This window comes from Desmodus rotundus, chromosome 9, assembly GCF_022682495.2.
Source record: "Desmodus rotundus isolate HL8 chromosome 9, HLdesRot8A.1, whole genome shotgun sequence".
Taxonomy (NCBI): domain Eukaryota; kingdom Metazoa; phylum Chordata; class Mammalia; order Chiroptera; family Phyllostomidae; genus Desmodus; species Desmodus rotundus.
This window is the reverse complement of record NC_071395.1, coordinates 62345396-62472207: the sequence shown is the minus strand read 5'-3', so window position 1 is coordinate 62472207 and position 126812 is coordinate 62345396. Positions and strand designations below refer to the sequence as shown.

The following is a 126812-nucleotide window of genomic DNA, read 5'->3' as shown; positions in this document are numbered from 1 at the left end:
CGCCTCCCACCTACATGCTTTTTGCCCCAGCTGTGTGGTCAATACGAAATGAAATAGGAAGGCCCTCAGCCAGGGAACTCCTACACATCCCTCAGGACCCGACGCAAAAGGCTATGTGGCAGTACAAGGGGTTTTTAGGAGTTCCACCAGCCAAAAAGAGGAACAGAGATCCAGCAGAGTGGCTCTTCCTCAGGAGGGCACAATCGGGAAGGTCCTGAGATTGGATGTGGGTTTTTCCAAGACGGAAAAGGGCCTCCCCTGCCCCGAAACAGTGTAAAAACAACAGCTGTGCCCGCCTCCACTCTCTGGTGGACAATGGACTTGTCCCCACCTGCCTCCCAGGCCTTTTCTTATCTGGACAATGACCTCGAGGCTGAACCTTTTTTTCCAGGCTGAAGATAGGCAGCCCTAGGCTAAAAAGGGCTGGGCAAGTCCCACGTGTCAGAAGCGTGGGTGGGGGCCAATGCACCAAGTCCCAACCCCAGCAGTTGTGTCTAAGGAGGCAGCCTGACTGCTGACCCACAGAGGCAGCTGCCAAGCAACAGGGGCCTGGCTGCCCCTCCACCCATGACAGCCCTGCTCAGCGCCCCCCTGAGGTGGGGGCTGGATCTGGCAGAGGGGCAGGGCGTGGAGCAGTATGGTGAGAAGGGGAAACATGTGGAGAACAACAAAACTTGAGAGCCTGATATGTGGCATGCACTATTCAAAACACTTTCCTAATTTCAACTGATTTAATGCTCGCAACAGTTCTGTGAGGGAGGCATCAATGTTACCTGTTTTACAGATGAGGATGCTGAGACAGATGGGTAAAGGTAAGAGGGGTGTTGGCTTCAGCCCTGGGCAGAGCTGGCTGGACTGAGAGGGGTCAGCCCCATTGGGCCACCGCTCATCCCACACTCAGCACAGGTAACTCAGGCCTGGGTTCTGGGCCCTGCCCTGCCACCTGCTGACAAGACCTGAGCCCCAGGTGCCTCTTCCGCAAAACGAGGACCTCAGGGAGGGAAGTGCTAGGACTCTGTTAATCGGTATCCCAACTTCACAATTTAGAAGCTGTAAAAATGTGGATAATACTAGTGCCTACCTCAAAGGGTTATTGTGAAGATGAAATGAATTAGTATTTGTAAAGCCCTTGGATTGTGCCAGGCAGACAGGAAGAGCCATGTGGGTGTTAGCTGTCATTAGAGTTCTTACTAATAGCTACTTGAGCTCTTCTCCTCTGTCACCCTGGGCAAGTCCCTGCCCTTCCTCAGTCTCCATTCTTTGAGATGGGACTTAGTCAGCAGGTAATAAGCATCCCCACTCAGCTCACAATCTAGGGGGCTGGACAGAGCTGAGCGGGGACCACAGCCACCATGAGTTCACTGTGCTGTGATAGGGGCTCACAGGAGCCCAGCAGAAGTATGTGATCCAGGGAAGATGGGCTGAAACAGGTAGAGGGATGAGGGCAGATAGAGAAGGGTCTGCTGGCAAGTAGGGGTTCTCGAAGTGTCAGAATCCCCTCCACACTTGTTAACAATACAGACTCCCCGTCCACCGAATGTGAATGCCCTTGGAGTGGGATCCCAGGATCTGAGTTTTCAGTCAGGCCTTTCCCAAGTGACTCTGAGGCCCAACCAGCACCCCCTACAGTCAGGTTGATGGGGGTTCGGCTGGTATACTGAGGTACAAATGGGTAAATTGAGACCTGGGCAGATGGGCCCAGCCAGCCCACACAGCCAGGCAGGGTTCAGGAATGGCCCTGAGAGGGGACCGTCCCCCAGGCTGGGGTCTGGAGCACTGACAGTCTTCCCTCCCCTTGAGCTGGAGCAGCCCAGGCCTGGGATTAGCAGGGTAGCCCAAGGCAACAAAGCCAGGCTGCCGGGCCAGGTCTGCTCATTGCTTGAGGTTGGAATTGGAAGCCCAAGCTCAGGGGAGCCCAAGCAAGGGTGTGAGCACAGGGTTGTCAGTGACCTTAGGCACCCCTACACCTATCCTGGGGGATGGAGGATGAGGCTGCCTGGGTCAGCAGCACTGGAAGAGAAGCTGCTCCCTCCTGCAAACTCAGGTTAACCTCAGGCCAGTGAGGACCTGCCACCTTCGGATGTTTCCTGGATGAGGTGGCCTCTCTTTCCCTTGTTCCTCCTAGGTCACCCCAGGACCCTATCCCAGCTCCGAGGTGGGAACTAAGTCTGGCTTCAAATTCCAAGCCATCCCCTTGCTAGCTGGGTGACCCCAGGTAAGCCACTTGACCACCTTTGGCCTCAGTTTCCTCATCTGTAAAATGTCGAGATGACAGGAGTTGAGCACAGGGCCTGGCAGCCTCTGTACCTGGTAAGCCAGCTCTTTTGAGGACTCTCACTCCAGGACGTGCTAGCATTCTTCAGGTGCATCAAAACAAGCATCTGCCTCAAGACCTTTGCACTTGCTCCTTCCTTGCCTGGAATGCTTGGGTTCACTTAGCCAAATCTCTCACTTCATACTGGTCATGACTCAAATGACACTTGCTACAAGAAGCCTCCCTGACCTGTTTTCCCCCGTTCTGGACGCCCTACCCTGCCTGGTTCTCTACCTCTTGTCACCCACCTGACGTCTTTATATTGCATGTCTTCCCAGCTTGAGAATGTGCTTCCTGAGGGCTAGGTTTTTAATGCTGTTCATTGCTGTGTCCCCCGTGCACAGAACAGAGCCTGGCATGAAGTAGGTCCTCAACACAATTTGAAAATATATATGTAAGTTAAAAAAAGATCTGAAGCAAATATGACAAAATGTTAATGTGTATAGGTAGTGGGTGCTTCTGTTATTTTAAGTATTTTTCAGTGTGTTTGAAATATTTCATTAAAAAATAAAACAATAATCCACGCTATTTAGGAGTCAGGTCCACAGGAAGTGATTGATGGGGGGGGGGGGGAGCAGGTGGGTGAGTGGAGTGTCCCGGAGACAGGCTGGCACGCATCGAGGGTGTCTAGAAATAAGTGCTGTATCTGTCATTTCTCTCTTTGAATGCTTGTGACAACAGCTCTGGAGGTAGAAACAAGGACAATCCCACTTTACAGACAGGAAGTGGAAGCTAAGGGTACAGAAGTGACTTGCCTAAGGTCACCTGCAGAGGGAAGGAGGGGAGGAGGGACGACAAGGGGGAAAGTCCCACATGGAGGCCAATTTGGGGCAGCAAGGAGCAGAAGGAGAGCCGGGTGGAGTGGGGAGGACCCTGCCCCCAGGAGTTGGCCCAGGTCCCAGCTGAGGCCATATCCCTCCTCTGTGTCCAAACTGTACAAGCAGTTTCTGCTTGTTGGCTCCCTCAGGGGCCTGGCAGGCAGTGGGTTCCTGGAGTGGAGTCTGGGCTGGAGGTGGAGGAGGTAGGGCCTGGGCTGGAAGGAGAAGGAAAAAGCAAGCAGGGTTGGGGACAGACCCAGAGACTCCTAGGGAGCCTGAGGGAGGGGGAGCCGTGAGCCCCTCATCCTGTGCAGTGTGCTAAGTGAAGGTGGCTCTAAGGGCGCTCTTCAGGGCCCAGGTAGGGGAGGTGGTAGTGGATCTGGGGCCCTCAGTCAACAGAGGGTGAATAGTGTATTGGGCATCAGTGAAAAGAAAAAGCCCAACAGGCAGGGGGAATATTGAGCAGACCCAGCCTGTCCTCATTTTATAAGGAAACAGGTTCAGAAAGAAGTGACCTACCCAAGGTCATATGGGGGATAACAACATGGGTCTCTAGACCTCCAGCCTACTGTGCCTTCCCTGGCTGCAGGGGTCTCAGCCCTGAAACTCGCTGAGCCAGGGCATTGTGATGTGCTTTCCTTGGATCTTGGCTGGGCCACAGAACTTTGGGATTCAAGTGTACCTGTCCCTTGCAGGGAGTTTCAGGCTCCAGGGTCTAGGCAGGTAACCATTGTCATAGGCCTGTTGTGGGAAGGTGGAGTTCTGTGCTTCAGTCCTCTGTGTCCCAAGTTCTTGCCTCTGTCACTTCATCTTTGTGGACCTTAGTTTACTCATCTGCAAAATGGGGTAATAATTGCTACCACATAACAACACTGAACACTTGTCTGTGCCAGGCACCACAGTCTTCCAGTTCATCCTATGCCCATTTTACAAAGGAAGAAACCGAGGCCAGAGAGGTTAAGTAATTTGCCCAAAGCTGGTACATGGTAAAGTCAAGCTATGAGCCTAGGCCCCAAAGTGAGGTGTTAGAGGCTCTGGTGAGAACTAAACGAGACACTTTGTAAAGGGCCTCGCTCATAAGAGTCCAGAAGGCAGAGCTAGCTCCTAGTGTCCCATCCTGGAGTGGAAGCACTGGAGCCACACAGCGAACTCTGGGCTGGGCTGTGCTGACGAAGCCAGTGGTCTGGGGAGCCCACAGGCAGCCCTGAAGAGACTGGAAGACAGCTGACTCCATCAGGAGTGTCCTAGGGCAGAGGGCGCTGGCATGTGCAAAAGCTCACAGGGGATCCCTGGCTGGTGTGGCTCAGTGGATTGAGTGCAGGCATGCTAACCGAAAGGTTGCAGGTTCAATTCCTAGTCAGGGCGCATGCCTGGTTAGCAGGCTAGGTCCCCAGTAGGGGGTGTGTGAGAGGCAACCAATCCATGTATCTCTGGCACATGGATGTTTCTCTCCCTCTTTCTCCCTCTAAAAGTAAAATCTTAAAAAAAAAAAAAAAAAAAAAAAAAAAAAAGCTGATAGGGGAGAAAACCCCAGTGAGCTGTGGCCCCTCTGCATTCCCACTGACACTGGAGGTGCTGGCTGAGCAGGGCCGTAGTTGGGATCCTAAATTTTCTCCTCTGGGGCCCAGTTCCCAATCCAAAGCAAAGGACAGCTGGTCTGCCCTACTGTGAAGCACCATCACTTGGACTCTGCTGCCTCACTGTGGGCACAGGGGAGAACTGCACCCTGAAACCTAACTGGGAGGATGGCAGTCTCAATAACCAACCATAACGGCTTCAAGAGTCAGCTGTCAAACTTTAAGAATTTTTGCAAGTCAGTTGTTAAAACAAAGCCGTTATTAAAAATCCAATCATATAAAATTAAAATTAAATCATTAAAAGCAAAGGTAGTGTTCAAGACTAAGCACTTCCTATTTTATTGTATTTTGCTATCGTCTGTGTGGTGGAAGTGATGTGCACACGTCCTCACCACTCCCCGTGCAGCTACACTGTGTTAGTAGCTTCAAGTCAGCCGTGACGGGTGTATTCGCACCACGGAAACTGGCAAATACCACAAATCAGGCTTGACTTACTGATTTTCTAGACCAGTGCCACCCAATAGGAATATAATGCAAGCCACACATGTAATTTTAACTCTTGAGTAGCCAGATTTAAAACAGTAACAGGAAACAGGTGAAATTAATTTAAATAGCATATTTTATTTAACCCAGCATGTCCAAAATATTTCAACACATAATATCGAGTAACTAATGATATATCTTACATTCTCTTTTCATACTAACTCTTCAAATTCTGGGGTGTATTTTACACTTAAAGCACATCTCAATTCAAACTAGCCATATCCTCAGGCGTTCAACAGCCAAATTGTCCAGTGGCTGCTGTATTGGACAGCACAGGTCTAGCCTTAAGAAACTGATGGAGAAAATAAGGATGCAAATTAAATTTAAAAGTAGTGCTGAGGCTGAGAAATTTCAATCCAATTAATCTGTTCAACAATGAAACCAGTAGGTCATATATCAGATTTAATGACAACAAATTTACTGGTGAAAGAGCAGCATAGTGGCCCCCAAAGATACCGGGTCCTAATCCCTGGAATTTGTAAGTTTTTTCACGTTTTACACTTTTTTACCTTGTAGATGTGATTAAAGACCTTTACAAGGGAGATTGTTGTTGATTATCCAGCTGGGCCCTAAATCCAGCCACACCAGTGTCCTAGTGAGGGAGGCAAAGGGAGATCTGGTAAACAGAAAAGGAGCCCATGTGGCCACAAGCCCAGGAGCTGTTGGGAGGGAAGGACTGGAGTCTCCGGGAGTTTCATGGTCCTGCCAACACCATGATTTCAGCCCAGTAATAGTGATTTTGGATTTGTGACCACCAGAATTGTGAGAAAATAACTTCTGTTGTTTGTGGTAATTTGTTGCAGCAGCCACAGGAAACTCATACAAGCAGAGGGATGCGATTCCATTTACCATATTGTGGTTCAATTAGCACAAGTAGGCTACAGACAAGAATGCACCCCCCCCCCCCCGCAAAAAAAAAAAAAAATCAACAAAAACATTCTGTGAAAAACGACCAGCTATACAGAATTTATAATAAAGAGTATTGTATATTTTATTTGTAATTTATGTGCTACACATCTTTTATATCAGTACAATTTATAATAATGTGTGTATATGACATATGCCAGGTCTGTCTTGTATCCTCAGCACCCAGCACAGAGCTTGGCACACAACAGGATACACAAATATTTTCTGAATGAATGAATGAACATGACTTTGGACCTTAGTTTCCCCCACCACATAACAGGGTTGGAGAAATGGGATGGGCTCCTCAGGTGGGCAGTACTGGTGCCAGATGTTGTCAGAGCACCTATTGTGTGTGTGAGGCTGGGCTGAGGTCAGAGGATGATGGGGCACAACACCCTGGCCCAAACAGCAGGTACCCCAGGATGGGATCTCCCATTTCCTTAAGGCCTTTACAGGCTTGGGGACTGCTCAAAGGATTGTCACAGGCCAAGGGAGAGGGCACCAAGGAGCAACTGTACAGGTGCAGACACTGAAGCCAAGGACACAGCAGGCCCTGCCTGCTAGGGCTGGACCCCCTTTCCTTAGCTTCTCCTATTTCTCAATCCTACTGAGCAAAGGGCCTCTTTCATCCAAGAACTAGGAAGAACCAGAGTCTGGCTTTGTCACAGCTACAGAAGAGAGGCCCTCTCAGCTCCCCAGGTCTCCATGTGAGCCCCCATCCCATGCTCCCAGTCAGGGGCCCAGGAATAGAGTGGGGGTGCTCACCTCTACATGTACAATCAGCATGATCTTTGGCTAGTCACTTTACCACTCAGCTCCAATGTGTTCTCTCTGGGGCATCCACAGCCCAGTCTGCAGCCCAGTGCCACCCCTGCAGGCCCAACTGGCCAGATCTGTCAGCAGTTTGCAGGACTGAGTCCTGACTGGAAACTTGTTCCATCTGGACTCTCCTAACTGTTAAATGGGCAGTTAAGTGGCTTGCCAGGTTTCCACAGCAAGAATCTGGCCTCGCAGACTGGCTTGGGGGCACTGGAAGCAAATGAGGGAGCCCCTACACCAAAGCCCTTGACCAGAAACTGGGAGCCAGGTGTGGGACCTGGAGGTACTAAAACCCTCTGGGCCTCACTCCCACTTCCCAAACATCTGTCTCGTGCTTATATCCATATGCCACAACTCTGCTGTATCCATTTCGAAAGCAAGGACCAGAAAAGTTTTGCTCACTACTGGGGCCACCGTGTGGGCTTGGCCAGAACATAAGAACTCAAGAATGTGTTTAATGAGCAAAACCACTTGCCTATCTTCTACAAAGACCTGGCTCTCCCCCCGCCTTTGCTCATGCTGTCCGTCCTTCACTAGCACACAGCCTCTATGATCACCCCTAGGAAGAAGGGCTTCCAGAGCCCCGCAGGGGACAATCCTGATTCCAGGGCACCCAGACACACCATTTATGAAACCCACCCTCCTGGGAGTGGGAGAGAAAGCAGAAGGCGAGTCCACCCTGGTGGGCAATAAGCTCTGCCCACCACCAACCCCTGTTTGGAGTTTAAAGAGAAAATAAAGGGATTGAGGAAGCACCAAAGGCAAGCCCTCTCTTATGACAGCATCAGACAACTGTTTCAAAATATATTAGATTTGGTTTTTATTGTAGAGCACATATATGAGGGCAAAGTGCTGCACACACAACTACAAATCATTTTTGGGGAAAAAGCTGTAAAAAACAAAACAAACAAACAAAACCCTGCAACTGCTTTAGTTATGCAGTTCCAACTTGAGAAGTCACGCTGGCAAAGGAGTTCTGGCCCCTGAGAAGGGATTCTTGATGTTGGCTGCCCTAAATTCCTGCAGCCTCAGGCCCAGGCCTCTGTGAAACAAGGTCCTCCTATGGTGGAGGCACCCTGGGGACTGCGAGGACCTCTGTCCTCAGCAGGCCTGGTTTTGGCCCTAGCTGGCAAGGAGACTTTTCTAACGAACCCAGACCAGCAAAACCTTAGTCCTCGAGAATCTGAGTAGGCGGAAATGGCCAAAGACTACTTTTTCCTTTTATTACTATTTTTTAAAAGCCCCTTCCCATCTCCCATGCCCCATGGCAGAGGAGACACCAACCTAGTGTGCAGACCTGAGCTCTGGCCACGGCTGTGGCTGTGGCTGCAGGTGGACAGAGGTGGACACCTTCCTACAGGGATGATGTGGACAGAAGGCCCACACTGGCCAATACAGAAGAGAGGAAAGGGGAAGAAAAGACAAGAGACCAAAGGAAAAAAAAAACAAAACTGAAAACAAATCCCTACTACACACCACAACAGTTTTCCATACCCCAAATGCTAGACTTGGAAGGACATCAGTCCCTCTAGCTAGAAACAATTCCTAGAACTGCTCCACATGGCAGGTCTAACTGTTCATACAACTGCACACACATGCCTGAAAGGAGCAATCCAGCAAAGAGGTGTGCTCTTGGAGAGAGGCCAAGACCACCGGCAGCCAGCTCCCCTGCAGCCAGGGACCTGTGGGCAGAGCAGGCTGGTGGGTGTGGAGCATGCTGGGGCTCAACCCGCAGCCCTGGTGTGCAGGGGCTAGCACTGTTTAGGCCCCTGACCAGTCGTGTCCTGAATGACTCAGCCACAGAAGGAAAAGGGTGTCTGCATGACTTTCCAGAGACTGGAAAGCAGGTGACAGGTGGAAGGACAGCAGGACCCCTGTGGAGCCAGTGAGGCCCAGGAGATCTCTACCCAGCTTTGACATGGGGCGGGGGGGGGGGGGGGGGGGGGGGGACGGGACACTGAACTTCACTTATAACACTGAGAAGGATTTACATATAAAGCAAAACAATAACTGTCTGAACCAAAACATTTTGTTGTTTTTTTTTTAAATAAAACTGGCCTGACACAGCCCCACTTGAAGATGGTTGCCCTGCATACCTCTACTGGCCACTCCAGCATGAGTTTCTGTCAGCCTTTCCATCCAGGAGGAAAACCAAGAACTAATTCTCTTCTTCAGCCTTAACAGGCAACAAACCATGGGGAAAAAAGGGTCCAAAAAAACCAAAAAAAAAAACAAAAAAAAAAAAACCCAAAACAAAACCCCTCGAAACGAAAGAAAAATGGGGTGGCTACGTGAGGATTAACCAGAGTTCCAGAGAGGGTGCAGCAGGCCTCAGTGCCTCCGCATCTTCACTTTCCGGGTGGGGCTGCCTGCAGCCTCTGAGCAGTCCTCCCCAGACTCGTAGGACTTGCGCCAGTAGTTCTCAGAGCTGAGGCTCCCCCTCCGCCGGTGCGCGGGCAGTAGCACTGAGCGCCGGTTCTCCTCCTTGTCCATCTCCAGGATTCTAGGCCTGCAAGGGGTTGGAGCCGGAGGAGGGAGGGGTTACTTGAGAGGCTGGCCCAAGGCCAGGGCCTCCCGCTTCTAAACCCTCTGTACCCAGTGCTGACCCTCATTTGCAAATGGTTCACTCCAGCTTGGTGGTTTTCCCCAGAGAGGTGGCACTGGCAGAAGCAATGGCACCGTGGTCCCTGCCAACGAAATGCTAGCGGCCGCCCTAGTCTTTGAGACATGTCCCAAGTACCCTGTGGATCTGCTTGGCTGAGTCTGGTGCTCTGAGTCTGCCGGATAGGAAGAGGCCTTCCCCATCACAGCCTAACACCCTGCACAGTCCTGCCATCTCCCTCTACTTCCCAATCCCCAGCCCACTACTGCCACTTTCTATCTCAGCCCACCTCCTCTCTCTGCTCACCAACCCCACTAACCCCTGAAACCACCAAGCTCTTGCCTGTGTTTCAGGCCATACAGTAGCTCCTGCCTAGACTGCCCTTCCCGCAGGTCTTCCTCATCCTTCTGGTCTTAGCTTAAACAGTACTTCCTCAGAAACCTTCCCCAATCCTTCCAAAACGGGTTTTTGATCCACCACCTTCCAAGTCCCAAGCTTCCCTCCTAACATTTATGTACAATACACAAGAGTGTCTGAGTGGACTGAAAATGTGAGATCTTGGTCAAGCCACAAGCATCCCCACTTGTTGGAGTCTCAGCCTAACCTCTTCTTGCTGGGAATATAGGCCATCAGTCAGAGGTCAAGGATGAATGCCACCAATGCCACCAACCCAGGGGAACTAGACATAAAGCTTTAGAAAGTTGGGCAATGCCAGGCTCCTAACCACCTATCCCAGGCTTCCCTACCCACCTCACCCTCCAGCTGGGCCATGGGGCTGCTTTGCCAGCCTTTGTTGAAGGTCCTACCTGTGAGCAGCATCAGGGTCTGCCTTGCGGTGGGACCGCTTGGGTTTCAGAGCAGGGTCCCTGTTGTTTCCTGATAGGCGATCTGAAGCATAGCTGGGTGGTAATACAGAGCTGCTGAGGGACTTTGTCTCCAGCCGGGGCGCGTCTAATCTAGTCCTGCAAAAGAAACAGGCATGGGGATTATCTGTGAGCCTCTCATGGGGGTATGGATCCTACCAGACCAACTCTCTCTCCAGGCAGGCTGAGTATAGAGGCCAGAATCCCTACTCTGTGCCTCAGTCTCTTGTGGTTCAACGAGGGATTGTTTGGCTGACTTCCAAAGATACTTCTGAAGTTCAGGTTTAGAAGGGAACGAGAGACTTCCATGATAGGAAGCTGCGGCCCCAGGAGAAAGATCCCAGGGCACTCTTTCAGTTGCATGAAGCAGCCTCAGGCCCAGAGGGTCTCTGGAGCATTTCCACCTACCAGATGGCTTCAGGCCCTCTGGTGGGCACCAATATACTCTAACAGACATCTTCATCCTTGCCTGAAACTCCAAGACAGGAAGGTTCTCCTGGTCCAGGTCCATGGAAGGGCTGGAGGGAATAGAGTGTGAGTTCCCCCACTCTCTCACACAGGGACACTGAGGCCGTGGCAGAGCCAGGAGGTCCCAGGCCCAATTCCACATTTAATTGCTTGTCCCACCACAGCCACCTGGAAGCTTTTGTTCCTTTCAGGATCCTGACTGGGCCAAGGACTTTTTTTAAAGATTTTATTTATTTATTTAGAGAGAGAAAAAGGTAGGGAGAAAGAGGAGAGAAACATCGATATGAGAGAGAAACATCAATCGGTTGACTCTCACATGCCCCCAACCACGGACTGAACCCAAAACTCTGCACGTGCCCTGACTGGGGAATGAAAACAGTCGACCTTTTACTTTGTGGGATGAGACCCAATGAACTGAGCCATGCCAGCCAAGGCCCAAGGGCTTTTGAAGGCAAAGTCCCCACCTAGTACCAGGTACGAATTTGAAGGAATATACTGCCTAGTAAAGGAAGGACATGCAAGGTAAGGTCAAAGAAGAGGGGTTGTAGAAACTGGGCAGGGAGGTATCCAGGGCAATGATCTGAAGCCAGGCCCGGGAAACCTCAAAGAAGCCCAAGGCTCCTTGTAGGATACAGGGAAGGCTGGCAAATCAGGCTGGTACAGCAAGGGGCTGGAGAGAGGCCTGCGATGAGGAGTTATGGGGGTAGAAGTGACAAAAGGCCCTGAAAGCACCTTTCCCATAGGCTGCTGAGCACAAAGTAGTAATTTGGTTCTGAGGAAAAAGGTGCTGGGATCAGGGCAGGAGTCAAAGTGGGGGTGGGATCAGATGCTGCCTTGCCCTGGGCTGCCTGGCATTCTTGGTAACAACCACATCCAGTCCTCATAGCTCCCCCTACCCCTACTGGCTGGCCTGCTGTAAATAGATGGAAAAACAGAGTCAGAAAAGCAGCAGGTCGCATATCCTGGAAGTCCTGGGAGAAAGGCCTAGGTGAAAATGCAAGCTGGACAGGCAGGAGTCACAGGGTTTTGACCCTGAGCAGGAGTGCTCTCCTGAGGCCAACAGGGAGAACATACATTCTGATGCTCTCAGGCTCAAACTAGTGGGCAGGTAGGCAGGGTACCTGGTCCCTGCCCCTTTGCTTTGGCCTCACAGAGGTGGAAGCCAGAGGGGCGCAGCTTCCCCAGTCTCAGCCTCCACTCTGGATACTCCAAGATCAAGGAAGCAGGACCTAACAGCAAGAGAAGACCCAGCCCTCGTCACCATCCCTATCTGGGCCTCAATTTTCCAATCTGGGCAAAGGAGGGAGAAATGTGACGGGCTCTAAGGCCCCTTTAAGTTCTCAGGGTCTAGAAACCAAAGACAAGCTGCCTCCCTCAAGGATAGGATTCTTTAGAGGAGCACCAGGAAGAGGTGGTACTGGGTAACACCCAGACAGGAAGGAGGGATGTAGAATCAAGAATCACCTGAGCCCTGAAAGCCCCCTTCTTTACCAGGCCAGACCTCACATCCCTGCGCTGCTAAGAGTTCCAGGTGGCAGAGATCAGACCAAATGAGACATTAGCCATTAAGCTTGACTTAAGGACTCCAAGGGTCTGAAGTCTTTTGGAGGAACGTTCCTTTCTGGCACCACAAAGCTAAGTCCTACACTAAGATCCCACTTGTGCCAGGGAGCACACACTCAGAGCAGACAAGCCCCTTGAAGCCAAAAGCCCCTGGTGAGCAGGGACGAGCATCCTGGAATTGTTCCCTCGGGTTAGTGACAGATGGCAAAGTAAACAGCAGAGCCACTAAGAGAGCCCAACCTCCGGGGCTGGAAAACACAACCGCATCCTGCCACACAGGCACAGGTCGCATAGTCCAAGCCCTGGTAGGGCCCTGCCCTTCCTTAGCTGCTTACTACCTGAGTGGCCTGCCTGGGCAGCCAGGGGGCAGTGGTGGCAGCTCCTCACTATGGGTCTAGGGCTGCCAGAGAACCTGGGGAGAAAGGTATGACCAGCCCAGACTGGATAGGCCAGGAACATGGACCAGCTCTGTTGCTCTCTAGCTGCCTAAATGAGGGAAGGGGGTTGTTCTGCCCATGCGGCAGCTCTACAGCTACTGAGGGGCAGCCCTCAGAGGAGGGGTGACCAGAGGTGGTCCACCTGAAAACCAGACTCCTGTACCCACTTTGGGGACAGTATAAGCTCTAGGGCTCCTGACACATCCCCTGGGGCTGTTATAAGCACACCTCAGAAAAGCTGGAGAAACTACAGCCCTCCTTCTACTTCCAAAAAGCCACAAAGCTGCAGGAAGCTGGGCTAGAGCCAGATCCCAAGCCCAGAGCCCAGCAAGAACTTAACTTCAGAGTACTCCCCTCCTAAAAGGCAGCAAATGCCCAGGGAACAGGCCAGGCCCCCCAGGGTTCAGTGCACAAAGCCACAAATTTGGAATAATGAAGCCCAGTTCTAGCAATAAGGTCTGGGCCTTCTCAGGTGGCAACAGATCTGAGTCAGCATCCAGGGATCCAAGCAAGACACAGGAGGTGAGGGTTAACCAGGGAGACTATCACACCAGAAAGGTCACCCAGGGTGTTAGGACAGCCCCCAGGACAAAGGGTACAGGGGAAGTCAGAACAAAGGGAGGATGACAGCATCAATGTGATACATGTGACCTAAGGGGACAGGAGGGGGTTGACCTGTCCTCATTCGTGGAATCCTTCAGAGAAGCTGCTGGGGACGACTGCACTAACTGTGGGGGTGGGAAGCAATGTTAAATTGGAGAGCAAGTCACTTGCTTAGGTCACACACCTACAACCCCATGATGGCCTCTGAAGCCCAGGTGGGCTCACTTCACTGCAGCAGAACACAGCTGAGGAGATAGACCACCATTTCTGGGAGGTAGTGAACCAGTCTGCACTTCAGGCCCCACTGCCAACCACTCCCCCAAATTCTGGCTGCACCCTCACCTAGCACCCTTGAGCTACAAACCCTGGCTTTCCCAAGGGAGGCAGGAAGCAATGTGGTGGGCCTATCTGAGCACCCCGTCTATTGAGTGACCAAGGCCCCTAGGTCTAAGCTCTAGCACCTCTGAGTATCAGACTTCGCGAAGCCCAGATCTGTAACTACTGTCTCCCCTACAATAGTATCCACCCCCTTGGGGGCACCCCCATCTTCTACCAACCTCCCTCAAACATCACCTCCTCTCCAACTCCTGCCCTGCTCCCCCAAAAGAGGTAGACAGGTGTAGAGGCCTGCTATAGTCAGAAGAGCCTAAAAGGCACCCGAGGGCTAGTACCCAAAAAGAGGGTATCCCAAGCACGTAGTCCTGGGCTTCCAGTAGACCTCTCCCCGAACACAGCCTGAAAGATACCCAGACCCCAAGGGGAGTCTTGCCAAATCATTCAGCCTGACTACAACAAGTGCCCAAGGATCCCCTAGTCCAGGCCTGGTAAAGTCTAGACACCATCCTCCAGGAACTAGAAGACCAGACTTATTTTCCTTCACCTGAGCCACTGAACAACATGCCTCCTGGAGTTCCTTCCCACCCAGTCCATGTGCCTCTGCTCACACTGTGCATCGACTGGGCATCGGCATCCCCAGTGCCTACCGTGCCCTAGCAAGGTCAGAGAGGAGGTGTGGTAAGGGAGGGGGCTAGGGGAAGCACACATAGCACGCTGGAGTTTTCACCAGGCCCAGGCACCACAATCGGTCCAGTTTACAGGTGAGAACATAAGGCTCAGGTCACTCACTGACTTGTACTCAGCAGGGAAGGGGCAGAGCCAGGCCCAGAACCCAAGCCAGTGACACCCCCCAATTGGCCTCATCACCCCCTTACTCCTTGGACAGGCTGTGAGTACAATAGGCTGGTCAGGCCGAGTGGGTGGGAGAGTGTGTGGGCACACACTCACTGGACCAGGGAGGAAGAAGCGGCACAGGAGACAAGAATCACGCAGACAGACATGAGGGCAGGGGTCTCGGCAGGCTGATGTCTCAGGCCTGGTCAGGGAAACCAAAACCTGTCCACTCACCCCCACCCACCCGAGGGGGTACCCTCAATTCTCACCTCAGCTCGTTCACCCACACAGCCTCCCACTAGAGCTGCTCTACTTTCAGGGAGGGTCTCCCCCTGACCCTGGGACCCCTCAGCCTGAATGACCAAATAAACCATTTAGCTCAGCCTCCTATGACAATTTCTCCCATGCGAGTCCCCCACCCCAATGCTCACGCTTCACTGGCTACCCAGCATCCTCCAGATTTCTCTGGCACAGCACAAAGACTTTTCTATCTTAGACTCTATCAATTGCTCTAATCCACCTCTCTTTATGTTCCAGACCGAACTACCTCAGAGTCCCAGACGCCAAGCCTCTGTAAAGAGCATCTCTTCTGCCTGAACTGTCTTTGCCCCTAAGCCTCTTCCGTGCTGCCTGTGCCCACACATCCTTGATCACCTTCAGATGGTACTTTTCTGGAAAGCCTTCCTTGGCCAGTCCCAGGTGAGGTGCTAAATGTGTGCCTTCCCTCAAAGGACAAAGGGAAGGAGAAGAGACCACATTCCTGGTATTAGCACAGAGCCTAGCTAACACCAGCCTTTGTTAACACTTGGCAAGTGCATCTCCAGCTGGCTTTTCCAGCTTCGGCCTCTTCTGAAGTAAACACCACTTGACCAAGAAGGGTACTTACACTGCCTTGAGCCACTCCAGGTGTCTCCTGTGCAGACCCAGTGCAGTTCTGGGGGCTTCCTGAAGACCCAGGGATTGGGTGCCCTGGCCACCTACCAGAAGGCCCTGAGGCCCACAAGCTCCATCATGATGATCAAGTGTTGATCCAAGGCCTCTTCCTTTATATCACTTCTTAACTACAGAGATCCTCGGTACTTCCTACCTTCCAGCCTTTGAGCTTAATCACCATTTCTGCCTAGCATGCAATGTCTAACACAGAAGCCAGATCAACCAGGCCTTTTTATTTTTATTTTTTGAGAGTATAGTTATTAAAGCTGAAGACAGTGAAACAAGGAAGGGCTTAGGATAGAAGGAGCACCAGGAGAGTCCAGACTGGAGATGCTGTTAGCTCACTGGGAAGTCAGAGAAAAGGGGCCTTAGAGACAGGATCAGGGTGTCAGCCCAGGATGACCTGCCGCAGCCCACTGCTCCCCTGGTTCCAAGTCCTGTGGGGACCTTTAAGAGTTTAGGAGACAGCATGCCTGAGAGGGAAGAAAGGTGTGGGTGTGCCGCTACCAAGCCTACCTTAAACACCAGCCCCCTCCTCCCCTGCCCTATAACCCCACCGGCCTGGATGTAATCTTCCTGGCTAGGCCTCAGGAAACACACTCTGCTTCTAGAACAGTGCTCATCCTGCCTATGTTGCACTGGCATGCAAAAATGCCCACCTATCACATACCAAGCACCAAGGGAGCTAAGTTTCCTGCATGTTTGCCTCAGGTGCCTTGTGCATGGTTGATGCTTAATGTTTCCAAGTCTGGAATTCCTGCTCAAAGATCCTTCCAAACTAGCTTTCCACAGAAGTGCCACCTGAAGGTGGTCAAGGATGTGTGGCATAGGCAGCACTCCACTCAGTGCCTAGCACCTATGCCAGTTGAGTGCCTGGCATAGGGCAGCTCACAAGGTCCTTCAGAAGGTACACACCAGGGAGTTGTGGGGAAAAAATGGACCACCGCTACCACCTGCTCTGAACTGTCACCTGAGAAGTTGTTGAGTCCTTTCATTCTCTAACCAGTAATTTAAAACTTTACACCTTCATAAAGGCTAGGTCCAGCTTCCCTGCCCAGGTGCCAACGATTGACAAACGTGTATTGGGTGGCGTGCCCTGGGTGGGCTGGGAAACAGTGATATTCAGGGAAGTTGGGGAATGCCAAGGAGCTGACCAGCCTGCAGCGACTGCCTCAGCTCACCCCCCCCCCTCTGTAGAGTAGTCCCCTTGTCACTTAAAACATGCTTATCAAGCAGCTCTCTACTTGCACAGCTGAGGCAAGAAAGGCCTTCTGTATGTGTTTCTTTCTTAAACTCATAGCATCCACCCCACTGACACACTGAGGCAGGAATAGGGCTTGGCGTGCACCACTGCGCCACCCACCAAGGGACCACAAGACCCAGCACCAGGAGAGCCTTACTCAGCCATTTACTGGTAGTGCCCTCAAATTATAACACTAAACCCAAGGATTCCACTACAGAGGCTCTCAGGTCACTCCCAGTCTATCAGTTCTCCCCATGAGAAACAATGACACCACATGCATGACAACTGAGCACCACTCATAGTAAAGGGAGCTACATTCTACTGAACTAGAAGCACTTGGCAGCCACCCACCCATTTCCCCCCATGAGGCCCTGAGAAAGACCACCCCAGCTGACTGACCTGAGCCAGTGACAAAGCCCCTAGGCCTTCCCTCTAACCTTAAGAGAAGACAGACTGTCTCTACCCATCTGCTTGTGAGTAGGGCCAGGCTCAATGCCCAAGTTCTACCCATCTGAATGTGACGATACCAGAAGACATCAAGTCAACCGGGTACCCACCAAGGCATGTCCCTGATATCTGGGAAGTGCCTGGGCCAAGAATGCTCCCCTTTTCATCTGTCACCAGCTTGTCCTTTTCTATTTTTTTTTTTTAAGATTTTATTTATTTTCAGAGAGGATGGAAGGGAGGAGAAAAGAGAGCCAGAGGATATCAATGTGTGAAAGGAAAAATCGATGAGCTGCCGCTCACGTGCCCCTAATGAGGGACCTAGCCGCAATCCAGGCAAGTGCCCTCACTGGGAATCAAATTGGCAACCTTTTGGCTCACAGGCCAGCACTCAATCCACTGAGCCACACCAGCCAGGACCAGCTTGTCCTTTACCAAGACAAGCCCCTACAGCTACTCTGGAGCTGCTCCTCCTCAGCCTCAACTGTCCTCTAGGTCAGGCCTCATGCTGAGTTCCCGATGGATCTGGATCTCCCTGCCCCTAGAGAACACTGATTTGGAAATTCACAATGCAAGTGGGTGGGCTGTGACAGTTTAAATGGGGAGGAGCTGTAGTGAGATGGCTAGAGGTGTGTATACGATGCTCCCTGAATGTCAAATCAGCCAACACCTAAGCCTTGAGGGTTGGCTAGGTTAACCAACTTTCAGTGTATAGATGTAGGTCATTTGGGGGGTAGGGTGTAGATCAGAAGCTAAAGATGATAGATGGGAAAGCATTCCCAACGAAGGCCGCACTGTTCCAAGAGCCCAGGACACAAGTCCAAGGACAACACTAGGAACTGCAGGTGCTTTAACATAACTGAGGAGAAGAAAAGATTAGGCTGGATGGATAGGTAAAGCCCAACAAGGAGCTTGGATTTTATTCTGCAGGCAACCGACAGACCTGCGCCTCAGCTGCCTGGAGGAGCTGGGGAGCACCCTCCTACTCATTAGCCCTCTCACACCAAAGCTCTGTGTCTGCCCTCCAGCCTAGTCCCTGGCTGGCTCTCGGGACCACTCAAGTCAGGTCAAAGAGCCTCAGTCACCTACAACAGCCATTCTGAGGTCAGACCACTGCCAGGGGCCCAGGTGGCTAAAGAGCTTCTTGGAAGAACTGGATAACAGTGCAGACATTTCCGTCCACCAAGGAGCATCCAGGCAGCCAGGTATGGGAGCCACCATTCAAGAAGGAAACAGCTGATGCTCTGGCTACGGCCACCTCCATTTGTATACCCAGGGAAGATTTCCCTGAGATAAAGCTATCTTCAGAAGCTTGGGGGGAACACCTGGGAAGTTGCTGCTCTGGTTCTGTATCACCCTGGAAGTTCTTCTCCAGTTCTTGGCCTGGGTGGACTACTGTCCCTGGTGGCAGTTGGTGGTGCCAGGCAGAAACTGAGAAGAAATGAATGGCACTCTGGGCTCCATCACTTCTAGGTTCTAGGTTTTGGCCTGTGCTGAGAACTGCAAGGCAGATAAAAAAACCTTCTGATGAACTGTGGGAACATTCTTCGGTTAGAGGAGAGAGGCTGCCAGATGCCAAGCTGACCTGTATCTGGAGCTCCTAAACATGCCCAGCGCTCTGCCTGCATCACAGGTCTAAATCATCTCCTTTCCACAGACCATTAACACAGAGGGGCTCAAAGTTCTGACTTGATGAAGTGGCAGAGCCACACCAAAGAAACTTCCCACCACATTATTCCAGAGTTCTAGGTCCAAAGTTATCGAATGAAGTTAGAAAAATAAAATAAGGAAAGTTAAGGAAATACTTAAAGAGAGCTCCCATGACTAAACCTGGAACTGAGGATAAAATAAATGCCCACGAGACCATACTGATATAAGGAAATGATTAAATAAAGAAATAAACAAATGGGGGAGAAGAAGTCATTCCTGTGCAGAATTCCAAGTAATCTGTGTGGCTACTTCTCCCTTAAAAAGAGCTACCTTCCCACTTCATGTGCCCTGCACACAGAAACCTCCTCCCTGAGGGTGCGGCAAGGACAGGAGAACGGTTTCACTCTGGAATGCAGGAATCTGGTGAGCACAACGTCAGCCAAGTGATCGGCATCAACATCAGCAGTGTTAAGTCCTGTGCTCTGGACATAACATTAAGGAGAACAGTACTTCATACCTCTGTGGTCTTCCTCCTCAAAACCTGTAACCCCAATCTAACCGTGAGAAAAACATGAGACAAATTCCAACTGAGAGACATTAAAAGAACACCTGACCAATGTTACCATGAGCAAGGCAAGACTGAGAAACAGTCACAGCCAAGGAGACTAAGGTGACGTAACAACTAAATATAATGTGGAATCCTACAACCAAAAAAAAAGACATTAGGAAAAAACTAAGGAAATCTGAATAAGTATGGACTTTAGTTAAATAATCATGGGTCTATATTGATTTCTTGATTGTAATATAAGATGTAACAACAGGAGACATGGGGTGTGGGGGACATGGGACCTCTTAACACTATCTTCACAATTTTCTGTAAATCTAAATCTGTTCTAAAAAATATAGTTTATTTAAATTAAAAAAAAAAAAGATGGCAAGCTATAGGATGTTCTGTTCCAGCCTGGGTCTCAGCACTAGTCGTGCTCTGCTCAGTAACATCTCATCCGACCCTGCACTCCGTTCTAAAGGCAGGCATATATTGACGCAGTGTCTACCTGGCCCAGTCCATTCACCCCATGAGCAGAAAGAAAAGAGTGCCCATGAGGCTGGTGGTGGCAGTGTTGGTCAGTACATCTCTGCCTCCCTGCCGAGAGAGGAGGGACAGCCATAAGCTACACACCTGAGGAACACTGCTGCCTAACCTCCCACCTTCATTTCCTACCCTCACTCTCTGCTCCTCTCGAAAGTGAAAACCTAGGCATTTTTAAAGCAGGCTGCTAAGGCACAGTCTAAAAATAATCCGCAAAAACACATGTGACAAATCAGAATCAAGGAGGTGGGGAAAAGAAGGGGGGGGGGTCTGAAAAAGTGTTCCCCAAATCCTGTCTTAAGACTATTCCCATAAGAACATTAGCAGCATGTGCTTTTGTTCAGCCCTAAGCTCCCTAGTTGAACAGCCACAGAACTTAATTTTCTAAAGAAGAAAATATACCTTATTCTCACAGAATTCAAGTTTAAAAAAAAACCAAAAAACCGACCTTACCACCTTTTTCTTCTCTCAGGCTTTAGGCTACCATGCTACTGATACAAAGGAACCAAGTTCTAAGTCACAGGTGGCAAACACAAGGCCCATGGTCTGAATCCCGCCCGGCACCTTGTTTTATCCCGCGGCAGGGCTGAGCTCCTTGCCGGTAGTTAGGGAGTAGTTACATTTACACAGTCCTAAATTACCTCTGGCCCTTTGAAGGCAACCGCGAGGCTGATGTGGCCCCAGGTGAAAATGAGTTTGACACTGCTGTTCTAAGGGAACCCAGACCCACATCTTCAGACAGGCAGGCCTGCAGGTGCCAGTCACCAGGGCACTTACTTCCTGAGGATGATGACCGCTCTGCGCTCCTTGATGTCCTGAGGCCGTATGCAGTGAGTGATTTCATCAGCAGCATATCCACTGAAAAAAACCAGAGTAGGTGAGAATGGAGAGTAGACAATCAAGATTCCTGGGGCATGGGGCGATGAGGAGAAAAAAATATGGTTCAAGTCCATGGCAGCTCTCTGCCCCATTATTTGAGAGGGTCCAGAATCTACATAGAAGGAGAATACCATGTTAAGCTCCAGAACACTTCTGTCCAGAAACCATGCATGGAAACCTTAAGGCAGAAGCCAAAGCAAGAATCTCCCAGTACAGGATAGAAGGCTTTCTTATAAAGGGCCTTTAGTCACTTTGAAGGCAGCTGGAGTGACTCAGGCCAGACCCCGGTGACAAGAAAATCATCTCCTCCTCCCTCTTCCCTTCCTCCCCCACCCTTCAGCTTACTGAGGAATCCAAGGTAGATGCAATGTTCAAAAAGAGATTGTCTACTTGAAATATAGCTTTCAAAAAAACCTCCATTTGGGGGGACTCCAAAATCTTGAAGACAGTTGTGTTTGGGATATTTTAAGAATTTCCATCACACTCAAATATCTATTTCCATCAAGATACACGACTTTTAAAACTGCTCACCGACCAATGAATGTAGATGGCTGTCCTCTTCACAGCTAACATCTCTCTAACTGATATCTGGAAGCAAACTCAAATTTCCAAGCCCCCTCATGCGCCGTCATTGGGCACATGGTATCCCAAGTTCCTCTACTTAGCTGAGGCAGCTTTATTCAGCCAGAAACATACTTGGTTGCAGGCCTGGAGGGAGTGGGGTGCCTTCTCTGCCTTCTCCTCCTGCTCAGGACTCCCTTGACCACCCCGGACTGTAAATCTTCCTCTACATGGCTTCTTGTCAGCTCCCTTCTCAAGGGCAGCTGTAAAGACATATGCTTAACTGTCACAAACACTGTAGGCCAGGCTGCCCCACTGTGGGCAAGACGCAAGAGCAAATAAAGAAGTCCGAGAGGGAAGCACCTCTGAACTGGAAATCTGATTTGATGTCACACTGTAGGTAGTGAAAATAACCTCTATTTTATGGATTTCCTCTCAGAGCTGCTCCTAAACCAGAGTTGTTCAGTTTTCTCTGTGAACACCAGTCACTCAAGAGACTATGGACAAACGCCCACAGTCAAATCAATTTGGAAAATGTTAAGGAGTTTACAGATCTGAGAATACTATAGCAAAACAATCTGCTGACTTTAACTGAGCACTGACTAAAGAATCTTCTCTCAAATAACCCCCATTAATGTTTGCAGCATGAAAATGCCATATAGGAGTTGAGGAGTTGAAGAGACTTCGATTTGAACCTGAGCTCTACCACCTGCTAGCTTTCTGACCTTAGTTAAGTCACTTGCGAGGCCTAAACCTAAGTTTCTTCATCTGTAGTAGGTTCTGGGTATTCACTTGTTATGCTTTATAACTCAGGTGTTCCTTTACAGCCACTAATTATAAAATTTTAATATTTAAAAAATTATTTATTGCCCTGGTTGGTGTGGCTTAGTGGATTGAGCGCTGGCCTGTGAACCAAAGGGTCACTGGTTCCATTCCCAGTCAGGGCACACGCCTGGGTTATGGGCCAGGTCCCCAGTAGGGGGGAGCTTGAGAGTCAACCACACATTGATGTGTCTCTCCCCTTCCCCTTCCCCTCTCTAAAAATAAATAAATAAAATCTTTTAAAAATATTTATTCATCATATGGAGAGTTAAGGAAGGGGGAGAGGGAAAGAAACATCGATTTGTTGTTTCATCCATTCATATATTCACTGCCTGATCTGGTACGTACCCTGACAAGGGGTTGAACCCGTAACTTCTGCATATTAGGATGATGCTCTAACCAACTAGGCTAACTGGCCAGAGCTGGTTATAAAATTTTAAAAGGGGGACAGTGCCTCCTCCTTCCAGGCAGAATTACAGAGTTACATGACCACATGGGTTGGCATCCATGGAAAGAAATAGTGAGAGGCCTACCTGCAGAGCTGCTGTGAGAATTAAGTTAGATAATGCAGGGTGCCTGGAACCCCACCCCCATTTACTAAACATTTGACACAAACCAGAGGGCCCTGGACCACCCTGGGGCAATCCAGAGCCTTGGGTTCAGCACCTGCCAAGATGTGATCCAGGCTCCCCAAGCAGGGATCTGCCAGCAGTGGAGGCCTCCTCAGCCCTATTTCCAAGGCTAGAAGCTTTAGGTCTCCTCCTAGGTTCTTGCTACTCCACACTGAGGGAGTGCAAGGCAGTCCCATAGAAACACAGGACTTCCTCAAAGAGCTAAATCCAATCCCCCAAAGGTGCTCCAAGGTACATTTCTAAGGCTTAAATCTGCAGTACTGGCTACAGGCCACCTTCCCTACTATTAACAAGTGTTATTGATCTGACTTTACTACAGGCACTGTCCACGGCCTGACTTTCCATCTCCAACAAGAAACCCTTCCATTAATACAGTTCTGGAGAAAATCCAGATGTTTATCAAAGCTTAACAGTTCCTGTATCCCAAAGGGCTCTAGAATGTTAAACAAGCCATGCCAGGTTCCTGCCATGGAGCCCAGGCCTCAGAACTAGTGAGGAGGTGGGACTGCAGAGGCCTACAGAAATGACCATGCTACTGGGCCCCCTGAAAAGCTCATTAGCACTGGTCTCCTAGAACTTCCTGGCAGCTGGGACAGGGCCTACTGACCCCTCCCTTAAAGGATCAGGCTCCTCTGGGAGCGGGAAGCTCCAAGTCCTGAGCTGGGGATGTTCTTCTGGCCAACCTTCAGCAGGAAGGGTCCAGCAGAGACCAGAGGGTTATTTACTAAGGAACCTACTTGCTACAAGAGAAACTGTTTGCCAAGTCCTGGTCTGCCAACCTGAAACTTAATATGCCCTGGGTCCAGCCTTACTTGGCATAAAGAAAAGTTCCAGTACCTCCTGCTCTTTTGTTTTCGGGGTGGGGGTGGAGTACTGCATGCTGGTCAGCCTGTCTGGGCTGAGTCCCCTCATGCAGAAGTGACTAGTATGCTGCCAGCAGAAAGACTCACAGAACATGGCTCTGTCATCCACAAGTTCTGTGCCCTAGGGTGACTCTGGAGAGTCTCCTCCCCTGGAAAGCTTTCCTCATCTCCCCAGGACAGGACTCCCCTACACTGCCCACCCACACCTCTCTATGATTACATTTAGTCTTGGGGAAAACATCTTCCCTACAAGACAAAGCTTCGCAAGGTTCTTACTCATCTCTGCATACAGTGGACATAATAAAATGTGTTAAGCTCAACTGTTCTACTACTTTGAAGCCTCAGTTGCTACACCTGCAAAACAGCAAGTCGTTCTTCAGAGGATTGGTACAGGTTAAATGAGAAATATGAATAACTCAGTAAGAGATTATAAATCCTCTAGGGACCATCTTAGAGACTGAGTTGTCAAGGCACATTTCTACAATGGCCCCCAGTCCCCTGCTACTGTGCCCTGCCTGGCACAGGACAGAACCAGAGATGGCGGGACCAGCCAAGATACTGGCCTTGTGACAGCCTCCCTCTGGCTGGTGCTACCCACTCTGGGCAGCCTCCAGTGATAGGCCTGCATGGCTGAGAAGCTTAAGCTTTTTGCAGGCAGCAGGCCAACCACCTGGCACAGGGGTGGGATTGTGAGCTCTAGACCCAAACCTCCAAGAAGACACATGGCGTAATTTTGTTGGAGGTCCTGGGACTCCCTATGAAGGTCAACCTTCTCCAAGTCCCAATTCTGTATACACCAAGGTACAGATAAAGAGTAGCTGAGCAGAGAAAGCAACTCATCTCCACAGACACTTTAACCTCAATTTCAAGCATTCAGTAGTGTGAAAGAGATTCAGTCTTCGATAACAACTCTATGGTATTAACAGGCCCATTTGGCAGAGGAAACCTGAAGTCCCAGAGAGGTTAAGTAACTTGCTCAAGGTCAAACAACTATGTTGATGACAATGGAACACCAATCGAACTCTTGGTTTCAGTGTCTATGCTACATTTTTGTTTTTTGATTGTGGGTGGGGAATATGTAATGAGGGGTAGGAAGAAAAGTCCATTTATGTTTCCTGGTGACAAGATCCAATCTGTCCTTAGGGCCTCACTGACCTCAGCAATACCTTAGCAACAGCTGCACACGAACCACCCAGACGAAAATGGCCATCCAGCCCTGAAATTTTTATGGCCTGTTTATTTTCTGCTTGCTCTGAGCTTCATGATTAAGATCACAGCTCACTGCTAGCTTCCTTTTCCTTCGCTGCTATCTGCCCTTTTTGTCAGGCCTGACAGAAGCAAGGTCTGGCCCAGAGGGCCTCCTGAGAATGCATAGCCCTGACTTCATATAGAGGTTCCTTCCCCTCCCATGGAATCAAAAGATTCCACACAAGAGATGTGGCCCAGGCCTATGTGCCCTACTTTCCCAACTATTTTAAGCCAGAAAGCTAAATTTTGCTTTCAACCAGCTGAACAAGATCAGCCCTTAGCCCAGAACTGACAGGAGTGCCCACTCTACCCCGTAACAACTGTGAACTAGAAGTCACAGAATGAGCTCACCTCTTTGTACCCCATGACAGGGTGAGATACCGTAGTCATTTCCAGATAGGTGGCTAAGGCCTGGGTCTCAGGCATGTGGCCACCACAACCATTGACCATGCAATGATTAAAAGTAGCAGCAAGTAAGCAATTAGCCTTGAGGTAATTGTTCTAATTAAACCAACTGAAATCTGTTTTAATGTGCCCATTCACCCTACAAGAAATAGGAGGAGAAGTGTGGTATGAAGAGGAGATAAAATATATTTAGTTCCCTAGAGAACAGCATTCAGAGAGGACCCACCGAAGCCCAACAGGGGAAAGTTACAAAAAAACAACTGCTGACTCAGTTTGGAAAGAAGTTTGCAGCACTTCCAGAGGGTCTATGAAACCTTGATCTAAATGCCCACATTGGGACACTGTTGAGGCAATGTGTGCCACGCACTAATATCCATGGTAACAACTATTAATATAAGAGTGTATTCTGGCCCTGGCTGGTGTGGCTCAGTGGATTAAATGCCAGCCTGCAAACCAAAGGTTTGCTGGTACAATTCCCAGTCAAGGCACATGCCTGGACTGCAGGCCAGGTCCCTAGTTGGGGGCGCGTGAGAGGCAACTGCCCTTTGATGCTTCTCTCCCTCTTTCTCCAAAAATAAATAAAATCTTTTTTTTTTTTTAAAGTGTATTCCAGCCATGTTGGCTTGGACAGGTATGGATAGCACTGCCACCAACAACTGAAGTCTGAGTCAGATAAGAATGCCTAGAACCCTTCCCCATCTGCAGAGAACCACTCTTCCTTAGCAGTTCCCTTCCAATGGCAGCCTTACAACTCTTCCTCACCCGTGGGCTGGGATACACACTAGGAAGTGAAAGAAAGCTTCACCTTTTTACCAGCTTGGGTTAGAACCCAAGCAGGATTTGAAGAGAACCACTATTAACAAGCAGGTGTTCACCCACCTGCACACCAAGTAAGCTGAGAAGTGCTAAGTGAGCAGGTGCTATAAGATTTAAATTAGTGGGGGTGTTCAGAACCCAGGAGCAATGGTTCACAACTGGGGATGATTCTGCACCCCCCAAAGGAAATCTGGTAATATCTGGAGACATTTTTGTTTGTCATAGGTGTTAAAGCACCTAGTGGATAAAGGCCAGTGATGCTGCTAAACATTCTAAAATGCACAGGACAGCCCCAGCACAACAAAGAATTAGTCAGCCCAAATGTCAACAGTACTGCCATTGAGAAACTCTGATCTAGAGCTTTACCAAGGCATGCCTCACCAGACTCTCTACTTCAGGTCCAGGTTAGATGTAAGGACTAATAACTTCACCTGTCTTAAGTCAGCATCTAACCATGCCCCTTACCTATGGCTATTCCCTGCTGCTGCAGCCAAAGCCTCATTTGCTTGCCTAACTCCTATTCACCCTTCCAGCTCCAGCTTACTCCCCAAAACTTCCAACATCCCAGAATGGGTTAAGATGTCCCTTCTCCCCCCTCAACATACTCCTGCAGGTACCTTCCTGGGCTATAACTGTCTGCAGTCTCCATTGCCTTGCAAATTCCATAAAGGGAAGAGCCATGTTTTAGGCTCCACCAAATCCCTAGCCCCTTCTCCAAAGAGTAAGGGCAGAGAATCATTAAATGACTGCATAGAAGCAAGTACCCATTCAAGTGCCAGGTTCTCTATCATGCACCAGATCATTTAATTCTACTAAGTTTTGGATGTTGGCATCATCCCCACTTTACCCCCATACTTTTCATATGAGAAAGTCAGGACAGAGGACACCCAGGAGATCCCAAAGCAAATGAGGGTTGGATTCAAGCTTGAGGCGGCACTTTTCAGGACGTGGCTAAGCCTCCTACACTAACTCTACAAGCCAAGTCAGAATGAGGGGTAGGAGGGGAGGGACTAGGAAAACTTGAGGACTTTACTATTCTAAAGAAAAGATCGTGTTGCTGTTCACTAATAGACCTGCTTTAAAAAATTTTTAATTTTCAATTACAATTTACTTCCAGTATTATTTTATATTGGTTTCAGGTATACAGTATAGTGGTTAGACAGTCATTCGCTTTACAAAATGTTCCCCAGACCTGCACTTTAAGAACATGAAACTTTGCTCTTCAATACAGGGGTGTTCATATATACCGTGGTGCAGGGAGTCTCAAAGTCACAAACTGCCTCTTGTGATCTCATTACACACATGACTAGTGTTACACCTTCTGATAACAACCCTAAGGGTCTGTGACTATGTGGAAAATTAACATCTTATTAAGAGACCAAATACAAGGGCCCTCCAAATTCAAGAGACAAAGGCCCTTGTACGAGGTCCTTTCAGCATCTAGTACCCTTCAATGAAGTCAAACACTAAGCTGTCTTCCACAGCAAACCACTTGAGAGGGACTGCTCTGGAAACCCCATCCTAAAGGGCTCTGCTAAAACATCAGTCTGGGAGCACCATGTATAGGACTGAGGAAGAGCTGAGAAGCCCAAATGACAAAGAGGCAACTGACACATTAGAAAGCCCAAGTACTGCTTCTACTGCCACTGACTTCCCAAAATTCCCCACCAGAAGGCCTTGGGTATCACAAGGCTCTGCTGCCATCCCAGATATGGAAGCAATTTCAGCTGTTCAACTTAAATTAGATGACCTGCTCCTGATATGAAGAGGGCTCCAGGGATCCTGCTTCCCCCCACAATCCTGGGCTATACCACACTGCCTGCACTTTTAATCAGAGATTAAACTGCTTGCAACAAAACCTCAGCGTGTCCTGATCCCACAGTAGAATCTCGTCGTCAACCAAGCCACTGTGAAGAGCTGAAGACTACACCTCCTAAAAAGTTTTGGGGATTACTGAAGTGTACTGCTAGATTTATCTGTTTCAGGACTGGAAGGAGGCAGCTTTCAGGTAGATGTTTTGCTTCATATAAACAGCAAAGGAGTTCCAGCAGGCACTCTTCTCAGCAGAATCTCAGGCCCAAAAGAGGTCAAGAACCTAAGCTCTGCTGCTGACATAACTACAAGACCAAATTCCAGGTAAAGAAACCAGCTTTATTTTGTTTCATTTAATCCTGGTAACAGGTAACACATTCTTACAAAGGACCAATAGCCTCTACTGCACCCACAGAGACTGAACTTTAAGTGTGGGCTGCACTCCATTCGTGGTTCAAACACAACTCCGTTCAATTCCAGGGAAGTCACTCCCCCTCTTGGGAATGGAAAAAGTGTATCGATTAAATATGCTCAGGGGCCTTCCTCCATATTTTCTGTTAAGAAATCTAAAAACACTTTCTCTGTTAAGGAAAACACGAATACCCGAGTTGGAAAGATTTTGAAATGGCAAGTTCAACTCATTTTTAAGAAAGTCATAATTTGAAAAAGGAGATTCAAAATAAAAGTGACTTGCTAAAAATCACATAGAGACTCCTAAAACCTTAGCCTTCTGGAAGGATTAATTCTCAATTATGTCCATGATCACGTCAAACCTACCCTCGGGATACAGGATCCTAGATGGTTCCCTGACCCTTCCCTGCTTTCATACTATATGTTTTAAACGCAGACCCCTGAACGGGTTAGAACTGTAAAGTGCGGGCTCCAATTGGTTCCCGCCACCAGGGTCAGGGTAGGCAGTTAAAGCAGCAGGCCCGCCCCCTCCTCCCAGGTGGGTTACCTGAGCACAGTCACGCTGCCCCTGCGCACTGGCAGGGAAAGCACAGGTTCCGACACCCGAATAGGCTTGAACTGGAACTTGCAGCCGAAGCAGAGCGCGGAGTCGCTAAAGAAGGACACAGACACGATGGGGCGCTCGAAGATATGGATGGGGTCCACGTGGGACACGATGCAGCCACCGGGCTGGTAGTCGTTGATGACGGCACTGTTGACGAAGCCCTCGGGAATGACTCGGTGCTCTACCAGCTTCTGGATCACCAGCTGGTGCACCCACTCGGGGATCTCGTCCACGTCGCCTGGCGGGTAGAGGCGCTCCTGGCCGGGCCCACGCTTCTGCAGCTGGGCGCCATAGGTGTAGCCCTCGCCGAAGAAGTACTTGTTGCGCAGTGGAGCGCGGTCCACCGTGTGCTCATTGTACAGGCCCTTTTCCGCGCGGGACACCACCTCGTCGATGCGGGCCTCGATCTTGGCGCACTCGTCCTGGCTGAAGAGGCGCATCTGCCGGATGCCGCTCTTCACCTTGCGCGCCTCCTCCTCCTTCTGCAGCTGCTGCTCCTCATAGTCGCTGCGCTCCGGGTCCGAGTCTTCCTGGTACTTGCGCTTGGCCCCGGACACCGGGTAAGGCTCGGCGGCAGCCGCGGCCGCGGCGGCGGCCGCCACAGCGGCGGCGGCCGCTGCCGCCGCTGCCTCCCGGCTACCCGTCTTATAGTTGTCCCGGGACGTCATGGACTTGAGCTTTTCACGCAGGTCCGTATAACCGCTGGCGGCCGCCATAGCCCCGCAACGCTGCTTAGGGGACTTCGGGGCGGGTAGGGCGGCCGGGCATGGCTCTCGGGGGACGTGCCCCGGGGCCCCCGGAGGGAAAGGGGTCCTCAGCGTCAGGCCCCCATGCGAGGACCCGCCGGGGGAAGTCGAAAGACCAGGTGCTGAGTCGAGCCTCAGAGGCGGCGGGTCATGCAGCGGCGGAGGATACGGTGCTTCCTCCTCCTCCACCTTCTCCACGTCCCGGGCAGCAGGGGCACCAGCAGCACCTCATGCCGCGGAGGGCCACTGCGCAGGACCGGCTTGACTCCCCGCCAGCCCCTCAGACGCCCGGCCCAGCCCGCACTTTAAAGCGCTCCTCACGACGTCACGCGCCGCTCGCTCGACGTCCGCCAGCGCCGCTCGTCCGAAGACTCGTCAACGCGCACGCGCAGTGACGCCAGCCACCGCGGCTCCGCGATCAGCGTGCATGCGCGACCCTGCGGGCCGGGTCAGCAGGGATGAAAGCGCAAGCGCAGACGGGAACAGCTCCTCGTCCGCCACCCCTCCCCCACTCTAGGAGGACTCCAAGGGAGCACCCTCAAATAGCAACCTGCCTCCACGCCGTGCCACCTCCACTACCGAAGGGCTACCTCCACAGGGGTGCGCTCACACTGCCAACGCTGTCGCTGTGTTGCGTCACGGCATCGTCCGACTGTCCGAAAACGCCTCAACTCCCAACAACTTAGGCTGTCGGTTACCGTCCCTTTTGGCGCTTTCACTTCTTTCAAGGGCCACCAGCCACGCGCCGGGCGGGCCCAGACGGGTGCTTTCTGAAGGTGGTTGGTAATCATGCCTGTCAATCAGGCGGTCGCCTTGGCTACTTCATCCGTCACTTAATTAGGGGTGGGGAGGGCCCCTGAAGGGTGAATAGGTGGCTAAGTAAGTGCCTGAGTGAAGATCTTACTGGGAGAAAGATGTCAGACGCTTAAAAAAACTTGTGAAACTAAGGAGCCGAGAGCCCTGAGTCCCAGCTCTGAACCCAGATGACGATGTTCACAGAACCTGGACGCATCGACCGGGCGCCTCAGTGCCCGCCCCCCGCCCTGCCGCTGCCCGGAGCGGACGTTCCAGGAGTCACGTCCGGGTGGCGGTGGGTGCATGCGCAGTCGGGGGGCGCTCCGGGATTGGCTTAGTTTTTCTTTGGAGCTGGAGATGGGGATGAGGGTAGCTCTTCCGCGAACGCCAGAAAACTGAAGGGGACAATTGGCTCGCGAATAAGACAAAACTATAGATTATTACTGGAGACAATTCAAGTTTTGAAGCGTGCGTCAGGGTTCTAGGCGTGAGCAAAGACGTGGCGATGCGAAGTGCGCAGGGGCGGGTCCACAGATAGTAGTTTCTGCTCAGCCTCGTCCTTCTGTTTTGCTTGGCGTTCAAGGCCTTTGTTGAAGACCCTTTCTGCCCCTTTCTGCGAACACTGAGCTTCAGTCCCGCCCTGACACTACCAGGTCTGCGGACATACCCTGTCACACCTCCTGGCCTTTACCCAAACTGCATCTTTCACCCATCTTTGATTTTTTTGAATCTCAGTTCACTTCTTTCCAGTACACTTCTCAGGTTCTCACTGAAATAATATGCGTATTAAGTTTCATGATCTGGTCTCAGTGTCTGCCTTCAACCTCAACTCTGGCCGTTCTCCTAACCAGTGTGCCTCCCCACCCCCACCCCCACCCGCCCCGCAGTGTGTCAGGACATAAGCACAGACTCTGGATTTGACTTTTAACCTCCTGACAGGCTGTATGACCCTGGACAAGTGACTTCCCTTTCCGAACCTCAGCCTTCTGGTCTGTAAAATGGGAGTAACAGTGCCCACCTCATATGATAGTTGTGAGGATGAATAGAAGTCATATATGTTAGGCAGAGGGGATTGCTGATCTTGAGTCTGGGTTTCAGTTTCTGCATCTCTAAACTGAGGGTCCTACCAGTCCCTGTTGGGAGGTGGAGGTTGTGTAGTCATTTGACAAGGCCAGAACATCAGGGGTCTGTGGAATGGGGAATTCTGGACCCCTGGGCATTGTCCCCAAGCCCCCTTCTGGGTCACTTGCAAAAGGCCACACAGCAAATCAGCATACATATGTGGAATTTGAACATAGGCCTTTCTGGGCCCACAGCCTAGGCCTTTACCAACCCAAGAGCTTTTGAAGAGTTTGGAGGATTCTGGGCAGAAGGAGGCACCTCTGTGCAGGGGAAGACCAGGGTGGTGTGTGTGTGGACACTGGAACCTGGCTAAGTCCATACCCCTGTCCCACATAGGGGCAATGATAAGGTCCTCCCCATTATTTTTCAGCATGCAGATATGGTGCATCTTGCTACTTCACTCCGGGATTCCAAGCTTTCACCAGTTGTCTCAGGCTACCAGGCCACCCAGACATTTATCCTGTGTTGTTCTCACCCCATGGTAGGCTGTAAACCCTGGGGCTTGGTCCCTCTTCTTTGGATCTCCCCACATCATCCTGGAGTTCCTGTCTCTCTAGGTCTTGGCTCAGGTAGGGAGGCCCAGCAGGAAGAGTCTGGGGGACACAGCAGGGTCTGACTCTCCTGCCACCCCTAACTCTTTCCAGTCTGCCTCATGGGGATTATTACCTCTTCTTAAGAGGGCTCAACTTTCTGATGGCAGAGTCACCAGAACAACTGTTAAAACATGAGCCCTATGCCTTAACGCCCAGGTCCTGAAATGAAATCTAAAAGCTCTGATGTTTTGCTTAGCCAATGCTCTGTAACAAAGCACCCCAAAACCAAGACCTCAAGTCACTTATCCAGCTCGCAGACCTGCAGTCTGGCCAGGGTGCAGTCAGGAGGCTCCCCTCAGTTCCATGTGCATCAGCTGGGATGGCTTGACCTGGAGGGTCCACTTTCAGGTGGCTTCACTCATTCGTCCTCCTCATATTCTAAAACCCAAAAGGCCTCTTCACTCTCACCTGGGCAGACCTACTGCAGCAGGGATAGCTCTTTATGGCTCTTTCCCCATTTCCCTTACCTCCCAAATCAGCTGTGTGCAGTGGATTCCTCATCTTGGGGCTTCTGGAGGGAGCCAGCCTGAGGCAGTGGTGGAAGTGGGACATTCCTGTGGTATCTCTTCGGCAACCCTCCCTGCCTCAGGATGGTCTGAGTGATCCCCAGTCCTGCCCATTGGACCTCCTAAATCTCTTCCAAGTTAACTTTCCCCAGCCCTGTCACTGCCATGGTGTCCACACCACAGTTTCTCAGCTGACACTGCAGCAGCCTCCGCTCTGGTCCCCCTGCCTCCTGCATGCACTTAGCTTTGTGGGCAGAGTGACCTTTTCAAAATACAATCTGAGCAGGTTGCCCCACCCCACTGAAAAAACCTTTGAAGGCTCTTCATGGCTTTTGGGAGGAAATCCTGCATAGTCTGCAAAGCCTTAGCCAGTCCACCTCTGCCAGCCTCCAGTCTCCAGTCTTGTTGCTAGTTATGTCCACCCCTAGTTCCTGCACGTGCTGTCTCCTCCTCTCATCACCTAGCTGATTCCCACGCACAGTTTATAGTTTAACTGTGAGCTACTCGCAGTGCCTACACAGTAGGTGCTTAATAGGTAATGAATAAGTAAATAAATCCTTCCTCTGACACCATGGCTCCAGCCAATTATGCCCCCATACACCTATCCAGACTTCCTCTCCGAAGTCTAGTGCTCCCCTGCCCCAATATCCCCCAAAGACCAGCACTTCCCATCAACATTCTTTTATTCATGTAACAAGTATTTTTCAAGTGCTACTTTGTGTCAGGCATTGTCCTAGGCCCTGGGGGATATAGTAGGGAGCAAACACAATTTTCTCTGGAATGTTCATTCCCCTCCACTCCACCTATTCCTAGCCAACTTCTACTGATCCTTCAAAACCCAACAGCAAAGTCCTATTGTCTGGGAAGCTCTTTCCCAGACTCCTCCCTCCCCTGCCCCCTCCATGAAATGTTTCTCTCCACTATACCACTGCTGAACCTTGTGTGGCCCATCCAGGGATGGGGGTCTGGGGTTGGGGCTACCCAAAGAGTATGGAGAGGGGACACGGGCCTGCAGGGAGAGGTAAGGACAGATGTCTCTGCTGCAAGTTCTGTTCATGGGCAGTGAGTCAGGCGCAACTAGGCCTCCAACTCCTGCCCCCTCCCTCCGACTTGTTTTCCATCCACTCAGCAACTCCGTGGTGGAATGGGTGCACCTTTTATTTGCACAGGAATGACCAAGGGTCATGAATCCAAGCTGAGCGGCAGTGCAGAAGGTACCCAAGGAGGACAGGAGAGGAGCTGAAATGTGGAGCAAATCTGAACATCAGATCCATCAAACCAAAGGCAAAGTCCAGTTCACCCAGGTTTGGGGCGTCCCTGCCACAGGTGGGAGCTGGGCAGGGCCTGCAGTGTGTATGTGGCAGGAGGCCCCATGGGGCAGACTTTGGAAGTTCCTCCTGCTATCTGAACCAAGATTGCATGTTTTGACTCCATCCCAATTCTGGATGGGTCTTGGGTTCCTGGGGACTTGGGTCATTCCTCCTACCACCTCTTGGTCTCCCCCAGGGTTTTGGCCCTTACAGGGGTCACTGGCCCAGAGAGACCCAGTGACTCCCCTGGGGCCACAGAGCAAGCCTTCTGGCAGAGGGCAGCTGCAGGGCTGGGGGCCAGGTTAGAGCAGTGTGATCTCACTGGGGGGCAGCGTGAGCTGCTTCTCCCTGGCACTGAGCAGGTTCTCCACGTGCACAGCCACCACTCGACACAGCTCCAGGCCCTGCAGTAGAGACAGTGGAGAGACCACGCTAGGCAAGAGGCTAGTGAGAGGCGGAGGCCAGCCTCCCCAGCCCCCCAGGGCCCGGGAGGAGCATGAGAAGCTGGAAGGAGGACTGCTGGGCTGTCTGCTGGAAGAGGAAAGCAAGCAGGAGGGCAAGAGCACCTCCAGCTTTGCTGCATGTCGCCTGTGTAACCTGGGGTCTGCTGCTTCTCCCTGAGCCTCAGGCCTCATCTGTGGGGTCTCAGTTTACCAGGGCCTGTGCCACAGCACTGTGGTGAGGATTCCATGGGGTTTTATTTTGTGTAAATCCTTTAAGATTTTAAAAAATATTAATCCAGTCCATAAATGGTAAGTTTCTAACTACGTGTGGCCATGGTTACCACCTGGCACCCACAGCCCAGAATAAGGGGTGAACCAGCCTCAGGGCTACCAAGGTGGGGGGTGGGAACAGCAGGGAACAATGAAAAATCCATCTGTGAGCATAGTACTCAGGCCACAGCCAACTGGAATCCCCCTGGGAATGCCCTGGGCCCTAGGGAGCTGCTCAAAGAGGGCAGAAAGGAGGAGGGCAGCACTTATGGAGTGGCAACTGTGTGCCAGGTATTGCCCTCAGTACTGCCCCTGCCAGTCCCCACAGTGTCCCTATGGGGTAGACACTCAGATCCCATTCCACTGGTGAGGAAGCTGAGGCCAGAGCCATGAAGCCACTTACCCCAGACCTCACAGCAGGTAGGTGGTGCGGACTTGAACCCAGGTGGGAGGAAGCCCAAGGCTGCACTCTGAACTGCTTTCTGCTGAGGTGAGCTGGGCCTGTCCCACCCTGGGGGGCCCCTTCAGCTAACGGGAAGAGAGAGCCTCCCTCCCATCCACTCCTGCCCACTTGCTGCAGCGCTCCAGACCTCCCTGGGGTTATTGCCCCACCTGATGCAGGTGGGGATTGCCCAGGGAGAAGCAGAACTGCTCGAGGCGCCCTCACGCAGCCTGTCAGAGGCAGGCAGGGTAGGGACCCAGGTCTGTTGGCTGTGTCAGTGCTGCACTCAGATGTCACTGCCTCCTGGAAGCCTTCTCCATGACTTCCCAGGTAGCTCAAGTGCACCCTCTCCGCACTGGTCTTCCTGGTTTATCTGAGAAATTCTTTGATATGTGTTCCCCCCATGAGACTTGGGGCTCAGTAAGAGCCAGGCCTGAGGGGGTTTCAGTGACTTCAGTATCCCTGCTCAGTGGTTATGAATGTCACTCGAATGAATGTGTCAACGCCCCCCTCCCCCTCCTGCCAACACACCCACATGCAAGAGGTAGAGGTGGCAACATAAGGAGGTCAGGGGGCTTCAAGGAAGTGAGGAAGCCAAAAAGGCCCCTTCAGTCCACCCATCCACTCACTGAGCATGCACTGTGCCAGGCCCTGTGTTATGGATAACAAGAAGGACACAGCCCTGCCTGTGTGTGGCTGACATTCTGGTGGGGGAGACAGACAATAATGTAATTTGCAAGCCACTGGTGAGGGCTACCAAGACAGGAAGAGAGGATTACCAGGGAGAAGGGGCAGGGAAGCCTTCTAGAAGGAGGTGATGTTTGCAATGAAACTAGAACAAAGGGAGAGAGAGCCCTGTGGGTACTGGGCAGGGTGGTGTGAGGCAAGCATTCCAGGTAGAGGGGACAGTGAGTACAAAGGGTCTGGGCAGGAAGGAGAGGACAATCTTGTCATCTGGGAGCTGGAAGAGGCCAGGGTAGCTGGGGCGAGGGATGAAAGCAGAGGGCCACAGAGATCTTGAGAGGAGGGGGCAGGGATGGAGAGGGCTTCTTGGAGGGTTGGGAGGTAAGGTAGCAAGGCCTGCTGGTCTCCAAGAGAAATGCTTAGGGGGTCAGGGCAGGAGACAGGAATATGGGGGCTGTCACAACAAATGGTCTTGGAAGCCTCAGTGCTAGAGGGGGTGCTGGGGGAAAGGCTCAGACTCAGTAACATTTAGAGGCAGTCCAGGGAGGTGGTGCCAGGAAAGGACCCTAGAAGGAGCAGGTGGTCAGCAGGTCTGAGGGAGGAGGTTCCCTGTGGTGGGAGCTTGGAGAGGAGGTCCTGGGGAAGCAGACTGGGCCAGAGGGTAAGGCCAGAGTTGTAAGGCCTCTGCAGGGGCAGGACTGAGAAACAGTAGGAAGCAGATGGGGCGGGGTGGGGCAGGGTGGGTGGCGCTGGTCCTGAGTTAGCTGTAGCGTCTCTGAGGGGCTGTGTCATGGCCTGTCCCTCAGAGTCAGGGCCGTGGCAGTGGGAGCCCCTCTCCCTTGCTGTGGGAAATCAGCTCCTTCCAGGCGGGCCCTGGCAGGAGGGGGTTGTCCTGGGCAACCCACCCCAATTCTGCTCCATCTGCAAGCCTGAGTCCTCTTTCAGTGGGGTGAGAAGTCTGGTCCTGTTCCCTCACCCCTACAGGGAGCCATAACACTTAGACAGGAGCCCAGCCATCAGTCATGCCTTTTAAGGAGCATCCACAGTTGCTGCAACCATGAGAAGGGACAGGGCAGGGGGCCTATTTCCCTGTATGTCACATGGGGGCCCCACTATCCCTCCCCTCAATCCCAGGCCCCATAATCTATCTCGAAGCCTTAGCCCAGGTGAGTGTCCTCAAACTCTGTGTTGCTGCCCATTCACCCACCTTCTAGTGCCCTCAGGAGATAGAAAGCCGCAAGTTCTTAGCTTGGCATTGAAGGACCTTCATGATGTCTCCTGCCCTAGCCGTGTCTCCAAGTTCCCTAGCAAACTACTCACTATTCTGCTCTGCAAACAACCTGGGCCCTTTCCCATGATCCCACCAAACAGACTTTGCTGGAAGACCACCCTAATACCCTGCAGTCTGTGCAGTGCTGGATTCATCCTGTCCCCTGCACTGGGCAGGGTGTTTCCTGTGGCCCAGCCAGGAGCTGACCTATCTTGGAGCCAGACCCAAAAAAGAGCCTAGTGAGTGAAATAAGGGAGCAAGGGGCTGGGTGACAAGGCCTGGGTGCTGAGGCAGGGCCCACCTGCTCCAACTGCAGCTGCATGGTGCACTGGGCGGCCACATCCCCCAGCACGATCTCCACATAGGGGTAGCTGGAGCTCGCTGTGGGCCGTTGGGTCCATGTGGACTGGATCTCCTTCAGGGGGAACTTCACCATCAGCTCCTGGGGGGAGGGGCAGACACACTTATGTGCAGGACAGTCTCACCCACCCTGATCCCTCCCCTGCAGACCAGATCAATAGGAGGCAGGACAGCCCCGTGCGAGTACCAGCTCCCCAGTGACCTGGAGCAAGTCATCATTTTACCTCTCTGGATCTCACCTGTAAAACTGATTCGGCTCACACTTGTGCACACATCTATCACATGCCAGGCACTCCTCTAAATGCTGGCGATGCAGGGGCGCTGTAGGTGTTGGTAGTGCCCTGACCTTTACACCAAAGCTGCTTCTTAACACCTGCGCCCCTTTGGGGCTTGCGTTTTAGCTCCAGGAGCAAACTCAGAGCACATGCAGGGAAAGCCAGAGCTTTGAGAGTTAATCCCTGGATTAGAGACAAATGGGGACATAGCGGCTAGACGCCAGGCCAGAGTGCGTCCTCTGTGGAGTGTGTTCCATGCCGTCTCCCCAGGCAGCAGCTGGACTAGTGCCACAGCGGCAACTTGCTTGCTAGCATGCCCTGCCCAGGGTGTGCGAGATTCCCTCCTGATTTCCCTTCCTCACCCCAGGGCTTTCCAGAATCCCCTCTGAGTAGAGTATTTGCCCTGTCCTCATGTCCAGGCCCACTTCTGGAAGAACTTAAAGGTGGGCAACAGGTCATATTTGTTATGGACTTGTGTTGCCCCATACCCATATGTTGAAGCCCTAAACCCCCACACCTCAAGAATGTGACTGTGTTTGGAGACAGGGCCTCTAAAGAGGAGATTCTGTTAAGATGAGGCCATTTGAGTGGGCCCTAATGCAATCTGACTTGTGTCCTTATGAGAAGAGGAAATGTGAACAAAACAAAGACACCAGGAATGTGCACAGAGAGAGAGAGCAGGTCCTGGGAGCACACGGAGAAGATGGCTCGTACAAGCCAAGGAGAGGAGCATCAGAGGAAACCAGCCCTGCCGGCACTGGATCTTGTACTTCCAGCCTCCAGAACTGTGAGACAATTACAACTGATCTCTGTTGCTGAAGGCCCCAGTCTGCGGCACTTTGTTATGGCTGCCCCAGGTGATTAAGACACTAGTTGAGTGTTTAGCATGTGTTTTACCTTCACAACAGCCTCATCAGGTGGGTTCTATAATCCCCAAATTCCAGAAGAGGAAATGAGGCTCAGAGTAGCATCAAGACATGCCCAAGGTCATCAGGTGTAAGTGGATGGGCTTCCACCCACTGGGATCACCACTGGAGATCTCAGCCCCTCTGAGGGTTGGGGCTCAGAGAACAGGGGGTGAGCGCCAAGCAGGCTGAGGCCACTCACGTGGGTCTCGATGCTGAGGAAGTTGAGGCCGTTCTGGTTGACGGCAAGGATGCTGGGGGCTGGCACAGCAAGGTTGCTGCAGCTCTGGACGAAGAAGAAGGAGGAGCCAAACATGGGTGAGGCACTGAGGAGTCCTGGGGTGGGAGAGGCACACTCAGAGTGAGAGGCTCATCAGTGACAGCCAGGGCCCTCAACCGCATGTCCTCCTGCAGCCCTCATCTTCCCTGCTGCGACTAGCTGCAGTCCTCTGTCCCTCAAGCCTCTCACCTCGGCCTCCGCACCTTCCACTTCCCTCTCCCATACTTGCAGTTCTTCTCCCTGGCTGCCAGCCCTCTCTGCCAAGGCCCCGCCCAGAGTCTGGGCAGTGACTTGGTGAGAAAGGTGTTCTTTTCAGATAGTCCAGCTTAACTAACACTGAAAATGGTGCCTCCATCTCCACCCTCCAAGGCCCCCTCCTCAGCAAAGAGCCCCCCAGGGGCACCTCTCCCAGCCCTGGACTCTTACCCAGAAACTGGGCACGGGCCTGGTGGGGGCTGAGCGCTTGCGTCTGCTGCCGGTGCTGGCTGACCAAGCTAAGCCAGGCTGAGCCAGCCATGGCGTGGTAGAGCTGGGCTGGGATGTACTCCTGGACCTCCCGTCTGGATGTGGAAGGCAAAGCGGTCCTGAGCACCTGCCACCACACGTGCTCTGCACACACAGTCTCATTCAGTCCTTACTTCAGGCAGTGTGCAAAACAGATTTGATCCTTGCACCTCCCTGGAAGGCTAACCGCTGGGGAGTGCAGGTGGGTTGAGGATGGGTATAAAGTGCTCACACGGTACCCTGGCACACAGCAGGTGCTCAATAACTGCTGGCCAGAACCACTAGGCTTCCTGCTTGAAGATGAGGGAACTGAGGCTCTGAGAAGTTCACTGACTAGTCCAAGGTCACAGTAACCAAGTAAGTCTGAGTCAGGGGGTTGAGACTTGAATCCAAGGTAGGTTCTTCCTTTTTAGTGCCTACTCACAAGGAGAAGCCCAGGCTGGAGGGGTGAGAAGCACAGGGTGGAGTGGCAGGAGTGGAAACACCAGGGTGGGCAAAGCCACCGCCAGCACTGGTCAGAGTATGGGGTAGAAGAATGCTGGAGCCCCTCCTTGCAGGGCCATCAGCCCCCCATCCCCACTCCAGTCCCTTCTGACATGCTGGCTCCCTCAGGGCAGCTCCTTTGCATTGGGACATCCGGAAAATACCAACAGCAGTCCCAGCCAGTCCCAGTTACCCTGGGCTACGTAGTGGGAAAGGGCTGTCAGAAAATCAGGGGCACCCCCTCCCCCAAGAGATACCTCCCCCACCCCGGCACATCTTTCCTTCTTTGCACTGCTGGGGTAAGAGCCTGGCATCTGGACCCAGCCTCCCCACGTTTGCATCCTGGTCCTCCCCGCACCTATTAGCTGGGTAAGCTTCGGTAAGCCATGTGACCTTTCTGGGCCTCAGTTGCCTTATCTGTATAAGGGGAAAATAAAGTGCAATTGGGAAGATTAGCTGAGAAAATGCATACAGAGGGTGCCTTGCAAAAAGTAAGAACTCAACGATTATTTTTACCCAGGACTGAGATTATACTTTTATGTGCTTCCTGTGCTTTTCACTGAAAACTATAACATAAAAGAGTCTCACAAACTGAGCCCTTACTGCATCATGAGCACTAAGACGCACGCTGCACCTACATTATCTTACTATTATTCACACCAGGGGCTTTCCAGGTGTGGCCGAGGGCCTGGGAGGTCAAAGACACTTTCATAAGGACACTAAGATGTTATTTGCTTCCCCCCTCTTGCTCTCTCACAAGTGCACAGTGGAGCTGGCCTGGGGCTGCATGACTTAAGACCACAGCCAGCTGACTGCAGACTGCAGAAGCAGGTGTGAGAACACAGCTGTCTGCTGGTGAGCCAGATGATAAAGACATTTACATAATGTAAAACAGTTCCAGTCTTCTCACTAAATTTTTTTTGAAAATACAGTTTTTGTTCGTAAGTTTTTTATATTAACATGTAATGTTAGTTTATATTATTTGTATTATACTTATTCCTTATATATTATTATAATTATGTTATATATATTAACATGTAATATATTATCCTTAGTTTTAAATTAATTAATCAATATTTTAAATTGTTTCTCACTTTTAATTTTGAACATGGTAAATATATCAATAGATACAACCCACATAAACAAAAGCTCTAAGGGGTCCTATTGTTAGAGAGTAAAAGGTCCTGAGACCAAGTCTAAGAAGGACTGATTTGTCACCTCTTTGAGGACATCAGGTGACAGGCTGTCTAGCACTCAGGACTCACAGTGCTTGAGGAACATCCTATTTATTGTTGGACACAACACCGTGGTGAATGTTTCTGTGGCCAATTATTTCTGCATGGCTGTGTCCTGAAAGCCTTTTTACATTACATTTGCTCTGAGCCGCTAATACCAGCTGGGAGCAGCCTGTTGTGGGAGGAGGAGGGGTCCTAGCTCACAGGGTGAGCTGAAAGATGTCAGCCCCAGGGCCAGGTCAGCCCCTCCCCAGACAGCCTGCTAGGGCTAGCGGGGGCAGGGCACCCTGGGCCTGGTAGGCCAGCTCTGAGGAACTCGGGGGTGGGGGCTGACAAGTGGGCAGGTGCTCACACACTGGGCAGGTAGGCGTGGTCCTTGGCCCGGTGCTGCAGTGAAGCCAGCTTGGACGCTTGCTGCAGCTGTTGTTCGCTGGGCCGGCAGGCCGGTGCGCTGCTGAAGAGGCCCTTCAGGTAGTCGGGCAGCACCTGCGGGGGTGCACTCCATGAGGGACTGCAGGCAGGCATGAACTGGGGCATTGGTCACAGGGGCTGGGGGAGTCACCGCAGCGGCTGGGGGACGTGGGCACCTACACCACAGTGTGTGGGTGTCTGCTGGGCTGGTGTTACTGAAAACTGAACCTGCTTGAGTCACTAAAACAGAGTCATGGGCTGCACCCCCAGACCTTCGTTCACTAGATCTGGGGCAAGGCTTGAGGATTAGCATTTTAACAAGTTTCCAAGGGATGCTGCTGGCCTAATAGGCCACACCTACATAAGCACTGCAGTGGACTGCTTGTGGGATAGTTGGCAACAGCGACACCACGTGGCCACAAAAGCCAAGTGACCATATTGGCTTGGAACCGGAGAAGCTTGGCAACAACAGTTCCACAAAAAAAATTCACTGTCTGTCCAAGCACTTCCACAAATGTTAGCATAGGAGGGAAGAAACAGACTCTGTGAACCCCAGGATCCTGACTTAGAGGCCCAGGTGTAAAAGGGGAATAATGCAAAGACAAAAATAACAGTGTCAGCCAAGGCCTGTCCAGGCCTTTGAGAGAGGGCCAGGCCATGTGCTCTGAGGAGGAGAAAGTCAGGAGAAAGGGGAAGTCAGAGAGCCACCTGGGAGAGGTGCAGTTGAGGCAGCCTTGCTGGGGAGGGCTTAGACAGGCCGAGATGTAGGCCAGGCAGGCCAGGCAGAGCGACAGCACCTGCACAGGTCTGAGAAATAAGTGGTGGGGGTCACATCATTTGGTTGCCCCTAAAGGAGACCGTGCAGGGGAGCAGGGGTACCAGCGCTAGAAATGTCGGCAGGGACCACCTGCAACATGAAGGCCTCAAATGCCAGGCTGTCCAGCTTCACCTCACAGTCCTGGGGGGAGGCTGGAAGGGGCCGAGTGTCAGAGCGGCCCACGCCTGCTGACCTGGTTATAGTGCATGGTCACGAATAGCTCGTTCTCAAACTTGAGTGGCCGATCCCAGAGCACACGCCGGAACCAGAGCATGTAGCTGCCGTCCTGCTGCTCCATCTCTGAGGCCACATCCAGGATGTAAGTGCAGCGGCTGAGTGGGCACACATGCTGGCCTGTGGAGAGCCAGAGGCAGCTGGGTAGTGGCATGCGTGTGGCCTCGTGTGCCTGTGCAGAGTGTGTGTACACACCCCAACCTGCCTAAGCATCACCACAGATAAGCCCTCTCCCTGCTTCGGGACATGGTGTCCTCAGGCCAGGAGAGCATGTTATGGAACAGGGTGCCCTGGTTTTGGGCACTGTTGATGACCGCAGATGTGAATACCTCCCATTCCAAGCTCCAGCCCCCAAGATGTAGGCAAGTGTTTTGGGTTACGCTCAGAGAAAGCACAGTTTGTTTTCAGCAGTGGTTAGGGACAAGGAGACGTGCAGCAGGCCTCAGATGTGAGGCCCAGTGGGTGCTTTTTGGCAGAAGTCCTTCAGGAGAGACCCCTGCTGGACTCCCGAGTGGGCAGGGGCGGGGAGGACTGGGGTCTAGCACTGAGTGGGTCTGAACCTGCAGGGGAGGCTGAAGTTTTCATTTTCTGCACTGACATTTCTGCTCCTGATCCTGCACCTTCAGTAAAATTTCACCAAAGCAGGGCGGGGGAGTCTTGAGCCAGATTGCCTGGGTTTCTATCCCAACTTTGTGATCTCAGGTAAGTCCCTTAACCTTCACGGCAGGCTGATGAATGGCCCTTCCATGAAGACATCCATGTGCTCACCCCCAGAACCTGTCAACACGTCACCCTCATGGCAAAAGGGACTTGCTAAAGTGACTAAGTTAAGGGTCTTGGGTTATCCTAGGCCCAATGGAATCTCAGGGGACCTTGTAAAAAAGAGAGAGAGTGAGGGGAGAGAGACAGATGATGAAGATGGAGGAAGAGCCATGGCCGGGGAATGGGGGCGGCCTCTACAAGCTGGAAAAGGCAAGAGGCCAGTTTCTCCCCTGGAGCCGCCCAAAGGGACCAACCCCAATGACACGGATTTCAGGACTTCTGGCCTCCAGAACTGAATGATGATAAGTGAGTGTTGTTTTAAGCCCCCAGGTATGTGGTGGTTTGTTACAGCAGCACTAGGAAAGCGCTATGCCCTCCATAGGTCTCCGTTTCCCCATCTATCAATGGGGATGACAATAGTCTCTATTGCGTAGGGTTGTTGTGAGGATTAAAGGAGATGATAGAATTAAACACTTTGAACTGTGCTTGGGATGTAGTGTCTGCTCCGTAAATGGCAGTTATTAGGATTGTTTTGTCACAGCCTTCTCCTCCTGTCATGTCTTGGCTGGACTTGGGGCAAGTGGGGCTGAGGACAGACACGTGGCTCAGGGACGAGGCGGCAGTGGGGGAACTGGTTGGGGGTGGATGGAGCCAACCAGACCATGGTCTAGAGTCCATGAACGGCAGATGGAAGGGGCTTTGGGCCACGTGAGAGGACCCAGTGAAACCAAGGGAGCAGCTCTCTGGCCAACATTAAGGCGCAAGTGGAAGGAAAAATGTTTGCGTCTGTGGGTTCCAGGAGTCAGGGCTGTGAAGGGAAAGCACCCTAGGATGGGAGCCCCTTGAAGGCAGGGCCCACTCAGCAGACCCCAAGGGGCAGAAGGAGGAGTCAGAGAGTGCCCTGTCCTCCACAAACTCCCTGTGTGGGAGACAAGGCACACTTACACACAGAGCAGAGAGGGACAGACAGAGGGCTAGGGGGCTCAGTGCCCAGAAGCGGTCTATCCTCGTGGGGGGGGGGGGGAGGCAGGGGGCTTCTGGCAGTAAGTGACACCTAGCCCAGACCCCACAGGCCATGTGGTGGGCATGAGTGCAGCATGCTCAGTCCTCCTGGCCACTCACCTCGGTTGGTGATAAGAAAGATGACATACTCATCAAAGGCCTCAGGGCGTGTCAGAGCCATCTCAGTACAAATCTCCTTCACCACATCCAGGGCCACCTGGAGTGGGGGGACGGGGAGGCTGTGCCAGCTGAGCTGACCTCTGTCCCCCAGCCTCCCCAGACAGGGGACCATGGGCAGAGTTCCCCAGGGCCTCTGTACATGGGCAAGGACCCTCTAAGGTCTCTGAGAATTCACCTCATGCAGGGAGGGAGGACAGCTTTTGGAGTCTGAAAGGAGCAGGTTTGTCCCTTATTTGCACTCTGACCCTGAGCTGGAAGCTCCACCTCCCCAAGGCTCAGTCTGCTCCCCTGAGAAAGAAGTCCTGCCTTGTAGGGCTGTGTGAGAGCCTGGGAGGGGCTCAGTACCCTTGGAGGCCCACTCTGGAGACTGGGGTGTCCCTGCCCCTCCAGCCGCCACCTCCTGGAGCCGTTCCCCTACTTACGGTGCATGTTTTGATTTTCAGATGGCGTTCGAGGCCTCCAGGGAGGAAAAAGAGTTGCCTCTTGGAGCTGCGGCCTGCCTGTGAGGAGACAGGACAGGCTGGGTCAAGGGATCTGGGTCAAGGGATCTGGGTCCTCTGCCATGGGAGTCCCTAAGCCAAGAGGCTTGGGGCAGCCACAGGCAGGAGCACCTGTGCACCTGCATGGGACAGGCCCCTCTGCACACACTTGAACACACGACAGGGTCTCACGCTCACCCCAACCCCCATCCCATTGCACACTCACCAGCAGGGCCCGAAGCTCCATGCTGCTGGGGAGTTCCAGGCGGCCGCCGAAGCGCAAGGTTTTCTGCAGGTTCCGCTCACAGGCCTTGGCGATTCCTACAAAGACAGAGTCAAGGCCTTGGCCAGGGTAGAAAGTGAGGGAAAGGGGCCCCTCTGGCCACCAGCCACCAGCCCATGGGGTTCTCTACACAACCAGTGGGATGAACTTTTACTGTCCAATTTGATAGTTGAGGAAACAGTTCCAAGAGGGGCAGAGATGTGCCCAAGGTCAAAGGCTGCAGTCTAAGTGCTGGATTTGAACCCATATCCTATACGGTTCAGGCCTTCTGTTTAGGCCACAGTTCCCTTGGCTACCTGTGAGTCCTGCAAATAGTTGTCCCCTTGAGCTATTGACTGGGGGGCTGGCCCCCAGTAGACTGCATGACTGTGATGTGTCTCTGTCCCTGCCAGCTGGAACACCACCCTCCCACCCCCAGGGCCCCAGTACACAGGCCCCTTCATCTGCCCTCCAGTTCCCTGAGTGGGCAGGGCTCTTGCCCTGCTCTGGGGAGGGCCAAACCTAGACTCCTAGGGCCTGCTCAGTGGCCCTCGTGGCTCTTAGGGCACTTCCTTAGGGCTGGGCCCATTCACGACTGAACCCGGGAGTGTTTGTCAATCAAATCAAAGAGGAGGGTTCAGAGGCAGAGAGAGAAAGAGGCCCCTCATCTCTTTTGTGGCTGCTGTGGTGACCGCAGGGGCCCTGGCTTTCCTGAGGTAGACCAAGTTCTGAGACCCTGCCACTAGCTTCGGGCCATCCCTGCTTAGGCCCACTTAGGGCCCTCGTGGGCTTCAAAGACCAGAGAAGCAGGGCCTCGCCCTGGTACTCCAGGCCTGGCCTTCTCCTCTCCTTCCTCACGCCATGCTTGCCCACCTCCCAGCCTTTGCTCCCGAGTGCCACTCAGCCCACCAAGAAATCCCTGCCCAGAGCAACAGCTCCTCTGGGGACATGCCACCCTCCCCCACTGATCAGACAGCCCATCACGTCAGTCCCTGTGGGCCCTCCGCAGATGTTTAGTGAGCAATGCCCAAGCACCCTCCTGCTGTCTGCCCGGGTAGGTGGGTCCCCACTTGCTGTTGGCCCCTTACCCTGGAACGGCAGGCCTGGGGTCTGGCTCACATCTTGGAGGAAGTGAAGGAGGTGTGGCTGGAGGACCTCAGAGCAGCCATGGTAGGCAGCCACAATGTACAGCAGCCTCCAGCCTCGCTGGCAGCTGTCCCTGTGGGAACACACACATAGGACCACATCACGGGTGGCCACAGCCCTAGAGTGCCATGTCAGGAGTCTCCTGGGATGGGGATGGAGGTCTCTGGTTTTCAGGCAGCTCCCGTGTTATAAGGATGTTCTTCGCTGCCTGGTGAAAGCAAAGCTGGTGGTCCCGAAGCCATGCAGAAGGTATGTTCTGCTTGGGAAGCCAAGGTGGGAGGCAGGGAAGGAAGGAGGTGTGGCCCCTGACATGCACAAAGAAACACCTTCCCTGGTCGAATCTCTCTGGACAGTCCTCTGGAAAGGGTCCTTGAAGTAGGGCAAGAGGGAACCTGTCAGGGCTGCGTAGAGGGAATGGCAGGTAAGGCCTGGGGTCAGGGTGGGGGACAGGGGCACAGCTGAGTGACTCTACAATTCCCAGGTGGGTAGAGAGCAAGTGGAGGAGGAAGCAGGGATGGGGACAGGACGGTGGGACCAGTGGTAACAAGAGTGTCACACACTTTGGGCACTTGCTATGTGCTGCTCCCGTATGAGCCCAGTTCGCCTCACCGCAGCCCTGGCAGGAAGGTTTCACCCGTGGGGCCTCTCCTGTCTGGGGACAGCACTCAGCTCCCTTAGAGAAAACCCCCACTCTCCCTAAGTCCATGTGGCGTGGAGACGGGCGTGAGAGCCAGTTCTGGCCACATGATTATTAATTGCTGCATTTTGGTGTATATAATGCACGCCCATATTTTTGGCCCAAACTTCCAGGAAAAAATCTTTTAATTTTTTAATTATTTATTTATATTTAGATATAAAACCAATGATTATATTCTAGGGTATCATTTTGCAGACGGATATCGTATTGCTTTCTAGAGTTATACTTTTAACATATGAACATAAATAAAAGAATTAGTCCTGGCTGGTGTGGCTGAGTGGATTGAGTGCTGGCCTGCGAACCAAAGGTTGCCAGTTCGATTCCCAGTCAGGGCACATGCCTGGGTTGTGGGCCAGGTCCCCAGTTGGGGACGTGTGAGAGGCAACCATTCAACACATTGGTGTTTCTTTCACTCTTTCTCCCTCCCTTCCCTTCTCTCTAAAAAAATAAAATAAATAAAATCTAAAAAAATTACAAAAATTAAAATTAAAAACATTTATATAGATACAGAATCAGTACTACCTATGTATAATGTGCATCCTTACTTTTTTCCCTCAAAAATTTGGGCAAAAAAGGTGTACATTATATATATGACAAAATACAGTAGTTTGTTTATTTTTAGAGAGAGGAGAAGAAGAGAGGGAGAGAAACATCGATCAGTTGCCTCTCACATGCCCCTGACCGAGCCTACAACCTTGCATGTGCCCTGACTGGGAATCAAATTGGTGATATTTTGCTTGGTGGCACAACACCCAACCAGCTGAGCCACACTGGCCAGGGCAGGTCTGGCCAAATTAGAGTTTAGCTTCCGTCTGGCTATGGTGATTGGTTTGGGGACAGGAATGTGACCTAGGTCCATCCAATCACAACCATTGTGGTTGGTTTAGGGACGGACACATGTGTGACCAAGTCAGGCCAACAAGAGAGGATTTGGGAATTTTTGCTGCAAATACTGGGTCAACCTTGCTTTCCCAGGATTGCTGAGCTGGGAGTCTTCCCAATCTACAGGAGATGTTGCTCGGGAGTGATACCCACACAGAAGAAAACAGGGCCAGGATAGAGAGGAAGCCTGCTTCCTCACAACACCTGGCTCTAGCTTTGCCTAAAGTCATATATTGGACTTTCCAGTTACTGGACCCTCTTCTGCTTAAACCAACTCTAATTGATCACGCGCGAATGCAAGAACCTGACTGTGCACACGATCACTGCCATTTGGCAGAGAGAGAAAACTGAAGCTCCAAGAGCAGGAGTGGCTTGTCTCGGACCAGCCCAAGACAAGCCACTCCTAACACATGTGCTTCGCCTACCAAGTGAAGAAGAGGACTGGGGAGGAGGTCTGGGAAGGGACGGGCCTGGGAAGTTGTGGCTGAACTGCCCCTCCTGGACATGGACACAGTGGAGGAGGAGAAGACGGAGGTAAAGGCCCAGCTCACTCACTGCTTGGTGCTGGTGTTGTTTGTGATCTGCTTCACCACTTGGCAGTAACATTCATCCTGCATGACCTCGTGGTCCCTGCACAGCTGTAGGAGGACAGGCCAGTTCACGTGCCACATGTCAGGCACGTAAGAACACTGTGGGCACTCGGAGATGTGCCTGGTATCCCTTCTCCAGGCCCCTCCCCACCCGTGGGATGCACCCCGCTTTGGGCCACTCAGGAAGCTGCCCACCCCATGGTCCTGCAACTCTGTCTGACACATGGGGAAACTGGGCCACAGAACAGGAAAGAGAGCCTCTGGCAAAGTGGGCTGGACTGACCTGCAGGAGGGTGCAAAGCACATCCAGTTCACTCTGGCCCTTCAGTGGGGCGTCCCCCATGAACCGCATGACAGCTGCAGAAAATAGTACCTCGCTCAGGCCACCAGACCCCCAGCCGCCCACCCACCTCAGGGGACCCCAGGGTTAGGCCCGTCTCTGAGTGGCTGTGCGGCCAGGGGCAGCTGGGGGCTTCTATTCTCTTAAAGGAGCCCCGTGTCTGAGTTGGGGGAGGAGGAGCACGAGAGGCACAGAGGAGTGCTGATGAGTGGGGGTCAGACAGTGTGGATCCCGCCTGCCTGGGGCCCCTGCCGCAGCCCCACCCGCACACCTAGGAACATGTCCGTGGCCATCTTGTTGAGGCTGCTGTCGCTGAACTCGATGAGAGATTCCTGGAGAGGGGTCTGCAAGGGGAGGAGCTGTGTCATGATGGGGGAGGGGCACATCTGAACGGAGGAGGGCTGCACACCAGGCCCTGTCTCATGACAGGAGGGTCCAATTCAGGAAAAGGGAGCCAGGTGACAATGGGGACATATGCCACTCTCAGGCACTCAGGGTGCTGAGGGCGGGGCCGCTCTGGGGACAAGGCTGTTTGCCCCAGGGGCCTGCACCACCATTTTACAGATGAGGAAAGTGAGGCCTGGGGCCGGGCACCTTGGTGAAGCAAAGCATGTCCTCCAAGGTTCTGGACTCCCAGCCCTCCTTGGATTTCAGCCTGAGGCCATCCCTGCAACAGGAAGTAGATGTGCAGAACACTGGCCTCCTCCAAGCCTGTGGCCACATGCTTTTCCCTTTCCCACCTGGGAATATTCCTGACCCAATGTCAGCTGACCAGATAGGAATGCTCCCAGAATCCCAGGCTGCAGGTAGACCTCACACCTGGGTGGCTTCTCTTCCCCTCACCAGAAGTGGGGCCTCCCCACTGGGACAGCTGCAAGAAGCCCACAGGATCTCCTCAGGGTGGGGATGAGGGGGGTGGGGTCACCACTCACTGGGGCCTCCTCCGAGGGTCTCGGAAATACTTCTGGGCAAACTCCAGCATTGTGTGTGGTGGGAGAGCCAGGCCATCCTCCCCACGGTCAACTGAGCCAGACCTGGTGGGGGAACCCTGCAGGAGGGCAGGGGCTAGGAGGGCCTATCCTCTACCTGGCCACCTTCTGCACCCCAGTCAAAGCCGCCTCAACACAGCCCCAGCTGAAGGTGCTCAGACATCTCAGGCTGCTCCTCCCCCTGCCTTGCCCTCTCCACCAGGCCATGCCCACCATGCCCAGCTGACCCCAGTCCCTGACCCACTTGGCCACACCCCACCACTCAACCCAACTTTGCCCAGGGTTGGCAGCCCCAGCTACCTGATTGGGCTGACCTTGCCCCTTACAACTTAGCTTTACCTCACTCCACCTTTGTCCCACTAACCTGGCCCCATCCTGCCACATGGGTCTGGTCACAGCCTTTCTGCTGACTCCACTCTTCTCTAGCCCTTTTGGCCACACCCCCAACCATCTCTGATCACATCTCACAGGCCACATGCCTGACCATCCCTATCAGATGCACCCCATCCCAGGACTGGCCAGCACCTTAGGCAGACCTTGTTCCCATCCACCTCCAGTAAGGATGACCCCTTGCTGTCTCCACCTAGGTGGCCTGGCCCCATGGGTCTCACCTCTCTCCTGCGGCCCACCTCCCAGGCAGCAGCCGTGGAGGCCACGGCGGCAGCCACGGCAGCAGCAAGACCTCGGCTGGGCTCCGCGGGCAGCTGCAGGAAGTCTGGGGCAGCCACAGGCTGCACCAGCTCAGAAGGGAAGTGTCCCACATGCCCGTGGATGGTCCCAAACCTCCAGCCTAGGGAGAGGGGAAGGAGTCTGAGGCAAACAGGAGGGTCTCTTCTTGGGACTTAGGGATCCTCAAGTAGTCTGGCCATTCCCTAAAGCGCCATGGGGAGGCCCTTTATAGACGAGGAGGCTGGAGGCTCCGGGAAGGGAAGGCATGCCCTCAGTGGGAAGTGCAGCAGCACTTGGCATGAACATGGAAACACTAATGTCCACAGAGATCCTTCAGCCAGATATGCAGGCAGATAGCTGGCTGGCTGGCCACTAGGAGTCACCTTAGGAGACCTGGCCAGGCCAGACCCCTCTGGGGCCTGAGAAACGCCCATCCTGCTTTTGCAGCGTGAGTGCATGAGGCAAAGTAAGTGCTATTGAGGGGTTCCAGGTTTTGGAGCACAGGAGGCTGGGACACCTACCGAAGTCAGGGCCTCTACGCTGCAGCTCCTCCAGGTACACGACCTTCTTGCGGACAACACAGCCGGCACTGTAGCCTGTGGCCCAGGCTCATGTCAGCAACTGCCAGGCAGGCCGCTTGCTCAGCCTCCTCCTCTCATACCCACCCCATCCCGAGACACCGACCCCTTCGAGGTGGTTCCATGGGCTGCAGGTGGATGATATCACCCTTGTAGAAGGCCAGCAGCGATGAGTCCTCGGGTAGGAAGTTCCTCACGGCAACCACATAGTCCGAGTCCTGGGTCAGCCGGGGCAGGGCCAGGCACTACAGTGCCGCCCTGCTCCCCGCAGAGGGAGGGGCACTCCCCCGCCCCCATGGGCATTCCTCCCCAATCCATCAGAGAACATTTTCTATGTGAAGGAGGGCGGGGCAATCCAGGTAGAAGGGACGACCTTGCAGAGGGTTAGAGGTCTGAGTCTGATGCATGTCAGAGCCCTTGTATGTGCCTGACCCCGCCCCCCAAAGCTTCCCCACTAAGGCCAGGTGCTGGGGCTGAGGCAGAGATGACCTGTTCTTGGCCCAGGGGGCTGCCCTGTCTGGAGGGAGAGTGGAGGGTGGACAGCCACTGCAGTGAGCAGTGGGGGCAGCCTGGTCACTGCAGGAGGGTGAGGAGCACAGTTGCAGCGGAGCTCAGAGGAGGCTCTGAGAGCGCTAGCAAAGGGCTTGGAAGGAGCCGGCAAAGGCAAAAGGGCATCCCAGGTAGAAGGTGTGTCCTGAGCACAGGTCTGGAGGTCTATAAAAGTCTACGGACACAACTGCTGACACATGCACACATGCACACCCTCACTCCCCAGATGGGTGTGACTGAGATATACCCGGGGCAGGAGAGCCCTTGGCTGCTGCGGGGGGAACATCTGTAGGAGACCCTGACCTTCTTCAGCTCCAGGATGAAGTCGTCCACCAGGGTCTTGACCTGGTGAGCTCGGGCTGAGAAGAGGATGACCTTCTCACTGGCTAAGTTGAACTCTAGCATGTTCTGGGAGGGGATGGTCACAAACAGGATGTCTGCAAAGCTGGAGGGTGAGATGGTGGCATGAGGGCAGGAGCATGTGACCAGAGGGACGCCCTGGACTCCACCCATCCAGTTCCTCTGCCCTGCCCTGTCCCACTCCTGAAACCCAGCCCACCCTCAGACCCCCACACCAGCACCCCTGGGGCCCCAGGAACTCCCCAGCCTCCTCTTCTTGATCACTCTGTGGCTCCAGCTCATTGCCTACTGCCCTTCGTACCAACAACATCCCAGGCCCTCCCCACCTTCTGCTATTTGTTTATTTATCTGCCCTGTGACCCAGTCTCCCAGGGTTTGCCTATATAAATCCTTTCAGGCCCTGGCTGGGCGGCTCAGTCCGGTTGGAGCATCATCCTGATACCTCAAGGCTGCAGGTTCAGTCTCCAGTCAGGGCACAGACAAGAATCAAGCAGTGAATACATAAATAAGTAGACCAAGAAACTGACGTTTCTCTTTCCCTTCCTCTCTCTCTCTTAAAAAGAAAAAGAGGGGAAAAAAACCCCAAATCTGTCTTTCACTCATTGACCAAATTCTCTCCCTCTTTCAAAGTGAACCAGCCTCTGCTCCTGTCCCGTGGTGTATAGGACGAAGGCACTGCTGGCAGGCAGCAGCCTTGGGACTTGGACAGCCTCATGGTCTCATGCTGGAGCACCCTTCCCTTTCTGGCTGTAACGGAACACGGCTGCTGACCACCCAGTTGTCCCCCTGCAGTGAGCTGTGTGAGGGCGGGGGTGGTCTGCAGGCAAGCCGGCAGGGTGGGCTCTGAGCTCATCTACTTCCTGGTTGTGTGACCCAAGACAAACCCCTTCTCTCCCTGAGCCCGTTTCCCCATCTCTAAAATCGACCAGATTAAAGGGACTGACACAGAGCCTGCCTGGCACACTGTAGGTACTTGGTAACTGGCTATGGAAAGGGCCAGTGAGAAAAGGCTGAAGTCAGTCCCTGCCCCGGTGTCCAGCTAGCCCCCTTTCACCCTCCTGCCAGTCACCTGTACGTGCGCAGGACCCGCAGCTGCCCGCTGGCCTCCCGGCTGCCCCTGACCATCTGCAGGAGTTTGATGCCTGTGTGGGACACAGCTAGGAGCTGCACGCCAGTGCCCACGCTACCCTGGGGTGGGGACAAGGGGACATAATGGTCTTCTAGCCTTGTTCTTAAAGCCCCTGGGCTGGACTGGGCTTGCTATGGGGAGGTTGGCAGGTGGCTCGCACCGTGGCAGGGAAGAGGCGGGAGAAGTAGACTTCCCAGCTGTCACGTGCAGTGTTGACCACAGCCCGCTTCACGCTCTCTGTCACCAGGGGCCGCTGCGTGTCCAGCTGGTTTTGGGCTAAGGGACACCAGGTTGGGTCAGAATCCTTCCCCTATAACCTGCTGGCCCATGTTGCAGAGAGGGAGGCTGACACTCAGCAAGAACACATGGGACCATTGTGTGCTCAGAGTCCAGACTGGGAAACTGATGTCCAGAGACAGACGAGATGTCCCAGGCCACCCAGCCTGTCAGGCAAAGATGACATCAGACTTGCCACCTAGCCCTGGCTGGTATGGCTCAGTGGGTTGGGCATCGCCCCACAAACCAAAAGGTTGCAAGTTCAGTTCCTAGTCAGGGCACATGCCTGGATTTCAGGCCAGGTCCCCAGTAGGGGGTGTGTGAGAGGCAACCACACATTGATGTTTCTCTCCTTCTCCTTCTCCCTCCCTTCCCCTCTCTCTGAAAATAAATAAAATCTTAAAACAAACAAACAAATAAAACCTTGTCACTTGTCCATGGGAGAGACCAGCAGCAGAGCAAGGAGGGGGGGATCTGGGAGGTGAGTGGGGCTAGGTTCATCCCTCCCCTCCCCCCCCAGTCCCCCACTGTGATACCAAACAGGGCCTTCATCTTGAGCCTCTCATCCTCAGAGATGCGCAGGCAGGCCTCGGAGAACGTGTCATGCAGGATCTGTGGGAATGAGCTGTAATGCAGGTGGCCCAAGGGACCCCCATCTGGACTGAGCCCAGGCTGGACTGTTCTAGGACAAGTGGGGGCCCCACATGTGCAGCTGTGGGGTCATCTGGGTAAATGAAAACCACAGCAAGGATGCTCTCCTGCCTCCTTAACTCTGCAAGTCACGTCACCCATTCCGGGCCTTCATTCCCTAACCTAGACAGTAGGACTCGGGTTTGCCCTCTGGGCTCTGTCTAGCTTGGACAAACTGAGCCTGGTTAGATGGGACTGTGAGCTTGTTGACCCTAATCATGGGAGTAGAGGATGCAGTAGAATAGCTTCCCATCCACACCATGACCAATGACCCAACTCCAAGAGTGCAGGAGCAGAATTTGCACGCAGCTCGTCCATGTGACCTGCTGAGTACACAGAAGCAGAAAGGGAAGATTGAACCTCACCTGCCGGAACAGGAGATCTAGCTGCACAGGGTGGCTGTAGCTGTCCTTCGGGTAAAACACCTGTGGGGACGGCTTCAGTGAGGGCCTTTCGAAGGCCCCTCACTTTGCTTCACCCCGGCCCCGCCCCCTAGGTACAGCCCAGCTGTCTACCAGCTGCAGGTACCCAGCTCAGCTCCACCCCAACCAGGCTCTCCCACCCAGGTGGCCCCTACTCAGCCCCTCCCATGGCTCCAGGCACCTCTTTGCGCAGGAAGATCTGCCAGGGGGTGTCCTGGTAGCCATAGAAGCTGGCGTTGAGAAGGCGGTGTAGCTGTGTCTGCACGGGGTCCTCTGCAGGCTCCAGCGACCTCGAAGGCAGCACTGGGGAGCATAGCAAGTCAGGGAGGCATGAAGGGGCAGGGCCCTCTGGTGAGGGGACTCTAGGCAAAGTTGTGTTTGGGAAGGGGCAGAGGTAGTGTGGCATCCTACACACTTGGCCACAGACACACCGGATCACATGCATGCAGGAACACTCAGACAGCCCAACACAAATAGAGCACCTAGTGTGTGCCGGCCTGGACTGGGGCTGGAACTGTCACCGTGAACAGGATAGATGAGGTACCTACCTTGAGTTCAGAGTCTCCTAGCAGGTGTGAGCGAAACAGACAATTCGAAAATGACAAAGCTCTTAGTGCTAGGAGCTACAGGGGGCGGGGGATGAGAGGGGACTGGACAAAACTGGGTAATTTGGGAAAGAGTCCAGGGGCTGATCTGTGAGGGCCCTTCAGTCCGGGTGGCCTGGCAGACCTCTCTGGAGAGGTGACATTTGAGACCTAAATGATAAGAAGCAGCCAGGCGTGCCAAAATCTTTTTGGAAAGAGCATTCTAGCAGGGGCACAGCACGCACGGAGGCCCTGAGCAGGAGTGGGGTGGGTGTGCTCCAGGAAGGCTGAGGCACAACACGGAGGGGCTGAGGCTGGGGGCTGTTTCTGCCCGGGGCTTGGGGCGGGAGCTGGTTTCTCTCTCTCAGGATCACTGTTGCCACCGTGAGGCAGGTGTGGAGGCTGAGGCCCCAGCTGTGGAGTTGGAAGGCCGGCCCGGATTTAGCGCCCTCGTCTGACATTTTTGAGCTGTGTGATCTTGGGCAAGTCACTGAACCTGTCTGTGCCTCTGTTTCCCCAACTACACCATCTGTAGATGCAGATGGTGCTGTGTCTAAGGGTCTTAGTGAAGATTTCATGAGGCCAGCGTGGGCCTGGCCTGGAATCAGTGTTATTTAGGCACTGATATAATTGCACAAATGTCCACACAGTAGGCGTGGCTGAGGACATGGGCACACATGCCACTGACACGCAGACCAACTCACCTGTGCTCACACAGACTCACGCACTTGGATACCCACCCTCTCGTCCCTCCCTCCCTCCCTCTCTCCCGGCTCCTCACCTGGAGTGGGCCCCATGGGTGGCCTTGCTGTGCTGCTCACTGGCTTCACCAGGGCCACGGCCTCTCTGGGCCCCTGTCCGCACCCCAAAGACAGTGTTCAGGGGAGGTGGCAGGGCCAGGGCCTGCAGGGGCAGTGGGTTCCCGAGGCTCCCCCGGAGACCCCCTTTGCCTCCCAACCTGCCTGGGCCCCGCCAGCTGCTGCCCCTCACCTGGGTGCCAGGCACTGCCGCCTTGTGGCTCATCTGTTCCTTCAGGATCGTCAGGGCTTCCTCATGGGGGTCAGGCCTCTTCACGAACACACGCCCGCCATCCTTCCTGGTGGGTTGGACACTGAGCTCCTCTTCCCAGGCACAAATTCCTATAATATGTACCCTCTTCCTCCACACCCCCATTGTTACGAATGGGAGCCCTGAGAAGTTCTCACATCAGAGATTGGCCTGAGGTCACACAGCACAAAAGAGAAAGCAGTCTGGGCCTCCCTCTGCAAGAAGGGACCATGGGGACCATCTGCGTAAATAGACTCACTCCCTGACCATTGCTGGGCACTCGGGCATGGTGAAGAGAACCCCGCTGCAGGGCTGCAGGGCTGCAGGGTTGGGGGCCTGGGGCCGGGGTGCAGGGCTGACCTGAGGGCCTTGGGCTGGCCTCCTGGGGTCGGCTGTCGGCACTGCCTGACAATGTTCTTGATCTGCTGTGTGGGCTGCGGGAAGTGCTCCGAGTTGAGTGTCGAGTACCGGACCAGCTCTGTGCTGGGTAGAGCTGTGGGCGGGGGTGACAGAATGAGGCCACACCTGCCAGTCCCATGCTGGGAAGCCCCACCATCCCCCAACAGGAAAAGGACACTCACTGGTTTCTGGAGAAGCCCGGTCCTGAGCTAGAATGGGGGCAGCCACAGGCTTGGTGGGGGGCTTTGGGGCCTTGGCCAGAGGGGCTGGGGCCAAGGGCTTTGGGGTGGAGCGCAGGAGCATGGGCTTGGCTGGGGGCCCAGTGCCAATGGACTGTGGCCATGCCTCTGGTGCTAGAGGTTTCTGTAGAGAGCAGGGTGAGGTGAGCTGCCTGGGAAACACCAACTTGCTCGCAGGAACCCCACCTCTGCCCAGGATGGGCTGAGGGGTCCTTGCTCAGAGAGGCGCCATGACACCCTATAGCGCTCAGAGGGCAGGCCAGACTCACCTCTAGGGGAAGGGGCCTAGGGCCAGGCCCCAGGGGCTGCTGCTGGAGGGCCATGGCCTGCAGGGTCATCTCCCTGGCCTGGGGGGAGGGGGTGGTGACCACCAGGCAGGCCCGTGCTCCGGGGCAGCCCCCACCAGTGCCGGGGCCCTTGCACACTCACCAGCAGCACGGCCTGTTTGCGGATGAAGGCTTGCTGCAGAGCCAACGTGGAGGCATCCAGGCCTGGGACTGGGGCAGCCGGTCAGAGGGTGCAATCCCAAGGCATGGGAGATGAGGAAAACAGGGATTTCCTACCACACCCCGCCCCGGTGTCTCACCTCCACCATGTCCATGGCTGCCTCCGTTTTAGCACGAGAAGGAGCCTGGAGAACCAGTGGGGGCCCCAGCCTTGCCCAACCCTGGAACCAACCCTGGGGCAGGCACTGACTTGGCTTTGGCTCTGGGGGTCTCTTGGGGGTGTCTTCAGTGCTGCTACTGCCACCTCCACCAGGCTGGCCTCCCCCTTTCATGCGGTAGGCAATGGCTGTTGGCTTCTCCAGATCCTGGGGGCAGTGGATGGCTCGAATGACCACTTCAATTCTGTCCTCCCAAGGTTCCAAGGCAACGGGCACCTGACACCAGCCTCCCCCACCCTTCCAGGGGCCTCCTAGCCGGCAAGCGTCGAGGTGTGCCCAGCCTCAGCCCATGCGCATTCCACTCTGTCCTCCCACACCTTTCAAGCTCCCAACTCGCCACCCCCCTTTCACAGAAGAGTAAACTGAGGCTCAAAGAGGGGCTGTGCGCTGCTCAGGGTGCACGTCACACCATGGAGGGGCTGGCCGTTGGGGCTCTCAGAGTGAGCAAGGGTGCCCAGAGGGGCCAGCTCCCACAGGAGGCCCTGGGCCTCTATCCAGGAAGCTCTCCAGCCAAGAGGACACCCTCATCCTTTGCTGGGTCCCCAGCGGATACCCAGATGAGACACACCACCCCATGGCCCAGGCTGTCGCCCTGGAGGCGTGTACGACTCAGTGTGTGTATGCTGTGCCTGTGGTCCGCACACGCCCCCATCCCTACCGCGTCCCCGTAGGACAGCACGGGGTCAAAGAGGCTGTCCAGGTAGCAGTCCAGTCCCTTGTGGGATACAGCGTGGTCTCCAAGGCTGTCCAAGTCTGGCAGTGGGGAAACACACAAGTCAAGTTCTTTCTTCCTGCTGATCACCTCTCATGGCCCCAGGTTCCCTCCCCACCAGAGACAGTGGCCACTGCTGCTTGACCTTGGTGGGTCATTGTCCCTCTCTGGGCCTCGGTCTCCCCATTTGTACTGTCCTCCTGGTGGTTGCAGCACCCCCTGGAGTCAGCCAGTTTGGGCATGCGCCTCTGTGCCTGGGGCCTTGTGGGTGCATCCTCATCTGAGTCCCAGCTGTTCCCAAACACCCTGCAGGGAAGGAGAACACTGAACATCTGACTCCCAGGGAGACACGCAGACCTCCCAGACCTCCCTCTCCTATTGTCCTTTGTACTCTGGCATCGAATGACTCGCTACAAAGGCAGGGCCCTTTGGTAGGCCCGCCTCCTTGAGGGCCTGGGTGCTTACGTTCAGAACTCAGCCTCTCCCAGCCACCCAGAGGGCAGTCTTGCATAGGGAGCAGCCATCTGTATGAGGGGCCCAGGTAGCCACCTACGCTCTTGGTCCTCCCCTGCCGGCCACAGGCCCTTCTGCACCCACAATGAAGTAGGACTTCTGTCGTGGGAAGTCCCTGAGCAGCTCCAGATCTGACACCAGGTCCAGCACGTAGTCGTGGCCTGCCAGCTCTGCCCACTGGATCCCGTTCTTCATGGCCACTGTCCAGCCCCGCCAGCCGTCTGTCAGACCCCTGGTGACAGTGTATGAAGGGACATCAATGAGGGATGAAGTCAAGAGGTACCCCCTGGGGAGACTCTGGGATATGAGTCAGACCCCAAGCATGACCAGAGCGGACCCCATGGGGCCCTTTGGGGGATCTGGCCTCCTTCTCTCCTTCCCAGGTGCACAGGGTGTGCTGGGCAGGGTACTCCAGGCGCCAACCTGTGCCTCAGAATGTCTCCAGCCACCTCTTCCCCCGTGCTCCAGGAGTGTACCGGGCAGGAAAACTGGTCACCTGGGGCAAGGGCAGGTGCTAGGCTCAGCCTGGGAAATCTGCAGGTGGCCCCAGTTTGCTGCTCCCCACCAGCTTTCTGCGCCCAGGCCTCTCACTCCTGCTCAGGGTCCTGGGGCTATGTCTTCTCTGCCCCGGACTCTCTCCCTCATTTCAGGTTCCCCCACACCCAGCAGGCCCCTGCCCAGCTCTAGAACTGCCTGTGGCTTATTCTGACCCCAGGGCCTGCTGACTGCAACTGTTGCCCCTGAGAGGGGTGGGAGGGCAGGACAAGGCTGCTCACCATTGAAGCAGGCCACATCCAAAGCCATACTGGCCTTCTCCTGGGCCACGACCCACTCAAGCTGGGTGGGAGGGAAGGTCCGGGCAGCCCTGGGGCCCTGCTGCTGGGCCCGGCCCATGGCCTGCATGAGGCGCTGCTGGCACACTGCCTGGAAGCCATTCCGCCCGTGGTCAGACACGAACCTGATAGGCAGGAGTTAGAGCAGGGTGAAGAAGGACCTCAGGCTAGTTTAAGGGAGGCCCAGGCTAGGCCAGAGCTTTAAGGGGAGGCCAAAAAGGCTCCAGGCTAGCCCAGAGTTCTAAGGCTAGGCTGAAAAAGAAGGGTACCGGGCTGCCCAGAAGTATTTCAAACCAGCACAGAAGCCCAAGGATAGGCCAGCGCAGTTCCAGCATGGTGCCTCTGAGCTTGTTGGAGCAAAATGTCCCTGACAGGGTGGGCTCTGCAGCACCACGAGGTCAGGAAATGGGGCTCTGGAGCACTCTGCCCCCCCTTTCACCAGGCAACCCTGGCTAGGGACCTGCCCTCTCTGAGCCTGCTGCCCAGCTCTCACCTGTGGAAGAGAAGGCTGTGAGGGTTCAAACTGGCCCAGGACCAATGAGCCTGACCCCTGCCAGTGGCAGCGTTCCTCACACCTGGCCCCCTGCCCCCTCCCAACAGCTGGGGTGCCGGCCAGGGGCAGCCATGGCACAGGACCACAGTGGCTACGAGAGGGGACCTGGAGCTGTGCCCACAGGAAGCCTGGACAGGGAGGTGGCCCCACCCTATGACCATAGATTCAGAGGACTGGCAAGTGAGCGGCCCGCCTGGGTAAGTCTCTGTGCGCTATAGCTCTCAGCCTCCCTGTAAAGTGGGTCCTGTTACCATCCCTAATTGTAGGTAAGGAAAGCAGTTCAGAGAGGAGCAGTGACATGCCCCAGGCCACACAGCAGGTGAGTGTCACAGCTAGACTTCACACTCAGGGCCTGCTTGAGCTCTTTTCCTTGTGAGTCACCCTTATCACCCAGCAGGGTGACTTCCTCCTCCTCCTCCTCCTCCTCAGGATGCCTATGGTGCTTCCTCACACGGCACTCACTACATGCGCATGTTCGCTCTAGGCACCCCGCATCTATCCTCACCCAGCCTATGGAGTAGGTCCTCTTATTATCCCCATTTCAGACTGAGGAAACTGAGGCTCAGAGAGGTGAAGTAACTTGCCCAAGGTGGCACAGCTCTAATGTGGTGGAGCTGGAACTTGAACACAGACTGTCAGAGTCTATACTTCTAACCACCCCACAATATCCCTATGATGTGAGAGGTCAGTGCCTCAGTTCCAATTCCCCACAGCCTGGCTTTCCCACCCACTGAGTTCCAGAAGTCCTTTACCCAATCTCCCCCGACTCCTACCCTCCAGAGTGAGTCCAGCGCAGACAGAGAGCAGCCCCTGACTGGCCCCTGTGCCTGAGCTTCCATGCACAGAGACCTCACTCCTGGCCTGGCCTCGTACCAGGGTTGCCGTCCTCATCCCAGCCCCGCCAGTTCTACTCACTTGAGCAGGTACTTGTTAAGGCGCGAGGATGGTGCAAAGCCGCTGAGGCAGGCGGCCAGCAAGAGCCAGCCCCGTTCGGCATTGTAGGCATTGGGGTTGCGCCACACCTGGTTGGCCAGTTGTGCAAGGATCTCATCCCGCAGCTCGGGTGCTGCTAGACCTTTCTGCACAACGTAGTTCCCGAAGACGTTCTCTTGGGCACCGCGCAGGTGGGGGTCACCCATGAAACGCAGGATCTGGGCCACAGACAGACACTCCTGGGCCTCTCAGCAAGTTATTCCTGCCAGGTCCCTACCCCCAACATGCGTCCCTCTCTTGTCCTTCCCACTTGATCCCCTGCCCATATAAAAGTCCTCCATGTTACAATATCAGTTATATCCTATACCAAATGACCAGGCAGTTAACCCCAGCCACGGGAAAAAGTCAAGATCCAACATGCATATACACGGTCATTCCTGTTCATGACCTTCTATAGCTCCCACACAGCCCCAGCCCGGCCCTGCACCCCTGGCCTCCAGCAGGCCCCTCACTTCCTGCATTTAGATCCCACAGGGGCCACATATCAGACCACATCCCTCCCGTGGAAGCATGATCCTTGGCTCCATAAGGCCCTTGGGATGAAATCTGAGCTCTGGGTTTGTCAGTCAAGGCCTCCCAACCCCTCTTGCCTTTGCTCTCTGATTCTCTGTTCTAACCACATGGATTTCGTCTTCTCTCTGTGCCTTCTCCACCTGCCCTGGCAGGGAGAGTCTGACTCCTCCTTTGACTAAAGCTCAAAACCCCTCCTGCAGGAAGCTCTCTGACCCTGCCCCGGGCTAGATGGGGGCCTCCCTCTGTCCATGCTGGTGGTCACTAGTCAGATGTGCTCTGCCTCCCCTTTCAGACTAGAAAGCTCTTGAGGAGAGAACCTGGGTCTACTCTCAGTGTCCCTGGGGACGTCCAGAGAGGCAGCCTTTCTGCCAGGAAGATGGCTGGGAGAAGGCATGCCCCAAGTCCCCAGATCCCAGCCCAGGGGGGAGGCCAACGCCCTGACGAGGAAGAGGTCTTGGCTGGTGGCTTTGGTGTGTGGATGGCCCAGGAGGGCAGGACAAGGAGCCTCACAGCCTGGCCTCAGACGCAGGGGCTACAAATTCAAAGGTGGTCCAGATAGACCCGTACCAGCTTAAAGATGCTCACGGCTTCTGCATGGTGCTCTACGGGCAGCTCAGTGAGGGGTGTCCTCAGGGGCACAGTCAGCATCCCAAAGGCAGGCTCCTGAGGGCACAGGGCAGATGGTGGGGACAGAGCCAGGACTGCCAGGCACATCTGGATCCACTATTCTGTGCCAGGTGGGAACACAACAGCCTAGAAGGTGAGAGCTCCTGTCCCCAGTGTGTGTATGGGGCGACTGAGGCTTGGAGGGGGGCAGACGCTGGCCCTCCGCAAGTCAGTGGCAGAGACAGTGTGAGCCCTGGTCTGGGCCCTTTCTGGAGGGCAGAGGATCAAAGCAGGGATGACAAACTGTGGCTCCACTGACTGTTAAATCTCTGATGTATTTCCACACTGGTTGGCAAAAAGCCAAGTGCTGAGCCCCTGAGGGCCCTCCACTGCTATCCGGGCCCCCTGTGGAGCCCCCAGTCCCTCACGAGGGCTCCTACCTGATCCCACAGGGCATGGACAGAAACCTCTCCCAGGCTGAAGACAGCATCAGTTCCAATTGACCTGTGCCCACTGGCCAGGGCTGCTTGGGCCTATGCCAGCCCTTACCTTGAAGTGGCACCGGACAAACTTGGCCATGGGATAGTTGTTGATATCCAGGGGCAGTGTGACACGGGGCTCAGCCTGGAGCCGTGGAGTCCGCACGGGGGCCACCCGGGGTACCTGGGCTGGCCTGAGGCCTGTGGAGAGTGGAGGGTATGAGATGCCTGGTTCCCTCGCCCACCTGTGCCCACTCCTACCACACTGTCCCGCACTGACATACCCACCACTGCTTGCAAGAGCCCAGCCAGCTCTGCCGGTACCTCCAGGTGTCCCACAGCTACCACCTCCCGCTTGCTCAGCTCCTGGAGGAAGAGCCTACGGTGAGAGGACAGGCCTGCCACAACCCCAACCTGCTGTCCTCCCTTCCTGTCCCTTGCTGCCACCCGGACCCCCGCACCCACCTCCTGCTCCCGTAGCCGCACCTGCTCCACTCGGAGCCTCCGCTCTGCCCTTAGCTGCAGGAGAGCAGATGGTCAAGGCAGGGAATGGTGGGCAGAGGCCATGACAGGCCACAAACTGGGAGGCAGGCCAACCAGGTCATACAAGGCAGCCAAGCATGGGAAACAAGGGGGTCAGCTGGCCTGATTTCTGGAGGTGACTGGCCCACCTCACAAATGGAGGGAGGCAGAGGCATAGCCAGAGCAACAGGGAGGGAAGAGAGAGCAACAGAGCAAGAGAGAGACTAAGGCAAGGGGCAGAGGGAGTGACACTGGGGAGAGGGATAGACGCCCTGGTGCTCCACAAAACCTTCAAAAAGAGCCACTAATGATTATGTTTGTCTTCCTGGTGTTGGTTTATATGACAATGGGCCAAGACTGGCATCAAGGTAAGAAGAAAACCATATTCAGCACTGGCCTAGTTGCTAAATTCTAATCGTACCCAATTACTGAAGACCCCCCTGAGACCCCAGCACCAGGCCAAACCCTTCCTGTGCAATATTCATTCAGCCCTTTCCACAACCCTCAGGGGAAGAGGGGAAGGCAGGCTGGAGAGGGCCTGATGTCACACTGCTAGTGATGGCAGAGCAGGGATTCGAACCCAAGCCAATCTCCTCCTGGAGCTAAGTGTCTCCTCCCTGGACCCAGGCAGGACAGGCCTGGCTCCTGGGAGAAGGGCGAGGGAGAGGCCTGCACCTTGAGGAGGCGCCGGTGGCTCATGTAGGTGCTCACAAGGGACTGGAACTTCACCAGACTCTTTCTCATCTGCTGATACCGTTGCCTGGGGGTAGGGAAGAAAGGAGTGTCTTGGTGGGGGAGCTTAGGGGTTCAGATCATGGGTGAACAAGAGGCAGAGACGCTTGTGCCAGCTTGGCCTGGGTGCCACACTTCATTCTGGGACCCTTAGGCACTAAGGAAAACCGGGGCTCCGAGGGGGAAGGACTGGGCTAAGGCCCTATATAGCAAATTGAGTGGTAGAACCTGGGTTCAACCGCTGGGGACAGTGCTTCCCATTAGGTTGGAATCCCAGGGTCCTAGAGGTGCAGGGCAGGGCCCTTCCTGGCTGGATGGATTCCCACCCATCAGTCACAAAGGCCAGGGGGTGGGATGGAAGGACATCCAAAAGCAGAGACACAGAGAATCTGGTCATCCTGACAGCAGAGGCTCCCACTCTCAGCTTGCACAGGACCAGGGACCTTACTACCTAAGTTCAAGCACAGCCTCCCCCAAGCCTAGCTGTAGGGCCCCAGAGAGTCTTGCCCTATCTGGGCTGCACCTGGCCAGGTAGCCTCGGGCTCGACTTTGCAGCATGATGATCTTCTGGCGCAAGGAGCCGAAACGCCGTTTGATGAAGAAACCTCGAAGGCAGCGCTGCAGGGTGAGGGCTGCCAGATTCAGGACGTGCCCCCGCATGCTCTCCAACAGCTGGTGCAGGTGTTCCTTAAGGAAGAGCTGAGAGTAGGAGGCAAGTACTGAGGCAGGGAAGGGCCAGGTGGCTGGACTCAGGATAAGTCCACGGAAACAACCGACAGGACAGCCTCCTGGAGCCAGGTGGAGGGTGGGTTGGGTTTGCAGAGATGGAAGAAAGGGTGCCGGTGTGTCAGGCACTGGAAACAGCCTGAGCAAAGGTCTGGTGGTGGGATTAGCATTTCATTTGCCAAGCTCAACTAGACAGCCCCTCGGGCAGTAATCTCTAGCTTGGGCATTTCTGACTCTATGGGCTCCATTTTTGGAGCCCCGGAACTTGGGGCCTCCAGGGCTGAGTGTGGGGTGAGACTCACCTTGCTGATGCCAACACGGTACATATTTGGCATGACTGTGCACAGGCGGCTCAGCACCGACACGCACATGTCCCCACTGGCGGGCAGTTTGTGCTCGAGGGGTACTAGACAGCGGTACCTGCAGGGGCCCAAATCAGCCGTGGCTATGGGGCCTACTACGCCAGTTGCCCGCTAGATCACAAAGTCACCACCCCTATCCCCTGTCTCCAAGAGGCCCGGGGCCCAGCCGTGGTTCACTCAGTGTCTTCTAATCAGAAAATGGCATTCTGTCCTCAAAACTCTTCATCTCAATGTCAGGTTTCAGTAGATTAAGGCACCCTACTGCCATCTGCTGGAAATGTGTCATAATAACTATTAAAATTGCTTCTTTTTGGAATCAACACATAATCAGACTATGAAAAAATGCAACACAGTAACAACATGGGCCACGCCACAGCTAGCCTATGGTGGTCTCATGCAGTGCACAACCCGAGCAGCTGTACGTAGCAAGCCCTTGCTGCCTGGGCTGTGCATTCCTGGGACCCAGACGGGCTGGGGAGGGAGGAGGGCTCTGTGGAATGAAGGAACCATTGCGAATGAGGTACCTGTCGATGAACACCTGGAAAGGCAGCCGCACTGGAAAGCCCTCCTTGCGAATCCGCACAGTCTCTAGCACCCCCGAATAGCGTAACTGTGCCATTACCACGTCGGTCTCAAAGAGGCCTGGCTCCTGCGGAGAAGGCCCGAATAGAGGTCTGCACACGGACCAACCATGGGCAAAGGGCACTGTCAAAGGCAAATATTCCCCGTGGTGGGCTGGGCAGATGGAGGGCCAGAGAGGCAAAACCACTTGCCCAAGGTCATACAGCGTGGGGAAGAGGATCAGATTCTCTCAGGGACCTCAGCCATCACATACCTTCTTGTGATTGGGCTTCAGGCAGCGCACAAACAAGGGGTTACACCTGGGCAAGGGTGGGAGGAAAGCAGTGTAAGGCCCCAGAGAAGGGAAGCGCTCATCCCTGAGGGTCCTAGGGGAGCTAGGCCCTGCCCACCCACCCAGCTCACCTCTCCATCTTTTCCACCAGATCCAGGAGCGACTGCTGGAACTTAGCTGCCACTGTGTGAGCCTTGTAGAGCCGGGTGACAGAGCTACTCTTGCCCAGGCGTTGAGGGGCGGCCTGCGGGGCATGGCTGGAGAAGAGGTGGGCCACCACCTGGGTAGGCATGGGCCAGCATAGTCAAGGTTCCCAGACAGAGAGGGAGGAGCCCAGAGACAGAAATGTGAGAAAGGGGGAGGGAGAAAGGAAGTGAGAGAGCGAAAGGAGTCAAGTCTCCACATCGAGAATGACCAGAAAACTAACCCAAGGGACCCCTGCCCTCTCTGCAAGGCCACTGTTCCCCTGGCTTGCACATGACTCGAGTCAGGGTACTCACACCCTGTCCTGCGACCCTGTCCTGTGATTGGGCTGACTCCTTCTGGCTGGGGAACACACAGGCACTGACTGTGCCTGGGCCTGAGGCGGCCTGTTACACACAGGGCCAAGAATGCGGGCAGTGACCTCAGCAGGAGGGTGCCCATTTGACAGAGGAGGAAATGGAGGCCCAGAGGAGGGTGAGGTGGCAGAGAATACCGATGACAGAACCCACTCAAGGAGTGAAAGGGGGCGTGGACCCAAGCTGGGTGGGCATGGCCAGGATGGGAGAGATGGGGCAATCCACTGGGGCCAGCCAGGGGCATAGCCCTTTATGGGTAGGCAGGGATGAGAGAAACTACAGAGAAAGGCAAGGCTGGAGGGGTGGGGGGATGGGGTCAGGGTTGGGATGAGGTCAGGGCCTGGCTAAGGTATGTCCCCATTTCTCGGATTGGGACAGTGACCTGGATGTGGGCTGGGTGCTCTGGGGCAGGGCCAGCGCAGGGAGAAGGGAGGCTTGCTCACTCGTGTCCGGCTCCGAAGGAACAGGTCCAGCACATCCTGGCGCACCTGGTCGTGGTTCTTGTCCAGGAACTTGTGCACCTGGAAAGGGGAAATGGCAGGGCAGCTGGGGCTAGGACATCCCCTCCCCGACTATAGCCTGGGGGACAGGGTGGAGGGCTAGCCCACCCCAGCTCTCACCAGCCTGCCAACTCCTGCCTTCTTTCCTTCCTCCCTGCAGCCCTTGGGTGGCCCTGGCCCTGCACCTCCAGGCCTCTGTCTCCCTGTCTGTGCCACAAGGGGATGGACCCTTCCCCTGCTATGGTACCCCATCCTGTCCCCATTGTCCTCCCCACTCCCAGGGGAGGGGCACTAGCCTGCTTCATAAGACCAGTGCAGGTCTTGGCCCCCCGCTCAGTGGAGCACACTGTCCTGTGCCCGTCAGGCAGATGAGGAAAAGGAGGCCCCGGTGGGGACAGAGGCTTTCAACCCTGGCCTGAGATACACCAGGGCAGGAGTGTGCCTGCAATACCAGCGATGAGAGTGGCCCCAGTGACATCGCTGTGACAACAGCTACCCTTTATCAAACCTGCCTTGGCCCTAGACTCCTCACACCCAAGACATGGACACTACATGTTTATCATCCCCATTCCCAGACAAAGAAACTGAGGCCCAGAGAGGTAAAGTGATTTGCCCAAGGTCACACAGCTGAGGATCAGCAGGGCCACGACTGGAACCAGGTGGGCGTGTCCAGAACCCAGGCTGTGCTTCTGCGCCTCCAACAGCAGGGAACCGTGGTGCCAGAGGCTGTGAGGGCGGTCTCGGGTCTCACCTGGTAGGTGACTTTGCCAGCGTAGTGCTTGATGGTGAACTCGGGCAGTGGCATCTTGGGCTTGGAGTAGAGCGGGTTGGCGCCGTGGTGGTAGTGGCACTTCTGTAGGAACGTGTGGTCGGTGGCCTGGGACAGGCAGGGTTCAGTGGGTGGGCAGGGGCCTGCGCACCTCACTCCTGGCCTAGCAGCCAATTGTCCAGCTCTGACTGATCCCAGTGAATATTGGGGAGGAAGACCAAGTCACAGCTCCCCTGGCTGCCCACTGCCCTGGGTGAGGAGGCCTAAGTGGGCCCCTGAAGACAAGTGTGTCTGATTAGCTCCTAGCTGCCTCTGCACTGTCTAGTCCCATTGCCCAGAACACTCGTCCCACCCTTGTGTTTTCCAGTCAGAAATGGAAGCCCAATCCCAAGGTCACCTCCTCCAGGAAGCCTTCTGACTCCCCTTGTCTGGTCACCTGCGGCCCTACCCAGCCTCAATCACCTCAGGTTGTGAATGGCAGGTTGGGTGTCCTCAGCCCCCATCTCAGGCCAGAGCAGAGAGAAAGGCAGGACTCAGGCCTGATGAGACCACGAGGCTCGGAGTTAATGAGCAACCTGCAGTCTCACACAGGCCCACAGCTCACCTGGGGAAAGCAACACTGGTCATCAAGGATGCGCAGGATGCCGTAAGGCTTCAGAGAGATGAGGTTGATGCAGGGCTGATTGTCAGCGAAGGTAATCTCACGCCAGTTGATCTGTTCACGGACGTACTCCTCCTGCAGGCAGCAGGGCTCAGCCTCCTAGTCCTGCCTCCTAGGCTGAGTCAATCTGAAGGGGCAGGCAGGGGCACCTCTGCCTGCATACCTCCTAGCACAGGGGGCTCACTTCCTAGCAGGGTAACGTGAACCATCTCTTGGCCCCTCTCTTCCCCTCACCCGGGACAGCCTTGCAGAGGGTGGAAAGGACCCCCAGGGGGGCTCTTCCCTGGGGTCGTCACCCCAGCACCTTCCCCTCTGGGACACAGGCCTTCACATGTGTGGCTTTCCCTCCATTCAGTCTACGGACTCCTCCTTAAAGGACCAGCACATCTGCACCCAGGAGGCCACTGTCAGTGGGGACGGGATGGGAGCACACGTGGGGCCCCGCACACCTGCTCCTCCTGGAAGACGATCTTGTTGAAAAGGTACTGAAGGTTCTCATTTGCATAGTTGATGCACAGCTGCTCGAAGCTGTTGAAGCTCAGGTCCTGCCAGGCAGGTGGTGAGCCTGGGCCTGGTCCCTCTTTGGCCCATCTGTCCGCCCCCCCATGGCCCTGCCCTCCCCCACCCCCCAGCTCAGGCTCAGTGCCCACCCTGCCTGCCACCGCCACAGCTTCCAAGAGCTGGAGCCCTGGCCGCAGACCCGCTGCTCAGAAGCCTCTATGGCTCCCACTACTCGCAGGTGCGAGCCTGGCAGTCTAGGCCTTGGAGAGAGGTAGCTTAGGTGGTGGTCCCAGGCCCTGGAACCTTCTGCCAGGGTTGCAATCTTTCTAACTATGTGACCTTAGACAAGCCCTCCATACCTCAGTTTCCCCATCTGTAAAACAGGGATAATGACCACACTACTTTATAAGGTGGTTGTGAGGATTACGTGATTTAACGAACAACCCTGAGCAAAGAACCCAGAGCAAACAGTACTTAACACATAACGGGTGCCCTGTGAATACTAGCTGTCCCTTGTATTGCTATGCCCTTGCCTTGCCTCTCACCCGTCGTGCACTCAGCACAGCAGCTGCACATCGTCACCCACACATGATGTCCAGCCCCCAGACGCCAGGCCCCTCCCCACCTCTCAGCATTCGCACACGCTCTTCCCTCCACCACTACTGGTTCCTAAAGAGTAGCTCAGGGACGTCTCCTCTGCTAAGAAGCTTTCCCTGACCCCTGCCCAGCTAAGGGTTTTCTCTAGGCTCCCCCAGTGCCAGGCTGACTCTGTTATGGCTCTGACCACGTGTTTGTCAATGTCTGTCCCCCGTGCCCACCCAGGCCCTTCTGGAACCTTCCCAAGGGCAGAGCCTAGGTCTGGTCCTTTCCGGGGTCCCTCCTGCTGCCCAACACAGGGCCTGGCACCCAGAGGCCTCAGGGACGGCCTGTGGGTGAGTGAAGGATACGGTAGCAGATGAGAGAGATAATAATAAGGGAGGGGCCCTGATGCCTGTGCTGTAGGCAGAGAGGGGAGATGGAGCCTTATGTTCCTGGCCCCTCACCCACCCATGAAGCCCCACCTCGAAGCCATAGATATCCAAGATGGCGATGGACAGCATGTCCTGCTGTGGGGACACCAGTGCGTTGACCCTGCTGATGAGCCATCCAAACAGCAATGCATACAAAACCTTGGCGATGGCATCCCTGGGGCAGAGGGGTGGGTGTTGGGGTGGGTGGGCACCATGGGGGGCGAGGCATCAGAGGCTCAGGCCAGGAGGAGTGCAGCTTTACCTGGCATCCACGGCACTCTCCACAGTCAGGGGGGTGAAAATCTTCTCTCGTATTGTCTCCTGGTGAGGGATGTGGCCCCTGAGTGACAGCAGGCTGGCCACCACCTCCAGGAATTTCCCAGAGGATTGTTGGGGGCGGGGGGGGGGGGGCGGCGGGAAGGGAGCCGGTGTAACTGGTCTTAGGTATACAGTCAGCCAAGGTGGAATAGGGCACCCTTGTCCCATCTGCTGCCTGGCTAGGCCAGTGGGGGTGGGGGCTACTAGTCTAATGCAGAAGACGAGGCATGAGCGAACACTACCCAGTGAGGTCAGCCTTTGGAAGGGAAGAAGGGCCAGGGGCTGTGGAAGGCAAGAGGAGGCACTGACCCAGCCTGGGGTCAGGGACAGCTTCCTGGAGGTGGAGATACCTGTGTGGGGTCTTAAAGGAAGAGTAGGGGTAAAAAGGAAAGAACATTCCTAGCAGAGGGAGAAGCCTCCGCAAAGACCTGGACATTGAGCACCAAATGCCTTTGGGGTCTGAGGCCCTCCTCCCCAGAATATGGGTGGGACAGGGAAGAAAGAGAAGGGGGAGACAGAGCCCCCACAGGATGGGGCACAAAGCAGCTCTGTGTGGGCGCTGGCAGGAGGCTTTGAGAAAATCTCTGGTGCCCAGAAACTCACGGTCACTTTGAAGGTGACGGCCTTCTGCAGGCCCTCAGGGGAGACCTGCAGCAGCTCCGCCACAGCCTGGATCTCCCGGGCGCTCACCACCGAGGCCACCTCCTGTGCGTCTGTCTACGTAAAATACCAGCAGGACGATGTTGTCCGCCACATGAGCTGATTTTAAAGTTCATAGAAAAAAAAGACTATACTTTCAGGGATCATTTCTATAGTTCGTTAAAGTTCATAGAAAAAAATATAAGTAAGCTAGAAGGGCCAGGAAAATTCTGAAATAGGAGTGCAGGGGGACCTAGGAGATGGGAAAACATATTACAAAGTTACAGTAATTAGACCAGATAATAGACACATGGTATGTAAATGGATTAATGAAGCACCATAGAAAGTCTGGAATTAGGCATAAACATCCATAGGAATTTAGTACATGACAAATGTGTATTTCTCAGGGAGGCGGTTAGACTGCCAGCCAGGATGGCGGCGCAGGCAGACGCCGCTCGCCTCTTCGCACAAGCACACCGGAACTGCAATTAGAGCATGGAGCAACCATCACTCAGAACCGTCAGAAATCAAGTAGGGGGATTGGTATAATTGAGTAACTGCCTGGAAAAAAAGAAATTGGATTCTTGAAAAAATTATGGAAGAAAGTTGTTAGGATTTTAGAAAGGTCTCTTGAAAAATAATAAGTAGTCTAAAATTTATATAAGATTAATTAATGAAATGCCTGAAAATAATTTTTAAAGGCTGCATGGCGAAAACAAACAACAAAAAAACCCAAACACCAAAAGACCTGTAAATAAAGTCAAAATGTAAATGATACACCAGAAAACATATTTGCAATTCATATCAAAGACTAAGGGCTAATTCCTTAATATAAGTAAAGAGACCTCATACATCAAAAAGCAAAACATGAGCAACCCCAAGTGGGAGGAAAAGACCCAGCGACTTGTGTGTGGTGTAACCTGAAAGGCAGACACAGAAGCTTCCTAGGCCACTGAAAAGACGTCGGTGTCCCCAGGGTGTCAGGGCCACAGAGCAGGCTGCGCCATTCTCTCACCTCATACTTCTCGAAGTAGACGTTGCCCAGGTGAAGGATGGAGGCCAGGATGCGGAAGATGCTGTCCTGGTCCTCCCCACTGAAGCCCAGTGCCTCCATGGCGGCCAGTAGCCGGCGGAAGTCGTCCGAGTCGCTCTTCCCTGAGATCTCACAGTTCCCGCCCTAGGCAGGGGCAGGGCCAGGGGCCAGGGGTCAGGGGCCAGGGTGGGATGGACCACCCTTAAGGCCCCTGCTCTGCCCTGACCTGCAACAAGGCCCAAGCCAGTCACTCCGACTCATTCCACTCCCACGGGCGGGGAGGTGCTGCACAGAGCCTGTGCAGAGAACTTTGGGTACGTTTCTTCCCTTTAATCCTCACCACATCCCTGGGAAGTGGGCCAGTGCTGCCTCATTTTACAGATGAGGAAACTGATGCCCTAGAGGGAAGTACAGTAGCTCTAGGCTGCTTGGTTCTTTTCCAGGGTCCAGAAAAATGAAGAATCAGGTAGGCCTCCACCCTGGATCTGAACCCGTCCACACATGACGGGAGGCCACAAGTCCCAACTTGCCCTCCCAAACTTCCATCGTCTTCACTGGCCATCTGGACACCACGGCTCGGCTCTCTCAGCCCACTGGGGTGAAGGGGTAGGGGGGGACCAGGCATAGGGACCCTCAGATGTCTTCTGGCCCTCACCTGGTTCAGGTAGTAGTAGGTCTCAGCCTCCTGTAGGCTGAAAGCCTGCCGGAGTTGGGCAGGCAGCCCAGCCAACAGCTCGTAGAAGATGTGGTAGTTCCTCTCATTTTTGGCCTGCAGAGTAGGTGGGTGGGTGCAGAGAGGGGAGCTGCCCACCTATGGGACCCGCAGACACATACAGGCCCAGGTGTGCCCACAAATGTAAACACACACACGGGGCTGCAGGTGAGACCTGGCACCTGTGTGTGGAATGAGCCCCAGCCTGGTTCTGGTTGTGGGTAGGGAGAGGATGGTGGAGAGGCCCTGGTAAGGTGGTGGGGAGGGTGCTCTGGGTAGGGCTTAACATTTTTTTGGAGAATTAAGAAAAGGTGGCTCTTCTCCATGTGTACCAGCTCCACACACCTATGCACACGTGTGTCATAGAGCAGACACAGGTGCCCTGACAGTTTGTTAGGCCAGGGTGGCTGAGCCCCCACCATGGGCCTGGCCCTGCTTTAGGCCCTTGGGATACAGCAGGGAGCAAGGCAGACAGATGCCCCTGGCCTCATGGAGCCCACCGGCCAGCCAGCCAGGCAGACACTCAGCCAATCCCTGGCTAAAACTTCAAATATGTCAGGTGGTGAGAGGTGCTCTGGGGAGAAATAAAGCAGTGAAGGGGGAGGGGAGTTCATTTTTCAACAAGACAGCTTCCCTGAGCAGGTGACATTTCAGGGAAGACCTGGAGGAGGTGAGGAGTTTGGCCATACAGGTGTCTGGGGGAAGAGTGCTCCAGATAGAAAGGATAGTTAGTGCAAAGGTCCTGAGGCAGGACCATGCCTGGTGTGCCTCAGGGACAGGGAAGAGCCAATGTGGCTGTAGGGTGTGGGGAGGGGATTTTGTCACAGCTCACACTTACACACGTATTTGTTCATTAATTCAACCTTCACCCAGCCTGGCCAGGGGCCAGGCTCTGAGTCACTACACACACCCCTTCTACCCCGTCCCTTGTCCCAACACACAAGCCCGTGGAGGGCCCAGCCCACCTGGAACACAATCCTGGATTTCTCGAGCAGGTACTGGGAGGTTATGGCACCAGCGATCACGCCCCTGGGGTGGAGGGTTTGAGGGGGCAGGGTCAGCTCCAGCCTGGGGAGTTGGTGGGCAGGGCAATGGGGCTGGTATGGGCACTGAGGGCTATGCCAGGATGTGGCACACACAGCCGGGTCTCTGGGGCCCCTCCACTGTCTCACTCACCCCTCCAGAAAGATCTCCACAAACTTCCCAAAGCGGCTGGAGTTGTCATTCCTGACGGTTTTGGCATTGCCGAAGGACTCCAAGAGGGGCGTGGCCTCCAGGATCTGGGTCCCAGGAGAAGATGCAGAAACTGTTCTGGGGGCCCAGGGTGAGGAGCCTGGCGAGGGCCACCCCCACTGTTCCCAGACACAGACCTCCCCAAGGACCCCCTTCATGAGGGGCAATCGGAGGTGGGCTCCCCCCACCATATGCAGCCCTACCCTACATGCAGCCCCCAGCTACCCCACTCGCAGGCTCAGCCTCACACAGGGCAGGGACCGGCCAGGACAGGCGGTTAGACACCACCTGCTGCCAACCCCACCTCCACATGGAGTGTGTACACATGTACAAACCCACGTGCCTCTCACAGGGCCATGGGCATACCCCCCCCCCAAATACCTTTATCTTCAGGAGCAGTCAGGAGGCAGGAGAGAAGAGAGGAAAAAGGACAGAAGGTCACCTGTGGGACTGACCACTCCTCCCCACACAACACCAGGCCCTCCAACTACGGAGGGCCTGGCCGACCCCTTTGGTCCCCTGTGGGGTCAGGGGAGCCACCAGGTAAAAGTGAAGCCAGGAACCTCAGAGACCCCCAGGCATCTGGGCTCGGGGCTTGCATTGTGGCCCCAGATGCAGAGGTCTGCTGGGCCTACCTCACAGGAGGGTCTGGGAGGTCATCCCTTCCCTCCCTTTCCAGCCATGGGTAACCGGGGTGCCTGGAGGCTTCTGGTCCTGCCTCGGGTCCCTACTGAGGCCCTCTGAAAACTCACAGAGGGCACGTCCTCCAGCCTAACTCTGGCACAAAGCCAAGTCCTCACAGGGCCCTCCAAGGCCCTACATAGCTTGGCCCCACCTGCCTCTCTCTGCCCAGCACCACAGCCTCCTGGCAGCTCCCTTGACAGCCAGGCACATACCTGCCTCTGAGCAACAGAAGTCCCTCCCTCTGTAGCCCTCTGGCAAATGCTCTCGTTTCTTTGTATCTTGTCTCCCCCACTACCGTGTCAGCCTCCACAGGCAGGAATCTGCCTTTTTGCACACCGTCGGAGCCCCAGCATCTACACAGGACTTGTGTATAGGAGGCCCTCAACAGATACCTGCTAAACAGGTGAAATGAGAGCAGAGCTAATCACATCTCTCATTTATTAAGCACCTACCATGCACTGGATCCTTGGGCCTAATAGTTAGGGATCCTATAATGTAGGCCCTAATATCACCCGTGTACAGATTAGGAGTCTGAGACTTGGAGAGGTGAGGTAACATGTCTGTGAGTGAAAACACAACATCGTGACGACTGTGTACATAGTTGTGCATATGGTGTTCTCATGCTGACTCATCTTCTCAGGATAAATTCTTAAGGGAGGTGCAGGGGAAACCCAGTCCCTGCAGAAATAATACCTGTTACCTTGGGGAAAGTGCCAGTTCCATCCGGTCACTCCCGCAGTTGCGGCTAGTCCAGGAAATCCTGTGACCATTGTACAGAGGGGTCGGCTAAGGTCCGGAGAGGAGCGGGGGCAGCCTGGGGTTGCTCAGTGGGTCAGGGTCTGCCTGGGCTGTGGTCCGTACTGTCCCTTAGTCTTGGAGTGCCCACTGTAGGGCTGTGGCACATGGCCAGGGGCCAGGGGCTGGGACAGGTGAGTCAGGTGGGTAAGCACCTGGCCCTGTGGGGCCAATAACCCAGCCCCCAGGTGGGGTGGTGCCTGTGGTTTGGGTGCAGAGCCTCTAGCCACTCTGCGCCCTGGGGAACCTTGGTCCTGTGAGGACACACGGCCAAAACCAGCCAGTGATAGAGAGCCCTGAGACTGTTTCCAGCATTTTGGGAGGTGTGGGTTCTGGTTCTGTAGCACCATCTTGCTGACCAGTGGGAGACTGGATGAGGATCATGCCCGTACATGAGAGACAAGAGACATCGTTTAAGACCTTGGACCCAGCCAAGCCTAAAAGTGCCCCTAGATCCAGCCTCTCTGGTTACGCAAGCAGGATGAGCAGGGCTAGAAAACAAGCCGTCGGCTGTCCTAACTGGCAGGCACACACTCACGGTCACTGTACGCCCAGCATGGGAGCTCACCAGCCCGCCATGTCCTACAGCGCCAGCCACCCTCCCTGACCCTGCCAAGAGAGTCCTCGGCCCTGAACTTCCCATCTCGGCCCCTCTAGCCCCTCACTTTGGGGCACTGGGCAAGCTGACTCCCTCCCAGGCCTCAGAGCCCCCACCGTGAATGGGGCCGTGGAGGGACACGGCTGAAGAAGGCCCTGCACACAGGTGGGCTCTGTGCCCACGCTTGCTGGCCTGCTCAGCTGGTCCTGCAGGAGTCTATTCTCAGAGGTTTTGAAAACCCTGCCTGGGGCTGAGGGACAGGGATGGCCTGGCTGGCTGCCAGGAGACTCAGGCTGATGGGAGGGGCTAGCAGGCCAAGGTTGGCATCAGAGGGGGCCTGCCAAAATGTAGTCCTCCTGACCAAAGAGCCTGGGCTGACCTGTTCCCCAGGGCTGAGTAGCCCCTGCCCGGTGCCCCCAAGATCACCTGCTGAGATTACCATCGTCTGGGTCACCGTGGCCACTTACAAGTCTTCACGGGCCAGGGTAGGGAGTCTGAGAGTCAGGTTCTAAGCAGGCAGATCTTTGTCTCCAGCCCTACCTTCCCTGAGCTCCAGGCTTGGGGTGCATCCACAGCCACCCACCTCCTATTTGTGGATGCCCAGCAGACACCTCAATGGTACCACTGCCTTCTCTCTGCAGCCCAGTTCACCCAGGTGGCTGGCTGGCTGGCAGTAGCCCCGAGCTTCGGGTGGCTCAGGCCCGATGCCTGGGGTTGCCCTTGGACCCTCCCTCTCTATTACAACCTTGTCTGGTCCTTCAGGAGGTTGCTGGCTGGCCTCTGAACTGCTCTGGGGTCTACTTCCTTGACCTGAGCCACCACCCTCCCTCACCTGAACTCCATGCTGCCACTCTGATGTCCCCTGAGCACGCCAGGCCTGTTTGCACCCTAGGGCCTGTGTGCTTGCGGTCCCCTCTGCCTATGTGCTATCCCCCAGGTATCCTTGACACTCCCTCACCTCTCAGCAGAGCTTCCCTCAACATATCCTTCTCCCCCTTCTTTTCTCCACAGCTCACCACCCTTTCACACGCACGTAATTCACTTGTGTGTTGTTTTTCTGTCTCCTCTGCTAGAACAGTCCGTCTCTGCTGCCTGCCACCCTGGAGCCTAGCTCAGGCCCGGCACACAGTGGGTCCTCGGGAAACCTCTACCATTCTCCATTTCAGAGGTCTCGGACTCGGGGCAGACCTCCAATCCTGCAGACTCTGGCTGGGCCTCCTCAGCATCCCAGTGTCTGCTAACCACCCCCCCAGGCCTCCCCCACATTCAGTCCTCTCCTGCTTCTTCCACAACCTGCTGGGAGCCATAGCCAGGAAGGTGAGGCCAGGCAGGGGAGTAGAGGGACTCCCCTTGCCCCTGTGGCCTCTACTCTAGCCAGGCCTGGGAGGGCTAGAACCTGGAGCTGCTGGATGCAGGCAGGAGGAGTCCCCCACAGAGGCTCCCTGGGAGAGCAGAGAGAGCCCAAGCCCCAAGAGCACTCTCGGTGCAAACCTGGGCTCAAACGCCCAACCTCCAAGTGGGGCCGAGAAGCCTGGGCTCTGGGGGAGCACAGGGGCTGTTCAGCTGAGAACCCTGGGCAGACAGACAGACTTACCTGCTGCATGATGCCCCGTTTTTGGTTTATGGTGGCCAGGTAGCGCAGAATCAGCTTGGTGGCCTCAGTTTTTCCAGAGCCACTCTCTCCACTGTCCAGGCAAAGGGGCAGAGTCACCTTCAACTGGGCCACTGCCTCTCGTGGCTCCCTGACTCCCGCCACAAGGCAAGAGGTAGGCTGGTGGGCCCCAGAAGCCACGTGGTTTCCCCAGGTCTGTCTGATGCAGACCTGTTGCCTGAGGACCCTCCCTATATCCCCCTCCATGTGCACAAAGGTCCTCAGCCTCTCCTGCTGTTCCCCTGATAGAATTGTGTAGCTCACCTGATGATTATGCACTGGTTCTGTTTGGCATCGAGCATTTTGGCGAAGGCAAGGTTCGCAATTGCAAAGAGATGCCTGGAGAGACAGGCCACAGGGAACACTGTGGCAGACCCCTGCCTTCGGTGCTTCCAAACCTCCCAGAGGGCAGGTGCAGGGGTGGGGGCATCTTGTCCAGCCAAGCAGCCAATCCCGCTCCACCTCCACCCTTGGGGAAGCATTCCCTGCTTGGGGCCGCAGTGGCCTCCACCTCAGGAGGAGCTGTGGCCAGGCTTGGGGAAATATTGTCGGGCTGAGCAGGTGGGCTGCCAGCTGCCACCAGCCCTGACCCATTGCTGAGGGGCAGCCAGGGACACGCCAAGCTTAGACAGAGACCCAGGAGAGCCCAGGACTGCTCAGCAGATACTCACGGCGGGTTCTCTCCCAGGGCTCGCCCGCTGTACTGCTGCACCTGCTCCAGACCGTAGATTCCAAACATCCGGTATGGGTTCACTGACACCAGGATGCTGCCGATGTACGTCTGCCTTGCAGACAGTGGTGGCCTCAGTGCATCACTTCTCCCAACCCTGTGTGTCCCTCCCCTGCCCTGGCAGCCTGGACCCCTGATTCCCTGGGGACAGGTGTCCGGCTGCCTGGCCTCAGTGCTCGAACCTTGGGCCTCTAACAGCTCAGTGGGTCATCTCCTCTGGTAGTAGGATTTCAAGCACTGTGCCCGTCCGAAGCTGGGACGATTTGGGAGGAAGGAAAGCCCCATGGCCATGATTCTGTGAAGGGGGCGGTGGTAGCTGCTGCCTGCTTCCTTCACTCACAGTCAGGGCCAGGCCCAGGAACCCCTACCTCATTGTGAGGGCAAACCTCCACTTCCTGGAGTGGGGAGGGGTCTGGAGGGCAGTGGATTTTGAGGTGACCAAAGCCCTTCCAGGTGACCCTGCCACCTGCACTGTGGTGCTGGGCCTCTGTCTGTCATTCTGCGGCCAGTGGCTCCCTTCCTCCCCGTGGCCGCCTCACTCCTGGGACCTATGTCTATGGATTCAAGGGCTCTGGAAGCTTTCTCCGTTTGGCCCTCTGTCTCCAGGCCTCTGCCCCGGCAGCTGCCACTCTAGGGTGCTGTTTAGGGCCTTGGGTCTCAGAGATCCAGGCTCCAGTAGGTTATGCTCAAAAAGTAGAAACCTCAGAGTGGAAACCAGGGGCTGCAAGTCTGGGGCCCCACAGAAGAGATCAGTGCTTCCCACTGAGGACCCAGGAGACCGGGAGGCAGCTGCCAGGCAGCCCTGAGCCCAGGGCCGAGCGGTCCCAGGACTCACATAAATGAGGTTCTGTTCAAATCTGGTCTTGAGGTTGGACAGCACGGAGGTCTCCTGGAGGTCTCTGGGAGGGCAGAAGGAAAAAGAGCAGTCAGGCCAGGCCTACTTCCCCTCAGTGCAGGGCCTTGACTGAGAAGGGCCTGAGTTCAAGCCCTGTCTCTGACACTAACTGTGAGGCCTTGGGAAGTTACTTAGCCTCTCTGGGCCTCAGTTTCTTCATCTGTCCCAATGGGCATGATAACAAGCACCCTTATCTCACTCACCGGGTTGGGGGTGCTCTGAGCTAGCAGGCATAAGGGAGGAGCCACCATACTTGGAGAATGATAGAGGCCAGCACAGCCCTGGCATTGGGGGTACCTCCAGCATGCCAGCGCCCTCATAACAACAGCCATCCCACCCACATCTTATAGATGAGAAACTGAGGTGCATGGCTGTAAACTGACGTGCTCGAGGCCCTCCAGCTGGTAAGTGGTGGGGCGGGGAGTTGAACTCAGGCCCACCTGACTTCCAGAGCTGAACTGCGCACACATCTGGCCTCTGTGGCACTCTGTGGCCCTCATGTTACAGATGAGGGAACTGAGGCTCTGAAAATGTTCCAGGAGGTGAAGGGCACCCTTGGTAGGAAGGGGTACTCTCCCCGGTGACCCCTCCCTGACCCTGCCATGCACCCACTCACTCCAGCTGTGTCATGTCCTCCACACCGTCCTCCCGCTGCTGCCCAAGGATCCGTGTGGATGGCAGGTTTCGGATGGAATGCATCTGTGAGAGAGGGTCTGCGGTCACCGGCCTGAGGTGCCCACGTGGGGCCCCCTGGCTTGGATACAACTGGGACCTGCTCTTGTTTTGAAAGAGGGAGCCTGAAGCACAGCCAGGTGGGGCCTGTGGGCCTCCCTGCCTCGAAAGGCAAGCAGCTGTGGCACCTTACTCGGGGGCAGCAGCGCCCTCCGCTCATGCGTTCCCATGTTCTCCCGTGTCCAACCTGGGTGTGAGCACTGCACACTGCCTGGCCAGAAGCCCTCCCAGCCTCCGGGGCTCTCTGAATGCTTACATCCTTTTCCAGGGTGGACCCCAAGTCTTTGCTCATGTGATAACTTGAACATTTGTATCTTGGTGCATGGGGCCTTCAGGAAGACCAAGACAAAAACTGTCCCACTCCATGCTGTGCCTTGGTGCCTAGGTCGGGGCAAGCATGGAGGCCCTCATGCACAGACCTGCACACAATGGCATTTGCGGCTCAGACAACTCCTGTGCACACCTGTGGGCTTGCAAGGTGCCCACTGACATGCGGGAAGGCCTGTGGTGCCTGGCTGGAGACATGTGCTCTCAGTGCCCATTTGACACAATTTCATGTGCATGGACACCTCAGGCTGTCCCCACACCTGGGCGGGTCTTGAGACAAAAGTCCTGATGCCACCTCTGGGCTGCAGGATCTCCTCTGTGCCTGACTGTGTGTACACACGTGACACCATGAATGCCATAGCTGCTTAGAGCTTGGTGCACACACACAGGCTCCCCTTGTGGCTGTGGTATACCTGAGCACACAGCCCAGGCACACAGGCATGCCTGGGCCCACATGGCTGTCCAGCCTTTCAGGTCTAGCCTACACCCCTCCCTGAGCCGGGGAGGAAAGGGGACACCAAGAGGGAGCCCTGCGTGCTAAGTAGGCCACAGGGAGCATTGCCCTGGGGCCCTGGCCTCCCGCCCACCAGCCTGCTGCCCATGTGTGCCAGTGGCCGCAAACCCTGAATAATTCAGCCACTCACGTATTCCAGGGTGAGGAGGGCCCAGGCATCCTTGCCCCTCACCCCAGGGCGCCCTGCAGCCCGCTCCCGCAACGCTGTGGCCCACACGGCTCTGGGTACCCGCCGCCGGGGCCAGGGCCCCCCCAGCAGCCAGGCTGCCCCTGTCGCCATTGCCGGGCGAGCTGGCTGCCCGCTGCACTGGGCACGGTCTGCATAGGTTCAGAACCGCCGGCTGCCCCTGCATGCCCCGCCCACCCCAGGCATCTCCGGGGAGGCTCTGGTGACCACTCCCCCTTCACTGAAGGCCACTCGGTATGGGGCTCACATTCCACCACGGAGCATGACAGCCAGGCATGGGCTTGGCACCCCTCAGAAAGCTGCCTGCCCCTCACCCCACAGGCGGCAAGACTGGGGAAGAGTCTGATCCACCGTGTGACCTTCTGGGTTTCGGTTTCCCCATTGTGCAATGAAGAGGCTGGAAGCCTGGTTCTTGAGCCCCTCACCTCAGGTAGTCTAGAATCCTGCAGCCCAGGGAACTGCCCTTAAGCAGGAACCCCAGAGAAGAAGACTCCAACTGGAGAGAGGATCAGGAGGAAGTGAAAGTATGAACATGCATTGGGGGTGGGGCAGGAGGGATAGGCAAGTGCTGCAGTTTTGTACCCCGCCAGAATCTCTGAGGGGCAGCTGGGGACAGATGTGCCATACAGACTGTACTGGGACAGGGCTGCTCAGAGCCCAGGCTAGGATGAGACCCCTTCCTCAAAGTGACTTGGGAGGAGTTTCCAGTGCCACTGTCCTGTGCCTGGGGCTGTTCTACCCAAGTCACAGATGGGAAGACTGAGGCCCAAAAGGCAGCAGCTCAATATGGTCCTGAGACGATCTCCTGCCCTGTTTCCCAGGACAGAACCCCAAGCCCTCCCTCTGACCTGTGCTTCATACCTTGTTCCACCAGCTTTTGGGGCCAACCTCTTCCCAGGGGCCCCCGTGGGGCAGACAGGCAGCTTCAGGGTGCAGGCAGCAGGATGAGGGGCGGGCGTGTGCCTGTGGCCAGGGTCGGTGGGTCTTTGCTGGCAGCCAGAGGCAGGACCAGAGCAGACTCCAGGCTCTTGGCTTGGGGCTGGGTTCTGGGTCCTCAGTCAGCTGGGTAGAAGGCTGCGGGGTATCAGGACCAACTTGCTGGAAAGAGCTCGGCTTTTGCACTTGAGGCATGACTACGGCAAAACGCCCAGGATCTGCCTGGCGCAGCTCACCTGCCTTGGGCAGGGGCCCCAGGGCACGAGTGGGCTGCAAGGGGGCAGGCACAGTGGGCAGCGTTCCCCAGCGGCGCCATGGTGGCCATGTAGCCCTCATTAGGTCACATTTGGCCAGAGGGTGGGAGAGGCTGAGCCTTAACACCTTCTTCTCTAGGGGGGAATCCTTGGGGGACTTTGGGGTCAGGGGCTCGGGCTCTGCTGGTGGCTGTGGGTCCCCAGCAGGGGTCTCTTCTTGGGGCTTCCCAGGGCAGGGGCTGGCTGATTTGGCCAGCTCTCCAGGCCCCAGGTCATGGTGTCTACCCAGGAGGACAGTGGTGAAGTCAGAGGCTGGGTTCTCCAGCTGGGGGTCAGGTGACGGCACAGGGCCAGCTTGATGGAGAAAGGGGTTTTCCGGTATTGGGGGTGGCCTGGAAAAGGCACGTCCTGGCCAGGGTGAGGATGGGCGCTGAATGGGAGGCATGTCCACATCCCAGCTGGGGACCAGTGGGGGCATTGTCCAGGGCACCTCCGAGTCCTCTGATTCCTGCTGGCTTTCCCGGAGCTCCCGGGCAGCCGCAGCCACAGCCACTGGTGCAGGCCAAGGCCTAGGACTGAGAGGCCCCTGGAAGGACTGGCGCATCCTGGGTTTCACGGCCCTGGTGGGCGGCTCGCTGCGGCGGCGCCACGTGTGTGGGAGGTGCGAGGACAGGTTGAGCGAGTAGTGCCGGCTGGGGCCCAGTGGAGAAGAAGGCAAGGGTGACTGTGGGCCACTGGGCCGCCCAGAGACACGGTATGGGGACAGGGGCTCCCGCAGTGATCTGGGACGGCGGGGCAGGGGCGAGAAGGTGGGCTGGAAGGGGCCAGCCCGCATGGAAGGCTGAGGGGATGCAGGGCCCAAGGTGGATCGGTAGCCTAGGCCCGGCAGACTCCTCAGAGAGGGCTGGGGAGAAGGCAGGGGCGGCCAGGCGTGCCTACGAGATGTTGGTGGGGAGGTCCTGGGGAAGCTGAAGGATGCCCCTCGCCGGTGGGAGCCCCGGAAGGAGGGCCGGGGTCCAGAGAAGGCCAGCAGGTCGAGAGGCACCTCAGAGCTCACGGGAGGGGGCTCCAATAAGGCCCACCAGCCGGCCTGCGGTGTGAGCGGCACGTGGGACGGCGCAGCCCAGGGTGGTGGGTGGCGGCGGAGCGAGCCACGTGGCGGCACGTGGGCCGGCGCGGCCCAGGGTGGTGGGTGGCGGCGGAGCGAGCCATAAGGCGAAGCAGGCCGGGGCAGGCCCGAGAGAGCTGGGGTGAAGGGGCTGGAGGGCTGAGGCCCGGGGCTGGGGGCCCGACGCAGCGCGGGCGGGGAGAGCAGCGCGCTCCAGTGGGCAGGCGGCGCGGGCGCGGGCGGGGGCGCAGGCAGGCCGTGCGAGTTATTGTTGTTGCGCGCCCGCGCCTGGGCCCTCCGCAGCACTATGGGCGTGTTGGGCCGGTCGGGGTCCATGCCAGCCAGCTTGTAGCCGAAGCGCTTGTAGGCCGCCTCCCTAACTGCGGGGGCTCCCCGCCGGGCCTTTTGGCTGCCCCTGAGCCCCGAGATGGGCTTCTTTTCCGACAGCGTCTTTTTGAGAAAGCGTGCAAGCGAGGTGGCCGGGCGAGGCGAGGGCTCGCCGAACTCAGGGCTGAAGCCCAGGCCGCGGTGGGCGCGGTGCGCGCGGAAAGCTGACAGGGCTCTCTGGAGGTTGCGCTGGCGCGGCGTGAGGAAGCCCCAGAAGGGGTAGGCGTAGGGTCCCGTGTGCACCGGGGGCACCTCTTCCTCTTCCTCCTCCTCCTCATCCCCCAAGGGCAGAGGGATGTCCAGGGAGGGGGGCAGGGGCACCTCCAGCTTCTCCTTCCCAAACAGCTTCACCTGGGGCCGCGGGAAGAGGCGGAACCTGCGGATGAGGGAGAGCTTGGACCTGGCGGGCTTGTCCATGCCTTGCTGCTCGAAGAAGGTGGCGCTGGGCAGGCGGAAGGAGGTGCCCTGCCGTTCTGCCGACGCCTCCTCAGGTTCCTCCAGTTCCTCCAGCTCCGCGATGTCACCCATGGGGTGGGCGTAAGGGTTATGGGGTGACAGGATGGGTGGTGGCACCCATGGGTATGCGAAGGCCGACTCCTCTGGGTAAAGGTAGGGCACTTCTGGGGGGTATATTGCCTGGGCCCCACCACCATAGACGCCTTCAGGGTAGAGGTCTTCGTAGGGAGCACTGTAGGGCAAGCTGTAGGGATCAAAGGCAGGTACCCCGTATGGGAGGTCGTAGGGCAGGTATGGCCCGTCGTAAGGGGCAAAGGGGTCTAGGTAGTAGCCATGGGTGTATGGCTCGCCCTCGTAACCATCGTAGTAGCTGTAGGGAGACACATATCCCCGTGGGGGAGCGTAGGGGGGCTCATAATCGTCATAGCCATAGCTGTAGCCATAGGCAGATGTGGGGTAGTAAGAGCCACTGTAATAGTCCAGGTGGTAGTAGTCATAAGGGTCCTCCAGTGGGTACCCATGGGGGTTGTCTCCATAGGGCGGCCAGGCTGGGTTGTAAGGGCCGTAAGGGCCGTAAGGGCCGTAGGCAGCTGGATGGGGCTCCTGCTCCTCCTCGTACTGGTAGAACGACTGCTGGTCATAGTAGTCATCACCCTCGCGGTGGTAGTCATAGTACTCGCCCAGGTCTTGGAAGCCCTCCAGCCCATACAGTGACTTGCGGGAGCCCGCGTGCCGGAACGGGGCCTCGTCCTCAAAGGGCAGGAAGCCCACGGGGTCTCCAGATGCGTAGATGCTGTGACTCCGGGGGAACCTCCGCAGGCGGCCCCCAGGCCGCAGGATCTCTGCACCCGATGGGAAGGGCAGCTTGCGGGAGCCTATGTGAGAGCCCGAGCGGTTGAGCCAGGCGTCCACTGTGGCCCGCTCGCTGCCGGACTCCTCAGCCTTCTTGATGAGGAACTTCTTGGTGAGCCAGTTGATGGCTGTGGACGCCTTGCTGAGTGACTGGGCACGTGGCCGGAGGCGGCCGTAGCCCCTGCGGCCCGGGAAGCGGATGACCATGAAGGACGGCTTTTTGCCCTTCATGGCGCGCTTCTTCTTGCCCATGCGCATCTGAGTCATGAGCTTTGACGTCGACTTGAGCACAGTGCGTGCCTTCTTTTTGCGTTTGGTCTTCTGTGGGCCGGTGTGGAGGCCCCAAAAGAAGGCTGATGCACTCCGGAATTGGCCCTTCTTGGAGATCTTGGGTGTGCGGTCACGGAAGCCCATGAACAGCCGCGACGTCCCCTTGAGGCTCCGTTTGGGCTTCTCCGGCTCCTGTGCCTTCTTCCCCTTCTTTCCTTTCTTCGCTTTCTTCTCATCCTCTTCCTCCTTCGCCATGGTGGCTGTCTGCTCCCCACTGGGAAGGGGCTGGTGTCACAAGCCTAGGGACCTGGAGACCAGGGATCCTGCTGGATCTCCTGCCTGTGGCTCTACAAGCGGCCTCTGGTTCTGAGCAGCTGGGACTGGCCTGGGTGGCCTGGGGAGGGACAGCTAAGCTACTTCTGGCTAGGACCAGGTTTCCAAGAGGGCGGATCCATAATTCATCTGCTCAAGAGGCCGCCTTGGGTTTCACCCTCAAGCTGTGGTGGAAAGTGCGTGGGTGTCATTTACCAGAAGAAGGGGAAGCCCGGTGAGGCCTGGGCTGGGGGAGACCATTTTAGCCTTGGAGCTGTGACAAGGACCACTGTGCTGGCCTGCTGGAAAGAGCTCCCAGTGCCTCAGCGGGTTCAGCCCACCAGTGAGTGCTTGTGTCACTGCCACTTCACAGAGGAAGGCACTGAGCCTCAGAGAGGGGGCCACCTTCCCCAAGCCACCCAGCACATCTGCACTGGGTGAGAGTGGAGCTGCATCCCCTGAGCCACAGTGGGATGTTCGGAACCCACCAAGTTGTCTTGGAGGGGAGTCTTGTACGCTCCATGTCCTGGGAAAGGGAGGGGGGAGCAGACAGGGCAGGTGCCAAGGGCTTTGGTCAGCGTAACTGGAGCTGGACAGCTCTTGGGAGCGTGAATAATGCATTGGGGAGAACCAGGCTGCCAGCCCCAAAGGCAGGTGAGGTGGTGTGCCTTGGTGGAGCCCCAGCAGGGCCTGGGAGGCCCCATGCTGGGGGCTGAGGGAACAGAAACAGAGGGTGGCTCAGGCCAGGCTCTGATCCCCAGCTCTGCCACTGACTGGCTGTATGGCCTCGGGAAAGCCCTTTCCCCTCTCTGGGCCTCATTTTCTTCGTCTGTAGGATGGGAGTAATAAGCTGTGCCCCATGTCCTTCACAAGGAGGAAGCAAGACCTGGCAAAGTTCCTGCGGAACATATGTGGCTGGAGATGCCACGTGTGTGGTTTGTATCCAAAGTCCCTGCCTTCTCCTCCCAGCTCTGGCCCTTGCTGAGAAGCAGTGGCCATCTTGGTGTGTAGCTCATTGATCCAGGGTGGACCCACAGCCATATGCCCGCTGTCAGGCTGATGACCAGCCCCCTTTTGAGAATCTGCACCATAAGAGGCAGAGGCGTGGCTTGTTAGAAGCAGAGGGTGGAGGGAGATCTTGGCAGTGGTGGCTCTGGGACCTGGGGTCTCAGAACCATCCCTCCTCCTTCTGTATGCCCAAGGATCAAAGAACAGGACATACAGCGCCCCGGGGTGGCTGCAGACAGACCTCCAGCTAATGTCCAGCTCCCTACTCACTGAACTTGTGTTTAAGCTTCAGGTCTCAAAGAGAAGTCTTTGGTCCATTAAGGTTTTGTTTAGAAGAACCGAGAACAGAGAGGTTCTAGCCCTGGTTCTGGTACTTGCTGACTGCATGCCTTTGGGTGGTTTAGGAGGCTCAGCTTGCTCAGCTGTGAAGCAGGGACAGTGAAAGGCCCTTTTCAGGCAAGAGGTGGAAACTGAGAGGTGAGTGTGTGAGCAAACGAGGTCTGTTTCTCCCATCTCCTCATGTCCTCTGCCCTCACTTTCCTCTTGTCTCTGGTCTTCCCCTCACAGGGTTCACTGAGAGCCAGTCAGGTGCCAGCAATTCAGGGGGGAAATGCCATGCCAGGGGCTGGGGGCGCCTGCTGCAGGCGACCCCCAGGGAGCAGAAGGAAGCTTGATGGAAACTAAAGCAATCAGGGGGCTCCTGGAGGCAGACGTATAGGGCACTGTGGGCCATGGTAAGGACTTGGCTTTGACTGTAAGTGAGGCCGGACCATGGGGACGCTTTGGCACAGAAGGGGTGGAATTGTACTTCAGTCATCACAGGGTCCTTCTGGCTACTGCAAGGGCCTGGACCAGGCTTGGGGCAGGGCAGGCAGAGGGAAGCGGAGGGATGCTAGTCGGGATGTGTTGCAGGTAGAGCCCACGGGATTACAGGGGCGCCCCACGCACCTCCAAGGCTTCTGTGATCAACAAGGGTGAGGATGGAGAGGCCATAGCTGAGAGGAGGAAGGCTGTGGGAGAGCCGGTAAAGGAGGGACCGGATGTCGACTTTGGAGATGTGGGTTTCAGATGTCTGTAAGGCACTGCCAGGAAGTTGGCGGGGGTTGCTCATCAGAGATCAGGGCTGATGACAACAATGACATCAGTGAGGGAGGGAGCCAGTGGCATCAGGTGGTGCAGCAGCCACAGCTCTGGAGTAGGACCCCAGTGCATAAGTGCAGATGGTGGGCAGGCCCCAGGAATGAGCCCTGGGCTGCATGTTTGGGCTCAAGGAGATGCTGAGTGGCTGAAGAGGAGCTCAGGGCAGCTGCAGCAAATGGGCACGTGGGTCAAGTCACCTGAGGACCACTGGAAGCAGCTACACAGAGTGACTAGGGTGGTCCCAGAGGACTGGTGAGAATGAGGGGTTATTGCCTGACAGGTGAGGGTTCAAAGAAGAAAGGACTATAGTAGTCACAGGGTATATGTGCACCCGTGAACCTACCCAAACCCCTGCATCATACGCACCTCAGTGGGCTAATCATGTGGGATGTGGATTATATCTCAGTGAAGCTGTTACAGAGAAGGGTGTGGGGGGTAGGGGGAAGGAGCCCATCGGGGAACTGGAACGGTACAGAGCCTGTGCACAAAGGGAATCCTGGATCCAAACTGCTCATCGGTGTATTGTAATACACCATGGTACACCCCGCAGTGCGGCGCTGCACAGCAACCCTGGAGCTCCTATACTTCACCCACGTAGAGCCATCTCTGTGTGCTGGGGAGTAGACTCCCCAGGCTCTGCTCCTGGATAGAGCAGGCTGCAGGGCAGAGAGGTGTCCGTAATATACGCCTAGGCCTGTCTTTTTGTAACGTGTGTGTGGATAAGAATATAAATTCACATTTGCCTTTACTTTCATGTAGAAAAATTGGAAAAGATACACAAGAGGTTGATGAAAGTGGTTATCTCACTAAGTCTTTTCTGTGGTTTGAGTTTTGGAACATGTGAATGCATTTCTGACTCAAAGGAACAAGCAAAAAAGTAACATTTAAAAAGAGAAAAAGTGAAAATGAGGAAAATAGGAATTGGAGACAGCGAGTGGGAACACTCCTTAGAGAGCTCCCAGCAGAGCTCAGGGCTACAGGGTCCGCCCTGACTTCCAGGTCTGCGTGACATTGAGGAAACTGGGGAGGGACAGGGGCAGGGCTGTTTCAGGCTCAAGGACCCCTCCCAAAGCCACACTCCCTGCCTCCTGGAGTTCGTCCACAAGCCACTGAGAGGCCAGCATCTGCAAGTGGCCAACAGCACACCTCAGGCAGCCATCTGTGGGCTCCAGTGTCCGCTGTTCAGATGAAGAGAGGAGCTTGCGAGGAGAGCCATGCTGGGGGTGGGCCCAGGGTGCTCAGAGGAGCCCAGGGCATGTGGAGCCGGGCAGCTCAGAGCTCTGGGTCAGGTGCAGCTCCTGCCCTGGATCTGACCACGGCAGCTCACGCAGCCTCTTGGGTCTCCTCGCTTGTGAGTGTGGGCTCTAATGGTGCCTCCTGTTCCTGGGGCTGAGGGAAGAGAGAAATAGGGAGCTGCGCACAGTGCCTGGTCTGGAGTGAAGGGCCATTATTGCTGATGCTGGTGTTGGCATTACTGGCTGCAGCTCCTGTCTGCTCGGGGAGGGTGGTCTGGGCGACTGCTGGCCACAGGGCCTGCCCACAGGACCTTTCTGGGCTCTGTTGGGTTCAGGGCCCTGCCTCCCTCTCAGACACCTCTGCAGCAAGCACGGAGCGGGGGGGCGGTCAGGGCACCAGTCTCATTCGTTCCTCAATTATTGGTTGTGCCAGGCACTGTGCTGGGTGCTGGTAGTCACATGGTCTCTGCCCTCAGGGAGCTCCCAGGATCGCAGAGGACACTGACTTTAGGGGAAGAGCCACACCAACAAGGAGGAAACTGCCGTGTGAGAAGAGCTATGAAGGCCAGGCCACCATACAGGTAGTCAAACACCACATTGGAAGACCAAGGAGCTTTCCCAAGCTGACCATGACTGGAGATCTGAAGGATGAGAGGGAGCTAATCAAGTGGAAGAGGGAAGTGATCCCTCTGGTGGGACAGCATGTGCAAAGGCCATGTGGGGAGAAGACGGAGGGGTGGGGTGTGTGGACAGAGAAGCAGCTCAGTGGAGGCTGGGGCAGACTCTGGTCTCCATCCCCAGAGTAGTGGGGAGCCGTGGCAAGGTTTAACAGTGCCAAGATCATCGAGACAAGATTCACATTTTGAAAATAATAAAAATTAACACCACCCTGGCCAGGTGGCTCAGTTGGTTGGAACATTGTCCCATGCACCAAAATGTTGTGGGTTTGATTCCAGGTCAGGGCACGCACCTAGGTTGTGGGTGCAATCCCTGGGGATGGGGTATGGGAGGCAACCAACATCCCTCTTCCTTTCCCTCCTCCTTCCTCCCTCTCTAAAGTCCAACTTTTTCTTTTTTTTTTTTTTAAATCAACACTGCCAAGTCTTACCATGTGCTAGGCTCAGTGCTGAATGCTTTCCTATAACCCACTAGATCCTCACAATATGTAATGTGGGAACTGCTATTCCCACTTTATAGACAAAGGACTCCATCTCAAAGAGGTGGGACCTGTGCTGAGAACTACCAGGCCACACACTACTTATTCAACCTCCACCACAACCTCGGGAAGTAGGGACCATCTTTCCCACTTTACAGACGATGAAACAGGCCCAGAGAGGTCTAGAAAGTTGCCTGAGGCCACACAGCTTGAATGTGAATTTGCTCACACGTCATTTTTCCAGCTCTTGAGAGGCTGTGTGGCGCAGGATGGGCAGGGGATGCACAGTGGAGGCAGGGAGAGAGGACAGTGGTTTGGCCTGGGACAGCTGTGACACAGGGCGGTGGATACACCCAGCGAGGGCTGCAGAGGGGCTGGGAGAGGGTGGAACCTTGGGGACCGCTGGGGCTGGCTTGGTGCAGCCGAGTGGACAGGGGGGTCAATGTCTGAGGCAAGGCGGGGATGTGGAAACATGGCAGGTGTGCTGTGGCCAGGGAGGGTCTGGGGTTACTGTGGACGTCCGGGTGGAGAGTCAAGGAGGCGGTTCAGGCCCACAGGCTGGGAGAGATGGAGGCAGGGGTGGTGGGGCGAGGCTGCCTAGGACAGGGGCAGAGCGAGAAGAGGGGGCTCAGACTCCGGTCCTGAAGGCTATGTGGGAATGAGGAGCTGCCAGGGAAGGGGGCTGCACTGGCTGTGCCCAACTATGCTAGGCTTGCCCAAGGAAACAGGGCTAGAAATGGTCACTGTAGTGACGTGTGGCATCTGGCCTTGGCAGGAGCTGTTTTGGTGGCATGGTGGAGAGGGCTGAGGTGAGAACAATCACGTGAGGTAAGCTGGGGCAGCTGAGCCGTGAGAAAGTGCCAGCCCCAGGAATGACGTGTCTGGGGGCCCACGTTTCCAACAGGAGAGAAGAACTGAGCAAAGGCCCTATGAGGACACAGTGAGAAAGTGGCCTCCAGGGAAAGCAACCCCGTCGATACCTTGATCTTGGACTTCCAGCCTCCAGAACTGTGAGAAAGTAAGTTTCTGTTGTTTAAGCCACTCAGTGTGTGGTCCTTCATTCTGGCAGCCCAAGCAAATGAGTATGGATTACAGATGACCCTTCAACAAAGTGGAGCTTGGGGTGCGGACCGGCTGGTGCAGTAGAAAACCCATGTAGAAATTTTGACTCCCCCCAAACTTGACTACTAATAGCCTACTACTGACTGGAAGCTTTACTGATAATGGTCAATTAACACATATTCTGTATGTTATATGTACTATGTACTGTATTCTTACAGTGAAGTAGGCCAGAGAAAGGAAATGTTACCAAGAAAATTATAAGGTTCATCTGTTAGTTTTTTCAAAAATGTTTCCAGTGTAATTACTGGGAAAAATTCATGTATAAGCGGGCCTGCAGTTCACACCCGTGTTGTTCAAGGGTCACCTGTATGGTTGGCAGAGCAAGGGGACAGACCCAGGGGAGGAGGGGGGAGAGGGGGAGGGGGGAAGCCATCCTGTCTCCCACACTGTGATGAGGCGGCCCTGTGGAGGGGCCTCCATCGTGAAGGACAAAGGGGTGCAGAGGAGTATGGGCTATTCGGAGATGAGTGTTCTAGCCGGTATTCCAGGGGAGCAAGTCCCCCCCAGCAGCACTGCAGGGCGGAGGGAGTCCTGGGGAGGAGAGGTGAGCTTTGGGCTTCCCGCCCAAGGAGGATTTCTCTGAAATGAGGACCTGTGAAATCTAAGCTGGAGAGGAAGGGGCATGGAGATAAACACAGGGACAGATGGATGCCACTTCATGCCCTGGGCTCCTGTGCACCCAAATCTAAAGCTGCAGGAGGGCCACCCTCTGATGAGTGCAGCCCTGTAGCCCAGGGACAGGCCTGAGTGGGGGTGGGGGCACTGTGACCTTCACAGGACAACAGAGCTGAGCAGGAAGGTAGCCGTGGCCAGATCCCCCCTACACAGAAGGTCCAGGGAGGTGAGGGATGGGAACAAGGTGGCAGCCAGGGGCAGGGCCCAACCCTTGGAGTTCACTCTGGTAGGGTAGGACAAGGAGCTTTGGGAGGTGTCAGGGGGCTTCTCCGGCCCTAAAGATGCCACCCCAGGTGCAAGGGCAGGTGAGCTGCCAGTTCACACCAGCTGGGGTGAGCACAGCATGCAGCGCCTCTGGCTCTCACTCATGCTGTGACAGTATCACCAAGCCACCGAGAGCCAAGGCCAACGACTCAACAGAGATGCCGGCGACCCTGATGCGTGAACACAGACCAAGCCCAGGAAACAAGACCAGTCAGTGAGGAATATGGTGGCCCAGCAGCTGGAGCCTCTGACACTGTAGCTCAGAGTTTATACTGCCTGAGGACACCCAGCCCTCCAGCCTCACCTCCCCTTTGTCAGCCAGCTTGGGGACAGGTCTGGATGCCTTGTTAACCTAGGGCCCTTCCCTACCTGTACAGCAGGAAGTGGCAGTGACCATCTCCCGGGTTTTGGGCAGCTGGGAGAGGAGCTGAGCTAAGCCCCTGAGTGCATACTTGCTTTGGTGATGCCAAGAGGGGGACTGCATGGGGCATTGTCGTGCCCGTTTTACAGATGAAGAAACCGAGGCCCACAGAGGGACCTCACAGGCCCCCTCCCACTTCCCACCTGCAAAGTTGGGGCATGGGGTTGAGGCAGACCCCAAGGGTCCAAGAACAGAGTGTCCTTACCTGGATCCCGTGGCCTGCTCCCTGCCAGCATCTCGCCTAATGGGGGTCTTGTGGCTAGCCCCAGAAGCATGGCCAGCCCCGCGGAGCAGCTCAGTGTTGTGGGGGAGGGGGAGAGGAAGCCCAGCGCAACTCGCCTACCGCCTGGGGCCCCATGTATATTTAATGATGGCTATTATTCCTGTTTTGTCTCTGGAAAGGGGGCTGAGCAGCTGACAGAGGAACCAAGGACAGCCTGGAGAGCTGGGCATCAGGCCCACTCCATACTCCCACCTGGCCCATAGACCCCCAGGGAGGCTCTCCACTACTCCTGCAGGCCCAGTGCCTGGCAGCCCAAAACCTGTTCCCATTTATCCCCAAAAGGCACACTTCCTCCAGGTAGCCTTCTCTCTGGCTCCAGCATCTCAGGCTGTCATTCAAACCCCACCTCTGCATGTCTGAGCCATATAGCCCCAGGCAAGTTGCTGCCCGTGGGGAAGAGGCTGCTGTGGAGACGGCCCCATGCAGCACTGGCACTCAGTGGGAGCTCCATGTGCACCAGCTGCCATGCCTTGGCACCATGCCAAGGCCCCTCCACCCCTGCCTTCTAAGGCAGTAAGAAATGTACTGGCTCCCCTGCTATCACGGGGGACCTCCTTGCCACCCCATAAATGACAAGGGCCCTCTGGGGATGCTGCCCACCTTGGCAGTCAGGCCTGGTCTCAGAAGGTACCACATCTGGGACCTTTAGCTACTCGCCAACCCTCCAGGGCAAAAGCGGTCCTGGAGGTCCCCACATTGCCCCTCACACCCCACACTTGAACCAGTTCCCCCATGGCCCAGGTCACGTCTGGTCACTCTCATGGCTACCCACTCTCTGGTCACGTCTCATTGCTGCCCGCTGACCAAAGCCGGCAGTTCAGATAACTTACAGAATGGACCTCACTCTGAACAGAAATTGTTTTCATCCTTTATTTCAGAGAGAGCCGAGATCAGAGGGCGTAGAGAAAATAAAAAATCCAAAAACGCCAGTCCCAGTCCGGGTGTCTCGGGTTTTGGGCTGGGCATGGGCTGCCTGGGAAGGGGGCACTTCAGGACCCGTCAGGCTGTGGAGGGCACGGGCTGGGCCTGTACAACCACTGACCTCCAGTCCCCAACCCCAGGCAGCCTGGGGTGGGGGTTTTGTCCCAGGAGGCCCCATCCTGGAGAACCAGAGAAGCTGCATGGGTGGAGAGGCCGAGGTGAGCCCACAGAGGCCCAGCTCCCCACCTCACACTGAGCAAGCCATCTGCATTAGGCCCAGGCTGGAAAGTAAGGGGCAACCTGCTCCCTCAGTGCCCAAACAGGGCTGAGTCCCCATCCCAGGGGCTAGTCTCATAGGAAATGCTCCCCGTCCAACCTAAGCCCCCAACCTCATCCCTCTGTCCCACACACTCTTCATCATCTGCCTGCTGAAGAAACTCCTGGAAAAAGCAGAGACTTGAGAGACCCCTTCCTGTTTGGGCTTCAGCGTGCCACACTGGATCCAACCCCCCAGGGAGGCAGGGTGGGTGGCTCAGTGGCCTGGCCCCAGCCACTACTTCTTGACAATCTGGATAACATCTTCATGCTCCATGGTGTGGGTCAGGCCCACCCGTTGTGGGCTGTACTTGGTGCTGGTGCCCTGGGCGGGGAACAGGGCAGAAGGGCTATCAGTTTCAGTACTGACCAAGGCCAGGTCTGATGGCCTTGGTCAGTACCGAAGGAAGGTTGGGGGTGGGGTGCGAATGCTGGAGTCTAAAGTGGGAGATCCCAGTACCAGCTAACACCAGAGGCCTCAGAGAAGGGGACTCCCTGTGGTCTGATCATCTCTGGATCCTAAAGATAGAGAGGCTGGTGTCCAGTCCAGGACAGTGTGCGCACCTTGTGCAGTGGGACAGACACACAGGCGCCGTGGTCACCCTATGGAGGGGCAGGGACAGTGTTGGGGACGGCCCCAGCCCGCCTACTCACCCACACCAGCGCGTACTTGAACTGGCTGGCGAGCGACCGGTGGATGCGGTGGCACTAGTGGGAGGGCAGGAGAGGCAGACCATGAGAAGAGGCCCCACCTAACCCCACCGGGCAGCAGGTGCATGCCAAGAGGCAGTCATCTCTAAGGTGGGTGCTCCCGTAGCTCCGGCCCCTGCCCAGGAACCCCATGTGCTGCGCACACAGCCCCAGGCTGCCCTGACGTTCACACACCCAGGTCTCCCCAAGGGTCGTGAGGCCCACTTAGGAATATTCTCGCAGCCCCTGGATGAAGGGCTGGACAGCCTTGCTCTCAGCAGACCTCTGCCCACCTTGCCCGAACAACAGCCCTGACAGATGCCCTTTCAGATGGGCAAGGGTGATTTTAGGACACCCCAGCTCAGCCTGGGGTCACCAGGCCTGGCCATGGTCTCTCAGGCCTCCTGTCCACAGCTGTGACTTAGAGTGCCTCCCACATCACATCACCCACCCCCACCTCAGGACAGCCCCCATCCTTTAGCACTCCCAGGTAGACATGAAGGTCATAGGAATCCCAGCACTGTCAGGAGGCCAGAGACAGTGGCCTTGGAGGGGCAGCCAGCTTGTCCCCTGAGAATGTGGACCTAGGACGCAGAGTGGGCACGGTGGAGGTGGGCAGGGAGAAGATGGTGCAATGTTGCCTCTCCTCCCTTGTGCCCACAGCCTTAGTGGCGCTGGCCAGAGACCCAATGCCTTAGCTCAGCATCTGTGGGGACAGAAGTAGGCATGGGGCCTGCAAGAACATTCCCCAAGGAGCCATCTGGTCCGGGCATCCTCTGGGCAAGCAAGGATGCCAAAGCCATGGCAGAGAGGGCACTGCTTCCATGCAGACAGCTCCAACACTTGCTGATTTCTAGGCCAGAGAATGAAATCTGGTGGCCCAGAGGTCAGCCCTAGCCTGCAGATGGGTTTTAAGTTTTCTTCAGCTTGCCCAACAACAAAATTAAACCCACCGGCACGGTTGGCAAAACAGGGTCCCGCAGTCACAGGGCTCTCCAGGGAGCCAGTAAGCTTCAGGGGTACTGGCTGCTGTATACCTGAAGCAGGTGGGGCATGTGCACACCCATTGGCCAGAGGCCCCAGCACGGCCTAGTGTGTCTGACACTGAGGTCCAGTGTTAGCAGCAGGAGCTGCACTCGTGTCCCTCACAGTCGGGAGGAACAAAAGGTCCTCCAAGGCCCTCATTTCAATACGGGAGTGCGCACAGCGTTTGGGGATGGAGACTCTTGCTTTTCAGAGTCCACTGTGCCTAGCAATTGGGAAATCCGGACATGTCCTCTGCCTCTGAGGCTTACAGGTCATGCCGCTCACTGGCAAGGCCTCTGTCAGCTCAGTGAAGACAGAGCAGGGCCTGGGCTGGGTGCATTACAGAGGCCCTGGGGCGGGGGTCACTTACCAACCCCGCCCCTCCCAGTGCAAACCCTGGGGCACCAGGAGGCTGACATTACAGGGAGCTGGGAACAGCCCCAGGTCTGCCTTGTTCTGACACCCAAGTCGTTTCTCTCCTTTGGGTCTCTGTTGTCAGCATCCAGGCACTTGGGACAGGTAGGTGTCCCAGGAGGGAGGGTGAGAGAGGAGGGGGTAAAGAATGAAGAGCAGGCCTCCTAAGCAGACAAAGTCCAGGCTTAGGAGCAAGGCCTCCAAAGACCCTCCCCACCCCTCTAATTGTCCTCACCTACTGTTCTGGACTCCATGGTGGCTGGGAGCAAACAGCCGGCACCCGGTAGCTCACTCCTGCCTCTGGGCCTTTGCATCTGTATCCCTACTGCACCCTTCTATCCCCGCAATACCCTTCTATCCCCTGGTGCTTCCTGCTTTGCTTCCCAGGTAAGGCTGAACCTCACTGTTCTTGGGCAAGCAGCTGAGGCACTGAGAGGGTTGAGGAGACCGCCCATACACAGTGCAGGGTCTCCCCAGGGAACACCAGCACCCGTGGGCAGCTGTGTCCATGGCCTGCCGGAGCCCAGCAGGAGACACTGTAGTCACAGGTTCCAAAACAGGCCCAGGGCACAGGGACTCCCACACGGAGCTCTTTGGAGCAACTTAAGGGGTATGGGAGGGCGGTCATGGGTCTCCGTGGCCACCTCCGCTGGGCGATCAGGCTGTCAAGAACGAGTGGGGCAAGGCTGCAGGCCCGCCTGCCCAAGGACCCTGAGAGGACATGAGCTGGAGCAGTGATTTCCGGCCCATGCACCGCACGAATTCCTAAAACATGCCCGTTTAGGGGCATGGACCTCCTTCCCTTAGACTGTCAAATAAAAAAGTGACAGCAGCCAGCACCATAGCCGTCCAGTGGGAATGACTGAAAACTATACCTATTTTGCCCTCACTGGTGTGGATCAGTGGGTTGGGCCTCATCCCACAAACTGAAAGGTCACTAGTTCAATTCCCAGTCAGGGCACATGCCTGGGGTGCAGGCCAGGTCCCCGGTTGGGGGTGCACAAGAGAACTGATTGATGATTCTCCCCCTTTCTCCTTCCTTTCCCCTCTCTAAAAATAAATAACTAAAATAGTCCTGGCTGGTGTAGCTCAGTGGATTGAGTGCGGGACTACAAACCAAAGGGTGGTGGGCCAGGTCTCCAGTAGTGGGCACACGAGAGGCAACCACACATTGATGTTTCTCTCCCCCTCTCCCTTCCTTCCCTTCTGTCTAAAAATAAATAAATTCTGTAATAAATAATAAAGATAAATTAATAAGATCTTTTAAAAATTATGTGTTTTTGGTCAGATTAGCAAAAATATATCTTTTTTGGTATAGAATTATATATAGTAACTAGTTTATGTGCGCCATGAGATGAAAAAGGTAGAAATCACTGAGCTAGAGGAAAACAAAGCCCGAGAAGATGGCTATGCGACCTGGGGCATCGCCCTGGCTCTTGTGTCACCTGCTCCAGAGAGACGGTACAGCGACACATTCAGGGAAAGGGGACCCCCATGTGTCTGACACAGAAATGCATCCTCCCTCTCCCTGACCCACTGGCTTGGCCCAGAGCCCTGCCTCACTGCACACCCTGCTCCCCTGCCCGGGGTGCTGGTTGGGCTGCTCCTCCTACTGCCACCTCCCCAGCCAGGTCCTGCTGGTCTCCAGAGCCCCTCAGGCCACCTCCTCCAAGAGCCCCTGACCTCTCTGTGTAGACAGAGGCATCTGTCCCTCTCACCATCCTCTTCCTTCCCTACATTCATCTTTAGGTGTAATGGCTTAGCTTTGACATTGGGTGTCTAGCATCTGTGGACCACAAAGAATCCTAGTTCTGACAGGAACGGGGTCTACTTTGTTGATGCTCAATAAATTGTGTGGGGTGCAGAAAGCATTCACAGCCACACCTGAGCTGAGGGCAGGATGTGGGAGCAGGGAGGGCAGGCCGTGCTGGGGAGGATGGGGACCTAGAGGCCAGGGGCCACTGGCATGGCAGGTGGCAACTGAGTCCTAGGCCAGCATGAGGAGACACTCCTTGAAATGAACACAGGAATCCACGGGGGCAGGAGCTCCCCTCGAGAGAGTGCCTTAGAGTCTCTGAGGGGCACATAGCACTGAGGTAGGACAGGAGAGCAAGGACCACTGCTTCCTGGACATTTACCATGTATCAGGCAGCACGCTGAGGGCTTTCCACACTTGACCTCCTTCCAACACTGACCCCAACTACCAGTGGGTGGGCAGCACTACCCCTGTTGCACAGAGAAGAACGGAGGCTTGACATGCAGCTAGGAAGAGTAGTTGGGATGGGACGCATCCCAGGTCTAATGCCAGGGCCCTGGCCCTCTGCTGCTGCAGCATGTGCCATCCGGAGTCAGCCGAGGGCCAGGACAGCTTCAGGCAGGCCCCTACCCCTAGAGGGGACTGAGGGAGCTCCCTGGCCCCTCATCCAGGAAGGTCTCACCAACTCACCACATGTTCCACGGAGGCCCCTTTCCGGAGAATGATGGCATCTGAGAAGTCCGGCCTCTCTGCACAGGTAGAGACAGGGGTGGGTGTGAACCGTGGTCACGGCCCATGTTCTGTGGTTCCCTTCCACAGGCGACAAAGGCCCTTCCCATCCCCAGCCTTGGGCTAGCCTCCCCTACCCTTGTTCAGCACACCCTCTTTGTAGATCCAATGAAAATTGCCCGAACTCAGCAGCTAGGCCCCCGAGTATGTAAGATACGTGTATACAGGGGGTGGAGATATGGAAAAGGCTCTTGTGCATTCAATCGCCTTAAGTCCTGATGTGGAGCCAGCCACAGTGGGGGAAAATCAGGAGCAGGGGTTACCGCTGTAGCTGGTGGGGAACTCCAGAGCAGTGTCTATCGCACTGACCCCCACCACTGCCCCCCAAGGCACCCTCAAGACCAGGAGCCCCACAGCTTGGCATTCTTTGCCACAGGGCTCAGACTGAGACCTCTTCTAGCTGAGGTAGAGGCCAGGGTCAGTTATGAGTAGGGACAAAGCGGAGCCATGTGCAAGACAAGCTGGGCTGGAGCCCTAGGCCCTCTGAGTACCAAATGCAGAGCATGGTGGCCCTAATGGAGGGTGGGGCTCATCTGTTTCTTGGGCTACAGGCCGCCCGACTCACGTCCTCTCTTCTTGGTGTAGATGCAGGTCAGGGCCAAGTACTCCCAAAGCATCTCAAGCAAGTAGTCCAGGTTCAGCTTCATACCACAGCTGCCCGGGAGGAAGGTGGCCAGTCAGAGGACCCCCTTGGTTGAGGCCAGGGAGGGATCTCTGCTTCCCCACTGTGGCAGGGGACACCCTCCATCTGGCTGGGCACAGGCACCAAGGCCAGTGTGGCCCAGCTGGAGCCTGTCAGGAGCCAAGCCTATAGTTTTGATGGCAGCGTGACACTTCAGCGGCCAAGGTCTCTAGCCAGTCCTTGTGGTCATGCCCCATACAGTTCAGCCATGTCTCCTGGGGGTCACCGTTGCCCTCTGTGCAGGGCACACGGCAAGTGTAGTTGAGATGGATGCCTGGAGGCGGGCCTCCTCTCCAAGCACCTGCTGTGGGGGGGCTGGTGAGGGGCTATGATGGAATCAGGGGCAGGGAATGACAATCCAGGGTTTGCCCCCTCCTGAGAGGGACTGCAGTGACATGGGGGGCTGGCTGCTGACCCTCCCCAGCTGTCTTGCCCTGGGCGGGTGCCGGCCCTCCACAGAGATGTTTTGAGCACAATGAGCAGGTAAAGGCCCTCTCACCCCCCAAAGATAGGCGTGTCCCCAGGAGGCCCCTGTAGGGCGCCTGGGGTGTGGCAGGAGGAGAGGGGCTGAGGCTGTCCTATGGGAGGAACGCTGGCTCTCTGCTGCTCTCACGGCAGCTAACAATGCCCAGGAAGGTCCTTGTGCTTGCATCCAGGACCCTCATCCATCATTGCCACAGGTCACCCCCACCTGGTCCTTGAGCACCTTCCTCTCTGTAAGCTGAGCCCCCCTGTGAAGCTGCAGCATGCCTGGTTTGAGCTGGGAAACCAGCAAAGTGGGACACACAGTTGGTGTGCCTCACAAGAGGAGCCCCACAGTGATGATGGGAAGTGACATCAGCCAGGGTGCACGTGGACCCACCTAATGACTTCAGCTCCCTTTTCCTCCACTCTGCACTGACAGAGCCACACTGTCCACAGTGCCAGGAGTGCTGGCTTACACCCCAGGGCCTTCTGGGAGACTGAGTTTAACCACTAACTTATGAAGCCTCTTCACCATTCTTAACTTTTTACCACCATTTACCTCGATGGACATTAGCCTTCAGTTTCCTTAAGCAGAGTCCACCCCACATAATCGACACTGTCCATGTCAGCTCAGGGTGGGATTGAGCCAAGGTGCCCAGCAACTGGGAGGGTCGCCTCTGCCCCGAGCCGTACCATGGAGGCTGCACAGACGGACTCCCACACAGCAAGGAGCCTTACCTGATGACCACGCTGTTGGGTTTCCGGGCCAGGCGATCCACTTCTTCCATTGAGATCTGGTCAATTTTGTTATAAACCTAGGATTCAAAGGCAGAAGTGGGTGCTGGGGAAGGGAAAAGAACAAAGGAACACAGGACAAGGGCCCCCAAGCAGCCACAGCCCTACCACAGTCCCTCCCTCTGCACACTGTGGCACAGGGGCTGAGGCTCAGTGTCCTCCCTCCCCTTGTTGTCTCCATCATGGGGAAAAGCAGAAGAAGCCTGAGCCGCCAGCACCCCCAAAAGAAAAGGCTGGGCTAGAACCCCAGTATCAAGTGAGACACATCTGTAAGACTCAAGTAGCTGCTGGGGTAGAGGGGAGATGAGGGTGGAGAAGACAGTTGTGGGCTCTTTCTGTTCCTCAAAGGAGCCTGTCTCCTGTCTGGGTCAAGGGGGCCCTTCCCACAGGGCATGGGGTTGGGGCCTGTGCCACTTACATACAGGCAGGGCATGTACACCCGGTTGCCCACAATCACGTCGATGAACTCGTCCGGGGAGCAGTCCTCTCGGAAGAGCACCTCTGCGTTGAAGATCTCTGCGGGACTCAGATTAAGGGCGACCTGTGCACCAGCAGCCCCTCGTGCCCACTCCATGAGGGCCCAGAACAGCCCATCAGGAAGTGCACTGGCTGAAAGGGACATTAGAAGTTACCCGCTTGCAAGGGTTTACAAGATTTTAAAGTTTGAGGAGCCCCTCATTTTATTTTTCGAAAGAAGACACGGTATGTTAAATTTCAACCAACAGTTTAAATCTTTGTTGTTAGGCAAGAAAACCTACTTGCCAGAATCCCGAGCACCTCCGTGGACACCCAGGTTTCAGTGCAGGAGTGCTGTCTGAAAGCTCTAGTCTCACCCACCTTCCCCGTATGCAGAACTCTCCTCCAGGTGCCATCCTGCCTCTGCTTGTACACCGCCAGGGACAGGGGCCTCACCACCTCCATAGGTGCCCTGTCTCACTGTGAGTTCTCCCAATGCCAAGCTAAGAGGCCCTACCCTGACCTCTGAAGCCCCAGAACCCACCCAACCCACGACAACACTTTAGTGGTACGTGCAGAGACTTCTCCAGACTAGGAGGCCCTGGGCCCCAGGGGCTGTTTCCCTTGCCATCTCGTCTTGTGACCTTCCAAATGTGACCGGCCACCATAGCATCTCATAGTTGGCGAGGAGCCAGGAAACCACTGCTGAGCACCAGCCAGGCTATAGTCTGGTAAGCCTCCACTTAGCAAGCACGCAGGCAAGGGGGTCAGGAGCCCCTCATGCCACGGCTGCCACCACAGCTTTCTCAGAGCCTGTTCCAGGGGCCAGGAGGCCTGCTGTTCCTGATGCTGCAGGGCCGTCTCTGCCCACCCCCCTGCCCCCGTGCTCTGGAGGCTCTGGGTGCCCCTCACTGCCCATTCATTAAGGATACTATACTCATGCAGGATCAGCTGCACCAGCTTCTCTGAGCACTGGGTCAGTGTCACGGTCGAATTAAAGGAGATGCCACCACCCTTCTTGGGCTGGAGGAGGAGAGGGGAAGGGAGACCTGCTGACGAAGGGCCAGCTGCAACTGCCCCACGTGCCTCAGCTACTGGCTGACACAGTCCAGAACCCCCTGCACTGCAGCCTGCAGGTGACAGGGGCCTCACCTTGAAGTAGATGTTAGGCTTGTGCTTGTTGAGGCGGATGCCCACCGACTCCAGCTCCTTCTCCAGCAAACACCTGGGAAGAGCCCCCATGGCCTTCATAGGGGCTCAGGGGCAGTCTGCACAGCCTCCCTGCCACACAGGAAACCCCTGCCACCCTCCTCTACCCACCCCTAGCAACCTGGAGCGTTCCTTCCCAACAAGCCAGAACTGCAGGGGAGCCTCTGGACCCTCTGCCTAGTCTAGGGGAGACTGGCCAGGGCTTCAGTGAGCAGAGGGGGGCCTGGGGTGCCCCTCCACTGGCAAGCTGGGGCATGAACAAGCCTCTGTTGCTTGGGGCTGAACTCTGGGCAGGTTTGGGGCAGTCCCTGGGGCACTGGGCCCTGCAGGCAGGAGCCAGAGCCAGGCCACGTTCCTCTGGCCTTGGACGGCCAGTGCTGCCAGGGAGCTCCTGCTACGAGCTTCCGCCAGCCTCCATGCTGGATGTAAGCCTCTTGGAGAGGATGCACCAGACCCAGTGCTTTGGGTTTAGCCTGTGGACAGTCCTGCCACTACTCCCATGCAACAGGGCCAAGCACCACTACTCCGACTGTCCACCATGGGCTCCAGGACACATCTGCCAGAGCCCAGAGCCTGCCCCCTACCCCATCCCTCGGACCTCTGCACCTCTCCCTTGGTGGCATCGAGCATCATGATGACGACGTCAGCTGTTCGTGCCACAGCAATCACCTGCCGGCCACGGCCTTTCCCTGGACAGGCAGAAGGGACACAGTCACACAGGGACAGAGGCAGGACCCACGTGACCCCACCCAACCCACAGCACCTCAGACTCCTGGGCCTCACAGACCTGCTATGGTGCCTGCCACATGCCCCCTCCCAGGTTATAATTCCTTCGGCATTTTGTTAATCTAGGCGTGATCTTACTCGTGGAGACTTGCTTTAGAAGGACAGCGACACTGCCACCTTAGGGGTGTGGTGGCCCCGTGCTAAGTGCTTCATGAACACTTTCTCACCCGACCCTTAAAACTACCCTGGACGCCTGGGGCTTCATCATGCTGACTTCACAGATAAGAAAGCTGGGGCTTGGCTTAGAGAGACCCAATCACTCGCCCAACACAAAGCCAGTGATGCCAGGACTTGAAACTATCTGCCCTTTTTTGAAAGCAGGGTGACAGAGCACCCACTGGGGCTGCAGGGCCCCAGGAGAAAGCACAGGTGGAAGTGCTTCAGGGACTGTCACACGAGGGCCAGACTCACTATTATCAGATGACCAGAGGAGTCAGGCACCTTGCCAATGTCACACAGAGCTGGGGGCCAGAACTGGACCGCCAGGGTCTACCTAGATCTCTGACCTGAGAGTGAGGGGTCGGACAGACGACATTCGCTGCGCGGCCGCCTCTAGCCTGTGCACATTCCCCACAGGCCCCTGCAGGCCCCTAATGTGCCGCTGGGACGGCGTGGGAACCAACACCACCCCCCACTCAGTTCAACAAGCAGGACCTCCATGCAACAGGCAGTGGGGCATGGGAAGGTGCCTGGCAGGGAGGCACTGGGCCCCCAGAGAGGAAGCCCGGCCCAGCTCCATCACTGAACAGCGTAATACATTGTCATTTATGGCAGACCCTTGAACTTTCTGCCCCCCGGGCTCCTCCTGGCTGTGAAAAGGAAACAGTGATACTCTCTAAGTCACGGGGCTATTGGGACATTGGAGGGTAAAATGAGGTGATGGTCAGCATAGAGCCTGGCACTTAGCATGGGCTGGACAACTGCCAGCTGGTAACCATCTCTGCAAATGCTGCATGCAGCCATCGGCCACCAGAAGACACAGGCACATTTCTTATCTTTAAAAAAAAAAAACCCAAAACAAAAAAAGAAAACCCCAACCCTAAACAACAAAGGACAGGACAGGAGCACAGTCTGACATGGCCAGCTAACGAGCCTCCAACCCTCGCAGGGTACAGGGGAGCACATGGAGTGGAAGTGGGGATTCGAGCCTGTCTGTGAGCTGGGCAACCCTGAACAAGTCCTTTCACTGCCTGTTTCCTTGGCTTCAGGGTGGGTCTCTCGGGACTGTACTGGGCTAGGGCCCCCAGGTACAGAGCACTGAGCAGCGTGAGGGGTTGTGAGCCCCACCCAATTTTAACAGTGGAACTCCCTGCATCCTGAGGGAGGAGGTGGGCCCTGGGTGCCCAACTCGTACCTTGTGCTGCACCTTCAATGATTCCAGGGAGGTCCAGGAGCTGGATGTTGGCTCCTTTGTACTAGGAGGCAGAAGAGAGGGCGGTGAGATGAGGATGGGCTGCCCCGGGCTGGGCCCGCCTGAGCCCAGGACTCCAACAATGGCCGGCCGCTAGGGGCCATTGGGAACCAGGGTTTGGCCTCCAAGGCCATGTCTGGGCCTCATCCCCCACTGGGAGCTGAGGAGCCACCTCGGGGAGGACTCTATAGAGTTTTTACATTCCCACAACACTCATCGCTGATGGCAACAGCTCTTCACAGATAAAGTGCTTCACTGTGAGAGGCTCAAGGCCACAGGAAGCGAGCGGCACAGGGCTCCCAAGCCTTCCAGGCAGCGGGGTCCAGCGCAGCAGCAGTCACTGGCCTGAGATGGGGGGCAGGGGAGTGGGCACAAAGGGCACCAGGAGACCTGGCCCCCACAGGCTGATCCCTGGAACTGGTCAGCACTGCAGGGTGGCCACACATCTCTGGGGTCTCAGCAGCCAGAGTGCCGAGGCTTCAGGGCACACACACTCAGGACACACTTGCACACAACCGAAAACACAAGCACACACCCCTCACCCTCCTGGGATCCAGCGAACTCCAACTTACTTCAATGACTCCAGGGATACATGTCAAGGTTGTGAACTCATAGGATGCAGCTTCACTGGCTGTGGAGGTCATCAGACTCAGGAAGGTGGACTAGGAGAAAAAGAAGGTCGTGACATCGAGTCTTGTCCTGGTCTCTCTGGAGAACCCCCAGGCTGTAGGCGGCAGGGAGACCCTCTCCTCACCCTCTGCTTGGTGATGGGATGAGAGGGAGGGGTGGGGGATGGTGAGGAGAACAATAGCGGGAAAGTTGCCTCAGGCCCCATCCAGGAAGGCTGGGCTCCCCTCGGAAGCTTCAAACCTGTCTCGGGGACACAGGCACCTTGGTCTTTAGGGGCGTTCCCCCACTTCATTCAGGGGCCCTTCCCTAGATCCACAAAAACCCTCCAGACCTTCCTGGACCCCAGAGAGCTTCCAGCAGGTGGCAAGCCCATGGCACTCAAAGCTCCTGCTCACCCAGGGAGAGGTGAGTTGTGCAAGGAGATGCTGGCCTTCAAAGCCAGGCAGTGGGAGGAGGTGCTGGGGGGAGGGAGAGGCAGGCTGGGAAGGGCCTTGTGGGAACACTCCCAAGACAGTTTACTGTAGGAATGGGGATAGGGCTTGGCTAGGAGACAGAGACCTGGCCTGGCAGCCCGCCTCTGCTGGGGGACCTGGGCAAGAAACTTCATCCTCTAAGCTTCAGAGTTCTCCTATGTGGAGCGGGCATCCACCCAGTCCTTCTCCTGAGGGGCTGCGTGAACCTCAGGAGAAGGCTCATCTCACTGGCAGGCAGGAAGGCTGGGGGCACACCTCACTCACACACCCTGAGACTGAAACCCAGAAGGTGGCACTCGAAGAGAACACAGGCCTCGAATCCAGAAACTCTCTGCCCTGGGGACCTCTGGGGATGGGGGTGGGGCGGTAGAGCAAGGGCCACTGGAGGACACCCCCAACCCTGTCTGGCCTCTGCAGGCCAGGCTGGATCCTCCCATGGCCAGACAGCCGGAATTCCCAGCAGGGCAATGGGATCTGGCCCCAGGACTCCAGCCTGGGAAACTAGAGCATCATCTCCCAGCCTGAGCGTCTCACCTGGGGAAGAAGTCCATGGCCGATTGCAAAGTGAAATAGAAAGAAAAGGCAAAACCTAATGAGCCCATATGATACCTGAAGAGTTAGAGCCTGGAACCCCTCACTTGTCACCTGTGGGACAGTTGTGAGATCAACACCTTGCTGGGTCATTTGAGGGCAACACATAAGCATTTGCCCTGTCTTTCCAGGTGGCCTTTTTTAGAGCAACCAAACAGTCCCGTGATGAGACAAAGGGCTACTTCACAGGGACCATCAGCTAACCAGTGCAGACAGGTAAGAGAACTAGAGAACTGCCATTCACAACCACTAACAAAAATCTCTGGGCCAGGACCATTCACTGGTGCTGGAGCCACTGAAAGGAGGCGGACAGGCCTGATTTCTGTAAGCACCACAGCAGCACTCGCTGGGGTTTGCCGGCATGGTGCCAAGTGAGGCATCCACCACCTACCTCCTGGAGCCTGGACAACACAGCCCCCACTCTCAGGTCACAGGAAGTACATAAGCAGACATACAAGCAAAGCACACCACGAGGGAGAAGCAGACCTCTCTGGAGCACGGCCTTTCTGCAGGACAACTGGTCTGTTCTCTTCCGCGAGTCAGGGTCACGACAAAAGGGGCTATTTGAGATGAGAGGAGCTGTAGTGACCACACACACAGGGGATCTGTGTGGTCCAGAATGGACCCTAGCTTGGACAGACCAATTGCAGATGTCATTTTGGGTTAACTGCTGAAATCAGAATGTAGTCTGGGCATTAGATGACTACTAGATTACTGTCGATGTTGTTTGGTGTGCTCTATCAATTTGTGGCTAAGAAGCAAAATGTCCTTGTTTGTTGGACATACAAGCTTAAATATTTAGGGCTGTAGGGTCATGAAGTGTGACACCTATAATTTACTCCTGGATGGTTCAGTCAAAACAACCGCCCCCCCCCCCCCCACACACACACATAGAGATAGCAACGAGGCGAAATGTCCCTCAGCGGTGCATGAGAGAGGGCACATCGTACCTGTCCCTGCACCTCTTCTGTGTACTTGGAAATTTTTATTACATGAAAATAAATAAAAGAATGCCTCTCATTCTTTTATTGGGAAGAATGAGAAAGAATCAGAAAGACAGAGGACCTGGAAACCACACCAGGACTGAAGACTGCCAGGGCATCAGCCACGAGGGTGCACCTGGGGCAAGCCCTGCCCTCTTGGCTGGAGTGTCTCCAGCTCCTCCGTCTCCTTCGGAGGGGCTGAAGCAGGAGGCCCCTGGGTGGCTTCATCTGACTTTTGTGAAACTGCGGAGTCATGAGCACCCCATCACTTAAAAGAATGTGAGCACAGGACAGAAAAAGGCCTATAAAATTGGTGCTCACATTCTACGGGAGGGTTTAAAGGCATACACCACATGAACAGCAAAAGGCTTGGAGGCGTAGAAGATGTGGGGCAGTTTCCAGCCTAACTTTCATCTGCAGCACGTTTCCCAGTCCCACACTACCTGGCTCAGATGATGACTGAGATGGCACTGCACTTCCTGACGAGGGAGGACCAGGAGGAAATGCATACAGCTGGGTACCGGTAATAAAATCCAGCAGGGGTGAGTACATTCCTGAAGATTAAAAAGCACTCAGATGCCGTCAGGAAGGAGCCTTTCCGAAGATTCTGAAGCAGAGCCCTGTCCTAGTCCGACTGGCACCCAGACCAGCGCATAGAACCCCGGCGGGACACAGCACTGTGCACAGTGGGTGCACTAGGAAACATTCCCGCCTGCCCCAGACGGAGTCAGCTGGAGTCTCCTTGGTGGGTAATTAGTAAGGCTGATGGCTGCTTTAAAAACCCAAAGCCCTGAGTCACTGGGCACTTCCTCCAGAAACACAAGCCGTAGTGCTCAGAGCTTCAAGCGCAGAATAGTCACTGCAGCGCTGCGTGCTCAAACAGAAGCCTGGACACCTAGCTGCCAGCCGCAGGGGAGGGAGGTAACAGGCCTGATCACATGACCACAGCATGGCACTCCAGGCAGCTGTCCAGAGACGAGGTAATTCTAATGTGTTAATATGAACACGATGGATATCCTCGGGAAAGTGAAAGTGCCAGTGGCAAATGCAGGTATGACCCCACGTGCACTGTCTATGTGCGGAGTCAGAGAGCACATCCAGCCCCAACCTGCACAATATACACCCCCCTCAATTATACAATTATACAGGGAAAAACAAACAAAACAAATGCTTATAAAGCAAAGTGGACTCTCGAGGCTGCAGCAAGCACTCAAGAAATGGTGGCTGTTACTAACTTCCCCTTTGTGTGGCCCAGAGTAATGGGTTCAGTACATTTTTTAGCTGAACTGATTCAAAAGTTGCTCCACAAGCACCTGGCCCAAGCCACCTGGTCACTGCTCACTCAGCTTGTATGTGAGCAGCCTCTCCACCAGCCTCCCTGCTTCCAGCCCTGTCCCAACCTATATCACCCTTGCACAGAGCCAGAGTGACTCCGTTACAAAATGAGTCAGCTCCCAGACCTGGGTTTCTAAATACCACTCTCCAGTAAAAGGGGCCAAGGCTCCTTGGAAAAATGACCAATTCCAGGGCTGGGGCAGGGGATAGACAAGATGAGCCTGAAGCACCTTCCAGTATCAGAAAGTAAGGAAGTACTAAAAAAACACAACAGCAGTATGTCTAAGAGCCAACTGCCATCGCTCGGAAACTAGAACAATCTGAGTAACAAAATAACACAGACTGGTATTAGAGCCCGAAGTATATAAATCCCCATGGGTCCGTACTGAAATAAAGAAAGGATTAAATAAAATGGAGAAGAGATAAATCTCCTGTACAGAATTCTGAATAATTTGTGTGGCTACTCCCCCTCAAGGAGGCAGAGCTAACTATCCACTCCCGTGTGCGGCGTGCGGGTGGCGACTCCCTTTTACGAGGACAGCATGAGCATGAGAGGAACACTGAGTTCGCAGTGGAGAAGCCTGACAAATGCTCCCTTGGCCAGGTGATCAGGGCAACATCAGCTGAGAGTAGTCATGTTGATAGTATGTCCCTTGACATGATGGGATAAAAATGGCACTTTCCTTCTGTGGCCTTCCTCCTCAGAAGCCATCAGCGCAGTCTGAGCATGACAAAAATATCAGACAAACCCCAATGGGCGGGCTTTCTACAAAACACCGGGCCAGCACCCCTCAAAACTACTGAAGTCATCAAATCAAGTCAGGTCTAAGAAGCAGCCAAGGAAACATGAAGACTGAGTATAATGTAGCCTCCAGGGCAGGAAAAACAAAGGAAATTGGCATAAAGTAGGTGTGGAGGATACAGGAACTCTACTAGCTTTGCAATTTTTTTGGTAAATACATGACTCTTAAAATTTAAAGTTTATTTTTAAAGAAAGCCAATCAGCTCAGTCAGTCCTTTTCTGTTCAAAACCCTTCAGTGATGTTTATCTTGCTCCCCACATAAAAGTAAATACGAATTTTACCCTAAACTAAGACACCTGCAGAAGAAACCTTCTAGTAAACTCTGCGGTGGCTCCCACCTCACTTTTCCACCCAAGGCCAACGTTGTCTGATGGCCCCCAAGGCCATCCAGCTGCTACTCTGCATCTCCTATTGCTGCTCACTCAGACCCAGCCGCCCTGGCCCCCTTGACCACACCGAGCAAGCTCCCACATACGGGCTTGCGCATTCACTGCTACCTCTGCCTGGAGTATTCCTTTTCCTGGGGCTCTGCAAGCTCCCACACTTCCTTCAGGCCTTGGCTCCAGTATCTGCTCGCCAGAGCAGTCTTCCCAGACCCCCAACAAATGGAAGGACCCCAGCCCCCACCCCGCACACCTCCAAAGCAGTCCCCACCTGATGCATCTGATGCTCGACTAGCTTCCTATCTCTGCTCCTCTGAGATGGGAGTTCTGTGTGGGCAGGGACAGACCCACCTCCTGGCACATGCTGTTCCTCCAGCAACGGGCACTCGCTGCACACCTGAGACCGAGTGCAGACACTTCTGCTAGAGCGGAAAGAATGTTCTCCAGCCTTGGTTGGTGTGGCTCAGTTGGCTGGGCATCGTCCCACAAACCAAAAGGTAACTGGTTCGGGGAACATGCCCGGGTTGCAGTTCAGTCCCCAGTCAAGGCACGTAGGGAAGGCAACCAATCAATGTTTCTCTCTTGCATCGATGTTTCTCTTCCTCTCGTTCTCCCTCCCTCCCCCCTCTCTAAAATCAAAAACAAAATAAAATAATTTTAAAAGGAATGTTCTCCATGTTAGGATGATGCAGGGGTGGGACCTGATCGTGGCAGAGGCCGAGTCCTCTCAGAAGAGCCGCTGTCCTGTTTGAAAGGAGACAACCTGCTTTCCTCCCCAAGGCCCGCGGTGACCATCACTGACCTTACCCACAGAGGGAAATCCAATCAGTGCCACGCGGGCATCGCCTGACTTCATGACATCGAAGCCCTCTCCTTTGGATGAGGCCGATTTGGATGGTTCCAGGAGCTGGGCCCGATACTTGGCAAGTTTTGCTTTCAGCAAGCCCAGGTGGTACTCAGTGGCTGAAAGACGAAGAGTAGGACGAAAGTGAATGTCCAAAGCATCCGAGCTCAGTGGGTCAGGCAGGGCCCCACACAACCACGTGCTGGCCAGGAACATCAGGACCAAATGGCAGTCGTTGTCAACTAAGGAAAGAAAACACTCCCCTCTGCTGAAAATTCCCCTGTGGCTTCTCACTTCACTCAGAATAAAAGTGAGTCTCCTTGTGGAGACCTGGAGACTCCATGTCAGTGGTTCTCTACGGGCCCAGCGCCACTGCCTGGGGGCACCCTGGAAGTTCCCAGGGACATTTCCCATGGTCGCTGCACGGCAAGGTCCTCACTGGCATCTACTGTGCAGGGGCCAGGGAGGCCAACTGCCCTACAAGGTGAGAGTCAGTCCAGCACAGTCAAGAACTGTCCGGTGTCCTACGTGGCTCTTCATATCCCAAAGACTTCCAGAGGGAAAGCCTGGGTTAGGATCACAAGGGGCCTGAAACCTCACTGTTTTACACATAAACACTGGGCATTTTTTGCAGTGTGAATAAACGCTGAAATTTTCAGGAATGCAACTCCTGTGTATGTTCAGGGAAGACAATAGCACGTTTTGTTTGAGACTTTACCTAGCTGTCTACAGTGGTGCCTCTCAGAGGGTACCTGAGGCACCACAACAACACGCCTGTCCTGATCTGCACAGGGGCTGCCACATCCCCAGATATCCTACCCAGAAGTGCCAGCATCTCACTGCTTCATTACCACTCATTACATCCTGGCTATGACCCAACATATGCCTACTGCATATGAAATACGCAGTATTTTTATTATAAATTACTTTCTTCTTTTTTGCCCTTTATATTACTATCAGGGCATTATATTGATATTTTTCCAATTCTCTGTGTACAAAACTTTCACTATTGGTGAATCACATCTCAGGGCAGTAAAGAGGGTATTACGAAATCTTGCTACAAAAGGAGACTGTGGCTGAGACTGAGAATCAGGGCCCTGGGTGACCTGGTCCATGGCCACACCCCCGACAACATCTCTTACCACTCTCCAGTTTAGTTATTACATCCTAGTCACAGTGCCTGTCTTTGTTACTTAAGAATATGCTGACCCCATTCCTGCCTCAGGACCTTTGCATTTGCTGTTCCTTCCATTTCAACTTTTTCTTTCCAAGGCTTGCTCCTTTTCAACATTCAAGGCTCAACTCAAATGGCACCTCTTCAAAGAGGCCTCCCCTATCTGGCCTTGGGAGACAGTGTCATGCAGAGGTTAATAGCCCATGTTGGAGTCCCACCCTGCAGTCACTGATCATTTTACTTTGCATAACTTACTTAATCTTCTTATGCATTAGTTTTTTAGCCTGCACAATAGGAATGTTAACAATAACTACTTCATTGGACTTTGGTAAAGCTTATAGAAGGCACTAAGAACAATGACTGGCAAACAGTAAATATCCAATAAAAATTGGTTATTATTACTGTCTACAGTAGCCCCGCCTTTTCCTAGACCCCACTCTGTCTCGCAGTCCTGGTTAGTGCCTGCATGGCTCTTATCACTATTTGAAACCACCTGGTTTCTTTAGTCCCCTCCTCCGATAGGACAGGAACTGGGATGGTCACAGTTGTACCCCCCAGCTTTCTGCACAAGGTATGGTACAGGGCAAGTGCTCAGGAAATGTTTTAACAAGTGAATGAGTGAACTGGTGGCAGTGAGAACTGGTCAAGAATGGGTTCAGCAACAGTCAGGTTCACACGGTCCTTTCTGCCATCCCAGATCATAAAGATTCCCAGCCTCTGTGAATGGCTAGGTCTTTAATCACCTTTACCTTCTCCTCCTCACCACTGCCCAAGTGGCAGTGTCTCTGGCCTGCCTGCTACTTTCTTTCGAGTCCTGTAGATGATGCTCCACAGGGGAGCCGGAGAGGGAGCTTTTAGACAGAGAGCAGACTATGTCTCCCCTGCTTACCACTCTCCACTGGCTCCCACTGCCCTTGGAACACAACTTGGACTTTTCCCATGACCTGCAAGGTCCTACATGATCGGCCCTCTCCCTTTCTCACAGCTTTCCAGGCCAGGATCTTCTGGATCTCAGACACACCAAGTGTGTTCCTGCCCTGGGCCTTTGCACTGACTGTTCCCTCTGCCAGAACAGTCTTCCCCCAGCTTTCCGCATGACTGGCTCCATGTGGTAGTTCTGGTCTCAGCTCCAATGTCTCCTCCTCAGGGTGGTCCCCTCTGATCATTCTGCCTCTGACCAGGCCCAACCCCCAGCCCCAGCACTCTGGTTTGTCTTCACAGAATGCACTGCTATCTGGAATCATCTTATTTACTTAGTTACTGATTCACAGGCTATCTGCTGGACGGCCAGCTCCATGAAGGCGAAGTGCCTGTTTGTTCACTGTTCCAACCACATACAGTAAGGCTCAGTACAGATTTATAGAACGAATGAATGATAGAAGCCACTCAACTCCTCAGCCTTCAGAACTGGAGCCAAGGGAGGACAAAGATCATAGTATTCCTTGCTTCTTGCTCCTGCAACCCCACAGCTGGTCTGGCCAATCTCATCCCTCATTACTCCCAGCCTTCCTTCTGATCCAGACTTTTCTCCTCTCTCTCCCATGGACACAGCATGCTCACGAAGACTCCCATGCCTTTGCTCCCGACCTGAAATACTCTTCCCTCTACCAGCTTCCTCCTGGAATCCTTCCTGGGTGTCACCATTCTTGTCTCCTCACCTCTCTGAGCTCCTCCAGCCCTTACAATCTGAAGCCCTGATTTGATGTTTCATTATGTGCCTTCATCACGTTGGGAGGTTTACTTTAAACACTGAGTCCTCACCAAGTGCCTAATGCTCTGCACACACTGTTTGTGAGCTAAGCCAGGTCAAGGGATTATTATCCCCATTTGCAGATAAGGACATTGAGGCTCAAAGAGGTGAAGTGACTTTCCAAGGTTTTACAGCAGGTGAGTGGTGGACCAGGGTTCAAGGCCAGGTCGGCCAGCCCCCGGAGGCCCTGATTGCTTCCACTACTGCAACTCGGGGCTCCCGGCTGCTGAGTGACGTTTCATCTTTGGGAGAGCACCTCCCGAACTTCCAGGTACAAACGGAGAGAGCACCAACTCCCCAAGCGCCCACACGAGCAGGCCCGGCTTCCAACCCTGGCCCTGCCGCTCTGGGTTGGACGCCTGCGCTGTGAGCTGGCATTAGAGAAATGCTCGGTCTCACCTCTGCCACCTGGCCGGGCACTAGCCAGCTCTCTCCGGGCCCTGCCTGCCTCAGCATTATCCCGGCACTTCTCCGCGACCTTAGGGCCGGCTCCAGCTCTACCGCTGGAGTTCCTTCCCCATTTAACAGTGAGGAAAACTGAGGCGAGTGGAAAGGCAGGCCCCTTCGGGCAGGCTCTCACCCTTGTTCTTCTGCGTCCGAGCGATCTCCTTCTCGATCTCGGATATCTTCTCCAAGATCCCCATGGCCGCGGCTAAGTTGGGAGCACCAACAGACACAGCGCCGACCCCCGCAAGCCCGGCCTGGCGGCGGCAGCCGAACACCTGGTGCTCGGAAACCCGCGGCTAACGGCTTGCCCCCGCGCCCGGCGCTCCGGGATTCAGGGTCCGGGCGGGCGACGCCGAGCGTAGTGCCAGACACAATTGGTTCCGCCCTCTGAGCCGGCGGGCCGGGAGCCACTTTGATGGACCGGAAGGGGCTAGGCCGGGCAGCGGCGGGGCAGTGCTGTGTTGGACCCGGGCTAAGGTGGGAAGAAGCTGACCCTGGGAGGCACCGAAGCAGTCTGTCTTCCTTCGGTGATGAACCTGACCTGCAGTCCCCAGCGTAGCTGACAGAGCCGAAAGCCTGGTGGCTTTTACTTTACGTGGAGGTTAAAAGTGGGTCCTCATTACCACATTGACTAAGTGTTCAACTTAGCCTTACAATCAGTCATCAGATACCTCTTGCTATGTTGCAGTATGTAGACAATATCCGTGTGAATTCTTGCCAAAAAATACTGCATCTGAGTTTAGACACGAGGAAACATTAGACAAATCTAGAAAGTGGTTCATTTTCTAAGACAAATGGCCGGAGCTCTTCAAAATTGTAAATGATGGGAGAAAGGGCAGGGGGACTGAAGATTAAAAGATGTTAAATATAATGTGTGTACCTTGCCTAGATTCTGGGTGAAAATTTAAAATCAGCTATAAAAAGACATTCTGAGGACAATTGAGGAAGTTTTTTTTGACTTTGGATAGGATATTGGATATTACGGAGTAATTCCTATTTTTCCTGGTGTGATGATGTAGGAGAATGCTGTGGTGTTAGAAGTTGTCTTAGTCTTCTCAGGCTTACATAACAAAATACCACACACCAACAGAAATTTTCTCTGTTCTGGAGGCTGGGAGATCATGATGGGCATGCTTAGTGTAGTTGCGTTCTGATGGGAGCCCCCTTCTTGGCTTGCAGACTGCCGCCTTCTCGGTGAGTGTGCGAAGGGGGAGAGAGAGAAGAGAGATGGGGAGAGACAGAACTCTCTGGCATCTCTCCTTATAAGGGTACTGATCCCATTATGAGGACACCACCCCATGACCTCATGTGACCCTAATACCCTCCCAAAACCCATCTGTATCTCCAAATACCATCACATTGGGGCTTAGAGCTTCAACATATGAATTTGGAGGGATCACAAACATTCAGTCCATAACAGGGGTAAAAGTACATGATATCTGTATATTACTTTCAAGTAGTTCAAAATAGTATATATACATTAGAGAAGGCAACTAAGTAAATGTAGCAATATGTTAACAGTTGTTTAACTTGGAAGAAGTGTTCATATACAAATATTCTCTTGTCCTGGCTGGTGTGGTTCAGTGGATTGAGCACCAGCCTGTAGACAGAAAGGTCACTGGTTCAATTCCCAGTCAGGGTAGATGCCTGCGGTGCAGCTGAGAGTCTGCAAGAGTCAGACAGTCAATGTTTCTCTTGCACACCGATGTTTGTCTCCCTCCCTTTCCCTCTATCTGAAAATAAATAAAATATATTTTTAAAAATATTCTTTCAACTTTTCTGTATCATTTTAATAAAAATTTGGGTGGGAGTGGGACCTTGGAAATTAGGCTGTTCAAATTTGAAGTTCACAACTGTGTGAGCTGGGTAAATTTGTTAACCTCTCTGGTTCTGTTTCTATACCCTAAAAGTGGGATAGTGCGGTTGCTATGAAAATGAAATAAGGTACTTAACAGATGTAGAGAAGCCGGCCCATAGATGGCTTGCTCACAGCTCTTCTCAAATGTCAGGGCCATTGTAAGTCATTTTTCCTGTTTGGTTCTCACACCCGTCCTCAGATTCAATCCATGTTTCCTGAACACCTATTATGTGGCAGGCTCTGGGCTAAGCAAGGCTTTTGTAAGCTGTGAGCTTGCCATTCTCATACACATTTGCTAATAGAGGTTACTAGCATTGCAAGTGCCTGACCTGTTGTTGGCTAAGCTGTTCAATCAGAGGGCTGAGATCTGAAAGCAGAGCCTTCAATCCCAAGTCTGGTGGCCCCTGAGGTAATTTGGAAACTATGGATAGGGATGTCTACACATACGATTTCTGTAAGGTTGATAGATGATATGAAAGCCCTTTGGGAATGAGGGAGGTCCATGCAAAGGTGGAGGCCTGAAAGAGCCCTGGCCCACAAGAGGGTCTCTAACTCCTCTCTGCCATCAAATCCTTCATGACTCAGCTCCCTGGGCTTCAATTACTGCCACACGTGTGTTCATTTCCAGTTTATGTGTGAGGAAACAGAAGTGTCCTGGAATATGATTCACCTGCCCAGAGTTCTGGCTCCTCTGGTATTGTATTTGCTTCAGTCACAATCCCCAGCGGCTTCAGCTTCTTCACAAGTAGCGAGGGCATCATGCCAACTTCAAGAGTTAAGGGAGATAGTCCTGGCTGGTGTGGCTCCGTGGGTTGAGCATTGGCCTGCGAATCAGAAGGTTGCTGGTTCGATCCCCAGTCAGGGCACATGCCTTGGTTGTTGGCCAGGTCCTTGGTCGGGGGCATGTGAGAGACAGCCAGTTGATGTTTCTCTCCCTCTCCTCCTCCCTTCCTATATCTCTGAAATAAATAAATCTCTTTAAAACAAAAAGTTAAGGGAGATAAGCAGGCTTTCTCTAGTCAAACCAGTCAAACCAGCCTTTCCTGCTTGGAGGTCCTAGGAGGTCCCAGGTCCTCCAAACTTGGGAAGCCAGCTATGAACCTTGGTTGTTCATGATGCCTGAGGAATCCTGAGGAATCTCTGAGATAGAGTTTACAGACTCCTGGAGGCTGCATTTGATCTGTGCGTCAAAAGATATAGTGGGGGGAGGGGCAATATAGGGGATTAAATGGTAACGGAAAAAATAGTTAAAAAAAGATATAGTGGTACTTTCTTACCCACGGTATTTCTCTGTTGTTTCAGTCACCTTAGACAATCTCAGTCCGAAAATAAACAATTCCAAAAATAAACAATTCCTAAATTTTGAGTTGTGTGCCATTCTGAGGAGCGTGATGAACTCTCACACCATCCCACCACCCTGCTCAGATGTGAATCACCTTTGCCCGGCACATCCACACCCTATGCCTGCCCGTTAGTCACTGAGTGGCCCCCTAGGGTATCCGATGGTCTGTGGCAATATCACAGTTCTTGTACTGTCACCCTTATTTCACTTAATAACGGCCCCCAAAAGCAGGAGTGGTGATGCTGGCCATTCGGATATGCCAGGGAGAAGCTGTAAATTGTCTCCTTTAGGTGAAAAGGTATGTATGCATGTATCGGAAAAAACATAGTATATATAGGGTTTGGTACCATCTGAGGTTTCAGGCATCCACTGGGGGTCTCAGAATGTATCCCTGTGGACAGGGGGCGGGGACCACTGTATTATCAACACAGTGAAAAGGCAATCCAGAGAATGGGGGGAAAATATGTGTAAATCATATATCTTATAAGGGGCTAATATCCAAAATATATAAAGAAGACCTAAAACAACAAAACAAAACCTTTTCTTTTTTCAAATTCTTTTATTCTGAGAACCAAGATGGCGGCGTAGGTAGACACACTGCGCCTCCTCGCACAACCAGAACTGACAGAAAATCGAACAGCAAGGGGGTCCAACACCAAGGAAATACAAAATAAACATTCATCCAGACTGGTAGGAGGGGTGGAGACGGGCACCGGGGTGGAGAGGACTCACGTGGCCGTGGCGGGACTGAGACTGTCGGAGTGTGGGACGAGTGGGGCAGGCAGTCCGGGCACTAGCAGACCCTGCAACCCTACATTTGTGCAGATAAACCAAGAGGGCCGGACTCAGAGAGGCGGAGAGAGGGGCAGGCAGAGCAGTGGGTAGCACCCCGCGGCCCCACATTCACACACAGATAAACTGGGCGAACGGCGGGGAGCGAAGCAGACTGCGCAACCCAGGGCTCCAGCTCCGGGAAATAAAGCCTCAAACCTCTGATTGAAAGCGCCCATCGGGGTTGGGGCAGCAGCAGGAGAGACTCCCAGCCTCACGGGAGAGGTCGTTGGAGAGACCCACAGGGGCCTAGAGTGTGCACAAGCCCACCCACTGGGGAACCAGCACCAGAGGGGCCCAGTTTGATTGTGGGTAGCGGAGTGAAAGACTGAAACCTGGAGGAGAGTGAGGCAGGCGCCATTGCTCCCTCTTGGCCCCTCCCCCACGTACAGCGTCACAGAGTAGCGACCAGCGCAACCCCGCCCCAGTGAACACCTAAGGCTCCGCCCCTTAAAGTAACAGACACGCCAAGACAAAAAAAAAAAAAAAAAAAAAGGCCCAAATGACAGAACACTTCAAAGCTCCAGAAAAAAATACAACTAAGCGAGGAAGAGATAGCCAACCTATCGGATGCACAGTTCAAAGCACTGGTTATCAAGATGCTCACAGAATTGGTTGAATCTGTTCGAAAAGTAGATGAAAAAATGAAGCCTATGCAAATAGAAACAAAGGAAAATGTACAGGGAACCAATAGTGATGCGAAGGAAACTGGGACTCAAATCAACAGTGTGGACCAGAAGGAAGAAACTAACATCCAACCAGAAAAGAATGAAGAAACAAGAACTCGGAAAAATGAGGAGAGGCATAGGAACCTCCAGGACATCTCGAAACGTTCCAACATCCGAATTATAGGGGTGCCAGAAGGAGAAGAGGAAGAACAAAAAATGGAAAACTTACTTGAACAAATAATGAAGGAGAACTTCCCTCATCTGGTAAAGGAAATAGACTTCCAGGAAGTCCAGGAAGCTCAGAGAGTCCCAAAGAAGCTGGACTCAAGGAGGAACACACCAAGGCACATCATCATTACATTACCCAAGATTAAACGCAAGGACCTACATCCAAGATTACTGTATCCAGCAAAGCTATCATTTAGAATGGAAGGGAAGATAAAGTGTTTCTCAGATAAGGTCAAGTTAAAGAAGTTCATCATCACCAAGCCCTTATTATATGAAATGTTAAAGGGAGTTACCTAAGAAAAAGATCAAAAATAGGAACAGTAAAAATGACAGCAAACTCACAGTTATTAACGACCACACCTAAAACAAAAACAAGAGCAAACTAGGCAAACAACTAGAACAGGAACAGAACCATAGAGATGGAGATCACATGGAGGGTTGTCAATAGGGGAGTGGGAGGGGGAGAGGGGGGGAAAGGTACAGAGAATAAGTAGCATAGATGATAGGTGGAAAATAGACAGGGGGAGGGTAAGAATAGTGTAGGAAATGTAGAAGACAAAGAACTTATAAGTATGACCCATGGACATGAACTATAGGGGGGAATGTGGGAGGGAGGGGGTGCAGGATGGAGTGGAGGGGAGAAATGGGACAACTGTAATAGCATAATCAATAAATATATTTAAAAAAATTCTTTTATTCTTTTTTTTTAAGGTTTCAAATGCACTTTATTTTATCAATCATGCCATATTTTAATGGGTACACAGTGCTTTCACTTGGCATCAACTGTGAGTTCATTTTGAGACAATTATTACACCAGCTGTGATGATTACTAATCTCTCCATTCCTTTGGGGTAACTCTGCCAACAGGGGACAGGTCCCATTCTATTCCAATTTGTGTTGCTGTATATACCCATGTAGCAATACAGAAAGTGGCTCCACCAGCTAACACAGCGTTACCGTATTTGTCATGGAAATCCGGTGTCCGTTTCTGGTTGATCTGCCTTGCTGTTATTTGCTGAATGTTTCGAACTGGGAGACGAATTAGTGCGTTTTGGCCATCGGAAACATCGTGAAGCTGAAGAAGGAACTGCAGCAACTGTAGCTGCCAGTTTGCTGGAACTTCGCGTCAATTACCCTCGCAAAGAAACCTTGCAAAGAACCCTCTATTCTTTTTCTTTTAAATTATATTTTATCAATTATGCTGCTACTTGTGCTGGGCTTGGAGGTTCCTGGGCGAAGCTGGATGGTCACCCAAAGCTGGCAGATGCTAGTGCCGGCACAGGGCACTGAGCCAGAGGTTCGGGGCCTGGAGGCTCTTTAAGGTGGTTGTTGCCTGTTTGAGAGGATTTAGGAAGATGTGAAGCCTCAGCAGAGTCCAGCCATTCCTGTGGAAAAGCCCCTGTTAACACCTTTGTGGGCCAGTAAGCTGGGTGGGGTGCAGCCTCAGGGATTCCTCAGGGGGGAGCAAACTGTGTGAGCCAGGGCGAAGGAGTCTCAGATACAGTCCCGTTCATCAGCTCTGTGGCTCTGTAGAGGAAGGACTCAGAAAAGTAACAGTGGCCTCTGCCCACTTTTCTGTCTGGGAGAAAGCTGTCTCCCAGCTCTCGCCCTGATGCCAGACACGTCAGTTCCTCCCTGTATGCCATGGGTGCTACTCCAGTGCTGGAGCTCAGAGGGAGTCTGAGTAAGTCTGTTCGTGGGCCCTTTTCTTGGGAATCCAGTTAGTTCCTTTCACCGACTCAAACCCCGCTGGTTTTTACAGCCAGAAGTTGTGGGGACTTATCTTCCTAGCACTGGAACCCTGTGCTGGGGGGCCTGGTGTGGGTCTGGTACCCATCACTCCCAAGATATCCCTCCCGAATTTTTATCCACCATACGTGAGTGTGGGACCAGCCCATTCCCTGTCTCTGAGTCCCTGAGTCTCCTACCAGTCTGGGCGGATGGGGTTTCTTTAGTTCCATAGTTGTCGGACTTCCATTCAACTCGATTTCTGATGTTTCTGAATTATTGGTTGTTCTGCAGTTTAGTTGTAATTTTGATGTGGTTGTGCAAGGAGGTGAGCTGTGTTTACCTATGCCTTCATCTTGACCGAAAGTTTTGACCCACAATGTAATTTTTTAAATGTGTGAAGAACACAAATACGTGTTTCTCCAAAGAAGATATACAAATGGACAATAAGCACAAGAAAAGATGCTCGGCATTACTAATAATTAGGGAAATGCAAATCATAACCACAATATCACTTCACACTCATTAGGAAGGCTATTCTTTAAAAAAAAATTGGGGGGCCCTAGCTGGTGTGGCTCAGTGGATTGAGCATTGGCTTGTGAACCAAAGAGTTGTAGGTTTGATTCCCAGTCAGGGCACATGCCCGGGTTGTGGGCCAGGTCTCCAGTAGGGGGCATGCAAGAGGCAACCACACATTAATGTTTCTCTCCCTCTCTTTCTCCCTCCTTTCCCCTCTATAAAAATAAATAACAACTTTAAAATCAATCAATCAATTAAATAAAAGTTTCGGTAAAATTGTGTTGCTGGCAGGCATGGGAAATGGTGTTGCTGCTATGAAAAACAGTATGGAGATTTCGCAGAAAGTTAAAAATAGAATTACCATATAATCCAGTAATTCCCCTTCCTGGTATGTACCCAAAAAGAGAAAGCAGGGTCTCAAAGTGATATTTGTTCGCCCACACTCATAGCAACATTATTCACAACAGCCAAAAGGTGGAAGCTGCCCTGCTGTCTGGTGGATAAACGGATGGCAAAATGTGCTGTGTCGTTGAGTGGAATATTGAATTCTAAAAAGAAAATTCTGACACATGCTTGAAGTCACAAAAGAACAAATACTGTACGATGCCATTTATATAATGTATCCAGAGTCATCAACTTCATAGAAATAGAAAGTAGATTAGAGGTTACCAGGGGCTGGGGGAGAGAAGAGGAGGAGTTGGTGTTTAATGGGGACAGAATTTTGTTTGGGATGACGAGAAAGTTCTGGGGACAGATGGTGATGATAGTTGTACAACAAAATGAATATACTCAACACCACAGAATTGTCACCAAAAAATGGTTAAAGTGGTAAATTTTATATTGTATATATTTTACCACAATAGAAACTTCATTATATATGATGGTATAAAATAATTTGCCTAAAAGAATACACCCAAAACCCCTTTGACCGCTTACCCTCGCAGTGATTTCCTACTTATTTGCTTTCCCTGTGCAGCAAAAACCTGCAAGCTGTCTATTGTCACGTCTCTGCTCTCTCCTCCCTCCCCCTTAACCCTGCTTTACCCCTACCATGCCTCGGAAGCCACTGTCACCAAGGTCGGAAGTGCCCTCCCAGAGATGTGCCCCACAGTCACTGACACAGTCTTCTTCCTCCTAAGGGCACTGCCACTGCATGGCTTTTGGGACAGCAGCTCGCTAGCCCGCCTCTGGCCTCATCGGTTGTTCCCTCTGCCTCCATTGCTGATTCCTCCTCTCATCCACAAGCTTTTCATGTTGGGGAACCCCTCCATCTACCCTCACCCTGTTGGTGCCCTCCTATCTCATGGTTTTGAATGCCCCATCTAGATGCTGACAGCTGCCAACTCCATCTCCAGTCCAGGCCTTCCTCCTGAATTTCAGATCCACCTGCCCATCAACCCTTGGAAGTCTGCTGTGCATCTACCTCAGACTTACTATGCCTGCTCTTCCCTCAGACCTGTGCACCCACAGCTGTGCCCCTCGGAACTGACATGTGGCTCACCAAACCCATTTCCTTGTCCTCTTGGCACCCAGCTAGGTCATGTCCCCCCACCCCCCGCCCCTGCAGTTACGTGTGGTCACATGAACAGGCAGAAACGACGTCACTCCTTCCAGACCTGTGGCACAGAAACCCACCACTTGACCGACCCTCCACCTGCCCAGGGTGACCTCGGAAAGTACAAGTTAGAGATGACACAGCTCCTGTCAGTCAAGTCCCTGATAAGCCCCCACTCACCTTGTGCCAACTGAACTTGGAGTGAATGAGCAAGAAACTTCTATAGGTCAAGCCACCGAGGGTGCAGGCTGTATCTTTCTAGCAGCAGGTATGCAAGTATGTAAGTATTCTGTGTTTTCTTAGATCCTGGATTTGTCTATTCAGCATTTATGCATCACAGAGCCAATTATTACTACTTTTTAAATCCTCATTGGAGGATATGTTTACTGATTTTATAGAGGAAGGGAGAGAGAAACATTGATGTGAGAGGGTTGCCTTCCACATGCGACCAACTGGGGATCAAACCTGCAACCTAGGTATGTGCTCTGACCAGGGATCAAACCTGCAACTTTTCATTGTATGGGACAACGCTCCAGCCAACCAAGTCACCCGGCCAGGGCTACTTTATTCTTGATACCCGGGCATTTGTGGCCTACCTGACTGAGGAGACACGGCCCCTCCCACGTCCAGCCAATTCTTAGAGCACAGAGCTCCCCACTCCCCAGTGCGCCTTTCATAGGAAAACAACCAATCCATAGTCCACACCCCTCGCCACCTCCCACCTCAAACTCCCACATAGCAAACCAGTATTTCCCCTGACCAGGTCCCAGACAACTAGGGATAGCCCCGTGCCCCGTGGCCCACTGGAATTATTCATACTAACCAGTCTCGAACTGTCCACCCTACCCTGTACTGCCTTTCTCTTGGAAACCCCACTAAGGATGCTGACTTTCCCCTTGCTCCTTTTGCCTCCTGGCCAAAGCCTGGTGTCCCCTGTGGTCCTGCATGGCATGGTATACCCCTCCTCTTGGGAAATATAAAAATCTTCTTTCACTAGCATTGGCTAGTCTGTGTCCTCACTTAGTTACCTCCATAAATTAAAATTAAAATGAGAGCCCTAGCTGGGTGGTTAAGTTGGTTGGAGTGTTGTCCCATGCACCAAAAGATTGCGGGATCACTTCCCGGTCAGGGCACATACCTAGGTTGCGGGTTTGACCTCTGGCTGGGACACCTACGGGAGGCAACGAGTCCATGTTTCCTTCTCTCTCTTCCTTCCTCTCTCTCTAAAATCAATAAACATGTCCTCCAGTGAGGATTAAAACAATTAGGTAGTAACCTTAAGGAACACAGTGGCCACTCCATCCTTTTAGTTGCTGAGGCTAAAAGCCTTGGTTGGAATCACCCTGGACTGTTCTGCTGTTAGACTTCATATCCAGTCCACCAGCAAACCCTTCTGAGTCTCCCTTCAAAACCTGTAGACACACATGGCTCCTTACTTCTCGCTACTTCAGCGTCGCTCCTGGGGCTTTGCAGCAGCCTCCTCACTGGTCTCCCTGCTTGCTCCTTGACCCCTTTCAGACCTTTTAGAATCTAGGTCAGATGATGTCTCTCCTCTGTCCACATCCTCCATGGATGCATTTCTGAGTGCAACAGGGTCCCAGAGGGACCAACTCTCCTCCACCCCCACACCACGATGACGTTTTTTTTTCACCGTCTTGCTCTTCCTCCAGCACAGCCACCTCGCTCCACAGCCTCCAGGCTTTGCTCAGTGAGGCTCAGCCTGATCATCTTTTTAACAGTTGCAACCGGAGGCTGACACAGTCTGGAACTCTCAAACTCCTGGCTCTGCTTTTTCTTCTCCCACAGTGCTTACCACTCAACATCACGTCCATCATTATAGGCATTCTTTATGATGTCTGTCCTTATGCACCCCCCAACCCTGGCCCTAGCAAGAACATAGGCCATTCTTGGGATCTCTCCTCTGTTGTGTACATAGTACATGCTCACAAGTGTTTGCTAAATAAAATGAACACCAGGGGCATTTTGCTATTCTAATGTTACGCTACAGAACCTGGCATCACCTCCACCCTGTGGGAGCCACACTCAGTGAGCCAAGGTTAGGAGCCGGAGAGCCTCTCTCTCATTTCGGTGGGGGAGGCTCGATTAGTGACCCAATTTCCCTGCACATTGTCACCACCTGGGAACTTCAAGGCACTTGGGAGGTCAAGACAGAACTCATCTGGGAGCTTCTACACTTGAGTTTAAATAAACTCCCAAGTAAGCCGACTGGTGTGGCTCAGTGGTTGAGTGCCAGCCTGAAAACCAAAGGGTCATAGGTTCAACTTGTTGCGGATTCAATTCCCAGTCAGGGCACATGCCTAGATTGTGGGCCAGGTCCCCAGTAGGGGGCACATGAGAGGCAACCACACACTGATGTTTCCCTCCCTCCCTTTCCCTCTCTAAAAAATAAATAAAATCTTTTTAAAAAATTTAAAAAATCTCTCAGGTGATTCCAGGGTGCAACCAGGTCTGAGAAGCTCCACTCCAGTCAGCGCCAGCTGGAGGAGGGGAGGGCGGGGGCTGGGGAGCAATTATGGAGAGAAACAATGACTAACGCAGTGAGGGATGAGGCAAGCCAAACACTCAGAAGGAAAAAATGGCAAAATAAACTTGAATTTCAGCATATGCTTTTCTACAAATGAAATGCCTTACATGTTTTTCCTGCTATGTGCAAATGGGAAGCTTCAATCTTCAGATGTTTTGGAAGGAAAATCTGGAGGAAAAAGCTGCTCAATTGCAATGCAATTTCCAGGCACTTTGTCTGTGTCCAAGTCAGCTGCCTGTTTCATAACTGAGCAATTTCAATGCCTCCCCCCTCTGATGCAGTTCAAATCAATGGTGAGAGCATTGATATTTATAATTTCCGCTTTGTCCTGTCTTGCAGTTGGTTTCACGCGTAACACACTCTACACATTTTCTACTGTTTCTCTGGATGGTTTAAAAGCGAAGCAAACTAAAGGTTCAAAATTGAGGATCTTAGAACTGAGATATGAAAGAGGGGTTTTGTTAGCTCCGAGAACCAGAAAATGCCAATTTCCATTCTATTCCAGACTCTAGGAGGGCAGAGAACATGGCTTATGCCTGCATCATCCCCGATACCTAGAATGGCACATTTCGTGCAACAGTCCTCAGCAAGTATTTTGTAGCATTATTATTAAGCAACAACTGTATTTTACATATGTGGAGTATTTTTATAGTTTATAAAGTGCTTTCAAGAAAAGCATTGAGCCCTGGCTGGTGTGGCTCAGTGGATTGAGTGCTGGTGCCGGCCAGCGAACCAAGGGGTCACTGGTTCGATTCCCAGTCTAGGACACATGCCTGGGTTGCAGGCCAGGTCCCTAGTTGGGGTGTTGGGGAGGCAACCACACATTGATGTTTCTCCCTTCTCTTTCTCACTCCCTTTCTCCCTCCCTTCCCCTCTCTAAAAATAAATAAATAAAGTCTTAAAAACAAAACAAAACAAAATATTGAATCCTTAACAATTCTCCAACCCAGGGAGCAGTGGTTCTTTCCACTTTCTAAATTAAAGTTCAGCACTTAGTTGGTGCACAGGGCCCCACTGGAACGTGGATGCAGACCCAAGAGAACCTAGGAGAGCCCTGCATGCCATGGCTTTTTTCACTCTGCCAAGCAACTGTAAGTGCTGTCCAGCATCGTGAAGAGTCTATTCCTTTCCTGACCCCACAAAATAAAGTTTATTATTATTGTTCCAACAACATGAGATCAGGTGATACACTCTTTATACACACAGGGGAACTTTGCCCTGATTTTAATGTAAATTCTCTAAGGATTTCAGCTTTCTTAAAATTTAAACCTTTTCAACATTATAAACAATTCCTTACAAATTCAAATGGTGTTTCCAGCTGTGTTCCTGGACGCACCCAGGGAGGTGGTACCTGAAACCTAACACTGTA

At 54.4% G+C, this 126812-nt stretch overlaps 3 protein-coding genes and 1 pseudogene across 3 annotated transcripts; all 4 read right to left on the bottom strand.

Annotated features, from left to right (window-relative positions):
• Positions 1-5310: 5310 nt before the first annotated feature.
• Positions 5311-30584, bottom strand: ALKBH5 (alkB homolog 5, RNA demethylase). Its single transcript, XM_045198979.3, has 4 exons — positions 29040-30584; positions 20821-20901; positions 10386-10541; positions 5311-9486 (listed from the first exon to the last, which is right to left on the bottom strand). The coding sequence occupies exons 1-4, from the start codon at positions 29810-29812 to the stop codon at positions 9309-9311; spliced, it is 1188 nt and encodes a 395-aa protein (XP_045054914.1). The 5' UTR covers positions 29813-30584; the 3' UTR covers positions 5311-9308.
• A 3028-nt stretch (positions 30585-33612) lies between these two features.
• On the bottom strand, positions 33613-85680 carry MYO15A (myosin XVA). Its single transcript, XM_053911090.1, has 65 exons — positions 82024-85680; positions 80019-80101; positions 79343-79406; positions 78449-78558; positions 78042-78116; positions 77721-77811; positions 74431-74436; positions 73993-74096; positions 73782-73845; positions 72760-72873; positions 72087-72248; positions 71036-71149; positions 70377-70435; positions 70166-70289; positions 69053-69148; positions 68547-68678; positions 67925-68050; positions 67117-67194; positions 66245-66393; positions 66096-66141; positions 65785-65909; positions 65201-65318; positions 64696-64871; positions 64116-64200; positions 63384-63437; positions 63203-63284; positions 62989-63119; positions 62401-62496; positions 61243-61478; positions 59718-59899; positions 59365-59437; positions 58982-59173; positions 58574-58734; positions 58375-58469; positions 57749-57863; positions 57482-57549; positions 57322-57399; positions 56996-57176; positions 56775-56907; positions 56358-56463; positions 56149-56221; positions 54965-55086; positions 54727-54786; positions 54208-54283; positions 53556-53671; positions 53336-53454; positions 52210-52351; positions 51464-51575; positions 51301-51375; positions 50722-50900; positions 50054-50169; positions 49716-49788; positions 49393-49465; positions 49065-49138; positions 48747-48829; positions 46555-46685; positions 45431-45525; positions 45148-45225; positions 44666-44762; positions 42741-42901; positions 41672-41805; positions 39524-39657; positions 39020-39153; positions 37579-37719; positions 33613-34572 (listed from the first exon to the last, which is right to left on the bottom strand). The coding sequence occupies exons 1-65, from the start codon at positions 85678-85680 to the stop codon at positions 34471-34473; spliced, it is 10641 nt and encodes a 3546-aa protein (XP_053767065.1). The 3' UTR covers positions 33613-34470.
• Positions 85681-93897: 8217 nt separating this feature from the next.
• Positions 93898-114490, bottom strand: DRG2 (developmentally regulated GTP binding protein 2). Its single transcript, XM_045199088.2, has 13 exons — positions 114303-114490; positions 110757-110917; positions 105329-105418; positions 104700-104760; positions 103158-103248; positions 102503-102575; positions 102283-102373; positions 101313-101410; positions 100838-100914; positions 99518-99606; positions 98854-98912; positions 94932-94985; positions 93898-94602 (listed from the first exon to the last, which is right to left on the bottom strand). Exons 1-13 carry the CDS (start codon positions 114364-114366, stop codon positions 94516-94518), a joined length of 1095 nt encoding a protein of 364 aa, XP_045055023.1. The 5' UTR covers positions 114367-114490; the 3' UTR covers positions 93898-94515.
• A 5286-nt stretch (positions 114491-119776) lies between these two features.
• LOC128779305 (cytochrome c oxidase subunit 7B, mitochondrial pseudogene) lies at positions 119777-121744 on the bottom strand (annotated as a pseudogene).
• Positions 121745-126812: the final 5068 nt, after the last annotated feature.

Excerpts from the sequence above, each read along its gene's own strand:
- ALKBH5 (XM_045198979.3), bottom strand. The coding sequence starts at position 29,812 with ATGGCGGCCGCCAGCGGTTATACGGACCTGCGTGAAAAGCTCAAGTCC. Across the intron at positions 20,902-29,039 it reads GGCAGCGTGACTGTGCTCAG|TGGATATGCTGCTGATGAAA; the intron begins GTAACCCACCTG and ends GGTTTTTTTCAG. Across the intron at positions 9,487-10,385 it reads GACCCTGATGCTGCTCACAG|GCCTAGAATCCTGGAGATGG; the intron begins GTAGGACCTTCA and ends AACCCCTTGCAG.
- MYO15A (XM_053911090.1), bottom strand. The coding sequence starts at position 85,680 with ATGGCGAAGGAGGAAGAGGATGAGAAGAAAGCGAAGAAAGGAAAGAAG. Across the intron at positions 70,436-71,035 it reads CCGTCACCTTCAAAGTGACC|GAGACAATACGAGAGAAGAT; the intron begins GTGAGTTTCTGG and ends ATCCCTCACCAG. Across the intron at positions 63,285-63,383 it reads TGCGGCTACGGGAGCAGGAG|GAGCTGAGCAAGCGGGAGGT; the intron begins GTGGGTGCGGGG and ends CTCTTCCTCCAG.
- DRG2 (XM_045199088.2), bottom strand. The coding sequence starts at position 114,366 with ATGGGGATCTTGGAGAAGATATCCGAGATCGAGAAGGAGATCGCTCGG. Across the intron at positions 103,249-104,699 it reads CATTGAAGGTGCAGCACAAG|GGAAAGGCCGTGGCCGGCAG; the intron begins GTACGAGTTGGG and ends CTGCCTGTCCAG. Across the intron at positions 94,603-94,931 it reads TCAAGTACGCGCTGGTGTGG|GGCACCAGCACCAAGTACAG; the intron begins GTGAGTAGGCGG and ends TTCCCCGCCCAG.